Genomic DNA, 144,179 nt, shown 5'->3' on the forward strand with positions numbered 1-144,179 from the left:
TGATATATAAGGCCTAAGCTTCAGTTGACTAAAAATACAAAGGAGGGGAACTTTGCACAAACCGAACCATTAAAGGGGGCTTGTTTGAGGAGTGAAGCGAGGAGGATAATTAAAACAGTGTCTCCAACTCAAATGGGCTCGGGTCAGTCGCCTCTCTGAATAAAACAACATTTTCTCAGTGGGAGTGTGGTCTGGTGAGCAATTAATTTTAAACGATAGTTTTATATGTTCTGGGAAATGTAAATATCAATACAAGAATGATCTCCCCTCCCCTTTCATTACATTTTCCTCTTTCCAAGATGGATCATATAGCAGGGTTAGAATTCATACAGAGTCTCTCTGCTAACCGAGAAAGAGCAGCCTGATGAATGCTCTCAGAGAACACAGCTTCGGCAGATAAAAAGAATGGCGGGGAAAAAATGACTGCATTGCATCAAACTCAGATTATTTTTCCCTGAGGAAAAGGACAGCTTCAGCCTTCTCTTTTGTGAGCTTTCAGCCTACCATTACTCTTCTTCTGGGTCTCCACCGTGAAGTAAATAATTTCCAGGTTGCTTTCATTTTGGAAAAGAGAAAACACCCTGAGAGGATTTAGAGAAAATAGCCATGCTCATCAGAGATACCCAGCCTCACAACTCTTTGCTCTATGGAATTCTGAGGGAGAGTTTGTCTTTGCTGTTTTTATAGCAATGGAGTTTGTTATGCTGTTTCTGTGGAAAATATATTCATGTTAGGAATTAAGTTCCATGTAAAATGCAGAGAAAGAAATGTCTGGTGCATGGTGGGATAGAAAGTTTCTTGAAAGACACCTTTTCCTTGTCTCTGTATATATTGCTGAGGTACACAATATATATTTTTCTTTTAAAATTAGATTCCAGTTGGTTATGAAACTGTTTCTCTGAGGACCATCTTTTTCATATAAGTTTCTGTCCAAAGGGTATAATTTCTTGGGCTTCTAGAAGGCCCTTTTGTCCAATTCATATACTACTTCTGTTCTCTGCTCATTATTGTCTACCTTTTGTCTATCCTTTCTATTCAAATATATCACCTTCTGTTGGTGGTAATTACAGAGCCTTGCTCCTACGCTAGTTCATAGGGGAGATCACAAAGGTGAACATCGTTTATGACTTCAGGAGTTTATGGTATAGAGCTGTGCTGTCCAATAGAGTAGCTACAGTTTGTCCAACATGTGGCCACATATGGCTACCAAACACGTGAGATGAGGCAAGGGTGAATGAAAAGCTGAATTTTTTATTTTATTTACATTTAATTAACTAAAACTTAAAATATCTCAATTTTTAAACATTGGTTACATATTGAAGTGATAAGAAGCAGAATCTTAAGATTTATTTCCCTGTTTAGATGGACAGACTTACCAAATAAAAGAAGAAAATGCCCAGTTAAATTTGAGCTTCAGAGAAACAAGGAATGACTTTTTAGTGTAAGTATATTCCTTTTTTTTTTTAAAAATCTGGCAAGTCTGCCCGTTTTCATTACTTATTTTAATAGGAATACTAGAAAATTTAACATTACGTATGTGGCATTTCTAGAGGACAGTATTGCTCTAGAAGAAATGTTAATCTGACTTCATTACAATATAACTTCATGAAGGGAAGGAAATGTTTTTGGTTTTGCTGGCTACCATAAATGTGGCTGATTTTTCAAATATAAGATTTGCTACATGACCATTTTTCCTGGGAACAAAAGCAACTGATTTTGGAAGAGGTGCTTAAAGGACAAAAATGTTCAAGGGCAGGGGTTCTCTTCATGACTCCTTACATCTCTCAATACACCATTCCCTTCCTTTCCTCCTCAACCATAAGTCCATGTGGTATTATTTCAATAACACTATGGCCATTACCACTAAATGCATTCACCTTTGGGTTTCTGTTGCACCCAGCGGGCTAGAAAGTCTTCCCCAGGTCACCCATAGATCTGCCCTTCCTGAACTCGCATTGCACAATCCATCCTGGCTGTAGTGGGCTGAACAGCAGGGCCATAGGATTTGCCATAAATGGATACTCAACAACTGCAAAAGGGCCTTATAACTTGTTGCACGTTTTTGCCCAAGTCCCACTCCCGTTTTCTGAAAAGACTTTCAAACTCTCCTCAGAATCCTTCAACTTCTCTATCCTTTCCATTGCTCTCAGCCAAGGACATTTTCACCGAGAAAATGGAAACTACTAGATAACATCATGAGCGCTCATCTTCCCATTTCCAAACATATCTCTGCCTACATCTGTATCTAATCTATTCTTCTTTCCTCCTGTTTAATAGAAGAGCTGTTTGCATCCTCTCAAAACCCAATCTGTTCACTTGCCCTTTACATTTGTACTCCAAGTCCCAAGTTCCTCCCTACCCAACCCCCACCATCATAGAGGGAGATTGGCCTGTCCCTGTCACTGAACTGTGATAGTTTTTATTAAGATCAACAATGGGCTCCATGTCTCTAAATCCAATAGACATTTTCAGGCTGCTTCTTACTTGACCTCCCTGTGGTGTTTGTCACTATTGATCATTTCTTTCTTCTCTTGACTGGACACAATCCTTTACCGCTTGCTTCCTCTTTGCGGACTTGTTGTTATCTTTGCAGGCTCATCCTTCTCTTTCCTGACTTTAAGTACCAGAATTCACCAATACTCAGGGTCCTTTTCTCTTTTCATCTGGTACTCTGTCCCCAAGCTCTGTTGTAATGCCTCCGGCTTCTCTTACTACCAATATGCAGATGACTCACACACGTGCAGCTGAAGCACACTCCAGACCCCTTATTTCCCTTTGACGTTTCGGGATAGATGTCTTAAAACACCTCAAGCTCAATACATCAGAACCGAATCCATTATTTCTCCCTTTCCCCAAACTTGGTTCCTTTTTTGCATTATCTGTTTCCATGATCCCTGCCCTCTCACCTTCATGAAGTTCAGATTTAACACTGCAGTCTGAGAACTCTCTCAGCCTCCTCCGATGTTTCCCTCAAGAAATCTGTTGCACCTTTAATTCCATCTTATTGTCTGTTTTCTGGACTAATACACAAAGTAAACAGAAACCTTCCCTCTGAGATGAAGCAACAATGAAATATAGCGACTACTATAATAGATCTCACTGAGCTTGGTCCCTTTCTTTTCACAAGCAAGGCTTTCGAAGCTTAGAAACCCTTAATTGGAATGGAACTGAACAAGACCTGTCATCTTCAAAGTTCATAAGCATAACCTCTGTTGCACTGCCTCACCTGCTTCACAGCTGGTAAACGTAAAGTTCCCTTAGAGGCAGACAGTGCTTCTATTCTCGATATGTTTTTAGACATTTTCAAAGGGTAATTTTAATGGGAGATCTAATGCTAAATAACATACGCACAGAAAACGGCGTAAATCATGCGTCCTTCTCCGGGCATTTTCACGAAGCAAACTCACCTACACAACTTCCCACAACAAAACACAGAGTGTTTGTTCCTCATACCGCACAAGACCCTTGGGGCTTTCCTCTAAGTCATGAACACTCCTTCTTCAAAGGAAACCACAACCGAGACCTCTAAAAACAAAGGCTCACTTTTAATTTACCTTTACGAAGTAGCTCAAATCCATCTTTTTTCATAAATTCGCAGTGCTTCAAATAAGGAAGCTATTTTGTTCACCATTTCAGTGCTAGAGTCAAGGCACTTTCCCACTCCCGACCCCGTGATATTTTGTAAGGAAGACAAGGCATCTTTGCCAGAAATAGGGCATGTTCATTCCGCTGTTACCTTGGAAAAATTATTTAACTCAAAGATTCATTTCCCTCTCTGTGAAATGAGGATAATAATATTATACACAAAGATTACCATGATCTGGAATAAATACGTTCATGCATATAAAAGCCATATATCATGGTGCCCAGAACGCAGTATAACTTCAGTGAATGTTAGTTTTGTGGGAGTTATGATTAGTATTACTAATATACAAAAGTTCATACCAGAACTTTGTAGAGGCAATGTGTTAAATTAATGCCTCCCTGTCCAGCCTTGGCCACATGATTTAGTTTTTGGGTGTTTGTGCTTCTCCTCTTTTCTGAAGAGACAAAAGGTGAAGAAACAATTAATGAGTTGTTTTTGTAAGCACCAAGCTCTACAGATGAGAAGATGAAAGGCACCTTTTAAATATACAGATTATCTTTTTGTTTCAAAGCACAGCAATGCAAAGGCAAGACACTATCCTCTTGAGAGATGATTTTTTTTTGAAAGAGTAAAAGTCATATTGACTTTTGAAATCCCTCAAGAACATTTATTTGGATTACATTCTAATGCAAAAACCTCTATCTCCATTCCAGATAAAAGATGTCAAGAATTAATAGGTTGAAAAAAGAATCCAAAATTAATTTCTCCTGAAGTAATGAGATTAAAAACCACAAAGGCACAAATGTATATATATTGTTGATTATAAACGGCAGAGTTCGGGAGGTAGATGCTAAAGAGGAGTCAGTAATTCTGGGATCTAGAATCTTCTTTTCCACTATCCAGTTGTATGACCTTGGGCAAGTCATCTTACTTTTTTAGGACTCAATTTCCTTGACTGTAAAATGAAATTGTTAGTTCAATAACTTTATATTAACTGTTGATGGAACCGAGATTTTTAGATAATAGTCAAAGACTAAAGCCTGAATTCAATTCTGTGTGTGTGTGTGTGTGTGTGTGTGTGTGTTGGAGTGGTTCAGATGCTGGAGAGAAATGAGTTCATAAAAGGGAAAGAGGATACCACGCGTGACAAGAGGATGAGTATTTATAATGTTATATCCTAGATTTCTTGTTTCTGGATATAGCTTGAACCTGAGAGTTCTCAGTTTGGAATTAAGACAGGCAGTGTGTACCACAGTGGAAATAGTACTGAAATAACAGGCAGGACTCTGGATACTGGTAGCTTCTCTGTGTGATTAGCAGTATGATATCTGACATATCATTTCATCTCCTGGTATTCTCAGACGTAAAAAGAGGTGGTTGGACGTGACTACTCAGATCTCTTCCAATTCCTAAAGTCTGATTTTTAAAAAGGAGGATGAACCAATTTTTCTGTGTGGTGTGGGTACTGGGTGGAGTGGCTTCATGGCATTTTGGGATCAATCTGAAGCTTATAATTAGAGAAGAGTCCAGACAAAACTTCGTGCCTTCCTTTTTTAAGGTCGTTTGGGAGAACTGGAATTCAAATTTTGTTTCAGTCAGCTATATTCACAAGAACGCCATATACTAACCACTGCAAAGCTCAGTGGCTTCTAGCAATAAAGTCCTTTATTTCCCACGCATGCTTCTGCAGGTCAGCTGAAGTTTGGCTGATGTGGACTGAAGTGGGATCCAGGCTGCAGGTTAGTTTTGGCTGTCAATGTGGGAGCAGTTGTGGACTAGCTCAGGGCTGTGTAGGTGTATAAGACAGCAAGTCCAGCTGCTCAAGCAAATTTCTATTTTTATGCATAGGTTATCTATGCTAATGCCCCCTTGGCCAAATCAAATCATATGACCAAGCCCAAAGTTAAGGGGCTTAGAAGTGGAGTCTACTTACCATAAGATCACAGGAAAAAATACAGATGTATAGCACTTTTATAAAAGAGTAGAAGACTCTGGACTAATAGTTCAATGTATGACAACTTGACATAGGTGTGTGAGCATGTGCATGTATAATGAAACAAGGAAAGAAAGCAACAGAGATTTCTGAGTCAGTTAGGAAAGAGAACAGCATCGGACTGAGAAGAAGGATCTAGGTTTTATAACCATATGCTGATCATTCTATACCCACTAGCAAAGTAGTTTCGTACACTCTACATTACTGACTAAATGAGGTTACTAATGAATTTCTGCAGAGAAACGTTCTCATCATGCTCAACAATGATCTCCCTATTCCTAAAATCCCATAATTGCTAATTCTCAGAATCATTTCTCAAGTCGCACAATATTTGACCTGTCCATGGCATTCGACACAATCAAATGCTCTGTCTGCCGAGTACACTTTTGTGAGTCCGGTTTTCTTCTGCTCAAAGGCTGTTGACCAGAACTAGTCACGTGGCTCCTTCCAACTGCAAGGGAAGCTGAAAAAGCGAGAGTCCTGTGGATATTCAGGGATTTTTTTCTGATGGATTCTCTGAGCCCACTTTATTTCCCTTACTGCCACAACTTTGGGGTACACCTCATGGCACCTCCCCCTCCCCCCAGATACTGAGGACATTCTCTAAAGGTAAGCATTCTCTACAAGAATGCATGATGAAAATGGCCTTCAAGAAAACACAGGAGGAAGGAAAAAAGAAGTAGCGAACACACTAATGATGGTCTGTATGAATAAGAGGCACTAGGTGTGGGCACCACTTCCTAGGGGGGGACGGGAGCAGCGTATTTAACCCTCTGTGTGCTTGCATTACCTTATCTGTAAAGACGGGAGTGATAGCGAGAGTACCCACTGGCACAGGATCCTTTTGAGGACCAAATTAATATACATGAGGCACTCAGAGCAGTGTGTGGCACGTGGGAAGCCCAGTAAGTGTTAGCTATCATTATTTCATGCAGTGAACAATTAAATTCTGAATAATAGAGAACTGAAAAGTGATAGTAAATTTATAAAATTTTAAATCACCTCCCATAGAAACCATAGCCTAATGAGGAATATTCTCATTTTAATATGTTTTATTACGAGGATTATGGAAACACATAAAAAATAAAAACAGAATGTGTTCTTTCTCTGCACATGTGGCACTTTGGCTGGAGGTGCTTTTTTTTTTTTTTTTTTGGAGAGGCTGAACTAGAGCATTTTGGAAATGGAACAGAGCCAATGAGTAGTGGGCACTTAAGATGCGTTTGTAATTGCACACCATATTGTTTTATCGAAACTCTTCCCATTCTGTGTCAAGGGAGTGTGATGAGTGTCTGGAGGTCTAAGGGGCTTGTTAGAAGCCTGCAGAGAACTCAGGCCCGCCCCTGCTGATGTGGCTCTGTGGTGATGGCTTTTCTTCTAAACTGACAGCAGGAAGATATTCTCGCTGCCTTCTTTCCCTCTGCATTTCCAACAAGGAAGAACAGCTGAGGCAAATGAGACAGAATCTTTTTCCAATTACATAGTATGCATATTTCATTTCAGCCGCCGCCTATGAGGAACATGATACTGAGTGATTTAGTGGTGCTGAAGCAAACCCAGCCTACAAAAGATTTGGGGGTATGTTGTTAAATTTCCAGAAGATTATTTGGGCGAAATGGCATGGTAGGTTAATTATCAGACTGAAAAGAATAAGGCTTTTAGTTGCTTTAGAGGAGAAATTGCAGCCCTAAATACAGTCCCAAATTACTCTTAAAGCACAAAATGGTAAAAAAAAATTGTGACAAATCAAACTGGCTTTTTAGACTATAATTGTCTTGAAGGGGAGAGGGCAGAGCTTTTAGAGGAGAGGTGATTTACTTGGTGGCACTTAGCTGCTAACTTTTACTTTGAAGAAGGGTATATGTGAATTGACTTTCTTTACTTCACATCATCATAAAAGTCTTAACTCTTCATAAATGTTCCTGAGGGAAAAGGCCAAGTTGGAATTTTCCCTGTGCTGAACTAGGGAAAACATCAGCCAAAATTCCAGCCAACATTTTTTGCAAAGGCATTACTTCTGAACAAGAGTCTAAACAAAGTGAATTATATTTCTTATTCCTATCTGTTTCTTTCTCATGTCTTATCACCTTGGGTCCTCTTTTTTTCCCCTTGGATTAATCCTTCCTTATCCCCGCCCCCCCCTTTTTTTTCCTTTGTCCATTTCTGTTTCCAAAATCCTTTGATATCCTTCAGTAAAGCAGATACTATGCAGCGTGCTGGGGAAGGGGTGGGTAATGTGTGATGAGAAGGGTTGAAATGAAGATCTTTTGTTGGCTCTCAGGAAATATGCAAACTTCTGAGGGGTAAACCCATACATAAGCATACTCTTCTAATTCAGGATGCCTGGACTGAGGCTTTTGGTCATGCTGAAGTCTAGAAGATCTCTCCCAGGTCTCCTGATTTTGGGGTATAGACCAGTGTAAATTTTAGCTCTGCTACTTACTAGCTGAGTGACCTGAGGTAAGAAGTTTCTGAAACCCTTATAAGTTTCATCTTTCTGATCTCTAAGATGGGTGTAAGAGTAGGTTAGTTGAAGAGTAGCTTAGTAGAAAATAAGAGTGGGTTTCAAATACACAGGAAGATGAATGAGAGGTCTACTACCATAGTAATACCACAGAACTGCAGGTAAAATGAAGGCTTGAAGTTAAGGAAGGATGAACGGTACCAAGAGGATGAGAAGGAGGGTGAAGACATACTAAGTTTGTAGAATCAGGTCTTGGGTACCAGGTGATGCTATTAACTGGGAAAAGAAATTCAGTACAGATATAATTTACTTTGGGCCTATGGTTTTGAGGGACCTGCTGAACATTCAATTAGAGATACCCTGAGCGTAATTTGAAACCTAAGTCTGGAGAAATCATCAAATTTCAACACATATTTGTGAGGCATATAAAACATACTAGATAATCTGTGAGACACTGAATATGGAATGGCTACAGAAAGGTTTAATTATCCCTTTGCTTTCTAGAGGAGGAGAAAGATGTAAAATAAATTCTAATGCAGTGAAATACAGAACTAAAAAATACATAAGTTATATGAAGGAAAAGCACAAAGTGCCATGAAAATATCTAGTAGGAGGTGCTAATTTATACTGGGAGGTTTCGGGAGGTCTCTTCAAGGAGACTTAAGCTGTGACTGAGGATAAATTAGAGGTAATTCGGCGTATCTACTCCTAGGCAGTACCTACCACAAAGCCGTTCTCTTGAGTTTCCCCATGGCTGCAAGTTGGCAATTTCAGGTCTAGTCAACACATCTACACTGTAGCAGAAAGAATTAGGAAGAGGAAGGAGTGCTGCCTATCTGTTGTAGGAACATTGGCATAGATTTCATCTTACATCTAAGTGGGCAAAACCACCCTAGCTGGAAGGAGATGAAGGAGAAGGACTTGGAAACTCAGGCTGGGGAACTTGGCCAATAGTATCTGCTATATTAAGCAAGAATTATGCCTTCAAAATTGAGAGAGAAGGAAGTTTCAAGAAGGTAAATTGGCAACACAATCAAATGTCACAGAGGTTGAGAAAGATGAGCTCTGAAACGAAACTATGGATTTGACATTTAGAAGGGCAGAGACCCTGCCCATCATGCTCTCTGTTGAATTCCAGGCACCTTCTCCAGCGCCTGGGACAGAGTAGGCAATTAATCACTGACTAGGGAAATTAATCTGGCTGCAGTGTATTAGATGTATTGCATGCATAAAGGTCTGTATTGATCATCCAGTATAAATTAAATTCTAATTTTCTCTAAGTAAATACTTTCTGGAAAGAGTGAGCATCTAGAGAGTTATCCTTCATATGTACATCAGAAACCAGTTAGGAGGAATAGACTAAAAGTTAAAAAATATTTCCCCAAAGCTCAATGAAAGCAAGAGAAAGAAACTACCTGGAAGAATTTGCCTGCCTCTATAATTTTAGTAGCTGTTTTTAGTAGGGACAGGTGGTTTGTGGACATGGAAAAGCTGTTTATGTAACATTATAGCTATGTATTTATATGCTCTCATGCTATAGGAAAGACTCAGAGCTGTTTTCTGTCACAGGTTGGTAGAAAAATTTCCGACAGACATTTGTGTCATCAAATGTATTCAATCAGTATCTTACATTTGCATAGCACTTTAACGTTCACAAAGCACATTTTAATGTACCATTTAATTATCTCAGCCATATTGGAGGTTATTAGGGCAAGTATCATTAATCCCTCATTTAATCCCTGAGAAAAATAGATCTTAAGTAATTTACTGAAAATCACATACGTACTAAGGGACTGAGCCAGGATTCGAACATGAATTTTAATTCTCAGTTCAGTGTTCTTCACTAAATAAAGTTGGCTTCCCAATAACATAGAATTAGGTAGGTAGTTTCATGCTATCACTTGAAACCTCCACACTAGTAGATGTTCCTGTGGGATGGGGTGGGTGTGCTTATTCGAATCAGTAGCTAAATAAGTTTTTGAGTGTGGTGCATAAACAATGAATCTTGGAACACCGAAAAGAAATAAAATAAAATAAAATAAAATGGAATAAATAAGTAAGTAAGTAAGTTTTTGAGATGTTCCCTTCTCTTCGCAGAGGCAGCTAAAAAAAGGATGAGGGGGACAGCCTTCCTGTATGGATGAGAGTATTAATTGCAAGGCAATTCAAGGATCCTGTGTTAAGTGGTGTTCTTAATACAGGATAACTCCAAGGATAACTTCCTTTTTCCCATTAATTTATGGTATTCTCTGCACATGGCCAAGTATTTACTGTCCATGCATTATTTTAGTGGGAAATAAGAAAAACTTCACAGAAGAAATTTATAGGTACATGGGGTAACCTAATCTGATTTAATTAGAACTAACCTGATTTAATTAGAATTTAGCATTTTTAACTCCTGGGGGGTGGTGTCATGGTTTCCTTGGTGGACATTCTTCTGCCTTTGCTATTGGTGGTTTACATTTCCACCTCAGTTTCAAAACTGAGTTTTATGATGTTCCTCCTTTCTTCTGGAGTCTTCTGCAGTTTATCATATGTACTTTGAGCCCTTGAGTAAATGTTGTTATGTTTATTCGAATCCTTTCAATTCCCTAGCTCATCTTCCTTGCGCCCCATGACAGGAATATGCACTCATCTTTTAAAAAAGAAAAGCACTAACTATATTTGTGGTCTGTAATTCCAGGATTTTATTTTGTGAAGGGAAAAAAAAGACAAAGAAGAAGAGAAATAACTCACTATTCTATAAAAGATACTTATATTGTAAATTATGGCCCATTTGATTTGACAAAGTCTAAGTTTGCAGGCCTTGGGGCTAGGAGCAGTTCCGAGCTGCCTTAGAGATAAATGAGAGCCGCTGATCCAGGTGAGCAATGGAGCTGAGGGACTCACTTGTCACTAGGTGACTTTGGAGATTATGACTCTGTGTGCTCTGAGAAGCCTTGCAGGTGGACATGTGCAATAAATCAAAACTAATCATATCCTGAAGAGAACAACAGCTGTGTTTACACCCTTATGGGGTTATGGTGACTCTCCCTGGTGGGCCTTCTAGAAGTGTTAGATGTGACGACTTGCTAATAGTTTATCTGAAACAGCTTTTGAATCCATTTATTAAAGTTTGAAAGATTTATTTTATATCTTTTTTCCAGGGTCCAGGGTTCAGTACCTTCATTTATTCACTCAACAAACCATTCTTAATGCTCTGGGTGCCAGATGTGGGACAGTGAGATGCAAAGATGAACTAGGCAATGTATAATTAAGAAACTTACAACCTAGTAAAGGAGGTAAAGCACACAGACTATGAAAAAAGAAAAAAATGTGTCACGGGAATATTTACTAATAGTATTTTATATATTAACATATTTAATAGAAAGAAAAATAGGAGAAAAAATAGGAGTAAGAATACATTAAAAGAGTGGCAACAAGAAGGCTCAGTATAGACATAACAGGCTCCCATTCTATATTACCGCCTGCTTTCATTTTGCAGAACCCTTTTTTGAATATAAATGACTGCAGTGATATTCAGCTAAAATTATCTAGTCATAAGAAATTTTAGTGAATTTGTTCAAATAGCAAGCACAATTACTGAGGTTTACAAATAAGCAAAACCCAGCAATTAAAAAATGATGAATTTGTTTATCTCTGTGCTTGCCCACATTAGAGTCCTCTGTATAATTTTTGGTACTAGAATTGGAAAATAATATAGACAGCTTGGGAAGAACCAGAATTAAAGTCCAGAAATTGATTAAAACAAGGTCCTTCACAAGGACAGTACCAAATGGCTTGGGGGCACCTAACCCTCCAAGCACCCTGCTCCATCCCCCAAAAGATGCAGTGTGAGTAAAACTGTGCTCAACATTCACAGGCGGCTGATTCAGGATAGAAGTTGGCATCCTTGCCAGCCAACCAGATTATTACCCCCAGTGCCCTTTTAGGTAGAAATTCTGAAGCCTCCACATGTCCCTAAATGATGGAAATAAGATTTATGAGGAATATCTATGGGACTTTCAGCATCTGCTTCACCCTAAGTACTCAAAGATATTTATCAGAATGAATGAAGATGACTCCAAGAGAAGTGACTCCAAGACTGACTTAGCTTTTATTTCCTGTACCTCCTCTGCACATCTTTTGGATTTAAAAAGAAAATTATTATGAATTTGTTAATATTGTTAAAAATGGATGGGATGAAAGGCCCTATACCATCGAAGGATCCAATGTGCAAAATAAAGGACTTGGGGTAGACAGATTATTTCCTTATTGATGTGGTAGACAAGAAAAAATACTACCCAGTTAACTTATAGGACTCATTTTCAGAAGGAGAGTAGATTTTCAGTAGGCTGGGATAGTTTCAGAGAGTAATTTGAAGACCTATCCAAGTTCCTTCCTGCCCTATGGGTAATAATATAGGACTCTATCTACTTGGAAAACTTAATGATATGTGAAAAAAATTATAGATTCATGAATCATTATTTCATTAATCATCAAGCTGTATATATTTCCCCCTTCCACATATCCTATAGCTTAACTAACAGCCATCTCTGAAAGTTTTCCTATATTCATTGTAACATGTCTTCATTGAAGACCTGCAGTAGCAGATGCTAGTGCAAGGGACTACAGGGGAGAAAAGATTACTGAGAAACGGTTGTTCTTTGCTTTTAAAGAGCATACACACTTGTATGAAAGAAAGATGACCTTAAAGGGTCTTGAAACCTCAAGCTCATGATTTGTAACAAAATACCTATTCAATTGTTAACATCTAACCTTTTATCGTATGCTGTATCGTTTCCATTGTTCTGGGCTCCCCTCCCCAAGCAAAGAAATGGATGACGTAGGGTTGGTTACAGACTCTTTGACTAGCACAATTTTGGCTGTAAATACTTCACTAACTCCCTACACACTTAGACACACTAACACACACACTCACACACACACACATAAAATTTTAACTGATAGGAATTTGGAGACAATTATTTTATGTTAGCTTAATTCTGAGTTGCGTTTCTTCACATCAGAACGCAGTGGTATGTTGAAGCATTCTTTGGCTTTCCCAAGGGTGTGGGCTTTCTCCCTGGGGTTTCACATTTTCCTTTGTGCCTCTTGTGAAATGGTTTGTGGAAACTGCAAAAAAAAAAGAGGCCTAGCCTGACTCCTCTCCCTTCTCCCACCCCTTCCAGCTCATCATAGTCTTATATAATCCAAGAGAAATCTGCTTTTGGTTAGAATGCAGTTGAGAGCAATGTAAGATTTTTTTTTTTTCCTTTTGGACATGAGCATGTTCCAAGTTTGTATGAAAGTTCTGTCAAAGCAACAACTTTTAAATGGAGGCAGCTGGAAATCATTAAGGAAACTTGCAGTGGACAGTGATTAAAGCAGGATGGAATTTCCACTCTCTCTCTCTCTTTTTATGGTACTTTAAGCAAGTTAGTGTTGCTTTTGAAACTTGAATTAGCCCTCTGACTATGAGAGTTGGAAAATTATTTTACTCTTTTACTTCCTAGAGACCACTCCACTGATTTTCAAGGCTGTTACTGCAAATGAATAAATGAACACATTTGGAACTAACTGGTGCTCGGCACCACCATGCCTCATATTTCATGATTATCCCTGCATCTTCCTGGTCTGAGTCTGATTTGAAATGATAACCACTGAGGAACATTACGAACACTTTGTGGCTACTTTCCTAGTCTTATATGATAACAGAAGGCTACTTTCTAAGGCCCCAATTTTTACCTCCTACCTTTCTTCTTTAATGGTCGTGCCACTTTTAATGACAAGAAATAGTTGCAAATGAGTCACTTCAAGTTCTCTTTCCATCCCAACTTTCTATGGGTTCAGCCGCAAGGCATCCAGGGACTTCAGCAGCAAAGGCTAAGGGGTAGTGGCTGGGATCAGAGCTGGGAAAGCATGGCTGTGGGTGGGGTGGATGTTGCTATAAAGAGCTTGAATCTGGTCAGTGAGGCAGGGCAGAGGAAGCACAGATGATGGATAGAGTTTGGCAGGCACAGAGAGTCTAGGAGATTAGTCTGTCGGGAGAATGACCCTGGCTCATGGTAGGGTGTGTGGGACAGAGGGTCCAGGTCTCTCTCTCCAGGAAAGCAGATTACCATCACAGTCAGAACACAAACTGGTCAGTTCGTATGAGGCATTAGGAGAGACCATGGTGGGCCGCGCGAGAACAAACAGCCTCTGCTGGTATTGAACTTCCAGCAGCAACATGAATCCTCGTGATTCTTGCCTGCCTCACTCAGTGCTGGTGAAACACTGGGCTACCTTAGTAGGACTGGGCTGGAGAGACTGGGGGGTTCTTTCGTCACCCGTCTCCAGTTCTTCTTCCCTCTCAACCGCATCAATATGAAACAAGGACGTCTGCGCTCGTCCTCATTTTCCCCTTTAATACTTATTATAAAGATCAGAATACAGGACTTAATAGAATTTTGATGTGCCAGAGTAACCTCGCTACAGTGGATGGGCAGGGTGGAATAACAAGACAACTTTGAGGTCCACTCCCCACCCCCCAAACTCTTTTGTTGATGGAAGAATTCCAGGAAGAACACAGTGACTGTTTTGGTGTATTAGGTAGTGAGAAACCCTTTGTGCTGTTCTAGTCACCCAAGAGATCTTATTTCAGTTATTAAAATGTTGACTTCGGTGTAATAATGTTAATGTTATTGGAAGTCGAGGCTTATGGTCTTTCTTAGCTTAGGTCCGTAAGAGGTGACCTGCAGGGGAAGGCAGACTGGGGAGCTCCATCTCAGAGTCACCACTTCCTGCTTCCCTGCCCCCTCCTCCCTCTCCACCAGGCTACTGCATGTTCCAACTCCATAGGAGAGGGCTGAGAGAGAGGGAGGAGTTCAGAGGAAAGGAAAGGTATTATTGGATCAGTGGTGAAATGAGCTGATGTCTGTGTTCTCTGTACTTGGCAGGTTTTTTTTAAAGCTGACATTTCCTCTTGGCAAACTTGAGTGCATTATTTGAAAATTGCCCACCCTCCGTCCCCAAATCACTGGGGTATCTGACCTGCAGTTCTCTTGAAGTACTGGGAAATTCATCATTGCAGATGCTTGCTTATTTGATATTCTCCCTGGGTCCCTGGGAATCTAGCATACAGTCCTTTGTAAGAGTTACTGTGTGCCTCGAGGCAGTCATTTGGGGCAGTATTTAGAGAACCTTAAGGCTGTCTCTATTCTCTTGCATTCACATAAACTTTCACACTTCCTCTGCACAAAAAACTTTTGTAATCTTTCTTTGTAGCAATCCTTCTTGTCTTCCATCAGAGTAGAGTTGCTTGTCTGCTAGAGTTTTTCTATTCTGTTGTCCTCTGTCAACCCTGGGGCACACCTTGAACTCTCTTAAGTGGTTCCATCGAAGCCACTTTCTGTGGGTTCAAGATGAGGGAAATCATGCCTAACTTTTCCTGTCATGGTGAACGAGAGGGACCCAACACTCATGAACAGCTCCCTTACCAAATCTTATTTTTAAATTTCAATTCCCCTTTAGCCTCCATCCTCCATTACATGGTAGAGATGGGTGGCTTGATCAGGCTTGCTTGCCTATTTCTTTCTTTCTTTAACCACATCTCAGCCTTATATAGATGGTATCACACTTTTCAATGGTTAAAAGAAATGTTTAGCACCCATTGTCTTGGGACCTCTATAAAACTAAGGAGAAAGGAGCCATTTAAAAAATCTTGTTAAGACCTGATTCAGACACTAAAGGTGGTAGATTCTTGGTGGTAGAATCATCAAGAAAGAATGAAAGTTTTCTTTTCTCTGCTAGGTTTATTAACTTTGAAGAGTTGTTGCTGTTGTTTTTTAATTTAACATATGCTCTCAATTTTCACAGAAGTCTAACTGCTAAACTCAACTTCTATATATGAATCTATTATTAAGAGACAACTCTTGTTAAGAATAACAAAACAAAACATTAATTTGGCAGAGGTCTTAAAGTCTATAGTTGAGTAGACAAACTATTAGATTGATTAAAGAGATTTTCATACAAAGGCAGTCTACTAATTTGCTGAGCATTGTATCTCAAGGTTAAAAAATCCTGGCTACATTTTAAAGCAGGGAAGATCAATTAAAACATTCATTAGATTCCTATTTACACTTTAATTGTCAACTCTGCTCATTTGTTGGAACCCTTTTTTAGTCATTAGTGTCTGTCAGTAAGAAATATGTCTTAATTTCACTTATATTCATTTATTCCTCCTTTCATTCAATCAACAAACATTAATAATGTGCCAAGCACTTTGCCAGCTTTTAAAAATATACTGATGAAAAAGACAAAGCTTACCCTCAAGGACATATTCACCTCAAATTTTCATGCTATTGAAATTAGTATAAAGGCATTAGGTTCTACTAAAGTCAGAAAAATAATTGCCTCTCACAATGGAAATATATAAAAAGGACCCTAATGAATGTATAACCTAATTGTTCTTTTCTGTCTGTGGTTATTAATTATCCCAGGTACATTTCAGTTTTAAGATACCTAAGTGTGTTTTGTTTTAGTTGCTCTTGGGCCTTTCCTCTGTTGGAGAGCTCTTGGGAACAGACAATACATATTTTCTTTTTTAATTTATTTTTACTTTTTTAGATGTTTTCATTTGGATTCTGTAGGACCACAGAATCAAGGGTCAGTAAAGTCCCCATTTCCTGTTCAGAAGAAGAATTTTCCTACCTTATCATTACAATATAGAGAGAGTAGAGCTAGTTGAATTTCCCAGATTCTGAACAAAGGGATTTCTGAGTATAGCAGGTAGTGGGGCTCTTGTAAATGTGAATCCACAGAGGAAAACTGTAAGCCCTCCAAGATCACCTACAAGGTATGGGTGTACTTTAACTGTCTTCCAACTGGGCAGCTTAACTTCTGATTCTTTAGATAAGAACTACCTCCTCCCTTTTTTGGTGCTTCTGGACAAGATCTGGGTCAGCAATTAGGCCCTCCAGAGCTGCTGAATGCTTGACCCACACATTTCTGAACACTTTGCAGTCAGAACTATAGCATGAGATTACTTTTCTTGATATAGTCCCAGTGATAAAATAATTTTGCATTTGAGGTATAGTGCTACATTTTTCAATTCGATCTAGTAGATTTTAAATGCTTTCTTGCATCTATGATGCTACCAAACATTGTGCAGGATACAAAAGACTTATCAACCATGGTATTCCCTATTAGACAGACACATGACAATGGAGGCAGCACAATTGGTGGTGGCCAGAGAACCAATCCAAGAGCCAAGAATATCTGCTCTGCCATGAACTAAATATGTGAACTTCATCATGTCACAATTTCTTTGGGCCTCGGTTTCAACAAATATTTATTTTATTTCATTTGAAAAATCTGGAAATATTTCAAACACATAGAAAAGTACAGAGGATACTATAACAAATACCCATGTATCCATCAATAACCGTTGTTGTCCTTAAGAAAGAAAAAAAGGAATAAAATATCACAGAAAAGGGTTGAAACCCACCTTACCCTATTTTGCATCCTTTTTATCCCAGAGATTTCCACTCTTGTAGTGGATGTTTGTTCTTGCTACCCAAATTATTAACATTTTCAAAAACTAGGTAGAGTACTGTTTATATGTTTTTAGCTTTAAACCAATGGTGCCATATTGTGAGGATATTTTTACAACTTCTTTTCTTCACTTAACATTATGTTGGAAGACTCATCTCTGTTGATACCTGTAGCTCGATTTATTCTCTACCTCTTGTACCATTAAATAAATATACCTTGAATTTCCCTTTCCATATATTTGAACACTTAGGTTGTTTCCAATTTCCTATTATCTCAAACTATGCTGTACTAAACATCATTGCATAATGTCTCCTTGTGTACATGTCTGGAAGTTTCTCCAGTCCAGAGTTTTGCAATTTCCCAACTGATGTACCATACCACATTAAAGTACTCAGATCTGTGTCAGTTCAGGTTTTTGGAGAATTAGATGACCAAGATGGGAAATAGATGTATAAGGGATTTATTTTGGAAAATGTTTGCTAAGGATAAAGGAGAAAGGAATAGGATGGCCCGGGCAGGAGAGCCTTTAGAAGTCAATTCAGATTTGACACCTGTAGAAGAAAAGAGCAAAGAGAGGATTGGATTGGAAGAGTCTTGGCCACAGCACAGTTCTGAGAAAACATCCTCCAGGCTGATGGGGACTCCTCAACCAAGGGTTGCTGGTTGGAAGAGTCCAGTATCAGGTAGGAATGCACTGGTTCTCGTACTCTCTTCTATGCTCAGCCAAGGGCTGGGGGCAGTCAGGGAAAGTACTGGGAGCTCCACAGTGCCAGAAAAAGAATTGAGGCAGCCAGAGATATAACCAATCAGGAGGTACAGAACCTCTAGGAACTGAGGCAGTGTTATTTGAAATTTACTGTTCCTGCTAAAAGGAATTTTCTTTCTCCTATTGGCTCTAGGAATCCCCCTTTCTTTCTTTTGAGCCAGGCTATGTATTGAAGTGTTTTTTTACTCCATTCCATTTTATCATACATATCTACACGGTTTAACAGAAATGGGTTCCTGTTTCTTCGACTGCCTGTGTTATCAGAATTGGGAAGACTTAATTTTCTTAATCTGTGAAATGGGAGTTTGGACTCAGTGATCTGAGGTCACTTTCTGCTCTATTAATCTGATGCTAATTTTAAATCTTTTTTTTTTTAAGATTTTATTTATTTATTTGACAGAGAGAGATTACAAGTAGACAGAGAGGCAGGCAGAGAGAGAGGGGAAAGCAGGCTCCCTGCTGAGCAGAGAGCCTGATGCGGGACTCGATCCCAGGACCCTGAGATCATGACCTGAGCCAAAGGCAGCGGCTTAACCCACTGAGCCACCCAGGCGCCCCTGATGCTAATTTTAAAAAAGAAAGAAAAGAAAGTGGGACAGTCAATAATGTTAGTGGAATAATGTATCTAGAGATAACCTAAGAAAAAACTTGGACTATAGGTCTTGAAAGAAAGATGGGAACAGTATGAACCGTTGGCCATCTTCATTTCATAAAGTAGAGGTGTCATGTAAACTTTACTTCTTTTGTGACATCTTTGATGGAAGGATTCATGGCTTATTTACCTGTGTATATATGGCCCTAAATATAGCAAATTCTTGGGTCATAAAACTTAAAAATATTGTGTATTAGATAGTACTTAATAGAAGAATCAATATTATCATTCATTATTGAGAGGGGAGTTTAATCTTATACTTAAAAACCCAGGTTTTACATTTTTACGATCTTTATAGGTAGGCAGGAAGAACAGAATTTAGGTTTTATGTGATATGATATATATGAGTGTGTGTGTGTGTGTTTGTATATACATATACCTATATACACATACACATACATGCATATATATATATATATGATTTTTAAACTTAAGCAGTGATGGAAACAAAGACCAGAAATTTGGGTGAGATGATCTTGACTTCATTTTGGAGTATCAAATACAGCAGAATTCTTTTGATAATGTTATTAAAACATAGGTGAATTATTACTTACAAAAAATAACTATACATTGCTCAAGCTCTCAGTAATGGCAGCAACTTGGGTCTTTCTGCATAGCTCATCATATCATTCTTTGACAGCAGCCAAAAATATGAGAAAAGGGGCAAATGGTCCCAAATTGACCAAATCAGATCGTAGATGCCTAATTTGCAAAACTCACCATTCTCATTCAGTCAGATGCCACAGAAGCACATTTAGACTTTCTTCATGATTAGAATTGCCCCTTACTCAACAGGTCTGTTTTTAAAACTGCATTTCCTTTGTTCGGCTGAATCATAAAGGCTTTTTCATCAGTAAATATATTTAACTTTGAAGATCCAATCTCAGTGTGCCCAATTTCCTCATTTAGTACTGGTGTTAATGTCAGTATAAGTCTGGTGGTTATAACCAAAGCATTAGGCGGCTTCTCTTTCAGTTAAGTTCACATGAATTTGAGTCTGCTGATTTAGGGTTCTGGGATTTCCTATTCTTCCCTAGCATTTATGAATTCAAGTTGCATTTTCAGATTTCCAAAGGCCATTTGAGGGTTTAAGTAATGCCTTTAATTATAACTTAAAGTATAGGCAATTGTATTTCATGAAGCTAACAATTATCCAGAGTATATTATTAGAGAGTGAGTTATTGAAGTCTGCATAGTTTGTGAAAACCCATCAAAATAACTGGGTGGTGGGGGAGATAAACTAGATTGGAACAATGAAGCTTGAAAACCACTTTGATTATGTCTGGAGTTTACATGGTAATGAGTCCTAATTCCCAGGCATTATGGTTCTTTGTAAAAATCCTTACAGTCTCTCTTGTTTACTCTCATTCAGAAATAGAGATGTCGGCAATGTTTTCATTAACTTTTTAAATATAAACACCGAGTGCTAATGTGGCAGTTGACTATGCTTTTGCAGACTTTATTTTATGTAATTTTTAAAATTTCCCTGTGACATAGGTGATAATGTTCCCTTGAGAATAGATGCTAAGAGGAGATAAGCAGTTTGCTGGAAATCACATACTTTAGAACGAGGAACACTGAATTGCAACTCAGATCTTCTGCTCTAGAATCTAGGCTAAAAAGCCCATTATATGATCAAGGAATTAGAATAGTAGAGTGATTTTCCAGTATTGAGGCATTTGCAGATGATTTTAAAAATCTGAGTAAGTAAATACTCATAAGAATGACATTGAAAAAATACATTGATTTCAGAATCAATGCCAACATTTATTTTTTTTTTCCAACCTGGTCCATTTTTCCTAGTCATGCTCATATGTCCCAACACCCTAAGGATGATGATAAGTCTGGTATAAAGGAGAGAAGATGTATTTGCAGTCAGACATGGTTTGAATTCTAACCTTCATTTATTAGTTGTATAACCTTGGGCAAACTCTTTGGTTTACTTATTTGTAAAATGGTAAAAATAATAGCAACCCCAAGAGGTTTTTTTAGGAATACATGAATGTGATGGTGTTTGTAAAGTGCCTGCCATTCTAGGCACTAAATAAATATCAGTCATTCTGTTTATAGTAGTGCCAAGTGGGGCATCATTTCAACTTAGAAGATGTCACACCTTATAGAAGGTAGATAGTTTTAAAATACATCATGAAGATTTGTGATCATTTAAGTGATTCAAACAAGCTATATTTTCCTGGCTTTGTAATGCAATGGTTTTCTATCTATATTTTTATTTAAAAATCTAGAATATGGGATGGAAAATTCATGGCACTTTTTACAGTGTTTCTTTTGCTTCCACGGACACGTTAAGTCCATAGCTGGTCTTATTCTTTGATCCTAACATGTACAGTTCCCTTTGAGTAAAAGTTGCAGCATGTTTTGCAAACTCAAAGATGTTTTAGGTCAAAACAATCTTTCTATTAAGTTTGTGACCACCTGAGATGTTAGTCTTATTTGTTTACCATAGTCTCTTGCTTACCATGGTCTCTCTGAATGGACTAGCATGACACTAGCACTGAAATAATGGCATTTTTGCCTCCTTCTCAGTAGAGATCTGCAGTGAACATCCCTGGAGGTAGTAGTTCTAATGTTCCTTCTTTCATTAGATAGCTTAGATACACACTTGTGACTGTGTTTGAAGAAGACAGAATCTACAGGATCTCAGTCTTTCCTCATCCTGTCCTCCCTGGTCTTCTCTCTCCCCACCTCTCCTTTTCTTAGTCCTCCTCCACTGTCTCACCATCTCTCTACTCCTTTTATAGCTACTTCTGTCTTGGATGATATTTATAAAACAGGCCTGAGAACATCTTAGTGCGCTAGGCAGCTGGGCAGTTTTCAGGGGCAGTAGGAACAGGTGTCTTTCCCAGCTGTAGCAGTCCTTTAAAGATATATTAAAAAAAAGGGGGTGGGGGAGTACCTGGGTGGCTCAGTCATTAAGTGTCTGCCTTCGGCTCAGGTCATGATCCAGAGTCTTGGGATCGAGCCCCACATTGAGCCCTACACTGGGCTTGCTTCTCCTTCTCCCACTCCCTGTGATTGTGTTTCCTCTCTCACCATGTCTCTCTCTGTGAAATAAATAAAATTTTATATATATATATATATATATATATATACACACACACACACACACACACACACACATACATATACACACACACACGTATATATACCTATACATACACACACACACACACATATATATATAAAAGTATAAGTAACTTCAGAGATGATGCCAGCGGTGATGATGATTTCATAGCTAACACTGGCTAACATTTATTTAGCACTTACTTATGTGCCAGGCACAATGCGCTTTGCATAATTTCACACATTTCTTATGACAATCTTACTATGGACCAAACTGTGTCCTCCTAAAGTTCGTATGTTGAAACACTAACTCCCAAAACAACTGTATTTGGAGATGGGGCCTTTATAGAAGTCTTTAAGGTTAAAAGAGGTTGTAAGGGTAGGCTCCTGGTCTGATGGGATTAGTGGCTCTATAATAAGAGACAGCAGAGAGCCCTCTCCCTGCCATGTTAAGGACACCGTGAAAAGGCACAGTTCACAAACCAGGAACCCTGCTGGACCTTGATCTTGGTCTTCCAGCCTCTCCAACTGTGAAAAAATATACTTCTGCTGTTTAAGTCACCTAGTCTGTGGTATTTTGTTATGACGGCCTGACCCGACGAACACAACCATAATTGTAACCCCTTTTTATAGATGAGGACACTGAGGCTCGCATTACCGAGGTAAGGAATTCAGACCCAATTCTAATCCTGTTCATGATCTTTCTGTGTTTCCTAGCTCAGAGTGAAATTTGGGGGGTGGGAGTCTTCTTTGTAACTGTTTTCTCTAACCACATGTTTGCTTCCATTTCTCCCTCTGATTTTTTCATCTTTCTTATGAGTTATTCTCTCTGCGCTCAGCACTCTTGATTTTTCTGTTTTCTTCCCAATCCCTATCCCCCAGCCACATGAAGACATTTTGTTGTTGCCTGGTGCCCTCCCTTATCTCTTCAAAATGTTTTCTGAGAACCATTTCCTCCCTTGACGTTGACGGTTTCTCTCACTTATCAAGCATATCCTTCCCCTTGCTCTATTACAATGTTGTTTCTTCAGTATTTCCAGTTGGATAAATATCTCCTGGAAGACACTATGTGCTAGAGTTTTTGTTTTTCATCTTTGGTAAAGTTTTTGGTAATCTGAAGGCAAAGAGTAATAAGAAAATAGGCAGGTAATAGGTCATTTTTCTAAGTCAAGATTTAGTGATTTAACCTCCACTTACTACCCATTTCTTAAAGAATTGAAAGATGATTAATTTTGTATTATAAAAAGGTGTCCTACCTATTCCTTTCCTATTTTAATTATGAAGTAGTCCTTTGAAATTTTGAATTCTCCACCCATGAGCGTACAAATTCTCTGCAGCTTATTGAGCTGACAATATCAAGACACGCAGTAATAAGCTGTAAACATGTTTTTAGTCTTGAATACCCAGGGCCATCTTATTGTTTACATTACTCATCTTTCTTATGTAAGAGAAAGATAAAGATATTCCCCATAGATCTTTTCATTTTACCAATTTTGTGACTCATCCCTACTCTCCCACTCCCTTACCTAAGCTTGTAATAAATTATCAGGTCCTGGAAATATAACTTCTTAAATACAGTATCTCTTGCAATCAGTCTTCTTGTCTCCAGCCCCCTGCCATTATTTCAGGCCCTCTTACTGCTGCCTTGTCACACTCTCCTCTTCCTTATAACACTTCATGACTTCTTGAATAAAGGATAACATATATACACTGCAGGGCACATGTGGTCTTTTGAGCTTTAATTCTTATCTATAAATTCAATCTTATCACCTACCCTTTCTCCAGCTTTGAACAATTGGTTCATTTGGCATGCACTGACAGCTCTATGGCAGACACTTTGTTGGATGCTGGGGACACAATGGTGACCAAGATAGAGTCTTGATATGTCCTCCGAGAACATGCAATCTACAGGGGATATAGATAAGTCTGCGGAACTTACACTAGAGTATGTTAAGCTCTTTGGTACGGAAGTAATGGAATACAGTTAGGGAACATAGAAGTGGCACCTAACTCAGACCTGGGAAGATCAGAGAATTCATTACATCCAAGTCAAGACCAGAAGGCTGAGAAGGTGGTACTCAGCTCCAAGGCTTAGGAGTTGAGGTCAAGGAGTAAATGCTTCCGAGAACATCACTTGCAATGGTGAGAAAGTACATGTTACTCATATTCAGAGAACAGAAAGTACTTCATTGTGGTGACTGCAGAAGTGGCTAAGGGAGCTGTGTTGCAGGATGAGGCAGGAGTGATAAATATCACTAATAATCAGGCTCTTTTAGGCCATTGCTCAGGCTGTTCCTTTTGCTTGAAATGACCTGGCAGCTTCCCACTCAGCTTAACCGTCTCCTCTATAAAGTGTTTCCTTATCTTGCTCAATGATATAATTTTTATCTAGCACATATTTAGGTTTATCACTCATATCACTAATCTGTCTCTCCTACTAGAAGGTCAACTCTGGGAGGCAGAGATGATCACTTATTTATGCTCACATTCCCTGTGTTTAGCATAGGACCTAAAGTGCTTGTCCAATCAGGAACATCTGCTAATGTCACACTTTGGAGAAGATCCATTTTTGCCATGGGTAACAGAACATTTTAGTTCATTCAAAGGCTTGGGGTTGTATAGGTATATACTGACTTACTTTAATATGCCCATTGACACATGGAGTAGGGAGACTGTATTGCACAATTATGTGTATTTGATTCTATAGACCAGTACAAAAATCAGGCATGACTTATAGGTGTATGATCAGGGCTCCAAATTCTTTGCTTTGAGTACTGTTTTTCTTTTTATGAGGTTTGAATGAACAAAGTTTGGGGGAGAAGGTATGTGTTCAGTGTCTTCTATATTGAAGGTTAAGGGCTGAATCCCTGCTTCTGGTTTCTCTTGGTATGTGATACCAAAATCTATCCTGGCCTCATTTCTGGTAGGCCAACAGGATTGGATTCGTAAGGTGTGTGAGGAAAAGAGAAGAATCAAGATGTGGTGGTGAGAGCAAGGGGGTGTCTCTGTATGCCTGGGATCTTTGGGAAATGTCTCCAGAATGAACTTACTCCTCATTTTTAACTGAGTATGTAAGAAAGAATGTCTCCTCTGCCCTTTGGGCCATGACGTGCAGATCTCAGCACAAGGGCCCAGATCTGATTGCTAATCGTCCATTGTACTAGCTTCTAGCACATACGGCTTCTAGAGTGGATTTCCAGGAGCCAGCTCCAAGGGGAACCAACTTTTACTTCCAGGACTTTTGTGCACAGCAAGATTAGTGGAACATTGGAGAAAGGGGAACTTCCTGTTCATTTAAGAAAGCAGGAAGCCATGGTTGTTATGCTTGGGGGTACTGCTGTTTGTTTCTCAAGGTGGTAAAACCTGGATTTAGGTTTCACAGTATTGCACATATGCACCAGATAGTGCCCCAGATAGGTAAGGTATATGACAGTGAGCGGAAAAGTTAAAAAAAAAAAAAACCCACTAAATAAAGTAAAACAAAACCCTTTCGCATATGGTAGCAGAACTTGGCAGAAAATGGCCTGTCTTCGGAGTATGTTGGACTTACTGAGAAACCCAGATACTCTTTTCTTTTTTCCTTTTCCCAGAGTGTATTTACAGGTTTTGAATCTTCATGGTGTCTTCCAAACATACTCTTCTTTTTCTACAGGCCAACTGCTACCAACCCTACCAACCCTAATATTTTCCTCCCTCTGGACATACAGGCTTGACCCAAAGGAGAAGAATTTGTGTAAAACATACTTCTACATGTTGAGACTGAACTGTTGAATTGGAGTGGGCTACTTTGTCCATTACCCCCACTGCTTTCCCCAGGACTGAGCAGAGCGCTCCGGGCACAAGCACTCAGCTGCTGACCAGCTGTGGGGACAAAGGAAGCACAAGCCATTCAGCTTCTTCGTCTGGGTTACTCCAATGGACTGGGCTTGTGGGTGAATCACAGCTTTAATTATTTCAATAGTCAAGATTGTACATGAACCTCACCATTCTCTATTTGATTCTTTTAAGATCGATTTTTCTAATGGCATGCATGTGGTATGGACCAACAAAAAGTTATGACAAGTGTAGAAATGGATTTGTGGTTCGTTTTAATGGAAGGTATGTGTGAGGGGAGGCAATGGTAAAGAATACTGGGGATGGGATTTTTTCCCCCAACATGGCTTCAAAGCAAATTAATCCAAGAAGATTATACATCCCTGAATGTCAGATTCCTGAATGTTCTCTTCATTCTCACTGCTTTGCTAGTCATATCTGTTATCTATTGCTACATTATAACTTGTCCCAAAAGATAGAGGCTTAAGAACAACAAAAATGTATTCACAGATTTGGATGTAGCTTAGCTGGGCCTTCTAGCTCAGGGTTTCTCACAGTGCTGCAATCATAGCGCTGGCTAGAGCTCTGGGCATTTTGAGAACTGACTTAGGGAGAATCCACTTCCAAGCTCACTCACATGGTTGTTAGCATGATCGAGATGGCTTCTGGCTGGAGACATCAGTCCCCTGCCATGTGGCCTTCTTCACAGGGCTCTGCAGAACTTGGTCACTTACTTCCCTTAGATCAAGGAGTCTCAGAAAGAGCATGAGATGGCAAACAAGATGGAAGTCACGTTCTTTGGAAGGGAAGTAAGCTAATCTTGGGACTGCTCTCTCCTTACTTTTCCTGTAATCTCATCATTAGAATCAAATCACTAAGTCCAGCCCACAATCAAGGGGAGAGGATAACACAGGGCAGAATATCAGGAGGAGGGATCACTGGAAGCTATTACAGAATCTCCCTACCTAATTTATTAATTAATAAGCAAATATTTATTCAAGGTCACTATGTTAAAAAGCTCTGCTCTGTGGGCTACAGTTTCAGCAGGGCCTCAAGTGCAGAGAAGGATGCAGTGGGCTTGCTTTGTTCCTCAAAGTGGGATCTGCAATCTATCTGAGAAAAAAAAAATGTTTATGCTTTAAAAATATCCTGCAATAATGTGTCACTATACATAAATGCTCAGAGAGTAACAGAGGTAGGAGAACTCACCATGGAGACAATTTAGGGCTGTGTCTGACCTAGAAGAGAGATGGGTCCCCATTGGACTCAGCTGCTGCTGAGTTAGGCACAGGAATGGATGATTATAGGAGGTCCATTTGGAACTGAACACAAACCAAATGAACAGCTTTATCCTTTTCTAAGATATTTCAGGACTCTCTCACAGTCTTGCTCCAACAATTCTCTTCCATTTTACTACCCCTCCATCTCCCAGTATGGCTGGGAGCAGGACTTGAAGTTCTTGAGGAAAGCAGGACTTGTAGTTCTTTATGTCATGACTTTTTTCCAGTTGTTTCTGCTAATTTTCTTTTTCTTTTTTTAAAGATTCTATTTGAGAGAGAGTGAGAGAGTGAGAGATCACGAGCAGGGGGGAGGTGCCGAGGGAGAAGGAGACTCCTTGTTGAGCAGGAAGCCCCACGTGGAACTAGATCCCAGGACCCTGTGATCATGACCCAAGCTAAAGGCAAATGCTCAACCGACTGGGCCACCCAGGCGCCCCCAGTTCTGTTAATTTTCTGAGATGATTTACTGTGGAACCCTTGTGCATCTTAACTATTTGTAACTGCTAAGTAAATGATGATTAGAATTATAGATTTTTGTTTTGTTTCTTTTTGTTTTAAAAACTCTGTCTGTGGCTAGTTCCTCATTTGGTCAATGAGGAACAAAATCCAGAGAAGTTCAATGACTTGCTCACGTTCTCTAGCTTCCAAACCTCTGCTCTTTTCATGACATCCCAAAGTCTCCTACCTAATGTGGATTTTTTTTATCCATCACGTTAGTTGTCATTGCAAGCCCAGTGACAAGGGGGACCTTACCTCATATGTGAGTTACCAGGTCAGTTTTGGAGGTGACACTTTTATTTACTCATACCAAATCGTATTAGCACAGATTTTTGAAAGCTTGGTATATACAAAATACCATTTATTTCATTGAGGTGTAGACCCTCTCTTTCAATGGAATACTCAAAAAAGAAAATTGAATACATTTTAGTATATCCTCTTGCAGACACAAGGGAGTGTTAAAAATTTTTTATATGGTATTTAAATATGAGATTCAGAAGAAAACCAGTTTGCATTTGGTAATGACAGAAGTTCACAGAGACAATCTGATATGTACTACTCTCCTTAAGTGGTTGTGAGTTTCTGGTAAATTTCATATACCAAAATGCCACTCCAGGGGAGAAAACACAAACTTTTCAATTGGAAATTTCAGAAACAGAGTCTTTATTGAATCTAGATTTTAAGTTTTCATTTACATGTGGGTTTAAAACAATGTTTCTTATCGCAGTTTTTGAACTTCACATGTACTTTCCAGGAGATGTCTTCCAGACATGGAGAGGAAATGAAATAGCATCACCTCTTAACTATTCCTTTATCTCCTCTGCACTTTCTTTTTCTCCTCCTTAATTTTAAGAATTTATCGTGCTACCCTGAACTTTCATAAACTGTAATATTCCTGCAGAAAGTGATAACAGCCATGTTAGATGCTGTGATTTTTTTTTAATAAAAGTGATATACCATCTCTCCCTAACAGAAATCCCAAACCCCAAATTAAAATACAGTTAAGTATTACAGATGATGCTGATATCAGTGTCATTATTTTGTGAAGACTAAATATTTTTGAAGAGTAATGGTGGGTTCAATTTGCTGTGACAGAATGATCTCTGGTGAAACTGTCAAGCAAAACTGATAACTTGAAATTAAATAAAGACTCTGGCTGTAGTTGTACTGACTTATGAAACAGCAAAACCCTTTATGAGGACCTGTTAAGTATCAGGAAAGACCTGGAGCATTTTCACAACCATTACAATGTGGGATTCTTTCAAAGGCATTGTCTTATCGCACCTCTGGACTCTTCTTGAAGATAAGACTCTCTCCTCATTTCACAGAAAAGGAAAACCTGACATCACAAAGATGGGGCATACCCACAGCCACGCAGACACTAAAGTTGGATCCTAGGTTTCCTGAGTCCAGGACCAGTACTTTGATACCTAAATACTTCTGAGAATTTGTGATGGGGTATCAATATGCAAGAGATACACAAAAAAATGCTCCTCCACAAACACACGAGTGAACAAACATGAACATGGACTAAGCAACGTGCTTTTTCCATGCCCCAGCTCTTCCAGGCCACCTGCCATCTCTTCTTCTCATGCTATTTTCCCTTTCTGGGATTTTTCTATCTTTTGCCTTTAGATCGGACTGTTCTTTATCTTCTCTGTTTATTGAATTGAATTGAAATTCTAAGCATTGTTTATGGTCCACCTCAGATATCTTTCTTTAGCCAGGCATTTTTTCTTGATGTGAATGGAATATTTCCTTCCACCATCCTGGCTCCTCCAAATGATGTCATTTATACATGACTTTGGGTGCTTTATCATATAGTCCCTTGTGTTAGAGTTATTCATGTTCATACTTGTCCCGGCTCAGCAGGGTCCGCTTCACGAGAGCAGAGAACATGATTTATTTTTTCTGGGTCCTCCGGTGGCTTATACATAGAAGAAGATAGGTATGTATGAGATGAACTAAAATATTTGTAGGAGCAGTTAATGCCGAGTCCCATCCAGGAGACAAGCAGCTTACCTTCATGGGCTTGAGCAGTTGGGTTCTGAAATCCCTTAGATGATCAGATGGTAATTACTGGACAGAGGGGGGGAACAGTAGACTCGAGGCAGAGCTGCTTATGAAGGCAATGGTAGTAAGAGAGTGGTAAGGAGAAGGGGAAACCAAGGTTCCCCTTCAGAAGTGCTCTTCCCCTACTTTGGTTGCCTGCTCCAGTCTTCATCTTTCCCCCTAGACTGAAAGCTCTACAAGCTTATTCCCTGCTGTGTCCTTGGTGCCCAGCACAGGGCAGGGACAGAGGAGGTGCTTATAAACATTTGTTGACTGAATGACTAATACATGACAGTTGAGACTCTCACAATAAGAATAGAAAAGGGGAACACATGTCATGTGCAGATTGTTTATTCGCTGATGATGGTCTGTGCATAAAGTGTTTTGATTTCTTAGTGTGTTATTTTGGATATTTAGATGGCTTATGCCTTTTGTAAATTTTGTGTTTTTTTTTTTTCCCCATCCATATGCCTCTCTGTTTCTAGTTACCTTTCTACACTGCCAAAACAAAATAAATCCAACAGCTGCCTCCACTTCAGTTGTCCTTAGTATTGTTTTATAGTTTCCTATCTACTTTAAATATATCCCAAGTACGTTTTGTTTTGTGGGGGAGGCAGGAATTTGCAGAGAAAGCAGACAAATCAGTTGATCTTGTCTTAACACAAAAATTTACTCCTAAGAGTCTAGCAGTGGAACTAACTTACCTCAGGTTTTTTTTTCCCCCAAAGATTATTTGCATGTTAAGTATCTTCTTTAATAGCTTCTAATTATTATTTTCCCAGTTTAGAATAAAATCAGTAGGGAGATTTTCTTTCTAGGAATAGATATTAATAAGACTCCTCTCACTTTTTTTTTTTTTTAAGGAGATTCCTAAACCTAGGCAGGAAGTTTTATTTAAAATATTCTAAATGTGAGGTATTTAAATATATTTAAAGAGAGCTAATTTAAACGATTTAATATGTACTCTCTCAAGGGAGATGAAACCTCAGCATATGTGACTTTCATTAGTGGCTTTACCATAGAGATATAAGCCAAAATGCTTAATAGGGAAAGTTTAATGACTAATTAATTGATCCTTAAATTGTTTGCTAATGGGTATTACATACTCATGAAACACATCTTTTGTGTATTTTCTGAAGTACTCTCCTAGGGAAGAGGCAAAATGTTACTTAGAGTAAATCAAACCTTGTCAGTGATTGGTAAGGCAGCCAGGGTCCCATTCCCAAATATCCCAGACTAGGTCTCTTCATTTTCTCAGATCATGAAAAGTGAAGAAAACCATCATTAAATGTCAAACTAAAAGATTACTTTGTGGCGGAACTCAGAATGAGGTCGTCTTTGATATAATAACTATCATACCAAAGAATCAAGCAAATGTATATATACAAGGAAATGTACAAGGAATCATAATGCACAAGGAATCATAAGAAGGCAACCTTATGGTATCTTGCTGACTGACTATACTTTTATCCAGAAAAATTGAAGTTTCCTAATATTGAGAACCATAAAGAAACACAATCACAAAGTGAGCCTAAAATTTAGTAGGGTTTGAGTCATTCTTTCATTACGTTTTTGCTACTTTTTTGTTCAAGCACACATGGAATTATAGCTAAATGCAATTCATGTTATGACACACTGTTTTTCTATTTGTTTAGTTTAAGAAACGTGTTTTAAATACCACCTGTGCCAAATATATATTGATAGTTCCCAAATGTTCATGTCCGGCCTGGACTTCTCTCCTGTACTGCAGACTTGTATGTCCAGAAGCACACTTAACACATTCACTTGATGTGTAACAGATACACCAAATCCGCCTGTCCCAGCTTTTTCTCACCCTTACCCCTGGGCCCCTCGTGGCCTTTCTCGCCTCAGTTAATGATAACTTCATCCGTTCCAGTTGCTCAGGCCAGAAACTTGGGAATTACACTTGACCTTTCCCTTTCCCTCACAGTCTGCCAGGCTTCAGAATGCACATGGAATCTGACTATTTCTTACAACCTCCTTCTATAGTCAGGTCTGAGCCTCTGTCATTTCATGCCCAGATTTTACTGGAAGAGCCTCTGAGTGGCCTCTCAGCTGCAATCTTTGTCCTCCTGCAATCTATTCTGAAGAAAGCTCCCAGGCCAATCCTTTACGAAAAAGAGGTATACCACTCCTCTGCTCAGAAACCTCAAGTACCTCTTCATTCCAATCAGAGTAAAGGCAAAGGTCCCTAAAATGGTTGTCAAAGCTCTCCATGATCTAGCCTTTTAATACCTCCCTGACTTTATCTCCAACTATTCTCTACCTGGTCCACACAGCTTTAGCCACACTGGCCTAAGTCCTGTTCCTGTAAAATGCCTCTGCCTGGAAAAATCTGTCTTTGATAACCCACATAGTTCACTCCCTGTCCTTCAAGTCTTTCCTCCAGTGGCAATTTCTTAACATGGCCTTCTCTGATGCCTTTGATTACCACCGTCTCTGCCTCAACAGTAGGAAGGGCATATCTTGCATCTGCATCCATACATTCTGTTTGTGTTCTGGACAGTGTGTTTATTCTCTCTGGGTCTCAGTTTTCCCCACTATAAATTAAGGGTTTTGGTAAAATGTCCCATAAAGCCCTTTGGGCTCTAAAATTTAAAAAATTCTGTGAGACTAATTTGGCCCTGGTAAACTAGTTAGACTCAGGCTGGAAAGTCTATTAGCAGTGAAGGAGACCGACCCCTTTTCCTAGAAGCTCAGCTCTTGTGGGAAATATGAAAACATAACCTGTATATCTTGCTAAGACTACTGTTACATTTCAGAAATAAGTCCTCTTTAAAAGGATGTTTGTTTTTGTTGGTTCCAGTTTGCTTTGGCTCCCTAAATAGTTAGGAGGCCTTAGAAAAGGAGATTGAATTCTTTGAGCCTTGGTTTCCTCATCCATAAAATGAAGATATCGTGCCAGATGATCTCCAGCTTCTCTTCTAGATTTGGAACTCTCTTTTAACAGGAGGAAATCACACACTTTCCCTCGTTGTCACAACTCTTCATCTAGTTGTATGAAATATTCATATGCAACTCAGTGACTAGAGACATCACTTCCTTGGCTTTGGGAAGCATGGCACCATTCCTATTGAGTATAATTGTAGGCATTTCTTATTATAGTGCTGTTCATATGCCTAGCCATCCTACAGAGGCCTTGGCGTTTAGATTAGAGTGAGTGTGGATGTAACTCCAGGACACATCCTTTACATTTATTTTCAGTGTTAGATAATTATGCAGAAAGACAAAGTAGAATGCATAAACACAGCATCTGTTTTGTCCCCAAGTATTGGAAAACTTCTCATTACAACTGAGAGTTTTGTTATGCTTGGCTATAATGGTCGGAAGATCACAGCTATCTGAATATTTTAATGCAAATACCCAAAACATTTTGGAGGGAAAGGTGTTCTTTTAGTCGATGTGCTTAAATCAGTTTTATGCTTTCCTTCATGAAGGATACTAGTGAATAATAACCAACTTAAATTATCAAGTTAGGGAATCATTTTTCTCTTTGTGAATTCTATTTAAACATAATTATTAAACTATAACTTTAATTAGTAAAGACTATTTCTACATGGAATTGAGGCAAATGATTTTTTTTTAAGTACTTTCTAGATGTGTGACTACTTATACCTTCTAGGGTGTGAGTATGTGACTAGCCAGAAGCATTGTACAAAAAGGAAATTTTCTGTTCTTATTCTTTCTCTATGAAACTAGGGACAAAGAAGAGAATTAGGTAGTTGAAAGGTACAAAAAAAATCAAGAGCGGATGTAATTTTGGTACGTGGGAGCACAGTGTTTTGAAATATACTTTTGTGTGGTTTTCAAAATGTTTTTGAGGTGCTATCCAACAAATTCTCACAAAGTTCCTTTGAGAATGAAAAACAAATAATATTGAAACACGATTGTCCACAGGGAAGAGCCTAGAAAATGGAAGAAAAATTCTCTAGACTCAATCATGCAACATTTGATTTATTGAGTCATGTGACTAATGTCATTCCTTCTTTCCTTCCTTCATTTATTAGCTATATATTGTTCCAAGTTAGGCTTTGCTAAGGATTTGGGAATGTGACTGTCTTGTTACTGGAAATCTATCAGGAACAATGCACTAAAATGCCCAAGGATAAACCCAGGGGCCTTCAGTAACATTGGTACCTATTCTAGCTCTTTTTCCATTTTGTGGGAAGAATATTTCGTGGAACTGTGAACTTAATTGAAATCATATGTCACTACTCTTCATGTTTCCAGGCAGGCAGACTAGCATCAGCTGCAGAACAGAAACTCGACACTCATGATGTTTTTCTATTACTAGGGAGGTTTTTAAGAAGACTAAAATCTCATGAGTAGTTGTACAGTCTGAGAAACACTTTCAGTTATAAATTTCTGGGATTTTGTATTCCCTTGTAGCCAGAATTTAATTTCTTTTAAAATTCCCTTCTTATATAGGTTACTTCTCTTTAATACACATGAACACACAGTCTTAAAATTATGGGGAATTTTTCCTCATTTTTGACCAATCATTTTATGTCATGGTCTCATTTCCTTCCTCCAGTTGAGGATGGGATCCCACGCAGAAACCGGAGGTATTTCATCTGGTTGGCCTGAGCAAGCTGCCTTGTTCTTGGTAGTCCCCTTTCCTTAGGGACAGCATGCTGCTTCTCTAGGGTGTATCTCCTGGTTCTTGCTACAAAGGGGCGAACTTTCTAGAAAAGGGGCAATGGCCTTTCCAAAAGGGATTTATTAGCCTTTATTTTAACTGCTCCAAGCCACGTTGATAGGGAAGGGAAAAAAAAGCCCAGTCCTTGAACAACTCCAGTAACACTTGGTTGCCATCATTGAAAAAAGAATGTTTTCTAAGCACAAGGTATAGAAATAAAGAATAATGGGAAATGGAAACTCACTCCTTTGGAAGGAAAAAAAGGAATGATGGAATGAAAGAAAGAAGGGAAGGAAGAAGGGAGGGAGGGAGGGAGAAGGGAGGTAGAAAAGAAGGAAAGGAGGGAGGAAGGAAAAAAATAATCAAGAGAAGAGAGAAAACTAAAAAGAGGAATGAGAGAAAGAGAAAGGGAGAGAAGGTGATGTGGCTGTTAGTAACATTAGTCTCAGAAACCAGCTGGAATAGTGTGTGTCTCTTAGCTTCTGCATAATGAATAAAGGTTTTCCAAATGATATAGTTTTGGTTCCAAGAGGGAGGAGGCCACGTTAGCACACTCATTCCTTTAGAACCACAATATTGCAGACTGCACTGTCTTACTGCCTGTTTTCCCTATTTACCAAAGGGAAAGGGGGGTGGAGTTGCCTTTAATTATTAACCTTTAAAAATATCCTCTTTATTATTTGTGGTCCTGGCAAAAAGCAAAACTTACATTCATAGATAATCTCAATCCTTATTTTAGCCCTTATTTTCAGCCTCTCCCTACTAAGTGTTTTACCTGAACCAAACCTAAAATTTAACAGATGTGCTGCAATTGGACCAAGGGGAGAGAAAGCAAAAGGAGTCAGGTCCTGCGTGATAGCTACCCCTCCTGAATCCAGAGAGAAATCCCTGGAACTTTCCTGTACCTACATTTAGGGCACTTTTTTTTTTTTTTTTAAGATTTTATTTATTTATTTGACAGATAGAAAGATCACAAGTAGGCAGAGAGGCAAGCAGACAGAGAGAGAGAGAGTAGGAAGCAGGCTCTCTGCCGAGCAGAGAGCCCGATGCGGGACTCGATCCCAGGTCCCTGAGATCATGACCTGAGTCGAAGGCAGAGGCTTAACCCACTGAGCCACCCAGGCACCCCTGGGGCACTTCTTTTTGGCTATATCATTTCAGTCGTTCCAAGGAGGCAAAATAAAGTTTATCCCTTTATTATATTACTGAATCATCTGAGAATTTTACATAAAATTAACTGTGGGTTCTTCAGTCCAAATTCAAAATACCTTGTTAAGGAGTTAGGAAGAGTAAACGTCAAGAAAGCTGACACATTGACCTAAACTTTTATTCAGGTTCTCTCATGCCTAATTGTTTAGTGAATTAATTCTGAAATCTGTACGTATCAGATTTTTCATGTATGAGACAGTGTGAATCTGAGTCATGACAATGATGACATGTATTGATTTCCTTAGATCAGCCATACTAAAGGTAAGCAACTGCAATTCTATCACTAAGTGATAGGAGAAGAAAATTTCTCTTGGCATTTCTTTTTTAGTGGTGAGATGGAGTATTGACTTTTAGGATTCAAGATCGATTGTTTGACAATTATAAGCAGTGTTTAGCATTGTCCTGATATATATTAGGCATCCATTGTTTTTTTAATGATGAATGCTGATAGACATGATTGCAAATATAAAATCAAATGAATGCATGAGCATAGTTTGCCTGCTAGATGCCCATGTTGAAAACAGTAAGAAAAACAAGGTGACTTATTCTTTCTCTTGGAAATTCAAATTGACAGATGACTGGAATTATTACTTTGACACATAATGGATAAGCAGTCCTCCTCTCCAGATATTTAGGTTAGTGGCTACTTTTTGGTTTTTCTGTCAGTTATGTTCGACTACAAAAATAAAGAACTACATCAACATTCAGGTTTTGGAACTGTTAAGTTTTTGTGATTTTTAGAAAGAGCCACCTCGGGATGGTATGTTTAACAGTATAACACAAATGGCCAGACAAATATTTAAATATATGTTGAAATGAGCACATTCTGGGGATTATATTAAGGATATAATTGAAAGCTAATGCTGTGTCCTCATGAGACTAAAGAAATTAGTGTTTAATAAAACACTGTGTGGTAATCATTGAGGCTTTTCTTTCCTGGGTAAGGAAGTATTTGACCTGACTACAATTTTTTTATGAGGGCATTTCAGAGTCAAATGGCACAATGTGCCATCCTACTGGGGAAACTAATTAGTGTGATAAACATTCTATTCTTTCTGTGTGGTAAATTTCTAATGCTAGATTATAAATAGAAGTCATTATTTAATGTACCTCTATTTACTAATTCTAGAAGCTCAAAATGAGATAGAATTTTCTGGAAAATTATCATTGATCTCAATTGGAATGAATAGCTAGAAAATAGACCATAACAGAAAGGGCCAGGCAAATCTATGGGTCAAAACAAAGTCTGTGTCCGAGAGAGCTATTCATCTGTGAATAGTGAGCATGTAAAGATGATTCAGGATGAGCAAATCTCTTTAGGGGAAGGGACCCAACTAAATTGAGTACGGTGATGTAAGTTGATCCAGATTTTGAGATTTTTAAGATTTACCATTTTAACCCAGCAAGTAATAGAACAGAAGATGAAAAAAGTCCAGCAGGCATGAATTTATCCAAAGTCTGAGAATCAAAGGTAATTTTAAGTAAACAAAGAGGGATGCTACCTCTGAGGTCCCAGCATGAAGGAAAACAAAGGCAGGATGATTAAGGTCAGGTTAAGGTGTACAGAGCCTCAGACGAGACAAAAGGCAGATATTAGCCCCAAGGCACTAAAGGCACAAGAATGACTCAATTCTGAGACAGATTACCATACAAATAAAGATATATGTATACCATCCCCTACTTAGAATACATATTGGCCCTTATATAATAAATGTAGACCTGAGCTTGAGGGTGAGACTTTTGTAGGCACAACTGCGAGTGAGGCTTCCCTGCATTTAGGAATAGGTTTAGGAGCCTAAAGGACATTATGGACAGGACATTATGTAATCATCAAAATACATTAACCTTCCACTGGATATTCTTGTGATGTGATCTTATGTATAGTGCTTTTGGATATCTTTTACCAAGCATAGTACAGTTGACCCTTGAATAACACAAGTTTGAAGTGCACACGTCCACTTATATATGGATTTTTTTTTCCAATAAATACCGTTTAATGCTGTAAATGCATTTTCTCTTCCTTATGATTTACTTAATAACATTTTTCCTTTTTCTACCTTACTTTATGTAAGAATACACTATGCGATACATATAACATACAAAATACCAGTTCACGTCATCAGTAGGGCTTCTGGTCATCAATAGGCAAGCTACCCGTTCAGTTTTTGTGAGTCAAAAGTTACACTTGGATTTTTGATTGCACGGGGGTGGGTGGGAGGTTGGTGCTCCTAACCCTCATGTTGTGCAGGGGGCAATTGTTTAATTACCAGATCTTTCTTTTTGTTTAGGTGAGTTTCAGCAGCTTTTTTGTCACTTGCAACAAAAAGAAACCTAGGTAGTATTAAACAGACACAGCCTGTCCTGGAGCATGAAGTCTGCCAGGAGACTTAGAGTCAGATAGGCAACGCGAAGCTGGTGGCCAAGGTGCTGGCACTGGGAAATGCAGGTACTGGGGATGCACAGAAAAAGCAGCTGACTGAGCCAGGGAAGACATCCCCGAGGAAGCATTAGTTAAGCTGAAACTAAAGCACCTCCAGGTGAGGGAAGAGCTGCAGGTAGATGGAACAGCGTGTTGGAAGTTTCCAACAAAAAGAAAGCAAAACCCATCTGAAAAAAAGGTAAGAAGTTTTGTCTGTCCAGTGGGTAGTCAGCTAGAGAGAGGGATGTTAAGAGAAGACGCTGGAGCGTTAAGGGAAGGGCCTCATCAGCCCTGTCAAGGATGTTGAACATTAATCCAAGGAAAACGGGCACAGACCACTGTTTATTCATTCACATATCTGGTTCCTGAAATATATTAGACTTTCATTTCTTGGTGCCTTGGTTTTCTCATTTAACATAAATTAAATAGGTTCAAGTGGCTCCTTCAGGGAATATGAGAATTTAGGAGTATTTTATGTTAATGACTGATGCTCCTTCTTCCCTCCTTTTATTTTTGTTGACTATTTCAGTTTAAGATCTCAATGGTAAGCTGTTGAGTCCTATGTTTGGTCATATGGAAAAATAATAGTATACATTTCCATACACGACGGCCCCTAATCAATCTAGAAAAGGGTGCTGAATACTCTGTGTTAAAAAGTATCTACTGCATTGTTCAGTCCGGTTATTCTGATTCTATGAGAACCTGCAGATGAATCAATAGCATTGGCAGAGGTAATTGTTTCAAGTGGCATATTGTGAATTAGTTAACTCTGTCAGATAAACAGAGTAAAATATTTGTGCAGAATTCACACAGGTAACGCGTGAGTTCAACTTTTTTTTCTTTTTAATCTGTAGGCCCTGGAACAAAGGAGGTAAGGTTAGTAAATTAATCAGCAGTGAGGGTGAAATTATACAGATTAAAGACTTCTACTTAACAGAAATCTCTTTATTGCCTCTTTTGTCTAATGGCAATAATGCTGAGAAGTGGAATGGTTGCCATCACACCTGGAGACAAGTGTTGTTCAGTGCTTGATTAAGACGAAGGCCAGTCCCACTATTCACGTCCATTACAGGCACTCATCCACTGCAGTGGTGAAATAATGAACACAGTGCTATTATTCATCCAAAGATTGTGTTGGCAGTTTTGCTATTAAAAAGGGGGTAGGTGGATTAGGGGACTAGAAGGGACCTAGAAAGGACTCTAAGCTCATCTTACATAGATAACTACTGATCTTGCTTTTTAGGGTTTTCAGGAAAAGAACACTTCTATCTTTTATCTGTAAAAGGTATTTCAGAATTGGTCTGTCTTGCCAAGAGATGTGTTGCTTCTTCATTTATTTACTAGCTCGTAAATTCAGCAATTATTTATATAGGGTCTACCGTGGATTAGGAAATAAGGCAAATGCGATTTAACACTTTTCAGGGTCTTTATAATCTAGAAAGGAAGAAAGGATAAAAGAAAATATGATGAATGATGATAAATGTTATAATAAGCAAAATATAGAGGGCCACAGGAGACCCTTATGGGGATTTCTCGCTTAGATTAGGGGCTCGGGGAAGACTTGTTAGAGGAAGTAAGTTTTAGGGTATCTGAAGCAAAAATAAGAGTCTCCAAGTGAAGCCAATGTTGAGGTGGGGCAGAGAAAGGGGAATAAAATAATTTTCTAGGCAGAGGAAAGTGTGTGTGAGGGCTGGAAGATAAAAGGTTTCAGGCTATATGCCAGGATCTTGATAGCCTTGGGCATCAGGCTAAGGATGGACTTTTTACAGGAGGTAGTATTTCTGTTTGTTTGTGTTCTGGGTCATATATTATGACCATATATTTTATGACCATATACTATATGACCATATATTATCTGGGTCATATATATGACTTGGAAGGAGGGAGGTGGGCAAAGTTCTCCCTGGAGCTCTGGTAGGGTCAGGGCCCTAGGATGATAAGGCCCCAGTGGAGAAGAGGAAGTAACTAAGAGTACAGCTCTGACATACACACTGACATAATCCTCAAAACGCAATTTTTCTACTTCCAAAATATAAGACTTTGGGAGAGTTAACACAAATTTACAACTTCCTTCCCATATACATTTTACATGGAAGCCGTAATTTAAAAGATGTTCCTTATGATGACTCAAAGAATTAGTGAGAAGAACACCTTAGTACACTGAGTAATGTCAATTGTTACTGTTGTCTTTGTCATTATTATTCCTATCTCATCGGATTCAGAGGGGTTCAGAAGAAGCCAGTCTATTCACTGTTACTGAAAAAAGCCATCACTTCTCTCATTCTTTATTCTTTACATTGATTTCAGAATCATGGAATCTTGTTCCCAGACTTTGATTTTACCATCCTAGCCATGGGCAGTCCTTAATCGCCAGATGCACAGCCCGGATTTAAAACCCCTGGGTGTGTATTTGTCACTAATTTGGGGGACTATGTGAGTGATGACAACTCCAAATCTAACGAACATCTGGTAAGGTGTCTCTGTTTCTGACAGGGTAAGGCTGCAATATGGCTTTCCCCTCGAGTTGTGAGAGAAGAAGGAAGACTGTCATCAGACCTCCTTAGTGACAGTCACAATGACATCTGCTTTTTAGACCTGGACCCTGTTTTCTCAGAACTGGGATTTGATGCATTATATATTTTTTCTTCTTGAGGGAGCATAGTGAAAGCAGACCTAAGCATACCATAATCATGAAGTGCTGATTGTTTAAAAGGCAGAGAGGTCGTGAAGATACAGGAAGGGAAAACCACATGGTAGAATCACTAATTCTAAGCCCCAGTGGAAGATGAATAGGCTATTATTTATACATACTGATCTCAACACTGAGGCTACTTAGGATAAGAGGCAAAAAAGGCCCCCATTTCAAATCACCAGGCATCTGCAGCTAATGACTGTATTCAGTTATAGTGCATATGGTAGGTGAATGTTCGCCTCTCAGACTTGTTCCTGCTATTACCCAGATAGCTACTCTTGTTTTCTTTTTGCTTTTTTTCTTGCTAAAATCACAGAGCTGAGCAAAGTAGGAGCAAGCCATCGGGACCTGCTAATCAAATCTGAGAGACTAGGGCTCCAATCTCAGCTCATCATATGACTTAAGAGGCCCTCATTTAGACAGGATCTGAAAAGTCCCTTCTAAAGCCTTTACAAAGTGAGAATAATCTTCATTAAGTGCTACAGATTTCATGGGGAAAAAAAATGGATTAGGGGCTTGTCACAGGAAAGATAATTAATGTGCTGGGAAGAAGTACAGGCAATAGAAAGAAAAATTTCTCCATGAAAAGGAAAGAAAAAAAAATTTACAACAGCTAGGGCAGATAATGATTCAATGTTAAGAAGCAGTTCCTGCTGGCTTGATTTTTACAGTATAATTAAAAGAGAGCGAGCGAGAGAGATGGGATGGGAAGAGACACATACATGTATACACAAAGAAAATAACTCATACACACAAAATATAATCTCAGGATTAAAAGGTACCTGAAAGGTTGTGTGTTATTGGATTGATATTTATTTATCTCTCCTGGATCTAAAAAGATTAGATCTTTTACTGTGTTAAAGTCCTCCAGAACATCTTGCTAAATTGCCTTTCAATATATTCTTGGTCAAAATATTGTCATGGGTTGGGAAATTATTTTGAAGTTATTTTCTAAGTTATTTCATAGCTAAAGAAGTCTTAGCAATTTTTCTCTCCACTGTTTAATTCAGCTATCTTGCTGCTCATAGTTCTTGCTGAAATTGTTGTTATTTCAGGCCCTGAAGCAAATGGTCCTTTGCCCCTTTTCTAATTTCCTCCTTTCCAGACAGCAGGACTTGGCTTTTTATCAAGGAATCAAATGCCCACCCAATGGGCCTGCTGGGACTTTTTCCAACTAAAACACATTTCTTTCCTGCGAATGTATAATCATTTGCAAGTGAGTACACAGCTGAAAACCTGTTGATAGGAAATTCTGGAAGAGCCAGTTCTTTTTCTGTGGTGCTAGATATGTCTTGGACATAAATAATTAATAATCATGACTAGCTATTTATTTATTTAATTATGAGTGCCATAAAAATTAGGAAATGGCAGAAAAAAAGACATCATCTGTTACTGAGGTAGAGTGTCATGTGATGTCTATACTTGGGGGGGATGGTCTAATCTGAATTCAGAATCAAGTCCTAAGTTTTGCATCTCAGTTGCATTCTGTCCAATCGAAATATATATTGTAGGACTATGATGTATCTGGTTCCATGTTAGGCACACGAAAAAATCTAAAAATGAGGAAGGCAGTATTGCTTTCTAGAGGAGACAGACACAAATAACCTCAATAAAAGAAAATGGTCATAATATAGGATGAGCAAAATGCAATACCATACTGGACAGATGCCCTCAGTGCTGCTTGGGGGCTGTGTATTGGTTCAGATTTCATGGAGGAAGTGACCTTGGAGCTGGGGCTTGAAGAATTGATAGGGACCACCTGGCAGAAAAGTAGGAAAGGACATTTCACTGCCATCTGAATTATCTTGTGAAACAAAAACATGATCATGACATTCTTTTGCTCCCAAAATTCCAATGAACCCAAATACTCAGAACTCATCATCTGACTCATCTGAGTCTTTCAGAAACATGTGCCTGTCAGTGTGAAGTTTTTCTAGTGTCCTTGAGGGCAGTTTCTATGCACAAAAAACTATTAACGATTCTTTTGGATTTTCAATTAATATTTGACATATTATGGATCCAACTTAATTTTTCCTTAATCTTTTACATTCAACTTAGGAATCTTATTATTCTGCTAACAATGTAGCTTATTTCGGCAACCACTTTCAAGGGGCTCTTTAAACCTAATTAATTAAAATTGTTTAAACATTTTACATTAAATTTATAAATTTAAAATACTTGATTTTTAAAAGATCCAAAACTGTCTAATAAATAAGAAAAATCTTTCTAAGTACTTAAGTAAATCTTAAGATGTCCAATTAATTTAACTTTGAAATATGAAATTTAAGTTCTTCTAAAATGCCTTGGTACTATTTATAAACTGAGTACACTCTTCCATGCCTTTGAAATGAAAATAAAAAGTTTAACAAATTATGTAATTATACAATTTAAATGCGAATCACAAAACTAATGCACTGGATACTCTAATATACCAAATTCTATTATGCATTAAAAACAGAAAAATACATAGATTATGTTTATATATTACCCTCAAATTAATTAATACTATGGGTTTAGTTTGCTTCATCAATTATTTCTAATTCCCTAGGGTTATACTGACATTTAGCCACTTGTAGCAGAGATTGCTAGCTGCCATACAGTTTCTAGTATCTTTTTCTTCCTTAGCAAGAGCGATCTTGGTTTTATTGAGGGTAGCAGTGAGCCAGAGAAATTACATTTCCCAACCCTTTTTTGCATCTAAGCATGGTCATGAGATCAACATCTGGCCAATGAAGTGAGTATTGTGTGTGACTTCTAGGAGAGCTGTTTAAGGGAAAATGACTTATTTGGAAACAGAGTCCTTTTTATCTTTTTGCCTTCCCCCCCCCCCCCAGCTGCATCTTGAACTACAAGGTGACTTTGAAGATCAAAACAGAAAGATTCTCGGTGATTGTATTAGTTTGCTAGGGCTCCTATAAAAAAATGCCACACATGGTGGCTTAAACAACAGAAATTTATTGTCTCACAGTTCTAAAGGGTAGAAGTCCAAGGTCAAGGTGCCAACAGGTTTGGTTTCTTCTGAGGTGTCTTCTTTGCTTGGAGATAACAGGCTTCTCCCTGTATATTCACATGGTTACCTCCCTCCTTGGTCTATATGTTGTCTGTGCCCTAATTTCCTCTTATTATAAGAACACATTGTATTAAATCCCACCCATATGATCTTATTTTACCATAATTTCTTCCTTAAAGGCCCTGTCTCCAGATACAGTCATAATCTGAGTTACCGGGGATTAGGACTTTTACATATGAATTTTGGAGGACCACCACTCAGCCGATTTATTACGGTTGCTATGGGATGAATGTCTGTGTCCCTCAAAATTTATATGCTGAAGCCCAATCCCAATGTGATGGTACCTGGAGGTGGGGCTTTAGGGTGGTACTTTAGTCACAGAGATGAAATGAATGGGGTTAGTGTCCTTATAAAAAGAGATAAAAGAGACATAAGAAAGCTTTCTTCCTTTCTTGGCAATGTGGGGATAACAGCAAGAAGGTGGCTATCTGCAAGCCAGGAAGTGGGATCTTACCAGATGGGATAAGCCTGTACTTTGATCTTAGACTTCTCAGCCTCCAAAATTGTGAGAAATAATGTTTATTTTTTAAGGCACCATATTTTTGTTATAGCAGCTTGAACTGACAGAGACAACAGTGCCATAAGAACTGAGATTTTACCAAATCGTGGAAGTCAAGGATGGCTTCAAAGAACTGCTGGATGAACAAAAATGTGAAGAATGGAAATTAAAAATTGAAGATATGGTGGTAGAGAAAGGTCTTGTCTTGGAGGAGAAAATGTGAGAACAAAGCGTATGCGGGGAAAGGAGGACATATGGCTAGGTTTCTAGAGGAACAGAGCACCTGGTGGGAGGAATAACTAGAAAGGAAGTGGAATGAGACCAGGCACGGTTAGGTAGGTTAGGAATTTTTATTTTATCCAAGAGCAAGAGAAATCTTCTGATTATTTAAGACAAGGGTGGCATGATCAGATTCGCATTTTGAAAAGGTCACACTGGCTGCAGTTTGGGAAACAAATTGGAGGGATGCCAGAATCAATGGAGGAAACAATAGAGAAAAGAAGAGAAAATTACATAGGCCTGGGTCTGGAGGAATGTCAACATTTAATATCTGGGGAGAAAAGGATAAGCCTATAAACAACTTTTTCCAACAAGTTGCTCTTAGAGGAGATGAGAGAAAGATTAGTAGCTGAAGAAGGCATAAGGCTTAGATTTTGTTTTTCCAATTAGAGAGATATGAGCATGTTCAAAATTTGATGGGAAGCTATTATGGAAAATGACTTGACAATTCCTGGAAAAATCAAGCATAGAATTACCATATGACCCAGCAATTCCACTCCTATATATCCAGTGGAACTGAACACAAGTGTTTAAGACAAAAACTTATACACAGTTTATAGCAACACCGTTCACAGTAGCCAAAAGGTGTGAAAGCCCAAATGTCCATCGGATTATGAACAGATAAATAAAAGTGGTATATTCCTACAAAGAATATTATTCAGTCACAAAAAGGAATGAAGTATTGATACATACTACAATTTGAGTGGACTTCAAAAATATTGTGCTAAGTAAAAAAACAGCCAGGCACAGAGGTCCTATATAGAGGTCCTATATACAGGATTCTGTTTATGTGACATATCCAGAATATGTAAATCCACAGAGCTAGAAAGCAGATTAGTGGTTGCCAAGGGCTATAGGGAAGGAGAAATGGGGAATGATTGCTTAGTGGAAACAGGTTTTCTTTTGGGGTGATGAAATGTTTGGAGCTAGACTGAAGAGATGGTTGCCCAACACTGTGAATGTACTGACTGTCACTCAGTTACATACTTTAAAATAGTTAATTTTACGTTATGTAATTTTACCTCAATTTTTTTAAAAGGGAGGAAGTACCTGAAAAACTTGAGATGAAAAGCAGAGAAAAGCATTAATAAAGATTGGTAGGTTTCTGAGAATTGTGAAGAGATAAAATTAAAGCAAAAATAGAAAGATTATCTAGAATAATCTTTCACAGCCCCTTTGTGGTGACAATCAGGAAGTAAGAAAGATGGGCATCTATATATGGGTTTGTGCATTTGCTGTCAAGAAACTGAGGAGAGCCCCTATTAGGACAGGTATTTGCTATGAATTAACATGTGAGATCACCATGTGCTGAAAGCAAAGGCGCTGAAGGATGGGCTAAAGACTTAAGGAAATTAAAAAAAAAAAATTAAGTCATTGGAAAAAGTGAGATAGTGTAGACTAGAGATATTAAGATAGTCAGAGTTGGTTAAGTTCATAGCATGTTTGAGATTGGGCTTCTGAAGTTTTAAAGGAAATAACCACTTTGCTATTTTATTCGATTTTTTTTCCTCCCTAGCTATGTTTACCTATGCAGGTACAGGCATGGAAAAAGAGTTGGATAACTCAGGATTGGGGTTTTGCTGGACCTTTATCAATGAAAAGATAGCAAGAGAGTTAAGATATCAACAAGAATGCTATTGAAACCATGAATCATGAAATGAGGTTATCTCAGGAGGAAAATGAGGAGAGAGAGAGAAAAAAGAATCTAATGACTAAGTATGAGAAAAGAGAGGGCTCAATCCACTGGGAGTGCTGATGAGGTTGAAAAAAGGCCAAGGGGTACCCAATCCAGTATGCTAAAGGTAGGAGGATTTGTGAATAAGAAGGGGAATTAGTGAGTTTGGTTATGAAAAGGGTAAAATAGAAGCAATGACAAGAATGAGGGGCCGAAATGAAGTGGAAAAGAACTTGAGAGAGGCAAAAAAAAAAAAAAATATATATATATATATATATACATATATATATATATATATGTATATATATATATATATATATATATAGAAAGCAGAGGATGCTGGATGGGTCAGTAGGTCATCCACGCAGACACAGAAATCATTCAGGCTTTCAACAGGACTTGGATGATAAAAACCAGGTTTGGGGCTTGATGCCAAAACCTTTCATTAAAGAAAGTACTGTACTTCAGTACAGATGGGATGGTAAAGATTAGTAAAATCAAACGGAATTGGTCTAAATGAGCAGGATTTGAGAAAACAGGCAGGAAGGCAGTCTGAATGCAGCAATAGTGAGAGATGACAATATTAACACTCTATCCTGGACCTGGAATAGTTGAGGCATGAGATAATAAACAGTGACCTATGAGTGTGTTGAAAAGCAACAGTGTCCTTGAGGAAAAGGTCCATTTTAATGAAGGCAGGAGATGGAGGAAAGCCTTGAAAAGGGGGCTGAGGGTGTTGGTTGTGTATCATACAGAGACTGGTGGTCAAGAAAAGAGAAGCTGTTTAGTGTCTTTCATACAGTGGGAATTTTATTCAAGGAACTGGTTACAATATGTCTGGCAGGATGAGAGGAACGAAAGGAGACAGAGGAGGTGGCTAAAGCAGTACAAAGGGTAAGTGGATTCTCAGGGATCAGAAGCTGCTGATGCCCATAAGCCAGCCCTTGCTGCTGTGCTACTGGAGAAACTGCCACAGTCAGTTCAGGATCCATTTCACCCAGGCTAGAACCACTAAGAAGGTGCTGCTCTGGCTGGGCTGCCAGAGTTCAGAATCCGGCCACAATTGCCAACAACTACCACACCGTCAGAGCCAGAAGCAAGAAACTGCTCCCTCCCTCCCACCTTCTGTTCTCCATACTGTCTTCTATTGGCAGAAGGAAGGCAACTGGCAGGGGGCCTGCACAAGTAAGTTTGCAATCTCCCAGCCCCAGCCATGTAGATCCAAGTGGAGAAGGGTAAGGATGGGCTGAAAGAAAACACTGAATAAGTGGGAGGGGGTAATAGCTTGCTGGTTATGGACAAGCTATTCCGGGGGGGGTGCACAGGAAAGGGTTTGGGTGGTGGTCTAGAGGTGATAACTGGGTCAAGGTAAAGTGAGGGGGATAGTGAGAAACATCCTTTATCCTAATTCTTCATCAAAGACCAGAGAAAATAGAACCAAATGGAAGAAAATGTCTGCAACTTCCCAATACCACTTCTAACAACCCACCAATATCTATCTTGACTCCTGTTCCTATAGTTGAATTTCCCAGCTTCTTAACCAAAGCCAATCCTGTCCCTTCTCCCTTACTTGAGGATAACACTCCAGTATCAGTAACTTTTTTCCTTCTCTATTGGATCATAACCATCAGAATAATTATGGTGTAATTTCTCTCATTAAAAAAATAATAAAAGGAAAAGAGGGAAAAAAACCCCTCTCCTGACTCAATTGTATCCTAAATTGCAATAAATGGCAACTCTCTCTTTCCACTGCTCAGGCATTTCACTCATCTAGAGTGAAATCCAGAGCCCATTTAAATGCTTACAGCCTTCTATGGGATGTGCCCTGTCTCCACTCTGACTTTCTTACTTCATACTTGTTTCCCCTTCAATTACTCTGCTCCAGCCTCACAGGTCCCCTTTCTATTCCTGAAACATACTCGACAAGCCTCAGGGCCTTTGCACTTGCTGTTCTCACTGCCTGAGATAGTCTTCCCACAGTTATTTACGTGACTCATTCACTCATTCTCTTCAGGTCTCTGCTCAAATGTCATATCTGTGAGAGCTTTTAAAATTAATCTCTTTAAAGAAATAGCTCCTACCTTCTTAGTGCTTATCACCATCTGCCATACCATTTATCTGGTTATTTCTCCTTTCTCAGTCTTCTTCCACTAGAAGGCAGGGGTCAGGAGGACTGGTACTTTGTTTTCTTCCTCCCCACATCTTCAGAATCCACACAGTGCCTAGAATGTTATAAGCACTGATGAATGAATATATAAAAGCATAGAGGACAGATAGATAGATAGATATACTACATTTTATTTTTTTAAAGATTTTATTTATTTATTTGACACACAGAGAGAGTCAGTGAGAGGGGGAACACAAGCAGGGGGAGTGGGAGAGGGAGAAGCAGACTCCCTGCTAAGCAGGGAGCCCGATGTTGGGCTCGATCCCAGGACCCTGAGATCATGACCTGAGCTGGAGGCAGATGCTTAACAACTGAGCCACCCAGGCACCCAATATACCACATTTAAAAAAAAATTTTTTTTTAGATTTTTTTTTTAATTTTATTTATTTGACAGAGAGAGATCACAAGTAAGCAGAATAGCAGGCAGAGAGATAGAGGGAACCAGGGTCCCTGCTGAGCAGAGAGCCCAATGTGGGGCTTGATCCCAGGACCCTGAGATCATGACTTGGGCTGAAGACAGAGGCTTAACTCACTGAGCCACCCAGGCACCCCCCCCCCAGTATACCACATTTTATAAGGAAGATGCCACACCTGTTTCCTGGCTCTGTTCTCTAGCTTTGGATATAACTCTGTGATACCCCTGACACTTATGAACCTATAAATTCTCAGGGAAGGCCACTGTCATTTCATTCTGACCCCTTCCCTTTCTACCTTGAACCAAAGGCACTCACTTATAATTCTTAGATCAAGCATTTTAGTTTTCATTTTTAAAAGGCTGAGAATTGTCTTTGATTTGTTTTCTTAATTTACTCCTGAAAAAGAACATAAAACAGTTAATACTGATGAAAAATAATATCTTAATCCATGAAATGTCCTGATTTCAAGTTAATGTCTCTTAAACTTGGTGTTTGTTTTGATTAAGAATATGAAAACTGAACTCCAAGTTCTGAAGCTTAGGCAGAAAAATCTAGACAGAAAAATCTAGACTTCTGAAACACATTGATTTATATCCAGTAGGAGATCTGAGGTATATGTTATTTTCCCCAAGCCGTGTACCTTTTTTTTTTTTTTAACTTCATAGAGGGCAGGATAACTTGTTTAGAAAATGTACTTATACATTTTCTTCTGTGTTGAATACTCTGGTTGCATTTGAGTGATTATTAGTGAATTATTCTGATGCCATTAGGGATATGGATGTGTGCCAAAGTGACTGTGCTCTCCACTCACACCCTTGCCTCCCCCCTCTGGGACACACAAGTGAGGAGTTGGGAATGAAAGGGTGCAGGCAGAGAGAAAGCAAGAAAGAGCAATAACAGAGAAGAAAAGTATGCCTGAAGGCGGGGAGAGAGTTGAAAAAAAGGCACTGGAAAAAATCTGAGAGGCCAGCTTTAGGGGTAGAGAACAGCTGTACTGCATATTGCTTTCTGACAAATCAGTTGAAATGCTTCATAAAAGTCCTCAACCCTTTCAGCAAATGGAAGGGGCTTTGTTTTGTTTTGTTTTGTCTTTTTCATTTGAAAAGCATATAATGCGGTTGAGAAGGCAATGTTTAATTAAGGGGAAAACAGTTCAGTTTCTGTGAGTAAATTAATATCTACCTTTAGGCAACTTGGTGGAGTGTTTCATAAGCCAAATGGAAGACTCTGGAAAATAAAGAAGAGTTCAAGTAGCTGATCCTATGAAAACAGATTAAGGTCTAAGATTTTTAGAGGAATAGACAAGAACACTTTCGAAAGGTCCTTGTAGTAAATCTGTTTTGTATTGATTAGGCAAACCAAATCAGACAAATGGACACATTTAGTCAATTCAATTTTCGGAGACACATCCCCATAGTTGTATGGGATGGTAGTGATCTGGAGACCCAGGGTGAGGAGGACTTCTGGGAATTCGGCTTGATAATGATTATTCAAGTTGCTCATTTTACTTGACAGATCTGTGTGCTTGAGACCTAAAGGTTTACTTTTCCGTATTGCAATTATATCTGTATGTGCTAAAGAAAACTCCATCTCTATGTTAGCAGACCACAGCAGATGACTGAGAAAAAATTTTTAAGTTATTGCTCTGATGATTTCTATCTTGTTCATTGCAAGGTTGGTGGGGGGGTGTTCAGGGAATTAGTTTTTTTTTTTGTTTTTTTTTTTTAAACATGGAGACTATGCCAGGTGTAGTTGAGGGGGGTATGACCATGATAAAGAATAAGACAGAGAAAATGTTTTCTACTGAGGGGCGTTAAAAAATACAAGCAGGCACAATAGAGGCCATGCAGTAACCCTCTGTATATGAAAAATCCAATTGGAAGAACTGAAATTGATGGCAAATTTCTGTTTAGACTCTGGAGGATGAGCAGGATTGAAATGGGCAGAGTAAGGGGGTTAGAGAATCATTCCAGAAAAAGGAAATAGCATGAGGAAAGCTATAGGGACATAAAGAGATGGATCCAAGAGAAAAAAGAGGAGGGAAGGAAGGAAAGAAGGAAGGAAGGAAGAAGGGTGGGAGGGAGGGAGGGAAGGAGGAGAGAGGAAAGGGGGGAGGGAAAGAGAAAGAAAAAAACCAGATTTTTAAAAGGCTTTGGAGTCTAGGCTAAAGAATTGGTTGGAGAAAGGAAACCCGTGGAAATCTCTTTAGGAGGGAAATAAAATCAATAATATATTGCAATGTTTTCTAAATCTTTTCATATTATTATCTAAGATATTTAATCAGTGGATAAATTTGTTGCTAGGTTAACAACATTAACTAAGGAAGGTTGTGTTGTTACCAAAAGAATCTTAAGTTATTAAAATTTATATCTTCTTGGATTACATTTTTAAATTAAGACTAAATTATTAGCAGAACTTTAATCTCCACCTTAGTATTTAAATTTAAATCAAATTACCATTACAGAACATGAACCAAGTAAATATCAACGTCAGTTTACAAGCTAGTACTGCACTACACTTATGAAGTAAAGCTTAGGTAAACTTTAATTTCTGCTTTTAGGAAAAAGTTTTCCTTATATAAATCATCTATCTCATTCCTCAATTTGGGATATAAAATAAGGTCCTATTTCACTTCACCTGTGCCTCACATGAAATGTTTCTTTGAACTTAAAAAAAAAAAAGCCGTTACTTTTTTGGTTTCTTTCTGATATTATTTTGCACATTTGAACAAACAGGTCAGAAATATTTACAAACAAAAGTCTGTGATGGTTTCTCCAGCCAGTGCTGGGGGGTCCTGAGCTGGATTCCAGGGGACTGGCTTGTGGGTTGGGTGGATATGGCTGGGCAACCATAGTTTTTCTCCCTGAGGGCTTGGGAGGGAGAGGGGACAGCTCCTAGGGCTATAGAGTTCTTTTTAAGAGCAGCAATCACAGGCAACTCTTCCACATCCCAGGTTTAGAGCTACCATCAGAGACTCAGAAAGTTTCTAGTGTGTCCACATACTGAGTTTTGTAGGGCTCTTGAGCATGTCTTTAAAACTTGATGTTGGGAACGTCAGCAAGGTTGGAAGTTGCCAAAAAAAAAAAAAAAAAAAAACCAAAAAACTGCAAGTGTGGGAAGAAGGGAGAAGAAACTTTGTTTTGATTGTTAAGTTTATCATCTTGCTCTCTCCCACTCCCTCCCTTGTCCCTGTCTCCCTCCCACTTCCTTTCATACTCCTCCTTCTCAGCTCTAAATCTCTCTTTTCTTCCAAAAAGTTGTTAAAAATTAGCTTTTAGATGTAACTTTCTCTCTTTCTCCTCCTTCTCTCTCTCTCTCTCTCTCTGTCTGTCACACACACACACACACACACACACACACACACTGTGAAGGAAGAGCTGTAGTCTCTCACAGAATTTCTCTTCTGATCCCTATCTTGGAACTGTGTGTGTGTGTGTGTGTGTGTGTTTCAGGTACTATGGAAAGGCTGAAAAGAAAGTTGGCTGTGGGTCTACTCCCTTAGCTCTGAATCTGGTATTGGCCCATACCTATATTTTCTGTAGGTGGTCCTAGATGATGGGGAAGGAAAAGTTTTGCTTGTGTCATGAATTACACTTTTCAATTTTCAGAGGCTTTCAGGACATTCTGGACCTTTCAGTAAAGAATACTCAGAGCTGGGAGGTCAAGTCAGTGGGAGGGGAAATATTTCCCTCAGGCACTCTGATGTCTACTCGCTGCAGAATGCTGTGGGCTCTCACAGGGGGAGATTCCATTTGTCTGAGCCTGTGGAGTCTGACTCACTGCCTTGGAGGGCAGAGTTCAGCCCGGAGTTGGGAGCAAGCCCCCCGCCCCCCCCCCCCCCCCCCGCCCACCTTAAAGGCACAGCGCAGGGACTCTGGCTTAAGAGAGGAGAAGGGTGCTATCAAGTAACTGGGCTCCTCCGTAATCTACAGCCGCGTTGTTTATGTGGCAATCATTGATAAGCACAAATTCCAGTAAAAAGGAAACAGTTTACTTAAAATCTTCTTGCCTTGGGAATGGAAAATACATTTTGGATTTTATATGCCCTTGTGAATTGAGATCACCTGCATCATCCACATGAAGAGTAAGAATATTTATTTTATGATTAAGGTTCTGATCCATAGGGGGAGGAAAAATCATTTGCATGTCACGATTTATCCGCCTCCTTAATTCTCATCCCACTCACTTCATAAATTAACAACAGGTAGCATCAATCTCTCTTCAAAATACGTAAGACACATGTAACCTGGGGGGCTCAGACTTCGTGAGCTGGTGAAAATAGGTGTTGTCATTAACTCAAACACCCACATCTTAAAGCTCAAGACCCTGCTTGCTTGGCTGCAAGAAGTTCACTGTTTTCTAGAATCCTCCTCAAAATGCATTGCCACGGGGTATGCACCTATATTGATAAATCACCCCTTGTCCTTTCTGGCAGAGATGACCAATAAGCTAGAACTCAACAGTCTCAAGCCTTGACACATCCAGAAATAGTTTTTGTATCTGGCATTCTCACTGTGTGCTGGGCATTGCCACTTGGATTTGGACACATTACAGCCCTGCCAGGATTGCTACTGGAGGGGCTAGAACACTGTGATACTCCCACACAGCTGGAATTATGCTGCTGCCACTCTACTCTGGGGCCAGTCCTGGGAGGTGGAAAGATGCCAATTTACTTCTGTGATCTGTTCAGTTAATGGGTGGGGGTGAGACAGATTATTTTCCCTTGTACTTGACAGGTTTTAGATGTGTATGAAGAAGTAACTTATATTTAACATTTTTATTTGAGAAACTTTGAAGTGTACTTCAATTTACTAGCTATCACCTTTAAAACTCTTTGACACACAGAAATTATCTGGTTGATTTATCATTGTCTTTTGAAGGTTGACTCATTTAGGAATGACATGACATTTGCATTTGAAATCAGTACTGTATTTATTTCATTGTTCTGAGCCTTACTAAATAAATCTGTTTTTTTTTTTTTTTTTGGATAATTGTGAGAAAAATAATAATGTAACAACCATTTTGGAATGTATGGGTTATCCATAGTTCACAGCTCTTTCAACTTCAGTCTTCACAAACTTTGCTCAGAACAGATAAAATGACCATGTTCTACCCCAGGGAAAATTATGTTCTGGTACTGTGGCTGAAGCAAGGTTAATAATAGTAACAATTAAAAACTTTAAGAACAAGCAATGTGACTTTATCAATGTTTCTTCATTTCTAAAGTGAAAAGTTTTTTCACCCCTTAAAGAAGAAAGTAATAAAACTGATCTTAAATGCAGGCAAATCAAAATCTTCCTCATGAGGATAAAGATACATAAGCCAAGACTGGCTGAACTTGGTTGAAGTCTGTTGATTTGTGGCTTTGGATCAGCATAAGGACACATACTACACTGGTTTTTAGAAGATGTTATTAGTCAAATTCTTGATAAATGGGATGGTTATTGCATGTAGGGCTTCTTAAAAAGCAATTATTTTCCTTATACTTGACACCTAGTTAGGTTGTTACGTGTAGAATTTAGACTATCCCTGAACAGAAAAAGTTTGAAATAAAAACTGGAATTCTGTTCAAAAGTCCCAAATACCAGTTACTTTTACTTATCTAAATTCAAAATGTGGGAAGCAAAGGCAGTCATATAGTTTAGGTGAAATTTTATTGAGTACCTACTCTTTATCCCACATTTTTCTGATTCTTTGCATGAATGTAGCCACTTATTCATCCCAACAACTCCCCGGAGATAGTACCATTATTATTTCCACTTTCAAGATTAAAAAACAGGCTCAGGGAGGTTGAAGAGACCGCCCCCAAACCCAGAGCTCGTTAGTGGGAGGGCTGGGATACAAAACCAAGCAGTGGACTTGGAGCCTGAATTCTGAATCACAAGGGGATGCCAAAGATGATGAAAATTCAGGAGACCAAGGAACTGGAGGTCACAATAATCTTCTAACTGAGAACAAGTATTTTAGAGAACCAAAGTCTCGGTACTGCAAACATTTTGTTTTACACATGAAGAAACTAGCGCAAGCAACTCAGATGACTTGCTGGAGGTTACTGGCAGCTTTTTGGCAGCAGAGTTGAAACTGGAGACTAAGTAGGTTTTCCTGCCTTTCATTAATTCAACCAAAGTTTGCTGTACAAGCACATTTGAAGGTACTGAGGATACAAAGCAACGTAAGACATGACGTTCCTGCCCCTAGAAGGGTTACATTATGGCCAGAACAGAGATTTAACATTCGATTACTAAGACTACCAAGAGATTTAACATTCGATAACCATTCAACTAGATTACCAAGGGAGACTTGGACCACTCATGTTAAAATATTAGAAAAGTGAGCATAGACTATAAGGGAGAGAAGTGGGGATACCATCAGTTCTACCCCATTTTATAGATGAACTTACTAAGACTCATGCATAATAATATGTCAGAGTCATAACTGTCAGAGCAAGCAAGATTGAAACCCATCTTGATTCCCCTTCACAGGGAATAGAGTACATGTGTGTGGGGGGGTGGGGGGTGGCTCAGTCGTTGAGTGTCTGCCTTCGACTCCAGTCCTGATCCCAGGGTGTTGGATCGAGCCCCACATCAGGCTCCCTGCTCAGTGGGTTGTCTGATTCTCCCTCTCCCACTCCCCCTGCTTGTATTCCCTCTCTCACTGTGTCTCATATCAATCAATCAATCAATCAAATAAATAAAAATAAATAAATAAATAAATAAATAAAAATAAATTAAATAAAATAAATAAATAAAATCTTCAAATAAAATAAAAAGGACAGTGCAACCTCCTGGTTAGAGTAGCACTTTACACAAATGAGTAAAGCTGGCTAGAGCAAGACACCTAGTCCAACTGCCAGGAACCAAAGAGGTCCATTTTTCTTGAGAAGCCCACAGTCTAACAAAGCCTCACCTTTTTCTTCACATTTAATTTCATTAGAAATTCAACCTGGGACCCCTGGGTGGCTCAGTCAGTTAAGCATCCAAAGCTTGGTTTTGGCTAAGCTTATGATCTCAGGGTCAAGGGATCGAGCCCCATGTCAAGCTCTGTGCTCAGTGGCTCAGTGCGAAATCTGCCCCCCCACAATGTTCTCTCTCTAAAATAAATAAAATCTTAAAAAAGAAAAACCCTAACCCCACTGATGTGTACTGGTTCAAATTCTCTGCTTCTAGGTTGAGGAGCTTGTGACTTTAGGGAGCATCTACCAGCCTGATAGCTGCAAGGGAGATGGCTCAAACACCAGAGCAGAGAAGAGGCATGCCATCTCCCAAAAGAAAGATAAAAACAAAGAAAGAAAGATAGAGGGAGGGTGGGAGGGAGGAAGGAAGGAAGGAAGGAAGGAAAGATAAAGAAAGAAAGGAGAGAAAGAAAGGGAAGCTCTGTCTAGATTGGTGCAGCCCAGGGTTGGGGTTGCCCAGGGTTTGCATAGGTGGGTCATGACCTTGCAAAGAGTTTTGGTGCCTTAAACTTTGAGAAGCCCAGATGGGAGTGAGATCTGAACAACTCACTCACTTGCTACAGTTCTATAGGGGGTGGGAGTAGGAACTAAGGGGGTGGGTGCTTTTTGCCTATCAGAATTATTGTTCATCTTGTGGTGGATTTCTCAGCATGGGAGATCCCAACACTCTGGCCTTCCTAAACCCAAGCTCATCCACCTCCCTGTCAGAGCTAACGTGGCAGAGGAGGCTGGGCAGTGGTTACTGGCTCAGGGCCCTGAAACACTGAGTAATTCCTAGGATGGCCAGGACTGAAGGCACCATTCCAGACACTTCCACGTTGTCTAAAAGTATAAAAAAAAAAAAAAAGCACACAAAAAAAACACCCTACCACCGTGCAGCCCAAACTGTTGGAGGCAGATCCTTTGGCTCTGAAACAAGACCCATCCCTTTTATGGAAGGACATTGCTGGAAAGTTCCACAATATAGGAAAGCCAGAGTTCTTTTTCTAGTTTTTACAGAGCAGGGCACAACCGAATCAGGAGTGAGGAATGAAGAGGGATGGGTGAAGAGAATCACAGCAACTTTCCAGAAATTTTTGAAATTACATTATCACTCTTGGCTTATAAAAACAGAGACTGAAGAGCCTCCTTTCAGAGCTCCTCCAGTGAAAGAACCCCGGAGGCCCCCATGCTGTGGACTTATTGAGGAGTCAAAAAGCATGGAGTTTCTGATTTCAGAAGAAACAAGACAAGATATGTTGCACATCAAATCCTATAAATGACAACCAGGCATAACCAACAGAAATAGGCCATTGTGGCTGCACTCTAGCTGAGGGTGTATTTATTGGAGAAGAGAAAGGCAGAATCAAGAACAAGGGGAATCATGTCAGGATGTTATTGGAGTCAAGCAGATTGACTGCCTGGAGTGACATCCCTGGCTGTGTGGAGCAGGGAGGCTAGTAGTTGGGTCAGTTCCATAAGAACATCTGAGACACGGACTTAGAGCCCCCAAATCAATTTTAAATTGGATTCCAGGTTTTAGTGCAATTAAAAGCCGCTGCATAGTTTCGAGAAGAGAAATTGTAGGGTCAAATATTAGAGCAGTAGGGTTTTTATTTTAATTAGGACAAACCACAGGGATCGGGGTGGGGGCTGGGGGTGAGAGGATCAGCAAATGCGGTAGTTCACTAATCAGATCTGTGTAGACGCTGACAAGGTCTTTCTGAAATCAACAGATTAAAGCTATAGAGTGACACTATAGACAAGAGGATATTTTTCCCCTTTAATTGTATTTGATTCAGTTACTGTGTAAGTTCTGACAGACTTGGATCACCAGCTTGATTAGTTCTCTTATGCATCCATAAACACTAAAATTATACTGTTTCATCCATTTATGTCTTTTTTCACTTCCACAATTTAGGCGAAGTGAAGAGGAAAAATGTCCAGATTAAGGATGACTGAATTATTTCTCTATCCTATTTTGAAAAAAAAAAAAGGAATTCATGATTTTCTTACTTTGTCATTGTCAGCCCTACTCCTTTTGGAGGTTTATTAGTTTGAAATCTGAATGTGTTTACCAGCTGGGAAAAACCTGACATTTACTTGATTTTGTCCCTTGGAAGTAAAAAAAAAAAAATTGGCAGCCTTATTAAACAACAAGTCTGCTTATTTATTCCTACAATCCCTCCCCAGGTTTCGAGGTCTTTTCAAAGCTCCGGTAGACCTCTAACCAGTTTTCTAAAGGTAATTTCTTAAGGTGCTGCCGCTAGCCAGGGAAAATGCCACGTAGGTTTCTGGGTTTATAAAGGCTGAGAAAGCCATTTTGGTTACATTTGCAGCTTTTTGTGTGGTTCTGGGTGGTAACACCCTATTGCCAACATTATTCTTTCCCTCTTCTGGGAAGAGCCATAATTGTACTTGGCTTGGTTAACACAAAGCCCTCTGAAAAACATGAAGCTGATCCCTCTAGTGTTCTTTTGTGAAGACTACAGTACAGAGCGCCGAAAGGAGGAAAACAGCAGCAAAATAGCACAGACAATAGCTCCTGAAGTCAATCTGGTTTTCAAATGACATTAATAAAATGACTTGCCATGACAATTCTGTGTGCTGTGTGCGGGGATTTACAAAAGCAAACACTGTGATTTTTCTACAATCTATCTACGTATTGTGAGTGTGCAGTTGGTTAACATTACTGGAGGATGCGCTATCCTGAGAATTACCTGAGCAAATAGTAAACAATTTAAATAACACTGGTCAGAGTTATCAGGGGTGCAGAGACAATGTAAACTTGCCTCGTTTCCAGAAATGAATTTACTACACTGGTTAGGATTATCTGACTCTATTCATAGGCTTTTCGGGTCAAACAAAGAGAAGAGATTTCCTACATTTTTACATCCCTTTCCTGATGCTCCCTGATGTTCAGTAAAAAGAGTATGCTATCCTCACGTTTTTCTTTGATATTTTCTTCTACATTCAGACATTATTAAACAACTATTCTATTCTAGGCACTGAAGATAACAAAAGTGATTAAGATAGAGTCACTTTCCTCAATGAACTACGTAATCTCACTGGCAGGCAGCCTCTTAGACAACTGAAGTTAAGATGTGTACAAAGCACTTGGGACTCAGGGGAAGTGATATTAATTATTAATCCTAGTAAGAAGGACGGGATATTTAACCTGGGTTTTGAAGAATGAGCAGGATTTAGGGACCTCATAAGGCAAGCAGCTCATGGTTCGTCGGTCTTTGACTGACCCTCAGTTCCCTCAGTTTCCAAGGACAGCCACAGCATACTGGGCAGCTAGTCCCTGGAGTTGTGCAATCTTAATTTCTCGTGCAAATCGCCTCGAGGTTTGTCCCGCTTCTGTTCTGTGGCTCCCATTCTTCACATTAAATAAAAAGAGCTATGCCATAGAAATGCTAGCTTTCAGTTTAATGGACATGAAATAAAATTTGAAGCATTCACAGGGGTAGGTATTCAGACTGTTGCTACAGCTCTGGATTCTGAACAGGAAGCGGTACTGCCCAAGCAAAGCTAAGTGAAATAGTGAGGGTAGAACCAGATCCATGTGTGTCTAGAAGTAGGTCCCAATTGCCGGAGTTTGGTTGTACAAGATGATCTCTAAGAGCCTTTCTAGTTGTAAGAGCCCATGAACCCATTTTCAGAATTATTATCAAAAGGGCTGATTGCCCCAGAGAGTCTAGGTAGCCACACAGCTACTCAAGACCCTGCTACGATGATATTTGCACCAGACATTGCCTAACAAGTTCTTCTGTAAAAGGGCTGCCAACTGACAAGATGATATTAACAGTGATGTTGATTTAAAAAAAAAAAAAGTTCCCTGGCTGGAAAACACTGAGTTAGTTTTCACTTTTTTTTTTTTCTTGGTTTATAGAGATCATTTGATTCACTACATAGAACAGATCATCTGTAGTCACTGTATTTATATTTTATGTATACAGTTAAAATCAAATCACAGTCATAGAGCTAAAAACATATTGAGGTTCTTAAGAAATTGTACAATGCAAAATTGTGCTGTAATTCAATGTGAATGTCACTATAGTAAGCAAATTGTATTTTACAGGCAGTTAAAGTAAGCTTATTATTATTTTGTAAAGACTGAACTCTAGTATTTCAATAGTTCCCTAATGTTATAACAACAATATGGTATAATAGCAAAGGCACCAGATACACACACACATACACACACACACGTTAACATAAATATATGTTATTCAAGTGTAAAATGCCATGCGAGGCAGTGTTGAACCACAAACTAAATAGGAGAACTAAGAACTATAGATTTAAGACAGGCATGTTTATTTCTAGCAGTCCTTAGGACACACAGAGTTTCTCTTATAGAACCTTCATTGTAAACTAGGAGTTGACATTGGAATATTGAAATTATCCCTATGTCTTCAGCCTCTTTATTCCTGCATTAATCACAATACACATTGTTGCATTCATCCTGCCACTGTAAGATAATTTTTATATATGCTCTCAGAAAAACTGGAGTCCTAAGTTAATTTGGGAATCAAAATTTCAATATTTAAAAGGGAATCTGCATTTTGCAGTGAATATGTCCAACAATTATAGAAGGGATATGGCAAAGGAAGAACACATTATGAAATGGAGCATAAATGTTTTTAGGCCCCTGAAGTCTAAGAATGTCCTAACACTTGAATTTCCCTGGGCTTTATAAGACTTGGCAAATGAATGAGGTCACATCAATGGCCGTGGCTCAAATTTCATTGGTTCATTTTATTTATATGACTGATACTGGTCTTGAGCAGCTCAAAATGTTTATTCTTCTCCCAAATATTTGGAAAGTATATCAAGGTGATGTTTCCTATATGTGCAGGCATAAGCAACTACCCTTAAATGCTGCTACGCTTCACACCACAGCCTCTGTTTTGCCTAGCATTCTAGTTCTCCACCCAAAGACGCTTTTGTCCTCCCAGGTATATTAACTACTGTGGCTGGCACTGCTAGTTTTTACTGGGAACTGACACTGGGTCTAGGCTTGCCAAATCTGGGTAGAGAAGGAAGGGAGGGAGGAGGGTCAGAGGGGAAATGGAAGGAGGGAAGACAACATTTTTCTCTCTGATTTTGTTTCATGCTTAAAAGTGCTGCTTATGCCTTAGTGTGTTACAGAGTAAACCAGCCATTGAAGGTTTTACTTAGCGCTCTTTCTCCTTGAGATTCCAGAGCATCTATATACATAGAGAAAAGATCCAATGGTAAGAAATCTGGGATTCTAATTCATTTTCTCTTCCTAACACTTGATATTTAAAACAACAACAACAACAACAACAACAACAACAAAAACCCAAGTAGTTGTTAATTTTACTTAAGAAAGAAAGAGAAACATCTGTAACTCAAGGTTCTGGGCTTCAGCATTATGTCCAAAGACTGCAACACAACAGAGAAAATCAAAGGGTCAGTTTCTGAGTTAACAATTTAATCAATTATTTATTGATTCATATCCCATTTATGTATGAAGATCTGATGCCACCTAAGATAATTAGAGAAAAGCCAAGATTAAAAATGAAAGGTGAAATCCAAAGAAAAGGATAGTAGAGAGAGTGCTTAGAGAAGAAATGAAGGAAATTTACTCTGATAAAAAGGAATTAAAAAAGATTAATGGAAAAAGACCTTTGCCACTGAGGAGAATGAGAAGGAAGGAGGCACTGTTTATATCAATAGGTAGTTCTCTGTCTTTATTTTCAATGGCACTATAGTGTTGAATCCTGCTAGCTCTTTGATAGCTCACCTCGAGGGCTAAACTAAGAAATCCAATTACTTTTCTAGAAGCTGTAGTGATGACCAACTAAACTGTGGCCCTTGGGGACAGTATTTGTATCCTTTGACAGCAATTAATGAAACCAATAAATCAATTAGTTAAATTAAATTAAGGTCCACCCAGCTGTTTCTACAGCCCATCCATGTGTAACTAAATGTGATTATAAGGGTGCCCTTGACGTGAAACGGATACAATTCAAGTGATCTTTGCTGTCTTTATGTCCTTAACGTCTCTCCTTTACAAAATTATAGTTATTCTACCTTTGTCTTGACTCTATTGGATGAACTTTGCTTGGGGGAGAGTTCTTGATAGAGGCAACGGAAATCCTCTGTACTGCTGAGTGAAAACGAATAACACTGGGGACTGCAGTTCTATTTATTCTTTTCTTGGATTTAAGAAATCTAATTTTTCTTCCAAAATAATCATTGCATCCAGACCTATTTCCTCTTTCAAAGAGGAGGCTTTTCTCTCTTCTGACAATGCTAACTCCTCCAACTTCCGCCTTCTTCTGTGGGACCATTCTGATTTCACTCATTGACTGTTCCCCGAGGTAAACCTCATTTCATTGCCCTACTTCACAAAGAAGTAAACTGTTTCTCTTTCTTCTGCTTCATTCCCACCTCCTCACATAACAGCATTTTAACCTCTCTAGCCACTGTTCTTCATATTATGAATATATCATAACCATTGCCTCTTCACTGAATTCACTGACATTTCCCCACGCTGAGTCCTTTTTTTTTTTTTAAACTTCTGCCCAGTCTCGGACACTGCTGACCAAATCCTTCTTCTTGGAATGTTTTGAGATTAAGCATGCTACACACCGGGTCCTCTCTATACCTCTCCCCCAATGTCTCCTTTATTCCCTTCATTAATTCTTACATCCACCATTTTTCTTAACTATTTACCAAGTACCCACTGTTGGAAGGCATTGTGTTAGGTCCTAAATATAAAGATAAAGAAATAAGACATGCTCTTGAACAGCTCATAGAACAGAAAGGGAGGCAGAGGTGAGCAAACAGCTATACTATGTTGAAATGTAATAGAAGACTCTGCTGCAAGAAAACAAAGGATGAAGAGAACAGTTTTGCCCAGTTAAAGCAGGGAAGGACAACATAGATGTCACCTATGTTGAATGACCAGGGTAAAAAGAAAAGAAATATCATTTCAAACATTGGGGGCAGTGGATGTAGAGACCTGGAGTCCAAGATCTGATCTGAAATCGAGTCTGACCACTTTGACAGTATTATTTGTGTTTGATAATGTTGGAAAGGTAGATTGTGGCCAGACTCTTAAGAGCTCTGAATGCTGAACTGGAGAGTTTAAATTTTTTCACTAGAAACATGTGGGGTAAGATTTTTGAGCTGATGCATATGATCTTACAGAAGTTGCAAAAGACACTTGTCAACCTTGTGAGGAATGGATTAGAGCCTGAAGTTAGCTCATTCTGATGGTCTACGAAGAGAAGGATTAAGACCTGAACCAGGATTGCTGCAGTGGGAATGGATACTATACATCTTGGGCAGACAAAATGGATAAAGGATAGTGTTGATTTGATGTTGAAGACTGGAGATAGAGGAAAAATGTAAAGACAACACTAATGTTTCCGAAATAATTTTTAGATAATGTCATGCTTCTGTGCCAACATTTCAGTACTTTCTCACTGCCTCATTTCAGTGTTTGAAATACAGTTTCTATATCAGTCAAAGTTCTTTTGGTTACAAGTGAAAGAAATCAACTCTGGCTAGCCAATCAAAGAAAAGAGAAAAGGATATTGCAAGGATACTGAGGCTATCTCACAGAATTCAAAAGAGATTTGAACAATTTAGCACCATGAAAGGCAGAAATAAAAGTAGGGATGGATGCCTGAAAATAAGGAAATCATGAATATTTTATCTAAGAGTTCTTATTCCCACACCCTCTTGCCTCCAGGTTTCTCAGTTCACATCTGTATACTCTTGGGATCTGATTGTGTCAGCCTGGATCAGTTGCTTCCCCAGCTTCATTCAACTGTGACCATTGTGGCAAGGTCAAACTATATAGCTCTGGCCACTCGAGGCCACATCCTTATATATATCAAGGTCAATATCCAGAAAAAGGGGAGACTTTGTGAGCTGGGCAGACACCCTAAGAGAGGGGTCTTCTCTATGTTCTAAATTGTTTTGAGCTATGGATTCACTTGAGAATCTGATTAAAAAACAAACAAACAGGGGTGCCTGGGTGGCTCAGTGGGTTAAAGCCTCTGCCTTTGGCTCAGGTCATGGTCTCAGGGTCCTGGGATTGAGCCCTGCATCAGGCTTTCTGCGCAGCAGGGAGCCTGCTTCCTCCTCTCTCTCTGCCTGACTCTCTGCCTACCTGTGATCTCTATCTGTCAAATAAATAAATAAAATCTCTAAAAACAAACAAACAAACCAAAAATTAATGGCTTTCTTCCCAGGAGGAAAAAAAACACAATCATAATGATACAGAGGGAGTTAAACGGGCTCCTTGAAAATTATGCACAAACCCAGATTTTAAAACTTTGGCTCGCAGAGCAAAGTCTACACTTCTTAGCCTGACTTTCCAAGGCCTTCATGATTTGATTTTTAAGAGCCTCTCACCAGTCAGGCATCCCACTCCTTTTCTCCTCAAGCACTCACAGTAAAAACAAATTATTTTCCCAACTCTGAACCTTTAATCATGTCATTTCTTCTTTCTATAAAGAATGCCCAAATCCTCTTATTGAAATCCTACTCATCCTTTAAGGGTCAAACTGAAAACCTGTCCCTTTTATGAGGTCTTCTTTGATGCATCCATCAACACAGGGACAACTCCCCCTCTTCGTGTCATATGTAATACTTGATACCCATTTCTCTCACGACATTTATTACTTTCTTCCCTACATTGTCATTTCTATGTGACGTATTTCTGCTCTTAGATGCTAAGATTCCTGGAAATCGGACCAGGTGCCATTTGGCTCTGTGCCTGCACTTCTAGTGTTCTCTGCAAGTTCGAGGCACTAAAGAAAAGCTTGTCAAATCAATGAAAGGCTACTTACTGGGAGAGAAAGGTCCCTGTATAATTTTATCCTGCTTGTATTTTTACAAGCTCTTCTTTTCAGAGGAACGAGTTCTTTTCTTATTTTCCTTTTTATTATACTCATTTTCTTGGGCTTTATGTTTTATCTCTGCTTCCCTCTTGGCAAATCCCATCTCTCTCTCTCTCTTTCTTTTTTCATTTTCCCTTGGAGATAAATTTTCCCCCTTCAGCTTTTTATTATTATTATTATTATTAATTTGAATGACTGTCTTGTTTTCATTTGCTTTTCAGCCCCCAGCCTTTACTCTGGCCTCATTATTTACCAGAGGGAAAATTCTGATCAAGTCAAGAAGCACCCTCCCTTCATTGAAATGCATTGTTTTCAGATTCACTCGTGGGAGCTAGAAATTCACAGAAGAGAAAACAGTGGCTGATATTTATATTTTAGGCAGCCACATATACTTCATTCCCACTTCCCTCCATTATTTTCATTTTCTTACAAATAACAGACCTAAAAATCACTACGAAAATATTTAAATTAACTTTAACTGAGAGAAAGATTCTCTTCTCTTTGTTTGAATTGCAAAATCACACTTACGAAATGGCCTGATAGGAATCCCTTCCTGTGCGGATGGTTTTCTGGATGGGATTGGAGGACTGTGGGGGGGTGGGGTGGGGGTGGGGTGCTTCCTATGTATGGAAGAACAGCATCCTCTACTGGTGAGAGGGCCTCTGATGCTTGAGAGGCCTGAGTGTGGAGAGCCAACAAAGCTTTGGAAAATTCTTGGCTGGCATATTCACTACAGATTGAGAATCAATACAAGATTTCTTATGCTCATCACTCATGATGTAACTGAAACTTATTTAACTTCATACCATTGAAGATCGGCAATAAATCTTCTCTTCCTTCTTTCCCTTCTCCAATAGGACCTTTCTAACTGTTAAGAATTACTCTTATTCTTAATTGCCTTGAAAATTCTTATTATGCAAAGTTTTTATTATGATTCCATAAAAATGTATGTTGGTTCAAATGGAGAACCTTGACATCATCATTACTGTCAAATGTTTCATTAGAAACCAGCTCTGGTGGTGTTCTTGGGATCTCTATGTGGCTGCTTTTTTAGTGAGGCCATCTTATACAATAAAGTCTTGTTGGTATTTATAAGCCCTTGGCCAGGGTCCACAACGAGCCATCATGAAATGAAATTTCCATCTGCAGCAAATAAGCGTGAAAATGAATATATCTTGTGTTTCTTTTAAAAACGTGGTGCTTGACATTTTCTTCTATCTAATAAAGATCATGTTGGCTTAGTTTGTCCTCTTCTACCTTGGATGCCTAACGGTGAACTAATTCACTTCAAGTTACAGCTTTCTTATGTTATTCATTGAATTTTTACAAAATGACATCTTTCTGGGATAGAAGGAAAAGTAAGGTGAGATAGAGTTAAGACAAATAATCACTGGGCAAGTATACTGATTTTTATAAGATTTATGAATTGCAAAATCTCACCCATCCATCTCCATAATTATTAGGCACATACACTTCATTGTTCTCATAAGACTGACATGTCCTCTAGAGCTTGTAGGAATGGACATGCAAAGACAAGAGTGCTTTAGGAGTCTTTTCAATAAAAATGCCCCCCAGGAATTTCCATTTGTAGGTATTTTAATATGATCTTGATGGAGGGGCAGTTTCTTCCATTAGTGGGCTTCAAGGATTATGATCTATGATATTTTCTTTCTCTAGCCCACTCAGAATTAAAGAAGGTCCCAATATCTTTTCAGGACATTCCCTAAATCTCAAATCAGTTTCAATGTAAGACATTTAGTTTTAAGAGTGATTTTTTCCCCCCCTCAGGAGACCTACAGTAGATCTGAACCAAGTCTGGATTCACCAAAATTTTTCTTTGCTCCGGTTTCATGGAGAAGGCTAATCTCTAGTAATTAATATCCACATATATTCTTTTGCCTTACAATCGTAAGTATATTCACTTACAGTTCTATATTCTCATTTCTTTATGATGGAGTAATTAGCATTAAACTATCCTTGAGGTTATTATGATTACAATGACTGCTATAATCATAGTTAGTCATAACTATAATTATCATCACAAATATAGTGGCTATTAAACTAAATTTTAATAACTCACTCTATTATTAATATAATTTTTATTGTTAACTTCATGTCCTCTTAGAAGCATAATAATGGATAATTGACAGAGAAGTGGAAATACAAATCACAAAGAAGAGAACAAGAAATCCTATTTCCTATGTTAATGGATGAAGTACTAAAGTTTACTTACAAATTTGTAGTTTGAAACGCAACACATTCTTCTCAATACTAATAGTTCTATGAATGATGTTGAGTTTTCCAACTACTTCTACCTCCAAATCTCTTTAATCCATAATATAGCTTAATATAAAACTAATAGGACAAGCAAGAATTGAGGATCAGGGCAGAATTGAGGCATGCAGTGCAGGGGGGAGACAGTGAATTTTCTTTTCTTTCTTGAAAGCCAGGCTGATTACAGAGAATACCTAGTGATAATGAAGTTTTCTCTCACCTCCAATCTTTGGCATGGTGCTTATACTACCTTCGATTAAGTCCTCTATGGTGGAATCCCACCTAAAAGGAATGCCAGGATGGTAGGAAAATGGCTATTTGATTACCACATGGGATCACTGCACATAGGAGATGAATATAAATGTTGTGAACCCTGCCCCCAAGAAGCTTATACTCTTACCTTTTGGCCTGAGTAGCTTGAATAATAGATTTTCCATTTACTGATATGAGCAAGTTTGAGAGTGAAATCAAGAATTTGGATATATATACATGGGGGCATGATGTAGGTAAATGGATATATACAGGTCTAATATACAGGAGAAAATGTACATATTTGGGAACTGTCAATGTCTAGAACCCGCCTTAAATTCATTAGACAAAGTGAGAATAGAAAAGGGAAGAGGTTTGAGAACTGACTCCTAGGAACACTTGAATGTTGAAGAGAAAAACCTAGTGCATGAGACTGGAGCAGGAGCCAGTCAGAGGGAAGGAAACCCAAAAGACAGAGCTAAGTGAAGAAGCTGTTTCAGGAAGGAAGACAGTGCCCAACTGTGTCAATGCTGCTGACTCAGAATTTGCCTTTGGAGATTCTACTGTTGGTGAATTTATGGGGTCAAAAGCCTGACTGAGTTGAAAGAGAGGAGAAGAATTGGAGGGAGCAAATATAGACAATTATTTCTAATGTTGTAGGGTATAGGGAAGCAGCGAACTCATGAAGTGGCTAGAAGAGGTAAGAGTAGGGGACTACGGACATTGGGGAGGGCATGTGCTATGGCGAGTGCTGTGAAGTGTGTAAGCCTGACGATTCACAGACCTGGACCCCTGGGGCAAATAATACATTATATGTTAATAAAAATAGCTAATAAAAAAAGAGTAGGGGATCCTAACTTCGTTTTTATGATGATGCACTGACCTATGAGAGACAGAAACCCTGAAAACACATGTGAGAAAGAGGACAACTGCAGCAGTGGTGTCTGTCAACAGTTAAGAGAGGGGTTGGTCTTAGATAGGACCATTTATCCTTTGTAATGGGGAGGGAAGTCAGAGCAATGGGCCCAGATGCTGATATCTTGGTATATGCGGTAAAAAATGGTGGCCGTGGCAGTGCTTGTAGAAATTTGATTCTCACTGCCTGTTACTTTTTTCCCCCTGAATGAAATGTGAAGTCAGTTCAGTTGAGAGTGAGAGGTAGGGAGGAGGCCTAGAGACTTGAGGAAAAAACAGTAAGAATGAAATAGTGATCTAGGAAAAAGGAAGGAATTCTTTCTTTTATTCTTCTATTGGTTTTTGTCGATCTTTTCCAAATGAACTCCCTTCATTGACCTTCCGGCAGGAGGTCTTCCCTAGAGAAAGGGCTTGAAAAATGTTGGCCTCATTAATTGACTAGAAGCTCTTTTCTTTATAGCCCTGGCCAAGGGGGTCAGGGCTCAAGGCCCTTTCAGAGACTTTAACTGATGAGACTACTTTCCCTTTTCAAATTTACCCACAACCCTTTCAATCTTTCTGTATTTTAAACTAGGAATTCAGCATACTTGCACATGAACCATATTCTACAAAAATATGTTTCTGTTGACATCAGATAAAAGTTGAGTTGTGAAATACATCTCTTTAGAGGATTAACCAAGCTTCCAAAAAGGCTCTTTGTTGTGGGATTTGCTACCAGATGGGAAACTCTAGGCTCTGGATGTTAACAGTATTCCAGTGATTGCAGAAAAATAGCTTCATTTTGTGTAAGCAAAATGAACATATATATGTAAAACACGATGACATTGTAAGTAGATATGCAAATAAGAGTGGAAAAACATGGTTAAATTGCTTATGGTTTAGAGAAATGGAAATGGAAAAAGATTGCTTGTTAATTAACTAGAACATACCTAGAAAATACTCTTTACTGCTTACTTTCCTCACATGGCTTGGGGTACTGTGCTGGCATGTAAAAGAATATCTGATGTAGACCCAACTCTCAAAGATGTTAGTATTGAAGAGAAGTGATCCTTGTATTAAAGAATTCAAAAACTGCTAAGTGACATAAGTTGTGGCTGCAAGTAGGAAGGCAATACAAATCTTGTTTGGGCCAGATGTTTTAGGGAAGGCTTGCTGGAGGAGGCAATCCTTATACTTCAGAGAACTCATTTCTTTGTGTGTGATTTTGCTTTGAGGGCTTAGATAAAGTGGGGATGCTCTGGCTTTCAACTCCTCTCATGCTGGGCTGGCTCTCCAGTTGATTTTCTATGTGTGTAAATCATGTCCCTTCAACTAAAGTGTTTGTTATTCAACAAAAAATGACAATCTACTAGGTTCCTTAGCGCCGTGAGTGCCTTGGTGAACAATTGCGGTATCTGCCATTGAGAAAATCATGGTGTAATGGACAAAGTCTGGTTCTTACACTTCCTCTTTGGCTTTTAATGTACCCACAGTAGGGTGTTTTCACTTCTTGCTGACCCATATACTAATCTTTCTACCTTCCAAGAAAAAATGTCTTCCATAGAAGATACTGGCATGAAATATATATCCAATGAGGCTCCTGAGCAGCTGCTCAGTGGGGAAAATTGAGGGGTTGCATGGGGTATTTGTTTTGAGTTTAGTGTTTGAGCAGGAGGTGATCTTCTTTCCAAAATGGGCTTCACTTTCTCCTGCCACTGCAGAAGATGTTGACAGATTTTCCTATACAAGATTCCAGGCTCTCAGGTATAAAAGGACAAGGGACGATGGCTGCACTTCCTTTAGCACATATTTATCAATCATCTGTGATGTGCTAGACACGAATTTAGACATGGAGGATGAATGAATGAATGACACAGGCAAAGACCCTACCTTCCAGAAGCTTATATTCTATTTGCACAAGACCGACAAAAAAAAGATTAACAGATAAATATATGACACATCATGCAGTGATTAGTGCCATGAAGAAAAATAAAGATGCATAAAGCAGAGTAAGGGGAACTGAGAGAAAGGAAAGGACAAGGTGTCTGTTTTAGATTGGGCAGGCAGAGAAAACTCCTCTGATAATGTGAAATTTAAGCAGAGACCTGAAGAAAGTAAGGAAGTGTGGAGCATGCCGATAGTAGGAGAAACTCATTCCAGACGGAGGGAACAGCAGTTGACTTCGTGAAGCTCAGAGATTTAGGACGGTACAATGAGCAAGTATGAAGATTGAGGCCCTGCAGGAGGCTGGCATGAAAGCCCTACATGTGGTACTCACAGAAACCAAAGACAGTTGGATCCAGAACATTCTCCTTAGGCATCCAGACTACAAGTTTCCTCCTGCCTCATGAAGAGAACATGATCTCCTACAGAGTTCTGCCTTTGTCATTCTCAAAAAGCCCTATTGTCATTTTCATGAAGTCTTGTTGCTATTATTACCCTCCTGCTTATAACCGTAGCACAGGTGCACTTGGGAATACATCACACTGCTTTTTTGACCCTCAGAGTCCTGGAGAATCTGGTTTCTACTTCTCACCTCAGTGGTTGGTCACCCCCTCCTTGTGCTTGGCCACGCTAGTCACATTTCCTCCATCATGGCAGTATCTTCTCTGCTTCAGCTCTTTTCTTTCTGTTGCTCCATTTGAACCCTCATCACCGAGCAAACTCCATAACTTACTTCTGCTTCAGGTCTCATTGTCAACCTCACCTTCTCAGAAAAACCTTCTTGGACCACGCCATTTAAGGTAGCCATACTCCCTCTCAACATCACTTTATTTTGTTCCTTCATAGCTCTTAATGTTCACAAAATCATGAATTATCTTACTTACTTGTTTATTAAACCTCAGATCTGTGGGATCAACCTGTCTATCAGTATTAGTATTTAGTAGTAACCTGATGACTTGTCAGGGTGCCTGCCATAAAGGAATATCCTTACATTAACTATAAATATTGGTTACATGAGAGAATTAATATAGATACTCTGAGTTCAGTTGACCTTGCCTAAAGACTGCGGTCAAGATTCTGGTGGGTAAAAGTAGGCAAGCAGTATCCTTAAAGAATTTTACCTTACCAAGTCTTCTGTCTCGGTTCTACATTCTTTTTACCTTCCAAGTTTGATCCATTGACCCATTTCTATTTCAATGGAGAGAAGTAATTTGGTTCCGAATATTTTTATTTTAATGTCTAACTCTAGTGTGTCTGAATGAATTAATGCAGACCCACTATGGAATTGCTTGGGGGGAAAGGTACTGGCATCCTGAAGCTGTGAGACTCAGATTTTGTTTAAACGAAGCATTGTTCATACTATTCATCATACGACAATATGAGAAATGATTGCTCCAGCCTCTGTTGTCAGGTGGCCTGATTCCTGATTCACTGAGCTATGGGGGTGGGGGGTGGGGGGGAAGGCTACACCTATGTGGAGAGAATTGAACTATGAATGCACTGGTTTCTCGGGAATCAGGTGAAAAAATGAACTCTGATTTTGTGTTTATTCAGGGGCTGAGAAAGAAGACAGCTATAACATAATCCCTTGGAGACAGACTTTTGACTTGACGACTTTCTCACTTCTGTGAGCTGTGAAGTGGGTGGGGACTTCTCCTGGCCTGTCCCACTGCCCCAGGCCCTTCTCCCTTCAGTTCAGGATGGGGTCAATTGACTGGCAGGAGCTGGGACTTTCACCAGCGGGGGTGGGAGAGGAACAGAGCTCAGGAGAAGAGGGTGGTCCGCTTTAAAAGCACGTGAGAGGAAGTAAATTGCGATTCATCTTTCAGTTATCCTATTGACAGGAAAAAATTGCTACATTAGAAAATCACCTGTTCGTAAATACCAAGATGAATATAAAATAACTTATGGAGACAAGCCGAGCTTCTGTTTCAGTGCAGGCAAACAGCTATGCAGGGAACACAGATATCCTCAATTGTAGCTCTCTCTCGCCTGCATATTATAACGATGAGAACAGCCATTTAGTCAGCTCTAGGAAACAACTACAAGAACAAACAGTAATAGAAGACACACTATCTGATTCTTTCTTTCTTACTTACTTACTTTCTTTTTCTTTTCTTTTTTTTTTTTTTTTTGAGGTGAAAGCTCTTCAGCTTCTCGTTACCTTTGCCAAATGGTGTTTAAGCTTAAAGTTTTGTCATTATCATAGCTCAATTTTGGTTAACCCAAGGGCCTTCCCTCCTCATCTATTGCTGTAGATTACTGTACTGTCTGATATAGTAGCCACTGGCCACATATGGCTACATAAACTTAAATTAATTAAAATTTAATAGAATTAAAAATTCATTTGCTTTTAACACTACCCCCATTTCAAGTGCACTATAGCCACAAATGGCTACTGGCTATTGTACTGAACAACGCAGATAACAGAATATTCCCACATCACTAAAAATTTTATTGGGATAACACTGCTTGAGAAACTAAAGGCATATGTTGGAAGGCAGTATAATCTAGGAGAGGTTTTCAATGTGTTTTTTGCCTAGAAAATAATTTCTTGAACAAAGTTATGTCTGAAATGTCAATATATACAAATGACCATACAGAGCTACTCTCGCTGAAGCCAGAGTGGAAGGTTCTAGATCCCTACTCATTTGCCACTTCCATCCCCATCCCAATACCTGGCGGATGACCGCAGAGCACAGGTTGAAAACCATTAGTACAGAATGTCATCCTGGAAGTGAGCTGACCTGAATTTGAATTTTGGCTCTTTTCTTACCAGCTTTGTGAACTTGGCAGTTCTTGGAAATTTCTGAGAGTTCAATGTTCTTGTCTATAACATATACCAATGATCTCAGAAGGCTGTGAGGGCGGGTTTAGTTTTCTTATTTCTCAGATGGGGAACTGCAGCTTGGCAAGGCTACGTGCCCGCCAGGAAGCCACTCTGCCAGGGAAGGCCAGACCCCGACCAAACCCACTCCTTTCTCACAGCTATTTTACTCTACTGCTCTAAAATTTCCTCATCAAATTGAAAGTTTTCAAGCCAAACCACTTTTTTAAAAAACCAGCTGTCTAGATGTCACTTGTGATTTTTTTTATTTCTTGGATCAATGTGGGTGAGTACTTCCAAAGCATTTAAACAGAAGTTGCCACCCTTGAACTAGCAAACCGTGTTTGAGTCAGATCTCCTCTGAGGCTCTCCCTGCTTCTTTATATACTTCATGCCCCTCTCTGCAGAGAGTGGAAAGTAAAACTGACGGTCAAACAAAACTCCCTAATTACTAAAAAAAGAAGGGTTATTTTTCAAAAATCCTCATTGTCAGTGGTGGAATTAGAAACCAACCTGAACGTGTGTTTGGAAAACAGGCTCCTGTTTCATAAGGCTGAGCACAAACGCAGCTTGCCTGTGACCTCAATCATCCCTAACAACAGATATCCACGCAGAGAAAGTTTAGACAGATGCAACATAAAGTTTGATGGTTTTCAATACTGAAGTGACTATTACATGATTTTAGAGTCGGATATCCAGGAATTGCAGGAACTTCATGATTATCAGTAAATCTAGGTAGTAACTGAGGGACTGCCTTTTGATACCCTCTAGTTCCTCCTTTCCCTATCCCCAGGTGAAAATCTCTATCCTAAAGTGAACTTGGATACTTTGTCACTGGAAAAGTGCAGCTTGCTGGCAGGAAGCTCTTGGTGGAGCCTGAAAGTGGCACTTGAGAAGAAGCCAGGAGACTGGGCTTATTCTTATTTTCAGAGTGGGACTTCGGACAAGACTTTCAACATCTCAGTCATTCAGTTACCTCTTCTGTACTTTGAGGACACTGGTTGAAGTGATTGCTCAGCTCTGTCACTTACCATCTTGTCCTTTTGTTATAATCAAATTAGCTCACTGTTAGTAGAAAATAGTAAATAGTAAAGAAATACTTCTCTGTTGGAGCTGGTATCTTCACACTTGCTGTGTTTCTCCTGGGCCTGTGTGCAAGTATTTCTGAGGTTCTTAGACCTGTTTCTGAGGACTGACCAGGCAAAAATGTGTGTGGGGAAACAGATATCAGGAGTAGCCAAAACATCCTGAGAACAGGGAGTCAGAGAGATGCCTATGTCGCTCTTAGTTCTCCTGTATTGCATAACCACCAATCTGCTCAGACCTCCATGCTATCTTTGAGTCAGATGGAGAGAGCAGAGGCAAAGCTAACTTGTCCTCCTACTTCCATGCTCCTAAGTCCAACTGACTTTGTACTCTACTTCTGGATACCTTTCCTAGATTACAACTCTGGTTATAAAACTCTTCCCTTCCAAACCTTCAGCAATTCCCCTGTGACCACAAAATGAAACTTCAACTATGTTGTATACATTTAACATGCATTCTACTTTACTTACACTTTAAATGCCTAGAATTCTTTGGCTTTCCTCGGTGTGTAAAAAGTCTGTATTCCTTGCCACAGCTCATCTCTCCAAGTCATCAAGAAGAGGAGGCTAGAATTATCTTTCTTTAATTTGATCCAATGCTCCTTCCTCTATACCCTCAGCCTCCACACTAACTATTTTTGAATCAATGAAATAAGTATCACTCTTTAACACCTTAGTATGAAATACTTTATTAAATTATCTAGCCTGGCCCCAAAGTGTCACAGGATAGAAGATGGGGGCAGGAGTCTTTGACAGGGCACTGCCAAGAAGGGTATGGCCAGCAAGACACTGGATGGATGGATCCTGTGTGCCCCAGGTATGTGCTGAGAGTTGGGGGACAGGACACGGCACTCAATGTGAGTAGAACAGTGCCATAAGGAAAGAAGGGAGGCGAGCTATCTTTCATTAAGCAATATTTCTCCTATGTGGAACACTGCTTGCCCAAGACATTTTAAATCGTTACTTTGCTGAGTATAGCTATAAGAGGGAATTTCTAAGCAGAGAAGCATAAGAATTGGGGAAAAATCCTTCCAATCATGTACAGACAATTTTGGTGCAGTATCATCTCCTGAGGTCTTTAAAGAAAAAAAGTGTTTGTTTTCATGATTAAAATCAAATGAGTCTTTATTTAGGGTTTTCAGAAGCTTATGTTGGTTCAAATTCTAGAAAGAAAAGAGAACTAGAACTTCCCCAGGACTGAGCAGAGAAATGGGTGCATGGAGTTTCAAATCACGCTGGGAAAATATTGGGGAAGTTTACTCTTCTAAATCTTAAGGACTGTTTAACTTCTTTTCCTATCGGCTGCCCATGTAAATGTTATGGATTATATGGTAGGTTTTTTTTTTTTTTTTTTAGATGTATTTGTTTATTTTAGAGAGAGAGAAAGAGCATGACTGGGAGAGAGAGAGAATCCCACGTGGACTCTGCACTGAGTGCAGAATCTGATGCAGGGCTTGATCCTACATCCCCAAGATCATGACCTGAGCCAAAACCAAGAGTTGGATGCTTAACCAACTGTGCCACCCAGGCAACCTGAAGGTTATTCTGATTGAACCTTGTAGAGTCCTTTCAAATAGATTAACAGTTAAGTGCAAGTGCTTTACAATGTTTTCTGGACTAGTTGATGAAGGAAGAGAAAGATACCTCCTAGGGCAGATGGAAGGAGTATATACTTTTTAAGTCTTTGTTATCTCTGTCATGAGTACTACTCCGATATAAAAACAAGGACCTCTTTATATTGCGAATTAGGGGACTTGGGCTTCATAATACAAGCAAAACAAAAATCAAAATTCCATCACCAACAAATTGCCCTATCAGTGGATGGCACCATTATCCACAACCTTTGTTAAGTGATGGGGATCAGGGTAGTTTACCCCAGAATGTGCCACTTTGCCACGCGGATTATTTTGAGCTGAAGATGATTAAGGCCCAACATACTCAAGAAGAGTGTTTTTTTTTTTTTAATCTCCCCATTAACTGTCTAGAAGAATTTAGATTAAAGAGCCTGTATCAGGAAGAGAACTAAGACCAGAAATTTTTTTTTTTTTAACATGAGAAAGTCTTCTCACTTGGCACAGCAAACATTTGTTAACCAAACATTTACTCTTCCCATCTTCCTGTGAATTGTCTTCCTCTTATTTGAAGTCCCAGACTTTCTATACCCCCTTCTGCTTAGCTCAAGATGTCATAAAAATCTCAATTGCCTATCAGGAAGCCTCTCATGTCTTTGTGGAGCTCAAGTCCATATGTAATTAAATTGGCTTTTCTCTCATTAACCTGTTTTATAAAAATTTAATTATTAGGTCAAGCCAAAGAACCTAGAAGAGAAGAAGGGGAAAGTTTTCTTCCCCTATATCCTCAGGACAATATTAATAATAATGCTAAATTTAGTGAAATTTGGTGAAAGTGACTATTTTGGGGTTCTTTTTTTAAAGATTTATTCATTTGAAAGAAAGTGTGTATGTGTACATGAATGTACACAGGTGAGGGTAAGTTGGGGAAGCACAGAAGGAGAAGGAGACAAAAAGATGCCATACTGAGTGGGGATCCTGATGTGGGACTCGATCCCAGGACCCCAAGATCATGATCTGAGCTGAAACCAAGAGTCAGACGCTTAACTGACTGAGGAGCCACCCAGGCGCCCACCCTGATCTGTGGCTCTTTATAAACTATTCTTCCCCTTTAGCTTGTTTTTAGGTCACAGTGATCATGCAGAGCTTTAAATTATTCCCAGTAGTAGTAGTGGTAGTAGTAGTTATCATAGTGGTGTTAGTACTGATAGCAATAACTACTCTTGCACTTGTGCTGCTGTGATTCTACTAAACCTACCATTGCTACTTCCCTCCAGTGCTAGTTTTGTTATGTCATTAACTGTGATGGTATAGTATATCAGGGAGTTTAGATACACACATCTAATGCTTATGATCATTCTGTAAGGTGAGTACCGTAACTCTCATTTTATAAAAGAAGGAACCAAAGCTCAGAAAAGTTTATGTACCCAAACTAGTGAGATTCTGAAGTGAAATTTGATTTTAGATGCATCTGTCTCCAAAGCCCACATTTCTGCACCATTCTTCGTTCCTCATTTGCTACTCACAGTATGGCCACAGCTCCATAATCCCTACCTATATAGAATATACATTAAGATATGCACAGCCCAGGGAGTGTGAACTTCAAAGAGCTATGCAGGAAGTCCAGATGGTTGCCCAAAAATGGTCTGTTTCCTTTGTGTTCACTGACTCTGGCTTGTCTCAAATGCTTCAAAGTTATCTTAATGTCATTTCAAAGGCAATTGAGGGAGCATCCATGGAGATAAATTGCGTCTGCAGCCTGTTGCTGAATGCATATTAAGTTCTATTCATGGATTTCCTAGCAACCGGAGCCCGATGACGCACGGAGTCAGTGAGCTTGCGTTATACTCATCTAGAGAAATTAAATCACTTGGATTTTATTATTAATATTTTTAGAAAGCCTCACTAGATTAGCTGTTTGAAACACTTTGTTATCTGAGTTACTATCAGCAGCTGGTTCCAGTCACATCGGAAGTCACTGAGGACTCTGTAATTTTCACAAATGCTCCAGTGAGAGATCATCTCCATTTTAATATTTTTGACAGTTAAGGACGTAGTTGGGGAAAGAAGGAAATTAAAAAGAGAAAGGCTGGTCTAGCAGTTTGTGATCTTGGTTAAGTTCTCAAACTTGAGACAAACATATTAGAAATAAGCAGTAGGCATCCTGGTGAGAAGAGACAAGAGGCTAGGTAGTCAGGCTCATTTGCATGAAAGGGACATATTGAAACCAAAGAACATAACTTAAACAAACCTGGCTCTCTACAAGACACTCTATAAGGTTAAAGGCAGAATATTTTCACCATAGGGCTCACTGAATACACTGTTTTACAGATTCAAAGAACATTCGAGTTTGTTTTTCATAGTTCTAAACAGCCTGGAGTGGTAAAGGTTTCTCACAAATTTTCCTCAAGAAAATTAATTTGTGGGGCGCCTGGGTGGCTCAATGGGTTAAAGCCTCTGCCTTCAGCTCAGGTCATGATCCCAGGATCCTGGGATCTAGTCCCGCATTGGGCTCTCTGCTCAGCAGGGAGCCTGCTTCCTCCTCTCTCTCTGCCTGCCTCTCTGCCTACTTGTGATCTCTGTCTGTCAAATAAATAAATAAAATAAAAAAAAAAAAGAAAATTAATTTGTGCTCATTGGACATAAAAATCAAATATATATGTGATCTTCTATAGTAGTGTGAGCATGGCATGGAAAGGCATGGATAGGGTAGATAACCTAAATGAGCATGATATATTTTAAAGCAGTCAATATGAGAAGATAAGATGCTTAGCCCAATGATTCTACTTTGCTTAGATTTTTTTTTTTTTTTTTTTTTACTAAGACGATTTTTAGATTCACAGTAATACTGAGGGGAAGGTTCAGAGATTTCCCATATATCACAAATTTCCCCCACATGCGCATAGCCTCCCCCATTATAAGCATCCCCCACCAGAGTGGTATCTGTTTGTTATGATTAATGAATCTACAACGATGCATGATAACCACCCAAAGGCCATAGTTTACATTACGCGCCATTATATAGGTTTGGACAAATGTATATCGACATGTATCCATCACTATGGTATCATACAGATACCATACACTGTGCTCAGTCTATTCATCCCAACCCACTTTCCAAACTAATCTTTTTACTGTCTCCATAGTTCCACCTTTTCCAGAATGTCATATAGGTATACTCACATAGTATTACCTAACCTCTTAGATTGGCCTCTTTCACTTAGTACTATGTATTTAAGGCCCTTCTACATCTAAATAGTCTATTTCCTTTTAGTGCTAAGTAATATTCCATTGTCTGGGTGTACCACAGTTTATCCCTTTCCCTAATGAAGTACATCTTGGTTGTTTTCAAGTTTGGAAATTATAAATAAAGCTGCCATAAAAATCTGTGTTTAAGTTTTTGTGTAGATATTTGTTCTCAACTCCTTTCAATAAACACCAAGGAGTATGATTGTTAGATATTATAAGAGTATGTTTAGTTTTCTAAGAGACGGCCGAACTGTCTTCCAAAGGGGCTGTACCATTTTGCATTTCTGCCAACAATGAACGAGAGTTCCTCTGGTCCCAAGTCCTCATCAGCATTTGGTGTTGTCAGTGTTCCAGATTTTGGCCATTCTAATAGGTGTATAAGTAGTAGCTCATTGTTGTTTTACTTTGCATTTCCCGGATGACATAAGTGGTGGAACATCTTTCCGTATGCTTATTTGCCATCTGTATATCTCATCTGATGAGGTATCTGTTAAGGTCTTTGGCCCATTTTTTAATCACATTGTTTGTTTTCTTATTCTGAATTTAAAAGTTCTGTGTATATTTTACATAATAACCCTTGATAAAAGTAAGGCATAGTGCAAACCAGAATCAACAAAGGCACTGATATAAATTCTTCAGGATAATCTTTGATTTTGACTTGTGCCCCAACCTATTTTGAGTTCAGATCATGGCTGACTGAGTGTGCCAGATATATGGACTGATGATGTATGTAAGAGCTGAAGCCATTATTCATCAAAGCTTCTCACTCATAGTGTCGAGGGTGTGAGCTGCCCTCTGCCTAAGCTCCCTCACTACCACATTTAGAAGCCTGGTGAGCCCAAAAGGTTTCTTCAGAAGAGTGACCAATAAAATGTGCCCCAGAGAGCATCCACTAGGGCTACCATTATTGTGACGGGCTATCACAGAGCTTACTCTGCTCTTAATGAGAAGGATTCCAATTCTACAAGTCATTTTTCCAGGTGATTTAAGTTCTACAAATGCAAAAATTTGGAAACCACTTCATTATAGCTGATACCCGTGGCTCATTCTCTCTTTTTGAAGAGTTTGGAATGAAGGCTTGCTTGTTTAAAGAAACGAACAGTTTTCAGACTTTCAAACACTCTGTCCTCTCCAGAATCACTGATTATGCATGGCTTTCATTTCAGGGTTAGTATAACATTTCATATTAATGGCCACCTGTTGCCAGATGGGAAAGCAATGATGGTGCCCAATGAAGTATGCCCTTACCAGTGAAGCACATGGCTCATAGGACTGCTTTGGGAAAACAGACCTCTGAGTGTTTTCAGCAAAAATTAATTATTTTGGAATGAATCTGCCAGTTTTCCTCCAAGTGACTAAATGTCAATTAACTTAAAATAACTTTTCTTATGGACTTTGATATTAGTGCAAATCCATATGTATGTTTGTGTGTGTGTAAAATTAGATTTATATATTGAGATTTATAGTCGATTGTTATGTATTTACATATACATATATATGTGTGTGTATATATATATTTTTTTTTAATTTTTTTTTTTGGTTTTTTTTTTGAGTCTACAACTATCAAGAATATCGGCCCCTTTCTGGCCATGTGCCAATTCAAAGGGACTTAAAAAAAAAATCTCAGTGAGAGATTGATCTCACATAAAATGTAATTCTGGATCTGAGCCATTATAGGGGTTATCTTTACAGCTGTCCTGTGGTTGTTATTTGACAGTATGTATGGGAATAACTGAAATCATGATTCATTGCTGAAAGAAGGGAATCTAGGAGATGGAGTCCAGGTGGTCTTGCTGATGGCAAGAAAAACTTGACCAGCATTTGCTAGCCAAAGCTGATGGAAAACACTAGGGGAAGTGGTGAAATCCAGTGTTTATTTGACTTCTAAAATATACTCATATTTTTTGGAAAATATTTCTCAATTTCAAAAAATCCTTTAGAATTAACTCAGAACTTCAGATCTTAATCTAGACCATACAAAATTCATTGTTGTTGTTTCTCTTTATATGTAGTACTACCATTCATTTGAATATATTGGTTGTTTTATAATTTCCATCCTCTAATTTTCACATTGTTGACGCACTGAAATGATTTCATTCCTTGTTTTAGTTTGTGAATACACAGAATTATGTGTTCTTAAAAAATTGTCAAGCGACTAATTTAATTAAATATCTAATATTCACACGCTGCTATTCTTTTACATCACGAAGTCCTTCAATAATCTTTGATAATCTCTACCATAATAAACCTCTATTTAAAATTATAATTAGGTTATTGTGTTTTGCCATTTTCACCTTATGTTAGTTTTTTATATCTCTATGAATCATTATGACCCACACATATGAGATTAAAATATCTATATAGTATATGTTCAGGTTAATAAATTTTTTTTTAAAGATTTTTATTTATTTATTTGACAGAGAGAGATCACAAGCAGGCAGAGAGAGAGGAAGGGAAACAGGCTCCCTGCTGAGCAGAGAGCCCAATGCGGGGCTCGATCCCAGGACCCTGGGATCATGACCTGAGCCGAAGGCAGGGGCTTAAACCACTGAGCCACCCAGGTGCCCCCAGGTTAATAAATCTTATTTGCTCAGTCATAATAAGGTTTTCTTAAAATAAGGATTAAATGGTAATATTCATATAGGGCTTAGTACTTTATCTCTCACAGTAGTGCTAAATAAACATATATTAATAGATAAACTGCCTTATTATTAATAATTTTTGTTGTTTAGTATTTTTATATTATAACTAGAACTTCACTGTCTTTAAATATTAACATTAAAGTAAATATTCTAGAATATTTCCTTGGGCTACAATTCCCCCCAAAGAAATACCAGGCAACAGACTCTGGTTGTTTTGACAGTTTTTGCTGTGCATGTTGTCTAATCTATTATAAATTCATTGTGCAATTAGTAATGTTCCTGTTCACAGTCCCATCAACTGTGGATTTTATAATATTTTATTTTTTTAACTCATCGGGCATGTTTTTGGAGTACTAAGGAATTTTTCTCAAAGCATGGGAGATGAAGATTCTGAATGAGAATCACTAGGGATGCTTGTTAAAAATTTCAGAAATCTAGCTTTCTTGCAGATCTTCTCAAAGTGTTTCTTGAGATGGGATCTGGAAATCCCCATGCTGAACAAACTTTCAAGGCAATTCTTAAGCACTCTAAAGCTTCAGAACTACTGCCTTATAATTATTTTAATTTGTATTTCTTTAATGAGAGTACAGCTTAGCATAATATCCTAGACCTATAGGTACTGTAGGCAGCTGGCAAGTTTTCATAGTAGTAAGCAAATCTCTCAAATCCTGCTCCTGCTCCATGATTTGTTGGCTGTGGTCTGATACATAGCTTTGAAGAGGACTGGATGTTAAAGAAATTCAAATGTTAATATTTTAGGGAACACACAGATTGCAGTTGCACCTGCTGTAACTGTTACAGACCAACTTTTATTAGGACACCCACCTAAGATGATGTTGAAAAATGAAATGGATGGTGTGGTCATGAGTTTGAAAGAACTATTGGCTGTACCTTGGCAGAAGGAATAGTAAGTAGTTTCCTGGGAAAGAAACAGGAACCCAATATCCTAGATAAATAAAGTAACTAAGACAATGAAATTAACAAAAGTCTTCTCATATTTTTATGAACAATGGTATATTGTAACCCACTCAGTCCATTTCCGTTTGCTTACCTCTAAAATTTACTCTATACCTGAAACATCTCCATTTTTTGTTAATAAGAGATCAATTGAAAAAAAGAAAAAAAGAAGAAAAAGAAAAAGTATAGAAGGACTGAGGAATAAGTGTGTGTGTGGGCAGGGTTGTGTTTGTCAGAAATAAAATTTAGCATTAAGAAGTAGATTATCAGTGGACTCAAGAGATATAGATGAATAAGTGAGTTATAAAATCAATATATTATGCAACCCTATGGTAGGCACAGATAAAAAGTAGTGCTTTGCTTTCACATCTCATACAATCTTTCTCCCAAAATGTGTCCAGATAACAAACGTGTAGCGTTAAACCAAAACAGAATTAGATAGACATGGAGTAATAAACTACTGTTCCCAGCCTCTACAATCAAGAGGGAAGTGCATTTATTTAGAAGCCTTTTTCAGGAGGCCATTTTGAGAAAAGAGATTAAATTACAGAACAAGAATGAAGGATTTTTTTTTTCTTTTGCCTTTTCTAAGTAGAGCCTCACACAGAGAATCCAAGGGAATTAGCTTTTCTTCAATACTTAGTGTGGACAGGCACTGGGCTAGAGGCTTTAGTATATATTTTCTCCCTTAATTTTCTCAAAAAATTGTTGAGTAAGCAATAGCTCCCACCTTTATAGCTTCCAAACAAGGTATAGAATCGGAGGTATTAGAGAACTGTGTACCTGTAGAGAGACACTTAACTCAATCCATTAGTCTGACCCTTAGAGCTTTTAATGTATTTTCAATTTCTTACTATATCCCCCATCTGAATGAGTTTTCATGTACTTTCATGCCCAGAAACTGCCATTATTACTAATGTGTGGAGTGGGTGTGTTCACGTGCCTGTGTTTTTGTCCCTAATGGATATTAATATGTTCATTTGGGGACAATTTTTCATCAATATCTTTATGTCTAATTAAAACTTTTCTATCAGGTCATTTTAGTGAGTCTATTGTATTCCTCTGCAGGTGCCATAACTTATTTAACCAGGAGAATTTTAAATATAGAATCAGTTGAAACTCAGTAGGAAAGTATATTTCCAGGGGCACCTGGGTGGCTCAGTGGGTTAAAGCCTCTGCCTTCGGCTCAGATCATGATCCCAGGGTCCTGGGATCGAGCCCCGTATCGGGCTCTCTGCTCAGTGGGGAGCCTGCTTCCTCCTCTCTCTCTCTCTGCCTGCCTCTCTGCCTACTTGTGATCTCTCTCTCTCTCTCTCTGTCAAATAAATAAATAAATAATCTAAAAAAAAAAAAAAAGAAAAGTATATTTCTGAACAGGGCATAGGCATCTCTTGGTCTGAATCTGTGTCCTCCACCACTGACTTTTGCTAGACTAGGGACTGGTCACACAGCATTTCAGTTTACCCACTTCTAAAACACCTGTTGACTACTCATCTCCAGAGAGATATGATATGTTTTATAGCCATATTCTCAAGCAAGAGATAAAAATTCAGACTGTATAAATAACAGTGATTTAAGCTTATACAATTTTAGACACAGAATTGATTTGAAAAATGATCTAGACTACCATCTTATTTTCTAGACAAGATGACAGAGGCCCAGGATATTTATGCTCCTTGTCTAGCGTTAGGATGGTGGAACCAAGATTAGAACCTGGTTCTCAAACTTCATTTTGATGCTCATTATACTTTGTTCCTACAGTTTTCCCAAGAGATTCCTTTTTTTGGACAGTAAAATAATAACATTTGTGCCTAGCATTTGTATTGTATTTCCAAACTCACTATCTTCTCCGATTGAATTTTTTTACTCCTCTAAGGTAAATCTCATGACCCTCCTTTTTTCCACCATGTATTAAGGTAAAGAGGGATAAGAAACTATGTCGAGGCAACATAGATAGTTAGAGGTGGGGCAACTCATGCACGTAACATCTTTGATGCTGTTACTATGCTAAGTCTTATGTGCATTACCTTGTTGTTTCCTCACTTCAGTGAGGCACTGTTACCAGCCCCATCTTACAGAGGAGGAAAAGAAATTTAGTGAAGTGTGGTCACTCACTAGGATGTGACGTAACTGGGATCTGAATCTATGTTGCCTGATTGCAAAGCCCATACTCTTAATAGCTCTCTCGTGTTGCATTTATATTTTAGTCAGTCTTTTCATTCAGTCCTTTATTTACTCACCAAACAATTGCAAAGGTTCATTTTGTGTCAGTTTCCATGCCAGGTGCTAAGAAGAAAAACAACAACACATAAGACATGGTCCAGGGCCCAGGAGAGAGAATTTGATATGTAAAAATATAATACTATATTATTTATAGTTTATAGGTAACTTAGGACCTATAGTTTATAGGTCATTTATAGGTCATTCATATAGGTTTATATTTATATTTTAAATAAATTTATATATATTTATAGTTTATAGGTCATTTAGGACCTATAGTTTATAGGTCATTTATAGGTCATTCATATAGGTTTATAGGTCATTTATAGAAAAATGACCAGGGTCAAGGAGGTAGGGGCAATTTAATTTGTACTACTTTCCTTAGTATTGAATGCCCTTTTCAGAAATCTATAACTCATAAAGGATGAGTTTGAGTGAGTCTGAAGAAACAAGCTTTGACCCCCAAGTTGAAGTCTGGTCACTGTGGTTGGCTCAGTGGCTAATCTGGGCAAATGATCACGATATTTTAATAGCCCGGCCTGCATCAAGTTAGTTTACGAAAAGGAGGTGAGACTCCTGACATGTTACCTGTGACACTGGTAAAGATTAATAATGACGATGACCAGGAAACCTTTGCTAAATGTTTAAAGGCCTAAAACACAGTCTTAATCATGTCATTAATTATGGACTAAATATAATTTAGATTTTAAATTAAAATTCTTGGCACATGGCTGCTATAATAAAATACCATAGACTGGGAGGCACAAACAACAGACATTTATTTTCTCATGATTCGGGAGGCTGGAAAGTCCAAGATCAAGGTTCAGGCTGGTTTGATCCTGGTTCTATAGAGTTCTCTTTCTGGCTTGCAAGTGGCAGCCTACTTGCTGTGTCCCTCTTTACATGATAGAGAGAGAGGTATCCCACCTCTCTCCTCTTCTTATAAAGCCACTAATTCCATAATGAAGGTCCTACCTTCATGACTTTATCTAACCCTAACTGCCTCTCAAAGGTCCCGCTTCCAAATGTCATCACACTGGGGGTTAGGGTTTGGACATATGAATTTTGAGGGAATATAGTACAATCTACAACAGTGGGATTGCACAATCAACAACAGTATGAAACGAATAGTATCAGCATATAAGTTATTATTCACTGTTAAGCCTGAGAAAACTACATTATCTTCCATGTATATGTCTTGCACCTTTAAGTATTCTTATTTTCACTATGATATTTCTGAGACGTTTGAATGAAAAATTCAGTTATTTGCTTAGGAGCTAAAATGAGTGACATGGAGAAACTGGCAACAATAAAAAAGTAAGGAATCATGCCCCTTTGATTTGAGTTGCAAATGAGAAATTTCTGCTCAAAGCCTTGGAAACAAATTAAGAATTAGCATAAAAAAGTTAAATACCGAAGTCATGCCTTAAAGCCGTTAGTATCACTCAAAAATGTTGGTCTAATTTTGGGATATGTTTGCGGCTAGAGTTAATATTTCATTACAGTGAGTAGAATAATAATAAAAATTATTAGAATAAGAGACTGGTGAAGAAATGAAATCAAGTGTTATCAGTGAACATCAATTTGGAGATCACAAATAATGGTATTGTGATTTTCTAGAAAGTGCAAAATTTTATTTTATATACAAGGCAGAGCAAAAGCCATTTTGAGCAATAAAGAACAGTGGATTTAAAGACTTCCAGTTATTCCCACCAGCCCAATATGCTTTGACAAATCACTAACTCCTCTGAATTTTCTCACATGCAAAATGAACCTTTCTCTCCCTCCCTTCCTTCTACCTTTCCATCTTTCCTTCCTTCTTCCCTTCCTTCCTTTTCTGCCAATGAGTACTTGTTAAGGCTCTATTATATGCCCACTGAGGGTACCTGTGCTAAGGGAAAAACGCTCAAAGCTTAAAAAAAAAAAAAAACAACAACAACAAAGAAAAAAACCTTTCTCATAAGATAGGTTTAAATAAGACTTTGTATGAGAAAGGGCTGTAAAAATGTTCAACATTTTAAGTATATTAAGTACTATTCCCTTTGGAGTCGACTTCCGATTTCAGGATTAATGAGCCAGGGGAGTTCTGTTCATGCCCTTATTAAAGGAAAGAAGATTAGTGATTTAGGTAAGTTGAAAACTGAGTTCATTAAACTAAATAATTTTGTATAGTTCCTTAAGTCCTCTATAGTTTCAGAACAATTAAAGTAAGCAAGGTAATACTAATTATACATTCTGAATTTTAGAAAAAGTTGAAAATGTACCTCCTTCAGCCTTATCATGTATTCTGCAAACCAACCATAACAATCAACTAAGCCTCAGACGGTTTGATGATTTGGCAGGTCGATAGCAAAATGATCAAAACGACACACATTTTGTTCTCTCACCCACCACCACTGCATCACATTAATTGCATGCCTCCCAGGCATGGCAGTACCAGCCACTGGACTTTGGGTTTCTGGGTACTGAGCCTTCAGGGAGGCTGTGATCACAGTGACACGTAAAGCCCAGGTCTTTTCCAACCCTGCCCTTATCTTTGCTCCTTGCAGTTATCTGATTTAGCATATTGGATGAGAAAAGAGAGCATGATGGAATGACTGAAAGAAATCACACCTTACAGTTTCCTCCAAGAAGCCTCTTGGGAAATGGGGTTGCGGGGGGAAGGGAAAAAGAGGGAGACTCTTTGCTTATTAATATGTATTTTCCATAAATGCCTCAGAAATGAATGCTGTTTCTGAATCACTGAAGCCAATTACACCAACTTATCACAAAAAAGTTCTAAAACACATCTCTTCTTCAGAAACACAAAGGGACATATCCCAAATGTATACTAGAAAAGGTTCTCCCTCATAGCAGAGTTGCTTAGAATTAAGAGCCACATAAACTGAATTTCAAATTAAACAGGACTACTAGTAATTGCTCAAAATGGGATTCCAGGCTTGAGGTTGGCAATGTTGTGGCATATTTACAAGGTCTGAGCTTGTCCTTGATGCTTGACTACTGTTTTCTTTTAGGAGATCTAAGGGCCAAAAACCTGTTATAAAATCTACATCTATTTCATTCAGGTTTTGACAGTTAAGAGGGAATAATCACTTCTAATAGGATTAGACTACTTAGTCCAATATTCAAAATTGTAAGACTGGCTTATTTACTAATAAGGGTTTAGATCATCTTCAGAACTTAGTTGGGAGAAGAGAGGTTTAAATAAACTAAGTTCAGTGTAAGTGGGAAACCTGCAAAAGTCAAGGTTTTTGTTTATTAGCTTTTTACACCAAGCTTTTATTAAAGAAAATAGTGTGTAAAAGAATTCCATTTTAAGCAAACACCTTTATTATTGATAGCAGTCTCAGGAGAATGAATCAGTGTGTTTCTCTGAGCAATTGGTTTGTTTTTATCTCGATGGATTCTGTATATTTTATAACTGATGTTTCCCTCTGCATTTTATCTGCTAGAAAGATTAGAGCCCAAATTCATAGCTCGCTTTTTGCAAATATATCAGACTTTATAGCAAGTACTCTGAATACAAGCATCACTCCTAATTCTATCTTTTCTTCTTTTACTTTTATCTAGTTCATCCCACATACACCACAAATATTTTGTCTTATTGCATGGGACTTTTTTTGAATTTTCCTAAGCATTTTTCTTCAAACAAGGTAGAGTGCACATAGATAACAGTTATCATAATAACATTCGAGTCAGTGAATGCATAGAAAATGACAAATATGAATATTCAAAACTAAGTGCCCTTAGGTAATACTAAAATAAATTACTGCAAGTTGTAATTTAGAAACAAGTTTTATGATAGTTTCAACTAATTCTAAATTACCTGTAAATTCTGGCTACACAAAGCTAGGAAAAAGGATGGGGAATTCTTCTATTTGTTTTTTTTGTTTTGTTTTGTTTTGTTTTTAAACCTCGACACCTAAGAGTGGGAACTCAATTCTCTATAGACGCCTGAGGGCTACTTATTTTCCCTGCTTGCTGTTGCTGCTTTCAAAGATTTCAGGGCCAGGCCAAGGCTGGTAATTATTAGTTTGCACCATTCTAGCAATACTAGTTGTTAAACTATTGAAAACTATTAAAATACTTCCATTTCTGTTGGTAGAGAGAGAGACCGTGCCATGCTGGTACCTTCCAGTGGTTCTGGCCATGCTGGGCCATCCCCTTACATCCCTGAGCCTTGCCTGTAATTCATCAAAGGGTTAATGCCTGACACAATAGGTGGCCACCGGGAAACTGCTGCATTCTGATTGGTCTGTACCCCAATGTATTCTAAATATTTTGAATATCATCCCTGGTCTACATGTGTAAACCAAGGCAAAATCGTGTACAACTCATGAGTAAACTGGAAAGCCAAACTGGTAAAGTAAAAAAAATCCAGATCCTCCCTGCAAAGAAAAAAGATTGAAGGTTGGAGGAAGTATTTTAAATGATTTTGGATAAAACCTTCAACCAATTGATTATCTAATCAGTATGTATTTTTGAGTTTTTACTATGTCTTTATCACTATGCTAGGCATTTCAAAGGATATAAAGAAATGTAATACCTGGTTGGGGAGGTGACAATATGCCTGTGACAAGATAATTGCTAACCCAGGCAAGTACTATATGTTATAGACTTCAGGGGATGAAGAGAACACTGATTGAGTATAATTAAGAAGATTTGTTTGGGGGAGGTAGAACTGGAGCTGAGTCTTAAAGAATGAGAAAGATTCACAAAGGTGAAGATAAAAAGTTAATTTCACTCTGCAGAATCAAAGCTAAGGATGCTGTATCACTGTCTTTATATGTGGTTAACATATCTCTTATCAAATTAATTAACTCCAATGATCACTTCCAGCCTGTGTCCTTGTGTGACATCAGCTCTAGGTCAGTGGACATGTGGGTCTCCAAACTGGCCATGGTGGCCTAATGTGTTGGTAAGAACTTTAGGGAAAGCAACAATTGCCCTCCAGGTCAGTTGCATGTTGGCTCTGAATTCACAGGCTACTCATATAAGATTCCATTTTTGCTTAAATGAAGAAGTGTAACTAGCAACCCCAATTTTTTTTTCTTTTAGAGCACATGAATGGGGTTGGGGGTAAAGTAGGGAGGTGGGGAGGGGCAGAGGGAGAGTGAGAGAGAGAATATCAAGCAGGCTCCATGCTCAAAGCAGAGCCTGACACAAGGCTTGATCTCACAACCCTGAGATCATGACCTGAGCCAAAATCAAGAGTTGGATGCTTAACCAGCCAGGTGCCCCACTAACCACCCATATTCTTAACAAATCTGTGGAGGTGCTGATTAAATTCCCTCATTTTGCATTTCACTATGTTCAGCTTTTTGTATGCAGATCTGACTTCTTGACTGCAGGTCTCCCAAATCAGCATTTGGCATTCTCTAGGCAAGTTTTAAGGGAAACTCAAAATTGAAGCCCACTGTGTTAATAAACAAAGTGAACCATACCAAAACAAAATTTCAAAGAGCCATCATATGTAAATGTATTACAGAGATGTGGAAGAATCCATTTACCAAAGGATGCAAACAAGCAGTGAGACTTCTTTATACCATACAGTATGTTAAGAAACAGCTGTTCAGAAATGACATTATAATGCTAGTTCTTTGGTTGGGTCTTGTCATATCTGTATTTGTAAATATTTATTGGATGAAGGGTATGGTTAAAATTGCACAGAGATTTATCCTTAGGCTCTGGGGTTTGAGCTCAACTTCAGCTGTTTTGCATTGCACTTTTCCCCCATTGATTTCTGATTTAAACTTCTTGGTGAAAACTGAAATTTCCCAACAGATTTTCAGGGGGCAGAAATGTTTCCCAAAATCAAATGAAAGTCCTATGATGGGCATAAATTCTAAACTGCTTTTAGGGAATTACAGCACTTAGGGAGGTAAGTGGTTGATGACAGAAAGATGGAATGAAAAGAAGGCAAGACGTGTGACTTTTTCCTTCCCCTTTATCTGTGTTAATTATTTACATTCAGAAACTTCCTGAGGGGCCAACACATGACATTCAGATAGCCTTTGAAAACATTGAACATACATGTTACTGGGGCTTTTATAACTATCTTTACCTCGAAGGGCCACTGTTATTTGGGAATTTCTCATGAATTGAATACTATGAGGTACTTCTGAGCTAAGAGGAAAAGGCCAACCAAACTTATATCACAGAACTTAAAAGTTGATATTCAGAGCACTGGAGTAAGTGCATGGATTTGAGGAGAAGACTTTATGGAAATTAGTGGGAAGTGTGATACACACACACACACACACACACACACAATATTACTCAGCCATCAAAAAGAATGAAATCTTGCCATTTGCAGCGATGTGGATGGAGCCAAAGGGTATTATGTTGAGTGAAATAAAGTCAGTCAGAGAAAGACAAATACTCATTTCACTTATATGTGGAATTTAAGAAACAAAACAAATGAACATAGGCAAAGGGAAGGAAAAATAAAATAAGATGGAAACAGAGAGGGAGGCAAACCATAAGAGACGCTTAACTCTAGGAAACAAACTGAAGGTTGCTGGAGGGGAGGAGGGTGGGATGAGGTCTAACTGGGTGATAGGCATAAAGGAGGGCACTTGTGATGGGCACTAGGTGTTCTATGCAACTGATGAATTGCTAAATTCTACCCCTGTACTACACTTTATGTTAACTAAATTGAATTTAAATAAAAATTTTAAAAAGAAGAGGGGCAGCATCCAGGAACACCTGCCAACCAGAAGAAGGTCTCTGTGTTTTCATTTTCACTTTTCTGTTCTATTTTAAACTTGATTAGAGAGTTAGTCTCCCTCAGCTATCTTTGGATATTCCTGACTGGACATTTACATAAATGTGATACTGAGCAAGGAAATCTCAGAACAGTGTTACACTCAAATATTAGAAGAATTTTTTTTTTTTTAATAGTTGTGCTTCCAGTTTCCAGAGTCTTTGATATCACACACTGGCTAGTTCGCCCCCCTGATGACACTCTACTATAGAACCCTGCATGATTTCTTAAAATTACTTACTTCTCATATTGCTTTTGGCGTATCAGATAGGAGGCAACAATGTTAGTCAATTATCATTTGCATTTTTCCAGGCATTTTTGAGATCAATTTCTGGGTCATCGATTTGATCTCACAGGGAATGGGATTGGTCTCTGTTGCTTCTGGAGTGGAATATTAAACCTAGCATAAGGATGTTCCAATGCACAGTCCTCCTCTACCTTTCTATTGATTGTCAGCTATTGCTAGAAACATTGAATCTTGGGTTTTGAGAATATTAAATTGAATCTCTTCTTCAATTGCCCTATTCACTGATCTTCCCAGTTTAGGATTCTGCTGACGGTCAGAAAGTTCTTTGTCATAGAAAAGGAAGTTCAGCTTTGCCAAGCTGTCCTGTTTTGGACCCCTTAGTTTTACCCTCTTGGTATCTAGTACTATTACAGACTCTCCACCACATGACAGGTCTTGGAAGACTAAAGACCTCTGCATTTAAGAAAATAAGAGATTCCTTCCCTCATGTTCTCATTAAGACTTAAAATAATAGTTATAAGCTTTATGTTTTAGTGTTCCTCACTCCAATCCCTTTAGGCCACCAACTTGCCCTATTTCTTCACATATCCTCTCATTTTTACTTCTATGTCAGGGTATAGTTGGGAAAACCAAAAACATGCTAAGGTATTTCACAAAATAATTTAATATAGGGAACTGGTTAAACCAGAGTTGGAGGACTGAAAAAAGCGAACACACAGAGGTAATCCCTACAGGATGCAGCTATCCTTCTAGGGCTGGGGATCCTCAGGGGAATCCAGTGTTTGGGAAGGGGACCTTGCAGAGCTGGGATTGAAGAGAGGATGCCGTTCCCAGGAGCCTAAAAGGGAACTCTGTGGAACTGGCCCTCAGACCTCTGAGGAGAGGTGGTAGGCTGCTGCCACACCTCACTGGCTCAAGAAAGAGCCCTGTGATGCTGGCAATCAGGAACAGGGAAAGCCGTAGTGCCCACTGGTACTGGCCCCACAGCAGTTTGGACAGCCTCTGTTTAGCTGGGGCTCAGGGATTGAGTTTGAGGAACTGCCTCCCTCATGCTCTTATCCCTGGGAAGAGGATGATGACCTCGGTTCTAAGAATTGCCAAAGGAAGCCTCAGACTGAACCCAAGAGGAAGAGGAAATAACTTGCTCCCCTTCTCTAATCTTCAGCTTCCCTCCATGACCTCCTAGCTGAGGAACGCAGCAGGAAGGCAGCCAGCAAAGGAGAAATATGTTTTGCAGACCTCCAGCCCTAGTTTCCCAAAACAGTAAAAAATAAAGAAGGATACATTTGGAACTGAGAGAAAACGGCCCAGAAAATTACTTTTAGATAGTCATTTTTCTTAACTTTGGTTAGAAATGCAAATAAAGATGAATCAATTTCAATTGCATTTTCAAAGTAGGATTAAATTTCTAATATGAATGTTAGCTTATTTATTCATATGTAACTGCACAGGCAGAGTTGCTCCAGTCATCCCTATTTATTTTGCTTGGGGTTTTTGTTGTTGTTTAACTTTCCTGTAAATCAAATTTTCTCTAGCTTGAAGATTATGAATTTCTTCTTTGGAGACTTCTTCATGTCTCAAATGTATTCCCTCCAGTGTCTAATTTCAGGGAATACAGAATATCAGAGTACAACTTAACTGCTAAAACTCAAATTACCAAAATAGAAACTCTACAGACTAACTCACTCAGGAAGTTAAAATTAAGTAAAATTAATCTCACTGACCTCATTCAAAACTTTCCTTGTCAGAGCTAAGGATGAAAAGAAAAATATATTGATGTCAAAATACAGCCTTCTCTGAAAAGTGACACAACATTTTCTAATAGCTTTGATTTTCTCCTTCCTGGTGAGAGAAAGCACTAACTATAAACTCATGCATTGGGTGTACAAAGAAAGAAAACATTGCCATTCTCCAAATTATTCTAGGGTTTCTGGACTAATGATTATGGAAGCAGGTGAACAAGCAGGAAAGCAACTTCCTGATTTTGAAAATGCTTTCTTCTTCTTCTTCTTTCTTCTTCTTTCTTCTTCTTTCCTCCTCCTCCTCCTCTCCTTCTCCTTCTCCTTCTCCTTCTTTGGTAATGAAATTAAGAGAGCTGGTCTGGGAATATGAATCGTCTATTTCTAGTCCTGGCTCTGTCATAAGAGACTGAGACCATTTTTAAGTCTCAGCTTTCTCTCTTTGAAAGAAGAATATGGGCAACGATCTTCAAGGTTTTTCAGTTTCAGTAGTCTGAGCAGAAGTCACTCATTCTAGAATGTTCTTGATTTTGTTTTCTCTTTTGGAAGTAGGGGTTTGGGGAAAGAGAAGAGGAAAGGAGTATATTGCCTACTATAATATTAGTGGTATTACGGTTTCAGTGTTAGTCTTCTCTCTTCTGAGTTACAATGGACTCTGGAGTTGAAAGTCTTTGTGACATTTTGGCATCAAACTTTGGTTCTAATTCCAGTTCTGTCTTATAAGTTGTGATCTTTGATATTACATGACATTACTGCGCAAAAGTAGCTCATCTATGAAAGAGGGATAATAAAATCTGTCCAAAATCTTTTTGAAGAAAACATCAGGTGACAAATGAAAGGTCACCAACATAATCCTTCATATCAATAATATTAATAAAATGGTTAATAGCAATCACAAAGTAACTGTCTTACCTGCACTTCTCTGGTCTATTGGGATGCAGTGCTATCAAAGCTATTCTTTGCCTACTTACTTCTAAGCTCGCATGTGTCCAACTCACACAGACTGCAGGCCAAAACGTGCATAGGTGCTGCTGCATTGACATCAGCCTAGATTTCTGTGTGTGCAGGCAAGCGTGTGCAGGCATGTGCCCAAAGCAGAACTGGCAAGGTCATCTTCCCACGCCGTTGTGTTTCAACTTCTAATGTATAAGAATTTGATGATAAGACTCGTCTTTCTCTGTTGCAGAACAAAAGATAAAGCCAATTCTCCTTAATCAGACTAGGTATCCACATGGAAGGACAGAGGAAAAAAATTATTGACATTGTCATTTTGGAGATTGGTGAGGCTGCGGAATAAATTATGGGAGTTTGAAAGTAAGAGGTTCATTCTACCTCTTCTAAACGACATCGTCAAACAACACAAACTTATAGGATGATTTACTGATGAAGCTTCATTAGACGGTAACTTTTTTTTTTTTAATTAACATCTAGAAACAGTATTACGTAAATATTTAGGAAACCAAGATCAAGAAGGTTTAAGTGCCCTATTTCAGGGCACCAATGAATTTAGGTGACACGAAGAACGGAGAGTACTTCTGGGTTTATTTTTCAAGTTCCAATGGCTTAACCTTTTTGAGGTAAGTGGTATCTCTCCCAGCCACTTTGGCAGCAGGCCCCCAGGCTCACAGCACTTTGTGTTTCAGTGCGACAGCCGGTACCACACAACTTGTGCCTTTCTGATGAACCCCCTTCCCAAGCTGATACCAGGCTCCAGAGCAGCAGGCACCGTATCAGAGACCACTGTGTTGATCACAGCTCTCCAGGGCTCCTTGTTCTCTTAAAGCATGATGTCTCTTGTCCCCACCCCCCATTTATTCTGAACCCTTCAGCAGCTCGGCACAGCAAGCTTGACAGGACCTGTCTTCCTCAACTGTTAATTTCACAGCCGGATGAGTAGAGAGGTAATTTATATGGGTCAGTCAGATTTAAAATGCTGCTGTGTCTCCTGACGAGGTGGAATGAGAGGATTTAAAAGAATTATTAGTGTGGTCCAGAGCGGCGGTCTGTGGTTTCTTCGACACAGTCCTATACCTTTTCCATTTGGTAAATGCCCCACGTGGCCTCCACATGTTGATTGTGGATTACAACCAAGATGAGAAGCAAGCCACTGGGGGAAGATTTTTGTTTTCATTTATTTTTAATTAATTGCAAACTTCCTCTTTCATTTGGCTTGCCACGCTCTGCAGATCCTGGTGACACAGGAGCTCTGCCAGCATTAGGAGCCACTGTGCCGAACTGTGAGCGGCTTAAAAGTACCAGCCAGCTGCTTTGCACTCAATCCTCAGGGAAGGTCTGAAACAAATTTGCATGTTTGGAATTCACCTTCAAAATGATCTAGTGGATGTTGTTGAAATCCATGCTTCTCTTTCCTTAATTCTCTCCTTAAATTATAATATTAATAATTATAAATTATTAGTATTCAAACATTGTTATTAATTTTTTAGGGGATAAAGAGAGTGTCTAGGGAGCACTTTAAAATGAAAGTCATGCTGCCCTTCAGATTTTTACTGAAATCCCTGAAATTAGTAGATGTATATAAGAAAGGAGTGATGCTTAACAATAGAAGAGCCCCCCCCACACACACACACACAAAAGGCAGCCTAAGATGGGAGAAAACCCCAGTGGTTTGGGAATCAGCTATATCTCTTTTGAGGTCAAACAGATGTGAGTTGCATCCTCTGGTGCTGAATAATTGTGTGAACTTGGGTGAAATGATTTAATAACCGCAGTCCTCAGTTCTTTCACCTATAAAATAGTTCTTCTAAAAACAAAATACAATAATCAAAATGAAGTATCTTGCATCATTGTTACATGTTCTATAAATGGTAGTACTTAATAATATAATCTAACAGAAAAATAGAAGTATGAATTCTCTAAATATTGAATGTATGGGTCTTAAAATATAAATGGAAAACTTTCTGTTTCAACAAGCCAGTCAACTACGATAACAGACATACCCTCATGCTATAAACATCTGGAAATGGGAAGATATAAAATAATAATGACAACAAAATTATTGGATATCTGAACCCCAAAAACAGAAATGGAATTCTCCCCATGAGTTACAACTGAAGAAAGAACTAGAAACCTGAATGGCAACTGAGGGAGGCTAATCCTGCTCGGGAAGAGGTATATGGGGCCCTGGAAATCCTGATGTTTTGGTTCTAACACCTAGATGGAATCAGAAGAGGAGGCCTTGGGTCCAGACAAGGAAGGGAAGGTAACACTGAGAGTACTGCTTGAAGTCAAGTCTCTTGGAGAAATGAAAAGACAGCCTTAATAAGACCTACCGAGGCAGCGTGGAAAGATAAAAAGAAAATGTAGAAGCTGAGTAAAAATGAAGACATCTCCCCTGGAAATCACAATCCCTTGCTTTTGCTTCACTGGAGCTTAGATATGATTTTGCAATACTCTGGGAAACTCCAAGCCTAGGAGTTTATATACAATTTGTCCAAAAAATGACTAGAACGTTAAAGAATAATGAAATGAATAAAACAGAAAAAAAAAAAGAAACAATATTGTCAATAAAGCTGAACAGTGGTAAAGAACCAAAATAGAAGATTTTGAGCAACAATAATAAAGAAATAAAGAGTGTGGGCACAGATAAGTCATATTTGGAATATAAAGTTTTTTTTTTAATTGTTGAACATTTTTTTGAAGATTTTTAAAATTTATTTATTTGACAGAGATCACAAGTAGGCAGAGAGGCAGGTGGGTGGTGGGGGGGAGGCAGGCTCCCTGCTGAGCAGAGAGCCCAATGCGGGGCTCAATCCCAGGACCCTGGGACCATGACCTGAGCCGAAGGCAGAGGCTTTAACCCACTGAGCCACCCAGGCGCCCCTGGAATATAAAGTTTAATTGCAGACTGAACGTGTGTATCTGTGTGTATGTATGTATTCAGAAACTATACAGAGATAAATTCGAAAGCTTTAGAAATAAAAAATTCTAGAAAAATTACCAAATTTACCAAAATTCCTACACAAAAGATGAATAGTTTTATAATTGTTAAAGAAATTGAATCAGTAGTTACAAATAAATCCAAATAAAGTAAATTAAAGAGAGGGTTTTACAGCCAAGTTCTACATATTTAAGAAAGATATGTAATTACTTTTTAAACAAACTCTTTCAGAGTAGAAAGAAGAAAATACTTTACCACTCATTTCATGAGTACAGTAAACATTTGAAACCCCAACTTGTCAGAACTGCAGTATCACAAAGGAATACTGTTGGCTTAATATCATTTATGACAATGGTATAAAATCATAAATAAAATATTCATAAAACAAATCAAACAATGTATTAAAATATGTAGCATGAACAAGTGGGATTCATTTTAGAAATACCAAGATGGTTTAAATAAACAAATCTACTAATTTTATTCATTATATAAAGAAATTGAAGATGAAAGGCATAATTATCTCAACAGATTGAATTATTTGACAAAATTCAATACCCATTCAGGGTTAAAGAAAAAAAAGAGCAATCCACACATTTACAGTAAAATTAGAATAGGAAGAGAATTCCTTAATCTGATACAGAATATCAACAAAAAACTTACAACAAAATGATATTCAATGGAGAAACATTAGAAGCTCCATTTAAATCCCTTGTAAAATCACCACTTCATTTTAATATTGAACTGGAGATTTTAGGCAGTGCAGTAAGACAAATTAATTAATTAAAACTTTTAAACTGTGAACAAATAAGAAAGAAAAAAATAAGACATCACCGATGATATGATTGTCTCATAAAAAAGTAGAAAAATCTATAAACTATTAGTACCAAAAATGGCTCAGCTAGATTTCTAGATGCAAGACCAATGTACAAAATCAGCAGTGTATCTTCATATCCTGCATAAAATGTAGCAAATATACATAAAGGTAAATATAACAAAAGAAGTGCAATATCTTTATCAAGACAATCACAACATTCTACTGAAGGACCTAAAAGAAGAGTTAAATACACTGAGAAAAAAACATCTACAAAGACTGAAAGACTTAAAAGGATGACAAGTTTCTAATTAATTTATAAAGTAAATTTAATTTCACAGGACTTTATAAAATGACCTAAATGTCATACAAAAATAAAAAACACTAAGGATGGACTAAAATAATTTTATAGAAAGAGATGAAGAATAAGACTCAAGAGGAGGAGAAGGAGAATAAAAAGCAGAGATACAACCCTTCAGAAGTAAACTTTGATATAATCATATTGAATAAGGCAGTATTATTGATATGGGGAGAGACAAAGAGATCAACAGAAGAGAACAGAGTACCTAAAGACAGAACCATCTCTATGCAGGAACTTTGTGTGAAGTGGAGTGGCCTTACAAATGCATGAGGGAAAGTTGGGCTGCGCACTAACTGGTGCTGTGACATCAGGCTAATTCATAGAGGAAAGAATGGCAGACTCCTACTTAACACCATACACAAAACAAACTGCAGATGGATTGAACAAGTGCAAATATCATTTTATATAACTTTAAAAGTGTGAAGAAAGAATACAGGATAATATTATATGACTTCAAGTGAGAGGTATTACTTAAACAACACCAAAAAAATAGCAAAATAAAAGAAAATGATGATAAATTTGACTTCATTAAATTAAAAAACTGTGTATGACAAAATATACTATAAATAGAGCAAAAAATAAGATAAAACAAAAAAACCCACTCTAAGAAAAGATATTTTCTATCTATATAAGTGCAAGAGGAACGGTATTCAGAATACATAAAGTCTTCTATAAATCAATAAGGAAAAGAAAAATAACTTTTAGAAAATAGATACAGGATATTAAAAAGCAGTTCACAGAAGGGGAAACTGGAGTATTTCATACATATATGAAAATATACTCAACTTCATTGTTATATAGAGAATACAAATTAAAATAATATGAGAAACTACTTCATCCTCAAGAGGTAAGAAGGATAAGTCTGATATTACCAAATGTTGGTAAGGATGTGGGGAAACAAGACTCAGGTAATTTTAGCAGTAGGATAAATTGGCACAACCACTTTGGAAAACAATGTTTCATTAATTAGTACGCATGGACACTCATGTATCCTAAAATTCTATCTTTACTTATACATCTTAGAAGAACTCTCACACATGTACACAACAGGTCGTATGTCAAGATTTTCACTGCAGCACTGTTTACAACAGTGAAAAAGTAAAAACAATAAAACTGTCCCTTAGTAGGGGACTGGACAGGTAAGTTGGGTTTACTTACACAAGAACTACTACACAGCAGGTCAAATGAATTACCTAGCTCTACAGATGTCAATATCAAAAAACAAAACAAAACAAAACAAAACCCTCCTGAGTAGTATATGTAATGAAAAAAAAAAGTTGTAAAAAGATGTAGGCACTAGTAGTACCATTTAAATAAACCTTAAAAATATATCAAACAATAATATGCGTTATTTAGGCATCTATGCATATGTGTTAAAGGAGAATAACTTAAAAGGTAAAAATACATACACACTTGATCAAGGTGCCTGTTGCTCAAAGAGAGGGGAAGGAAGACAAACTGCTGGTGGATTTTTATCTGTGCCTGTACCTATTACTTCTTTAAAAAAGTTAAACAATAAAGAGACCTATTAAACAAATGTGATAGAATAATATATTTTGAATATGGTCGGGAGATATGTGAAATTATGCTTTTTCTGTATTTTTGTATTTGAAACATTTCATAATTGGAATCACAACTTTCAAAAGATAGTCAAACTAATTTCTATATTTCAGATAAAGCTAGATGCCTCATTCTTCCTGTGGAGGGTTTGATGTGCCCCTTGCCCACCATCATCAGTCTTTGAGAATCACTGACATGGATAGGATGGAATTGTTCCCTGCCAGTATCTTGTTACAAGTTATTTCTCCTAATTCTTGTTATTGAAGCAATAGCATTTTCCCTTTCCTAATTTGGAAGTATATTCTGATATTAATTATGGTTCTTAAATATGAACATGCCTTTTGGAAACGCTTATATATGTACTCTCCAACCCAACTCCCCTCATCCCATTGGAAATCACAGACAGAATTAGCTGTGCACATGTGTTTTTCTGGAAAGCTCAGCAACAGAGTCTAAGAGATAAGGGGACAAGCGTCAGAACTGGAGTCAGGAGTGCTGGCTTCTCTCTCTGTTCAGTGACTGTAGGACTGTTTTCTTAACTTTTCTGTGTTTTAGTTTCTTTATCTTTGAAGCGAAAGTGTTGACTAATCCTTTTCACCTCTAAGGTTTTATAATTTTATGAAATATGTGTGTGCAGCCAGTTATAAAACTAAGTGGTAATTGGAATATATAAACTGAGGAAGAGCCAAAGGGCTTCTCTGTGTCACAATATCTCTTCCTCTGTCTTTGCCAGAGTGTCACTGTTTCAGATTTATGTAGTGAAGGCTGGACTATGACAGCGAATGTTTTCTGAGAAAGACAGGCCATTGTTGTTTATTATGTCTTTGTAGAAATACATGTTGAAATAAGCATGTCAACTTGCTGGCTTCCTGAAAGATTTTGGGACACAGGGCATTTAGTTTTGAGGAAAAGGTGAGCCAGGATTGGGCTAGAGTGTCAAAATCACTGCCTTTGGAGGGATCCTTCTTCCTTCAGAAGGGCACCGTAACTTGGAAATAATGGACCCTGAATAGGGGAAAGAGTGGACAGGGAGGGTGGAGCAGAACTGAAGACTGAGAATTGCCATAAGTTCACAAGGGCAGCTCCCAGAATCACCTTTTAAATTCCAGTTGCTGAAAGAACTGCTTCTCAGAGACAGGGGGAGTTTAGAATACCACCCCCCAAAGATACTAGCATTGCTCGGGTACCACTTGTTGGAGCTGCAGGAGGCCCTGGGGTTGATGGAGGAGTGCCAGCTAGCTGTCCAACTCCCCAAGTTCCTGCTGGATTAGCAGGTCTTGTCCAAGGGGTTTTGGAGCCATCCCAACAGGTAATGACTCCAGAGGGAAAAGGCACTGTAGCAGCTGCTACAACTCAATACCCACTAGTGGGAGGTACCCCACTCACTCCTGTGGGTTGGGTAACACCACCTCCAGGCATTATGGCTCCTCCACCTGGTATGAGATCACCCATGGGCCTGCCAACTGGGCTTCTCCTTGCTCAAAGGATGCCAGTAGGCATGCCCCCTCCCCCTCAGGAATGAGACCCCTTCCACCAGGAATTAGAGGTCCACCTCCTCAGGAATGCATCTCCCAAGACCCTAGAATAAGTCACTTTTCCCCCTACAATGTGTCTTGTAAAACTGTGTAGGGTGTTTGTGAGCTTTTGTTCCCTTTTTGCTGAACTAATACTAGCTAATAAATGCACACAGCAATTTTAAAAAACCCAAGTTGATTGCTGTGTGTAATGAGGAAGTGTGTTTTGAAATCTTTGGATTTGTGATAGGGGTGGATTCCTATTTTAGGACGAGCTGAAGAGAAGCCATTATTCATCAAATTGCCAAGGAAAATGTCCCAGTGGGTGGACCTCTTTACCTGGAACTACACCTACCCAGAGCTTAGTGCTCAGTTAGAGTTATGTCCAAGTTGCCAAGTTGCATTAGATTTCATAGTAGAGAAAAAGGAAGTTCAAAAGTTTTAACAATGAACAATCTATTCTTTTATCATACAGGAACTTCTGAATTGGTGTGGAAGTTTTCGAGGATGCTACAGGAGTGATTTAAATGTAATTTCCTGAAGTCTTAATTGCTGATTATTTTAACTAAGAGTTCTAAATTAAACTTTCTCTATTTTGAAGGCTTTAAGGAGTTTAAAGCAATTGCTGTCATTGAGAATGTGTTTAGTATCTCTTCTCAGAAGTGGAATCTAATCAGCCACGCAAGCATGGTGACCTCAGAAATACAGCCATTAGCAGCAGCCTTAATTATATTGAGAACTCAGTGCCCACTTGTGTGAGATACCTAACCTTTGACTTGTGGAAAGTTTTGGAACTTCAAGTTCAGTGGATTCAACAATCACCTTAAAATATATCTTTTTGAAAGGCTGATCTTGTCTATAAATCAACTCTTAATTAAAAAAAATGAGATTGGTGATTTGGACTGGAGAGCCACATAAGTCAATTTTCTTTTTGACTAACCATATCCTAAATGCCTTTCTTTCAATTAATTATGCCTCTTTGCCAATCCCATATATACATTATACACATACACACACACCCCCCACACACATGTACATATATACAGACACACACATATAATATAAAATATATTCTATATGTAAATAAAATACTTATGGAACTAGAGGGTATTGCGTTAATTATGCTAAGCAAAATAACTCAGTCAGAGAAAGGCAAATACTGTATCATTTCACTCATATGTGGAATTTAAGAAACGAAACAGATGAACATAGGGGAAGGGAAGGAAAAATAAAGTAAGATAAAAGCAGAGAGGAAGGGAAACCATAAGAGACTCTATAGAGAAGAAACTGAGAGTTGCTGGAGGGGAGGTGGGTGGTAGAATGGGGTAGGTGGGTGATGGGCATTAAGAAGGGCATGTGATGTAATGAACATTGTTATACGCAACTGATGAATCACTAAATTCTACCCCTGAAACTAACAATATACTATATGTTTACTAAATTGCATTAAATAAAATTTTAATTAATTAGTTAATTAAAGTACTTATAATAGTCGCTGCCTACTAAGTGAATAGCCACATTTAAAATATAAGCATTTCAGTGCTGGCTTCGGCAGCACATATACTAAAATATAAGCATTTCAATACTTAAGGCAACATAGCCCAATCAGATGCTCTCAGAAGGTAGGTATCTAACCCATCCTGCCATTTCTAAAGTGTCCTGCTACAATTTTATATTCCCATATTCAGGACCCCAAGGAATTTTATAATAAAACATCTGAGTTATTAAACAAGAGGTTGAGCAGAATTTTAATTTTTGCTCTGAGTTGTAGCAAGTCCCATATCTGTGCAGGAAAAGTACCAGGTACCCAGAATTCTGAATGCAAGGAACCAACAGTTGCTGGGACCAAACAACTTCCTGCAGAAAATAAGCCTTATAAATACAACTTCCCCATTCCCCCAGTCAACAGAAAGGGACTTCTGGGTGGAGAGAAAGAGTTCTCTTTTAGGAAACTCAGTGTTTCTGAGATGGCTGCACGGCATTTACATTTTATTTCTCAGCTGGACTTCTGCTTAGCCAGTAGACTTGCTGCCTGCCCCTGTACTGTTGAAAAAAGGAAAAGGCAATTCAGGAGAGAAGTTACAGAACTCCCAGGTGAAAGGAAGCCTGGGGCTAAGACACATACCCTAGTTTTCCTTAATTCAACATTTCCTGGTTCTAAGAGTTGTCTGGAAAAAGTAGATGAGATGAGGGCTATAGGCTTGCCAGACCTGCTGTACTATAAGTGATGAAAGGACTGGGTCATGGCCAGTCTATAGGGCATCTGCCAGAAATCACAGAGTCCCCCTCCAAGTCTCATGGGGAAATCTACCATGGTGGTTCACTGATCTTTAATAGTGAGGCACATTGGAACTACCATACATTCTCACAGAACCCATAGGCAACAAGCCAGAATGGCAGTCTTGGCCAAACTGGTATAAAATGCAACCTCCCCAGTCAAGTGACATGGCATTTTTCCTCTCCCAGACAGGACACCCTCTCCTCTTCCATGACCACTATCCTAGTTTAATCTCTGTCTTGCTCACCATGACAACAGATTTCTAATCAGTTTCTACGAATCTAGGTTAGTTGTTCTATGTGTCATTCTCCAAACAGTGACTAGAATGATTTCTTAAGGAAGGAAAATCTAATCAAGTCACTTCCCAGATTAAAATTCTTTGAAAGTGCCTCATGTTACCATTAGGATAATTCCCACTCCTTAATTTAGCTTTCCTGGTCTCCCCAGTCTCACTTCTTGACCATGGTGAACTTCTTTCACTGTCTCCATATTGCCCAAGTATTCTCGTCTACTTCTAGGCTTTCACAGTAACTTCTACTCTGCCAGTGACAGTCCTCCATCAGACAATGTACCCTGCTTTGAGTCTGCTAAATCTCACTTGACTTTCACTTGTCAGATGAAATGTTACTTCCCCACAATTTACGCCAGACCATTCATTCCTATGTCATTTGTTGCTCCCTCCAAGGTGGAGTTGAAAACCTACCGGTCTTATTCACCAGCCTATCCTGTTCCTGTCCCAGAGTATATACTCTATAGATATTTACTGAAAAAAATAAGAGTTAATTAGGGACCAATTTAATCCTCAGGCACTAAAGAGAAAAAGTCAGTTACCTTGATCAGATCAAACCTGGGCCTTCTGCCCACGCCCTATTAACATCTGACTCAGAGCAGATGCTAACATTATATCAAGGTATCAACGGGAGAATAATGAATATAATCCATCATTTTTTAGACAACAAGCTAAAGCAAAACACTTAATTTTTATAATAGAGAAACTTACCCTCACAGTCGTGCATCATATACCTTTTCTCAAACTCAAACTGTTCAAGTTGCGTTATTGTTTATTTCCAGCCTTTTCTTCATCTTCCAACTGCAAAATCATCTGCTTGTTCTCCTCAAAATTTTAGACTGTGACTACAGGGAAAATAAGCATTTTATGAAATATTCATATCTAAATTTAGAGCTCAGCCTATTATCTTCCTATGTAGATTTCCCCAGTTTAACAACTCCTCTCCTCGGACCACCCAGGTCTTTCCTAACCAACAACTTAATATGAATGTGCTCCCTTAAACTCTTCAGAAACATTCATGTTTAAAAAAGAAAAGTCAGGTTAGGTGTTTTAGTTACTCTATTAGCTGGCTAGGGCTGCTGTGACAAAGCACCATAAACTGGGTGACTTAAAGGACAGAAACTTCTTGTCTCGGTTCTGGAAGCTGGAAGTCTGAGATCAAGATCAACATCCTAGATTTCTTTCACCTGCAGAAACTTCACCCTGACCTCTGCCTTCATCTTCACATGGCATGTTTTCTGCATATGTGTCTGCGTCCGATTTTCTTTATTTATTGAGATACCTAGTCATACTGCATTCGGAGCATATCCTACTCTGGTCTGACCTCTTCTTCTTCTTCTTTTTTTAAAATAAAGATCTTATTTATTTATTTGAGAACAGGAGTGGGAGGGAGTGGGAGAAGCAGGCTCCCCACTGAGCAGGGAGCCAGACTTTGGGTTCCATCCCAGGACTCTGGAATCATGAGCTGAGCCAAAGGCAGACACTTAACTGACTGAACCACCCAGGTGCCCCGACCTCTTCTTAACTAATGACATCTACAGTGATCCTATTTCCAAATAAGGTCATATTCTGAGGTCCTGGGGTTTACAACTTCAACATATGAGTTTTGGAGGGACATAATTCAACCAAAACAGTTTCAAATAACTATTTTTTAAGAGAAAAATAGAATTTACTGAAAAAGTGGCAGTTTTGAAAAGTCTCAGTGATTGGAACTGCTTGACCATCCCAAGCGCTGCAGCTGGGAAGAGTGGACTCTATTTCTTCCATCTTTGGACAACTCAAGTCAAGATTCAAAATCCTAGGAAAGTTCAGTTGGTGAACCGTGGGTTATATGCCCACTCCTTGGTGGCATGGGACAGTGGTATGGTGATGAGAGGGAGTTTTGGTAGGAGGAGCTCTTTGGTTTTCATAGCAAGAAGGCAGGCACTTGGACTTGCTATTCTGCCCGTAAAAGAGGGGTGAAGTTAATTCCTCTAAAGAAATCTGAGACCAGGGAATGTCAGAGCAGGGGAATGGATGCTAGGCAGCCAAAAAGAAAAGAAAAAAGCCTTTTTCTTCCCCCCCAAAAAAAGCCTTTTTTTTTTTCCCCCAAAAAGAGAAAGTAAACTCATAAGAGGAAGAGTTTCTTTCTTTCTGGTGTGAATGTTAGACCCAATAATAATCAAGTTCAGAAATATTTCTAGGCAAATATGAATTGAAGCTTTGGGAAACATTTTGATCATACTACATAATGACTTTTTTTTCCCCTGATGATGTCCCTTTAGAATAGGTTCTTTTCTATTAAAATAGGCCATCTTTAGTGGGCCTATAGTTATATGTTTAGTGGGACATAGTTTAGTGGGACATAGTTACATGTCCATCTTTTGTGATAAAGATTTCCTGGAAGAGGGGAGACAGGTATTAGGCTTTTGTAATTCTTTTGGTTTTTGCTTTTTCATACCCATCATTGGACCTAAGGGGGCACCTGTGTGCTTACATCTAGGAAGCAGAACCAATCCTTAGTAAAATGCAATCTGATTGCCTCCCAGGCCCAGTGACCCAAAGTCTTATCTACTGTGCCTGCTAACTTACTCACACCCTGCTCTAACTCATCTTCTTAAAATAGCAGTGAAATTCAGGGTATGGGCTTGAAATTCCTTTGGTTCCACAGGATGGACCAAGCTGAGTAATATATTTCCTCTGAACCTCAAGATCCTCTAGTGTGAAATGGCAATGATACCTCACAGGGGATAACATGCTCACAGGGTTTGTGCGAGACTAAGACCAAGTGTAACTCTATCAACCTGAGAATGTGGATTTCTGTGGTGACAAGTCAGGTTGTGTTAACATTTATCATCGGATTTTGCTGGCCAGTTACTTTCATCTTCAAAACCACTGAACCTCACACCTTCCAATCTCTCCTCCAAAAATCCATCCAAGTGTTTCTAGAATTCCCAGGGCAACCTCTCATGTCCCCACAACAGCTACCAGCTGACATCTTATTGGTAACATTTGTCTGTCAGCTTCTCTAGGAAGACATCTCTCCTCTGCTGCTTTTGCTGCTTTTGCTGCTTTTGCTGTAAAGACACAGCTTCTACTCTCTGCATATACACTGTCAGTCTGATCCTTGGATTCCTTGGACTTCTTCAATCTAGTTGAAAGTACTAAACACTCTCTAGGGGACAGTGGATTTGAAAAGTGAATTTGAATATGTGAGTTACAGCCTCTTGTACTGCCATGCTGGCCATGTCACGAACACTTGCGGTTGTCTGATAGGTCACTGGAGGAGCACCATCAACACCTGTAGCTCCCCAGAATGTGACTTGGCAAGACGAGAAGGTTTTATTGGATTAGCTCAAGGATCAGTAAATTCGAAAATTTACTTAGGAGATTAAATAATCTTTTATTGTGATTGCTCTTACCTTTCCACTCAAATCTTCTCTAATAAAATTTCACAGCTAGTGAAAGTAGCGAGAAAGATTATAGTTTTGAGAGTTTTGGAACTATGTTCACATTAGACACTTGCTATACACATCAAACCTCAAAACTTGGTAAATAACAGTGAAGGATTTCATGAGGCTCTTGGCTTTTCCTGTACTCTCCTTCCTTGTTTGTGCTTTCCCCAACAAGTGCCTGATGTGCCCAGACATGACCTTTCTGTTCCTTCCCCTTGCACTACCATGGCCCTCAGGCTACCCTCCCTGTGTACACTCTTCTGCCCTGTACATCTCGCTTCTCATCTTGTCGACCAGGTAGGTTACTTTATCTGATAATCTCTGTTAGGAGGACATAAGATGCTCTAGGCTAATAATGGAAGCTCTACCTTTTCTTTTTTACTTTTATTTTAAAATCTAACACCTTCCCACTTCCCAAGCCTCCTTCATTCACCTACCACTTTCACAATTTTGTCATATCTAAGTAAGCCTTGCACAATATTTTTCTTTGAACCAACTCTCATTTTCAACTTAAATGCACATTTTAGCTTTTATCCTCAGCAATAATACCCGTGGGAAAAATGGCTTTGACCCATAAGTTATATAATTTCTAGTGTACATCAAAATAATAGCTGTTAAAAAAAAGTCCTTTGTGTGCCACCTATAATCATGTAGCACTAGTAGTACCCTCCTTAGTCTATATCAGTGCTATCCAACAGAAATTCGTGATGATGGAAACGTTCCATATTGTTACTGTTCAGTATGATAGCCACTAGCTGCGTGTTGGTATTGGACACCTGAAATGTGACTAGTGCAACTGGTGAACTGATTTTAAAGTTTATTTAATCAATTTAGATTTAAATAGCCCCATGTGGTTAGTGGCTGCCACACTGGAAAACAGGTCCACTTGGGAGATGGTTGATTTAAATTCTCTCTCAGTTTTCTCCTAGCTCTAAAATTTAAAAAATGGAAGGATTTCCACGAGTAAGAATATCCATGTAGTTAGAAGAAGGGAAAGGCACTGGGACTAAAATATTTGGATAAGATGAACTTTGTCAATACGGCTAGCAAATATCATAGAACTTGATAAAAAAAATTATCAAGGAGTGGTAGCTTTCATCAACTCTTAAGTCACACCATCAAGATGGTGGCTACGATGAAAGAAACATAAGATTAAGGGATCTTGATTAATGAATGTTGGAGATTTTTTAGTCCCCTTATCACAATTTATCCAGGGCTCACTGTGTGCAGAGCAATTTATGAGAAAGTGATGCAGGCAGGGGAGCCTGGGTGGCTCTGCTGGTTAAGATGCTGCCTTTGGCCCAGGTCGTGATCCCAGCGTCCTGGGATCAAGAGCCCCATAGGGCTCCTCGCTTAGCAGGGAGCCTGTTTCTCCCACTCTTCCCCACTCATGCTCTCTCTCGCTATCTCCTTCTCTCTCTCTCTCTCTCTCAAATAAATAAATAAATAAATAAACAAAATCTTTAAAAAAAAGAGAGAGAGAGTGAGAACGTGATGCAGAATCCAGGAGCATAATCCCTGGTAGGTGGTCAGGGCCTTCCGGTCAGGGACGCACTTTAATGAAGGTTATAGTTTGCACAGCTTAGAAAACTTTCAAGCACGGTTTTTTCTCCAACTTAGTTTCAACTTGAACAAACACAAGAGCACTTGTAGAGAGAAATTCTCCTCCAAAGTGCACTCTTCTGGTGATTACCAGCAGGTCCACTGGCAGCGGCTGGATTGAGTGTCTGAATCAGCCTAGCTGATTACCTTAATCACCTTAATCATAGAATCTACTCTCCCTGGAATGGTCTCAACACGGAGAGTGGCAGAGCAGCCTCTCTCAGCTGAACACTCCTCGTTAGAACATGTTCTGATGATTTAATGAAGAGTTTATAATTTATATTAGGGACAAGATAATTTCAAGGCTTTGTCCATCTTCTGCTATTCTTTTGTTAGTGATGGAGAGTTTTCCAAGAATGTCTTGCATCGAATACTGGGCACATCTTTGAGAGCAGTTGCTGATGTTCCAAGGTGAGTATCTCTTCCCTGACTGCTCCTTAACAGTTTAAAGCAGTACGTGAGCCTTTTTCTTCTCTAGTCCTGCATTTTGAAGCCCCATTAATGCACACATATTTGGGAATGGCGAGCGGAGCCTGATGCCCATTCCCAGAATAAGAACATTCCTCAACATGAATCCTTCTAAGAATCTTCTAAGATATTCCACTCCACTGGGATTAGACTACCTGAATATTCAAAACTGCCAGATTTACTTTTTTTCTTTTGAAAAAATGGTACATTAGTACATAAGGAACAGCAATTCTAAAACAGTATGATGCATTCATGCCTGTAACAATATCATTGGAATTTTTCTATCTTTTCATGGTAATATTGGTTGAGTTTGTGAGAGTAAGCCATTAGGAGCTGTTTATTTCCTCCTAGCATTGCCTTTTGGTAAAAGTCATCACAGAAATATAGTGACAATGGTATGCTGTATTGTCCAAACAACTAGATTTTTATTTTTTTTTAATTTTTAAATTTTTTAAAAAGATTTTATTTATTTATTTGACAGAAAGAGATCACAAGTAGGCAGAGAGGCAGGCAGAGAGAGAGGGGGAAGCAGGTTCCCTGCTGAGCAGAGAGCCCGATGTGGGGCTGGATCCCAGGACCCTGGGATCACGACCTGAGCTGAAGGCAGAGGTTTTAACCCACTGAGCCATCCAGGCACCCCTAAACAACTAGATTTTTAATAGGCATGGCTAATATTACTGATTGCTTATAATAAATTACCTCTTTGCTGAAATAATAAGCAATATCAACTGATCTTTAATTATTAACATTCAGACAAAATTTTAAAGAATATTACAAACTAGATTATAAAATAAACAATATTTTAGTTACAGTAGGGCTAATTTACTATACCTGCCAGGAAAATTAATCATTAAGAACATTAATCCTGGAGGCAGGAAGACCTGACTTTGAATTCTGGTGTTTCACTTCCGTCATCTATAACCTTAGGTAAGTTTCTAAAACTGTGTTTTTCCAGTTTCCTTCTATAAATGGGGATAATAATGTACAACTTATAACATTTTCTGTGATTATTAAATAAATATATGTAAAGTGATTAGGATAGTCTCTAGCACAAGGTAAAAACCAAATAAATGATTTAAGTAATTAGTAGTGGTATTATGCTTTTTAAATCAGTCCTTGGGACACCTGGGTGGCTCAGTCAGCTGGGTGTCTGCCTTCAGCTCAGATCATGATCCCAGGGTCCTGGGATTGAGCCCCAAGCCCTGTGTCAGGATCCCACCGCAGCAGGGTGTCTCCTTGTCCCTTTCGCTCTGCACCGTCCCCCCAGCCTGTGCGTGCATATGTTTTCTCTCTCTCTCTCAAATAAATAAATAAAATGTTTAAATCAGTCCTCAGGAATGTCTATTATCCAAAACTGGTTCTAATTTTTAAATTTCAGGCCATTTAGTTTTCATAACTAAACATATTTATTTAGAACAAAATACTTATAGTGAGCACTTACACAGCACTTAACTATTTGGCTGCCAACTACTCTGTGCCCTTCACCTACTTCACCCATTTAATCATCACAACCCGATGATGTAGGTGTTCTGATCATCCCCATTTTACAGATGAGAAAACTGAAGCACAGAAAGGATAAATAACTTATTTAAGATTACCCAGACAGTCTTAATAGAGCCAGAATTCCTGCTTTTATCCACTCATCTAAATATACTGTCTTGTTGGGCCAGAAAAAAGGTTGCTTTATGATAATTATAATAAATTATATAATATATAAACATATACATAATTATAATAAATTATAACTTAAACAAAACATGTTAATTGTTTAAAAATTTAAAGCCTATATAAATCAATAATAAAATCTTTAGTACTCCTTCAACAGGATTAAAACAGCATAATTTGTTCCTCTCAGCCCCTTTGAATGAATATTCTCAATTAGTTGATGTTCTGCATTTGAGAATCAAAATTTTTCTAAAAGTTTTCTAGAATGAATTGAAGTTTACTTCTTATGAAGAAATTCTATTTCTTTCCAGTCTCTTAGCTTTCATAGAGTAAGAAAAATCTCATTTGCTTGTAAAAGTCCTCTGACATTTTTTCTTTTTTTTTTTTTTTTCTGAAAAGAAAACCAGCATCTAGTTCCAAGAACATGAAGGGAGAGTGGAAAATATGAGAAATTATAGCTGTTCAATTGAAAATGAAAATTTCATTTATTTATTTTTGGGGGCATGATGGGCAGAGGGAGAAGGAGGGAGGGAATCTTAAGTAGGCTCCATGCCCAGTGCAGAGCCCCACATGGGGCTTGATCTCCCAACCCTGAGATCATGACCTGAGCCAAAATCAAGAGTTGGTCACTAACCGACTGAGCCATCCAGGAGCACCTGAAAATTAAAATTTTAAACTAGCTAAAATGGACAAGGGAATTTGGCAGTGACCTGACTCTGTGATAGAAATGGGTCTAAGAATCCCTCACACTATGTATACATCAGAATAATGAGTTCTAGGTGCTATAAAAACTGAATTTGGGGGAAGTATATGCCACTGTAATATTTAAAAATGTGAGAACTTCCAAAGTATATATTCCTGAAGTAACAGATCTTGTGAGTCAATATATTTAAAATATATCATTAGGATCATAACATAACAAATAATCTGTATGTATTTTATATGTTATTTATTTAAACAATGTCATATACTGTATTTCCCTGTTTCATTAAATCTTCTACAAGCTTATTGTAACAACAATTCTTCTTGTGAAAATTGGGCTATTTCTATTTTTCATTATTACAAATAATTCTATGAGAATTACCCTTCTGCGTGAATCATTTCACATCACTTATTGCCTAGGATAGTATTCTAGTTGTGAGTTTAGAGTGCAAACCTCTAAACTTCGGTGCCTATTACCGAATAAATTTTCACAAAAATTATGCCCATTAATACTTTTGCTAGACATAAAACAGTTTGCCTTTATCACTGCACCTTTGCCAATCTTAAGTATTCTCAAGTAATTATATTTCATTTTTTAATTTGCAAATTAGTATAAAATGGAATTGGCCATTGAACCTACTCATAATTAGTTTTCTTCTAAGGATTATCTGCTTATGTCTGTATTTTAGTTAGGAGGTTAATAATATTTCTTAGTAATTTGTATTAGCTCTTTCTATACTAAGAATATAGACATTTTAACTTTGGGAAACATTCTTCCAAGCTTGTCATTTGCAATTTAAGTTTACTTATGACTTTTTTCATATGTTTCAAAATCAAGCTATATAGTCCTTATTCATAAATATCATAACCAAATACCATATTTACTTTAATAGGAAGATATTGATTTAACATATTTGTTTTAATAATTTAATACATTTAAAATAAATTTAATTTGATATTTACTAATTACAATAATAAGAGAACAGGCATCATCTTCTAGACCATAATTACCAGAAATTAGCATCAAGGTACTGAAGGAAGAACACATGGAGTTCTTAAAAGTGGCCAGAAGTTATTATTGTAATAAATCCAGCATATTACGCAACAGACATGCATACTTTTCTTCCCATTACCATTTTTACTAATACCTTATCATTTCTTTTTCTGTTACATTAATATTCAAACTGCCTTACAGTGCTCACTTCAGCAGCACATATACAAATTGCCTTAAAAATCTTCTGTTATCTACAATGGAATATTATTCAACCCTAAAAAAGAAAATCCTGCATTTGTGACAACATGAATGAAACCCAAGGGCATTATGCTAATTGAAATAAGCCAGTCAAAGACAAATACCGCACAGTATCATTTATATGGGGAATTAAAGAAAAATGTCCAACACACAGAAACAAGGAATAAAATGGTAGCTCCTAGGGGCAAGGGCATGGGAAAAATAGGGATAGGTTAGTAGAAGAGTACACACACTTTCAGCTATAAGATGAACGAGGTCTGAGGATCTAATGTAAAACATGATGACTATAGTTGATAACACTGTACTGTATAATTGAAATTTGCTAAGAGTAGAACTAAATGATTTCATCAAAAAAAAGAGAGCGAGAGAGAGAGAGATAAATATGGAGGTGATGGATGTGTTAAGTAACTACATGGGGGGAGACCTTTCACAATGTATGTATGTGTGTATCAAATCATCACAATGTACACTTTAAATATCTTATAATTTTGTATGTCAATAATATCTTGATAAAACGGAAATTGAAAAAAAAAGATGAGTAAGTTCTGGGGATCTGATGTATGATGGTTGCGGTTCATAATGGTGTTTTATATAATTGAAATTTGTGAAGAGACCAGATCTTAAATGTCCTTGCTACAAAAAAAAAAAATTATAATTAAGTGAGGTGATACAGGTATTAACTAACGCTACTTGGTAATCATTTCTCAATACATAAGTATATCAAATCAACATATCGACTTAAACTTCAATAAAGCTGAACATCTTTTCTAGAATATGTCTATATTAGATTGTAATATTGGAATTTCAATATTCTGCCTTCTCTGTCATTTCAATTCTTCTGTACTATTTGTGTTAGAAGAAAATACAAGGAGGGGGGAACCTTCAATTTTTCTATTGCATTTGAAAAGCAAATTAAGTATCCCAAGGGTTCTCCACTGTGGGACAGGATGGGACTATTGTTAGCATCGTGCGTGTCACTCTGTACATGAACCTTGCATATATAATTCCCCCACATGCTTAGAGAATAAGAACTTTTGACATGGAAAGGTCTGTAGAGACTGCTCATTATTTTGTTTCTGTTTGAACATTAGGTAATGGTCCTGACCAAAAGAAGATAGCACTTTGAAAAGTTTCAGCAGGACATGATCTGGATCAGCTGGGAAGAGAGAACGGTGGCCTTAACAAATAGGATCTTTGAACAATCAGATGAGCACTGTGTCCCGCCAGAGCTGGCCAGACAGTGATAGATGTTGGTGAGAGCTGTTACTATCTTGTTCTACTCTCGTCCAACCTTCAAATCCCAACTCAAACTGCATGCTCCTTTCTGTCCAGCTCTCTGCTCAGCTGCTACTGGTATACTTAGGCAAGGGAAACTGGGTGGTAAGCTCTTTAGCAGAAAAGTGCAAATGACACCAGAGTGTCCCCTTGTTTTAGGTGTGACTTCAAGTACTTCCTTCAACTTTTCCTTCAGATTCCTTCATCTTGCTTTCATGAAGGCCCAAGATGGATATACTGTCTTTCCCTAATGGGGAAAATTGGGCTGATTAAAATAATATTGCAGGTTAAATCCTATTCCTTTGAGATACTTTCGTTTTGCATTTGCTCAAAACTTTAAAGGAGCATTTTCAATGTTGATTCACTTGGTGCACAGCAATAAAAACCTGGCAGTGTTGGGGTGCCTGGGTGGCTCAGTCGGTTAAGTGTCCAACTCTTGGTTTTGGCTCAGGTCATGATCTCAGGGTCGAGCAGCAGAGAGTCTGCCTAAGATTCACTCTCCCTGTCCCCTCTGCTCTTCCCTCCACTCACAGTCTCTCTTTCTCTCAATAAGTAAGTTAAATAAATAAATAAATAAAATCTTCACAATTTTTAAAAAAATATATATTTATTTATTTGACAGAGGGAGGGATTACAACTAGGCAGAGAGGAAGACAGAAAGAGGGGGAAAGCAGGCTCCCTGCTGGGCAGGAAGCCCGATATGGGGCTCGATCCGAGGACCCTGAGATCATGACCTGAGCTGAAGGCAGAGGCTTAACCCACGGAGCCACCCAGGTGCCCCTCTTCACAATTTTTTTTTAAAAAGTGAACCTGGCAGTACCAATATGGTGTAATATTCAATTCCTCATTCAGATTTTGACCTACAATAGTCCTTTTATACTGTCACAGGGCTAAAGAGACACACAAATTCAGCTTCAAAAAAGTACTTCAGTAGCTGGGTGTCCAGGACCTCACTCTCATGCTCAGTCTCTGGCCTAGCCCCAATGTGGTGATTCTGCCTACAGAGCCATTCTCATGCTCTGCAGATCTGTCTTCTCTGATTACATTTATTCTCTCAAGCCAATCAGAGGTTAGCAGGGACATACTTCCACTGTGTTTTACCAGTTTTCCAGGTAAAACATTCATTAGGTAGCCACCACTTGCCTAATGTACTATTGCCACTGGGAACCAAAACAGAAAGTCAAACTCATTAAACACTTACTTCTCCCACGAAGCCTCTCTCATGCCATCAGCAGCTATGGGTTATCCCTTAACACATTTCCCAAACTGCCAGATCATAACCATCATTTGGGGCACTCTCTTGGGGGAAGAAAAAAAAAAAAAAAAAAAAACATCAAAAAAACGAGATTGATATATCCCACCCCTGGACAATAGGGTTTCAGTGGGTTTGCCGTGGGGCCCAGGAATTTATATTTCAAAAAGCCCCAAAACATATTAAGCATGTTGTATTAAAAAACCATCCCAGGTTGGGTCTTATGATCAGGCAATGGGAAAGTATCTTAATTACTGCTTCACATCTTCTGCCTTAAAGATCTGATGATTTAATTACATCTTAAATCTTCTGGCTGAAGTGTGCCTTGTGGAGAGATTTCAAAGAAACAAGAAGGGCAGTTGGATTTTTTAAAAGGTGGTCATAGGGACTGGAGTGTGAAAAGATAATTAAGGAGGAGAGACAGGAAAAGTGTTTCACAAAAGAAAAAGGGACAGAGTAGGAAAGAGTGGGGAGATGGAGGATCTAACATCCAGGCAGCGTGATAATGACCTCCTTATTGGTCTTCCCCCCTCAGCCTCTGCGCCCTGAAATCCCTCACAGCTGTCACCAGTCATCTTCCTCTGGCCCCTCTTTGATTGCATTATTTCCCCTCTCAGAGTCCTGTACCAATGCCCAATTACCTCTTAAGCCAAATTAGCACTCTTAATCACAGGTGTCAAGGCCCTTCACCCCCTGGTTTCCTGTAACTAAGGGCCATCCTCACCCCTCACTCACTGCTGCTCAGACTTTCCTCTCTGGTTCCCAGGCTCTGTTTACCAGTCCTTGGGTGAAACTTGTCAGCTTGCTCTTGGCAGAGCCCCATCTCAGCCTTGCACCATTTTCCCTCCTTCCCAGGAGGCTACTGCCTTTCTTTTTTGAAGATACTATTCGAAAGTAACTTCTTCATTGTTAGAGTCTCCCTTCTCTTGTTCTGGACCAAGACGGCTTTACAATTTCCCCTGATGAAACTTTAGTCTTCCTGACTCTAGAACCATGATCTCCCTTTCCTTATAGCATTTACTTTAGGAAACTTATAATTATACATTTTTTCTCAGCTCCTCTGAAATGATATAAATTTTCTCCCAGCTTCTTGTTGGTTTTACAACTCAGGATATGTCTTTCTAAAGGACCAGGGAACCATGTCTTTGAAATGTAAACATCAAAGGAGGGAGTACCTCTGTCTCCTGGTCTCTGTGTGGGGCTAAGGAGTGAGGGGTAGGAGCCAAACTTCAATGGGCTAACAAACACAGGAGGTGTTATCACAGAGAAAAACATTTGTAAAGCCGGGAATGTGCTCCACAAATCCAAATGATCAACCTTCCACTAATGTTCTCTAGTACTTTTCCACTAGCTCATCCTGGTTCTCAGCAAACTCCCAACTCTTTTTTTTTTTTTTTTTTTTTTTGTGGAACAGAGTTCGATCTCTTTCCACTATTGCGATAGCTTGAATAAACTCCCCCTGGCCTGTTTAACTTTGTCCAGTGTAATTTTCCCCTGACATTACTTTACATCAGAAATACAACTGGTTGTATAAATATACAATCAAAACATTTCAAAAAAAATAATGCATGTATGTATGCCACTGTATCTGTATATCTAAAGTGTAAAGCTTTTGAGGTTGGTGACCAACTCTCTTAGTACTACATTCTTCTGAACACAAGTCTCTGTTAAACCCAAGAGTAATAGAGTCTCTCTATATGATTGGTCTGTCATCACGTGTAAATGATGATAAGTTTTTTTTTTAATTTTTTAATTTTATTTTTTATAAACATATAATATATTTTTTCCCCAGGGGTACAGGTCTGTGAATCGCCAGGTTTACACACTTCAGAGGATGATAAGTTTTAAAAAAAATTCTAAAAACAGAACTTTTCTAATAGAAGAAAATTCTAATAATAGAAGAAAATTCTAATAGAAAAAAATTCCACTCTTTTTTTGTAAGGTCTTGGAAAGGTTTCCTAGGTCAGAAAATGCATTTTTTTCACAGAGTTACACACCTCTGTTATTCTAAAGGTAGGAAAATTTGTCTCATATGTATTTTAGTGCATAGCTGCTGCCCAATCAGTAGAACCCAAGCTCCAGGTGTCTTGTTAGTAGAAGGTATTAAACTGAAACAGAATAAGGGTTTTAAAAAAGAAAATTAATACAACATACCTGAACATTTTATATGTAACGTATGTCCATAAAATACAACTGTAGGGTTATATTGATTTATCAAGAGTTTCTTCAAATAAACTTGGAGGAGGAATATTACATCAAATGTGGACAATGCCCATATGTACACCCATATATATGTGTTCTTGTAAGACCATCTTTATGTAATATTGTGTCAAGTTTTAAAAATTTTTATTTCATAACTTACCAATAGTTTTTCTGTTAAATATGTGGAAAAGGAAGCTCAGTTGATAACTTATATTAGGACAGTGAAGATCTACAGTGCTTTTTTTCTGATATTCAGCTCCACCTGGGCCACCCTTGTTTTATCCCAGGAAAGGCAAAGGGTCACATCTGCTATTGAGGGCTCATGAGTTTGTGGGGGACAGGGATTCTTCTTGGCAGTGCTGAAATGCCTTGGGGATCTCAAGTTCTCTCTGCAGCCAACAGTGGGAAGAAATTACATTCTCTAAAAACTCCAAAGGGGTCCCTGTCCATGTCTTCCCTTTCCTGGGAATTTGAAGAATCAAACTCTACAAAACGTAAAACCAATTAATTTGTTTTTCACCTGAGCGCCTGTTGGGTTTTCTGCCTAATTGTTTTGTTTTGGTTTTTTGGTTGTTTTTGTTTGTTTTTGAACAAACAGCACTCCTGGGTTTTCTGTAAGTATTATTATTTTGGCTTCTAGGTATTAATCCAGTATCATTTAGTTTTCAGGATTTTGGTAAATCTTTAGACCCTGTTTTTAAACTAAAAAGAAGAAGAAGAAGAAGAAGAAGAAGGAGGAGGAGGAGGAGGAGGAGGAGGAGGAGGAGGAGGAGGAGGAGGAAGAAGGCGGCTACTCTAGATTTAAAAAAAAGCTACTGATGACACTTAACATTTATTTGCATATGGATGGGAAAGTATACATTTGAGAATCACTTCCAAAAACAAGGACGTGCGTGTGGCAAACTTGAACCAATATGCTGATCTCTAGCATCAGGACAAGATTACACACAATTTTCTGTTATCATGTAAAATTGTCCTTCATGTAAAAAACTGTCCTTCATGTAAAATTTGCAGATTACTGTTCTATGGCCAAGTTTATTACCCACGCCCCCTTTTTAATAAATGACTTCTAGTTAAAACTACTTCTGTTCTTTCCATTTCCTACCTAGAAATGCAGATGCGAAATTGATTTTGTGGATGCATTTCGTATTTAAAAGCTTAGTAAAAATCAAGTGAATCAAACTATTCATGAATGAGCTTAATATTAGAGATTGCAATTTATCACTTTTAGGGGCTTAAAAGATTTTTCTTCCTTTAAGCTAAAACTCCGTTTACACGTGGAGCTGAACTTCGATTGAGCACACTTTTTATCTAGACACTTTAGGCTCTCTGAAGGGCTGAACTGTGTAAGTGATATTCTAAATTGTTAATGATATCATTTGCCTCCTGCCCCCTCCCCATCTCCCATTGTGTCAGCCTCTCTTAATTCCTGTGTCTCTTCTTTTTCTAACTATTCAACATTGAGTCTACTGAGCCTGACCACTTCAGGTGTGTTTTTAAGCCAGTCTTCTAAGTTGATCTTCCATGAGAGAAGGGTCAAGGTTTGAACTGGGTCTGTAAGAAAGGTTATATGTAAAGTTTCCAAAATGTACCAGTTTCATCTTTCAAAGAATGAGGATTTTGAGTTATAAATCCAGGGAGTAAAACCAGGTGGTCCTAGGTCCTAGTGGCAGAGACTGGCAATTAGCCAAGAAAGAAGAGACTGCATAACTTTTCTATTGCTGCTGTAACAAATTACCAGAAATACAGTGGTTAAAAACAATGCAAACTTATTATCTTAGAGTTTTGTAGGTCAGGAGTCTCATGTGTCTTACTGGGCTAGCATCAAGGCTACAATCAAAGGACTGTACTCCTTTGTGGAGATTCATTTTCCTTTCACAGCTTCTCAAGGCCTCCTTGGCTTATTGCCCCATTCCTCCATTTTCAAAGCCTGCAATGACAGGTTGAATCCTTCTCAGCCATCTAGAGCTCTATGTTTTAAAGGATTTGCGATCAGTTTCAGCTTGTCTGGATGATCTCCCCATCTTGCGGTCCTTTGGCCTCAGGTTGCAGTAAGGTTCTGTGTGGAGTATTGTAAGCACTGGTGTTGGTGTTTTACCAGCGCTGTGTAGAGGTGGCCGAATTAAAGTGCTCTTCATTTGTGGAAGCAGATCACAAGGCAGAAACCCTGGATCCCAAGTCAGCGAAGTGAGGTGCTCTTGAATGAATGAGATAACAACTTGAAGAACGCCTGTATCCTAGTAGGAATCTGCACCAGTGTAAACATCATTAACTGCAGGAAGATCATCCCCTACCTTAAGACTTGATTGGCAAAGATATGGTCCATGACCAGCAGTTACAGCAGCAAGCTTTATTAGCACCACATCAAGTCTCTCGCTCCCTATTTTTACTGTTTGTGCATATTCTTCAAGCTCAAGGAACCTTATCTGATTGATAGGCCCAGCAGCAAGGAGGAAAACTATGAAGATGACGCTTTATTTTTTTTTAAAGATTTTATTTATTTATTTGACAGAGAGAGATCACAAGTAAGCAGAGAGGGAGGCACAGAGAGAGAGGAGGAAGCAGGCTCCCCACTGAGCAGAGAACCCGATATGGGGCTCGATCCCAGGACCCTGAGATCATGACCTGAGCCGAAGGCAGAGGCTTTAACCCACTGAGCCACCCGGGCACCCCAAAGATGACCCTTTAAAGAAGAATTTCTAAATTCCTATCCTAGAGAGTTCTTTGGTATATCATGGCACAGTGACAAGAGACTGGAGTTATTAATCTTCTGTGATGTGATTTGGGAATATTGCTGTGGAGCATTACTAGCTTTTCAGGCTGGGATGTGTAGACCCCAGTGTCAGCCCTGTAACACATTTGTATCCAACTGCACAAAGACAAGAAGTAATAATGGGGGACATTAGCCTGTAAACCAATTCACCGTCAGGAATTTTATACATTTTTCTTAATCTTTTTCTTTTTGGTGGGTGAAAGGTTGAACAGTTTACTATTTACATGTATTAAGAACACGAAAACAGAAACTAGGATGAGGCACATTTAGAAAGATGATTTCACATCAGTTGGTGATGATGAGCTCATCTATCCACCAGTCTTCGTAGCTCCTGTCTGGCAGGTAGCAGCAGCGAATGATGATGGAGATTTTTGAGACCTTAAGCTCTTTCATGGTGATGAGCAGGGGATCTGTCTCCCCCTCCAGTTCCACCAGCACAGGGGCACGTGTCATTATCTGGAGGGCTCAGGTGCCTAGCATGCAGGCTCACTCATACTTGGTCAAATACGGTGTGGTGATTCGTTTCTGGTTGGTCCATGGTTCTCTCCAGAGAGGAGGAACCAGAGACTGAGGATCTAAATCTCTAAGCAAGGACAGAGATGTGCATTCAGACTATTGACTGTTTCTGGAATTCTGATATATGCACTGAACCTTGCAAGCAATTCAGTCCCAGTCAATCTCACGCTTTGTTTTTCTAAGCTACTCCTTCTCTTCATTCTTTATTTCTCTGTTAAATTTGTCTTGTTTGTTTTTATGCAATTTGACTATAATATGCTTAAGAATGATTTTCTTTGTATTTATCCTGTTTGGAGATTGTTGATCTTCTTGACATACTTCTCAAACTTGGGGACATTTTTGCATTATTTTTTCAAATTTTTTTTTTCTATACCATTCTCTTCATTCTTTTCCTCTAAGGCTTTTAAGTATCAAGACTATGAAGATACTTGGTATGTCCCATAAGTCACAGACAACCCGTTAATTCTTTTAACCTTTTCCCTCTGTGTTCTACAGTGTAGATACTTTTTATTGATCTTTAAGGTCATTGATCTTTTTTACTGCTGTGTCCAAATTGCCAGCAAGCATACCCAGTTTAAGTTTTTTTTTAATTTCATATATTGTGCATTTTAACTCTAGAAGTCCTTCTTTAAAATTTTTTTTCTCCTGAGATTCTGCACCTGCATTCTCATTACATTCATTTTTCCTTTAAGTCCTTAGACATATTTGTAAATATAACTTTTAAAGTCCTTATCTACTATGTCTAGCATCTGGGTCATTCTGAGGTCCCTTTTTATTGACTGCCTTTTACTCTTGATTATAGATCAGAGTTTCTGCTTCTTCACATGTCTCATAAATTTTATTGTATGCGCAACACTGTAGATTTCATATGGTAGGGAGTCAGGATAATGTTGTCTTCCTTTAGAGACTGTTGAATTAGCCAAACAGATAGCCAAATTATTGGTATATTTTCTTAATATTCTCGTGATTGGTCTTTTAAATATCGTTTGTGTCCTCAGTGTCCTAGGATATGACCTTGCTTCCCAGCATGATATTTTTGAGGCACCAAGTGAATGCCTGAGGTGTCCACTGGGATTTTACTCTTGCTGGGACAGAATTCTAGTGTCTCCCAGAACTGTGTGACCACCAATATCTCTGCTCAGCTTTCAGTCTGACTGCAAACATTTTCTGGTTGGCCTCCTTACATTTCTCACTGTGCATGACATCCTAGTTCTCTGTCATTGACCTAAGCAGAAGCCCCGTACAAACTTTTGCTATTTTTGCCAAAAGTAAAATTTCCTCATCTCTCCTGTAACTTTCTGCCAACTCAGCAGCACTAAACTCCTGTTTCTGTCTCATCTTAGGAAGACAACTGTTCTCCAGGTGAGCTTTACTATTCTGTGCTGAGACCAAGAAATTGCCCTAAAACAGAAAACCTAAGTAACATGGAGCCAATTTCATGCACTTACTGATATCTGATAAACGTGATGAGTTTTTTTGCAATGACGTAGATGGAACTAGAGGGTATTATGCCAAGCGAAATAAGCCAATCAGAGAAAGACAATTACCATTATGATCTCACTGATATGTGGAATTTAAGAAACAAAACACAGGATCACAGGGGAAGAGAGAAAAAAAAAAAAACAAGATGAAATCAGAGAGCGAGACAAGCTATAGAAGACTCTTAAGCATAGGAAACAAACTGAGTGTTGCAGAAGGGTGGGGGATGGAACAAGTGGGTGATGGACTTTAAAGGAGGGAAAGTAATGTAATGAGCACTAGGTATTAATATAAGACTGACGAATCACTGACCTCTACCTCTGAAACCAATAATACATTATATGTTAATTGAATTTAAATAATTTTTTTTTAAAAAAGTGATGAGTTTTATAGTAGTTTATGGTGGTAGGGTAAGACCAAAACCAATTGCTTGCTCAGTCACAGCCCAAAGCAGATCTCACTCTATTTGGATGCTATTGCTTTATCCTATAAGCTTCGGGAGTCAGGAGCCTGATCTTAACTTTTGATTGTGTAATCTAGAGCAATGCACAACCTGGAGAAAGTTAAGAACTACAGGAACCATCTTTGTATTTAGGAATAAAGAGAAGTAGAGAATCAGATATGAGAGAGTACAACAAAAATTTAATTACTTTCACTTGTAGTCACTGTCTTTTCTTTCCTCTACAGAAAATTCTATCTTCTTCATTCAGAGATCTCTGATGATCTCTCTGCTCTTCTATAATACCTGCACTAGAATCTTATTTCCCATATCTTGGTTTGGACTAATTTTCTACCTCTGACTTTTGGCATTTGGCCTCTGACCAGTTTACTCCAAATTTTCTTACACAGTTAAGCTTAAACCATCCTTCACTCCTCAGTAATGTTGTCCTGGGGGTGATCCTATGCTCATGGGTGGTCTCTTGCAGCTTGATCCCTGACTCACTCTCTCAGGGTCTTTGTTAGCGTCAACTCTCTTCCTTGACCGCACTTGCCTGTAAGGTTGGACCCCCTAAAATGATGCTGTCCAATATCTGAAATGCATCTAATTTTGATATGTCACATGATTTTTCTGGGGCAGTCTGTGTGGCTGGGGTAGAGAAAAGGAAAACAAGCCCTTCAGATCATCCTGATATACCCTAAAGTTTGGAGCTATTGCTATAGGCAAAAAAAAAAAATGTATATAAGACATAATCTTTCATTCCCTTATCTCTGCTCCCAATTCCCCATGCTAAATAGAACATTACTTGGTTTCTTCCAGGTCATGACTTGCTTGTTTTCTTCCATACCCCTTATTGCTTTGTACTAATCACTCAAATTACTCCAAATTAGGAGATTGTGGGAGGTTGCTAGCCTAGAATGTGTAATTTTGTTGACATAAAACAATTCTATAAATGTGTACAGAATTTTTGAGAATTACGGTACTCTAACATAATCTTGTAGCTCTAAAACTGTTAGCATGTGCTTTATTAATGATTCTCACTATTGACTGTCACATAGATAAGATACCCTAAGGATATGGACAAGTTGGTAGCACTCAAGCTGTAACTCTGCATATTTCTCTTGAATTTAGAGAAATAAATCAGAATATACATGATGGAGTGAGACATTATTGTAAGGATATAATTAAACTCGTAACTATTTACATGAAGTTAATAATTTATAAAAGTCACTATTTTATTAGTAATAACATATTGCTTACCTCAATAATAATATCATGGAGTGCCTGGGTGGCTCAGTGGGTTAAAGCCTCTGACTTGGGCTCAGGTCATGATCCCAGGATCCTGGGATCAAGCCCCACATCGGGCTCTCTACTCAGCGGGGAGCCTGCTTCCTCCTCTCTCTCTCTGCCTGCTTCTCTGCCTGCCTCTCTGCCTACTTGTGATCTCTGTATGTCAAATAAATAAATAAAATCCTTAAAAAATATATCAGGACAGTTTAGTCTGACATCAAGGTTGAGGACCCGTCCTACAAAGCATCTTTATAGAAAACCATACTGTCAGGTAGCACCTATGGACTTTGCAATCTGTTATACTGCTTTTCATCTCTTTTCTGAAAGTTACTGCAGTTTGTCCAGGGAAATGGGAAGGGGAAAATCATGTCTTTTGTTCATACTTTTGTCTATAGTAATAGTTCTCAAATGTAGGGTATACTAGAATGACCTGACGGGCTCCATCCTAAGTTTCTGATTTAGTAGGTGTGAGTAGCATCTGAGACTTTATTTTTATCAAAGTTCCTGGGTGATGGTGTTGAAAACCACCATCCTAAGATATTTCAGAGTCTCTTAAGCCTGAGAATCCCCTGGAAATGATTCTTATTTTAGATACTTATGAAATATATTGCTAGTGACTCAGCTTTGGCTGACCTTTTGTGGCTTTGCCAAAATCACTTAATGCTTCTGTGTTTCTATATCAATGTCTGCAAGATGGAATATGTCATGTAAAGCTTAATGATGCTCAGGCTCACACGAATAGTGCTATGGATTTTCAAGTACTTATTTTCAAGTATTATTTTGCAGACTTGGAAAATTCCCCAGAGAAGTTATGGTTACGAATCCATATAGAAATTGAAATCCCACTTTGGCTTCAAAATCACTTAGTGTGGAACACTGGCTTATTTGGAGAAAAAAAAAAAAGCCAGCTTTTTGTTATCTCAGTCTCCATGAAGTTAGAGCCAAAAATAATTTCTAAAGTTAAATTGTCATTAAATCCTAATGCCTATTGATGTATTTGGTCAAATTTTGCAATATTTGAGGAACTTTTAAATGTTAAGTTAGGAAAATTTAAAACAACTTTTAAAGGTGGCAGGTATAAAAATTTTAAAATATCAAAGGGATAGTATAATTATTAACTGGAAAAAAGTTTGTTTCATTTGAAAACCAAATATTGATTTAAATAAGAATGTCACATTACACTGAAAGCTTCTTTGGGTCAGAGTCCTACAATGCATAAATTCCAGTTTATCTCCAAAGTACCAGCCTTGACAAATGTTTAGTCTTGGCATTCTGTGTCCTCAGAGTCATAATTCACTTGAGACTTAACTTTCTAATCTGATATTGGTGATAATGCAGCATCATCCTCAACAAAATTGTTTTAAAGCCTTAACAAGATTATGTAGTAAAAATATTTTGGGATAATGTGGGTCATTAGATATTTGAAGTCCCATTCATTAAGTATACCTTTAGGTTCTGCAATAATTAGACAAATTTTTGATTAGAATTTTTAATGGATTATTGCTCTTCCTAGAGAGTAAGGGAAATCTCTAAGGCAAATCAACAAAACAAAATGACAGTTAAAAAATAAAACAAAAGAGCAGTGAGTTAAATATAGAAGGGGGGGAACCCCAAAGGTGAAATTTAGGGTTTTCTAGGCAAAAGTACACATCAGTTTTGTAAACGGAGAATAAGTCTTGGATAAGCAGTAGAGCAGAAGAGATGAACCTGATTCTTATTAATTCAGGGCCCTTGAATAGGATAATAGGATAATGTGTCCTAGCTTAGTAGTAACTTCTGATTCTCAACAGAAGTAAGTACAAATCTTCTCTGAATATACGTATGCCCGTATTAGGCATTTTGCATTCCGAATAAGTTCAACAAAATAAGTTCACAGTAAAAATGTCCAAAGCAACTAGCAACTAGCCACCGTGAGAGATTTGGAAGGACAGCAAACAACAGATGTGTGTCCCAAGGACTTCAAATATTAGAATTTGCTGATATGAAATATACAACCCTAATTTTTTGAAGTTAAAATATGGAATAAAAAATTAAGAAACAAGAATATATAGAAATAGACATATTTGAAAATCATCCAAATAGAGCTTCCAAATATAAAAAATGTAAATACTAAAATTAAGAACTCAATGGATGTCTTAATCAAAGTTAATGCCACTGAAGAGAGACTGAACTAAAATATAAATCTAGATAAGCACCCTAAAAAGCAGCACAGAAAGAGGAAGAGATAGAATATGAAAGTTCCATAATTATGGAAGCTAGAAGGAAAAAAAAAAAAACTAAGATGCATCTAAATTGTGGAAATATTTAAAAACATAATGGCCAAAAATATTTCATATCTGATACAAAAATCTACAACATAGGAACCTCATTTTGTTCCAAGCATATAAATAAAAAATAAATCATATAGAGTAATTTTTTTGCAATATGGTAGAATATTAGTAACAAAGAAAGGATCTTGACAACAGAAAGAGAATACATATTACATATGAAGGAGTAACAATTATATTAACAGCAGACCTTTTTAATAGCAATAATAGATGCCAAAAGATAGTAGAGGAATATCTTCAATATGTGGGAAGAAACTAGGACTTATCAAAACTAGGTTTTAAAAACAAGAGTACGAGGTGCTTGGGTGGCTCAGTGTGTTAAATGTCCAACTCCTGGTTTCACTTAGGTCATAATCCTGGGGTTGTGGATTGAGCCCCATGTTGGTCTGCTTCAGATTCTCTCTCTCATTCACTCCCTCTCTTTCTCTCCCTCAAATGTATAAATAAAATTTTAAAAATTAAATTAAATTAAGTGAAAAACAAGAGTAAAATGAAAGTATTTAAAATAAAGAAACCCTGGTAGAATATACCATTAAAAGACCTTTATTTTTGGTTAAAGATTATATTTTAGAAAAAAAAAATGAAGACCTGAATTGGAAGAAAAAATAATGACTAAAGAAAGAAGAACTATTTAAAGAAATCTTAAAAAAAAGGAAAGACAAAAACCTAGATAAAAATAACCTGCATGGGGAGGGAGGCTGGGGGGCTCAGGCGATTAAGCATCTGCCTCCCGCTGAGGTCATGATCTCAGGATCCTGGGACTGAGTCCCCATATCAGGCTCCCTGCTCAGCTGGGAGTCTGCTTCTCCCTCTACCTCCCCACTCTGTTCATGCTTTCTGTCTCTGCCTCTCTGTCTCAAATAAATAAAATCTTTAAACAATTATTTAAAAAAGCAACATATAAAATATTAATTTTAATGACCTAATTTGGGAGTTAAAAAAGAAATAACTAACCTACTAGAAAACAATGGTATGTTGGAAAGAAGTGATTAAAATCAAATTATTCTTAAATTCTCATTTGTTTTTTTTTTTGAAAGGGTAAGATATTAACTTTAGACTTTGTTTAATAATTATGATGAAATTTTAGGAGTATTTATCAAAAAATGAAAAGGAATATAAAACCTCCAAAGAAATAGGGGCGGTATTACAATGAGAAAAAAGCAAATAAATAAACCAACTGAATCTCAGTTATGACATCTTTCCTAAAGGAAAAGGAGATAATAGTGGGACAAATAAGAAACATAAAGTCAAAATAGTAGAAACAAACAAATAAGCATATCAATAAGAATATATTATTTAGCTATTGCCACAAATTTCTTAGTAATAAATCCTTTTACAGCTCAGTGAATTAACACAGAAGCATCTATGCTCATGGGTCTTTAGATGGATTGAAGATTGGTAATCAAGTTGCGCCTGAGCTAAATGGTTTGCATCTGCTCCGTACCTCTCATCTTCCTCCAAAACTCGCTGGCTAACCTAGGGATGTTTTCCTCATGGCTACAGCAAAGAAACATACAAGCATAATTCAGTACTATGCTGCATTAAGTCTACTACATCCTATTTGCCAAGTCAAATCCTGTGACCATGCCAAAATTGAAGGAATGGGCAAGTATTCTCCTTCCATGATGTGAAGGTAACAACACAAACATTTATAAACAACGATCAGATACAAAGAGCAATAAATGTAATTACATTAAGTTTGCAAGTTATTTATATCATAAATAAATAAAAATGCAATGATTTTCCCAATTACAGCAATTTAACTACTACCAGTTAAAAGAGATTATCAAATTAAATTTAAGGGAAACATAAAAACCAGGAGAGACTGACCATAAAAGAATGAAAAGAAAGATAACCAGAAACATGTCAAACAAAATAAAACAAGAAGTTCTGAATGATTATTTTGGGGAGTACAGAGGGATAGTGATTGGTGGGGAACACCAAAGGCCTTCTGGGAAACTGTTAATATTTTGTTGCTCAATTTGGTGAATGTAAAAAAAAAAAAAATGCAAGGAAGCAAGCAAGGTAAAACAGCTTGGGTGGCTCAGTCGGTTAAGCAACCAACTTGATTTTGGCTCAGGTCATGGTCTCAGGGTAATGAGAAGAAGCCCCATGTCAGGCTCCATGCTCTGTGGGAAGTCTGCTCGAGATTCTTTTCCTCTCCCTCTGCCCCCCTCTCCCTACTTGTGCTCCCTCTCTCTCCCTCTAAAATAAATAATAAATCTTTTAAAAAATGGAACAAAAATAAAATGTAAAACACAAAGCATTATTAAGGATAAAGTAGATCCCTATAGAACTATAAAAAGTTCAATTCATTAGAAATGTATAAAAATTCTAAACTTGTATAGATCTTTCTAAACAGCACTAAAATAAATAAAACCAGAACATAACAGAATGACAAGGGAAATTTACAAATCCACAAATTCCCCTTATCTTTAGTTATTTTTAGGACAAGCGGAAGAAAAAAAATGTAACAATACAGAGCATTTGAACAAAATATCAGCAAGTTTGATTTAATGGGCATGCATGGAACCATACTGCCAATAATTAGAGAAAACATGTTCTTCTGCATTACACATGAAGCTTTATATACTAAATCTTTATGCATTTCAAAGAATAATATCATATAGATCTCAATACTATTAAGAAAGAGATCATACATTAAAGGACAAAATTTGCAGTCATCATCTATTTGGAAAATAACAAATAAATAATAAAAATATTATAAATATTTTATTTATAGAGCAGAATAATAATAAAACTACTACATAATAAAACAAAGAATAATGAGTATTTTGAAGGTGATGTATATACATGTATTTAGCCTTTAATGCTAAAAATAGAAAAAAGGAAAGGCTGAAAATTAATTTGCTGATTATTAAGCTTAAGATTTTAGAAGCGAATCAACAAAATAAATCCAAAGTATAAAAATTAGATAATAAGTAAGAGAAATTAATGAAAGAGAAAGCAGATATAATGAAGAGAATCAACAAAGAAAAGTTATTTTATTTAAAATAATTTTTTTTAATATTTTTAAAATTTATTTGGCAGAGAGAAAGAGAGAGCACGCAGAGCAGCAGGGAGAGAGAAAAGAAGGCTCCCCACTGAGCAATGAGCCCCAAGCGGGGCTCAATCCCAGGACCCTGGAATCATGACCTGAGCCAAAGGCAGACACTTAACCCACTGAGCCACCTCGGTGCCCCAAAGGTTAGTTATTTTGAAATAACAGATGGACCTGTGATAGTATTTATCAATCCAAAGACAAAGCACAAGAGTAACAATTTTTTTATCAAAAATTTCACTAAAACATAGGTGGAATGTATAGATTTATAGAAAACTCTAACTTACAGAAACCAACTCAGTAAGAAACAGAAATTCAGATTAGTAGCTAAAAATTTCTCTACACTGAAAACAGCAAGCCCAATGTTATCAATGAATTCTTCAAAATTTTTAAGAAAAACTGGTAATTCTAAACTTACACAAATTCTTCCAGATAATAAACAAAGGGGAAAATCTCCACAACTTCTTTTCTAATATAAGTATAATCCTTCTACCAAATGCAGATAAGGATTGTATGTGAAAGGAAAATTACGGATCAATCATACTTGTGAACATTAATGCCAAAATGAAAAACATAGTATTATCAAATCAAATCCAATGGTTTTTATAAAAATGATAATATATCATGATCAAATTGAACTTATCCCAGGAATAAAGTCATTTTAACATCATAAAATCAATTAATATGTTTCACCACATTTGTAGATTAAAGGACAAATACCATTTGATCATCTCTGTTGAAGCAGAAAATCATTCCATATAATTGAACATTCATGATTATCCACCTTTCCAACCTAGCAACATAAATATTTATCAAAAGTTTATGGCAAACATTATTAATGATAAATTTTGGAAATATTCTTTTTAAAATTAGGAACAAGACAAGGACTTCTATCACTCCTTCCTTTTTTTTTTTTTCATCATTGCATTGGAGTTTCTGACCAGTGAAATTTAAATAAGAAATAAATATAACTTTTGGGAAGAAAGAAACAAAACTGATCTATAAATAACTGTACAGAAAATCTGAACAGGTGTAGGGATAGTTTATAATTAATAAGAAAAATTAGGAAAGTGACTGGATATGAGATCAAATAAAAAATCAACTGCATTTCTAAACACCAGCAACAAAGAGAGAAAGCAACTTAAAAAAGGAACTATTTTCAATATAAACAATATTATAAAATACTCAGAAATAAGTGCAATAATTCTATTGTTGGTGAAATGTTAGTATGGAGAAAATTATAAAACATCATTGAAAGACATTAAGAAAATAAATGCAGAGATATTCTCATATTCAGGGTTAGGAAGAATCAATATTGCTAAGATGTCAATTTTCTCTAAATTAAATGAGAGTTTCAGCGCAAATCCAATCAAACTCCCAAAAGAGGTTTTTGAGCAACCTGACTAGCTTATGATAATATTTGAATAGAAGATCAAGGGGTCAAGAAGAGTCAGGATATTCCTGATGAATAAGAATAAGGTTAAGAGAATTGCCAGCTACCAGCTACCAGATCTATTAAGCTAAGCTAATTAAGAGAGTGTGGTATTTGTGCAAGGGTAAAAATTGATCAGTGGAATAGCCAGCCTAGAAATAGATCTCATACATGGAAATAAGATACGTAACCGAGCTGGAGTCTTATAAATGTAACAGTGATAATTATTTATCATGGGGGGGGAGAAATTGGAATATTCTCTCATAACATACACAAAAATAATTTCCAGATGAATTAAATATATTAAGAAAGGTAAAATTTTACAAATAAGAGAAAAAGATTTAAAAGTGTATCTTTATGATTGCAGGGTAGGAAAGTTTTCTTAAACAAAATGCAAAAAGGATTAAGTACCTGAGAAAAGTTTAATAAATTTAACTGTAGACACAAGCTCCTTTACCCGCAGTTGCAAAATCTATACAGCTACAAAAGAGAGTTTATTTATTTTTAGAGAGGGAGGGGGATGAGGCAGACGGAGAAAGTATCTTAAGCACAGCATGGGGCCCAACCGGGGGCTCAATCTCAGGACCCTGAGATCATGACCTGAGCCGAAATCAGGAGTTGGATGCTTAACCCACTGAGCCACCCAGGTGCCCCACAGAAGTTTATTTTTATATGCAACTTTATTATTTGGTGGCAAAAAAAAAAAGCAAAAACAAAACCAAAAAATAACCCACAAGGCTATTCGTGGTGTTTCTTTATAAAAGGAGTGAGTATTTGCCTGTTTTGCCTTGGATGTCATAATGAGCTTGACTACAGAATTTTCTCCAGACTCTGTAGAGTGTTTGTCATACACAGAATATGACCTATGTGATCTTTCTGGGGGGAAAAAAACCCAAGTCTGAAACACATCTGATTCTATGGGTTTTCAGATAAGGGACTGTAGTTCTGAATATTGAGAATGAGAAACACATCCTTCAGGATAGAACTTACTTCTGGACTATGATGGGGAGGCAAGAGATGGGATATGAAAGGACCACATGTACTTTGAACATGATATAGGGATAGGCAATATTCAAGTAAAGGGGTTGGGGGTGGGTCATGATTTAATTTGCTTCACAACTTATATGCATATGTATATATGTGTGTATGTGTATTTAGTATGTTATACTAAACAATACATGTTTAGAAGATGTTTTAATTCTTCATCTATTTTCATTTTTTTAAACAGATGACTTTCCCCTCTCACAAAACTGATTTCACGATTCACCAATAAGCCATAAGCTACTTTCTAGGGAACTGAACAACCCTTGCCCATGTGCACTGGGAGTCCTGAACAATGTCTTTATTCTTTTTTTAAAAAAAAAAATTTATTTTATTATAAACATATAATGTATTATTAGCCCCAGGGGTACAGGTCTGCGAATCGCCAGGTTTACACACTTCACAGAACTCACCATAGCACATACCCTCCCCAATGTCCATAACCCCACCACCCTATCCCTACCCCCCTACCCCCGGCTCCCCTCAGTTTGTTTTGTGACATTAAGTAAGAGGCTCTTATAGTTTGTCTCCCTCCCAATCCCATCTTGTTTCATTTATTCTTTTCTTACTCCCTCAAACCCCCCACGTTGCATCTCCACTTCCTCATATCAGGGGGATCATATGATAGTTGTCTTTGTCCGATTGACTTATTTCACTAAGCATAATACCCTCTAGTTCCATCCATGTCAATGTCTTTATTCTTAAGCGCTCAAGTGGTTGATGCATAGTGGCTGGGTTGTCTTCATGTTATGGAACAACTTGAATTGGACCTGCTGGAAAGAAAATCTTCCCCCTTGTCTCTTTGAAGGTTTTGATTTATTTCTTTTTTTCAAATGTGGACTGATTCTTCTGTAGATAACCTCACTTCTTTCCTAGCGCAGTGCTGACTATCACGCCTCCGTGTTGTGAATTTAATGCCCTTACAGAGAGCAGGCACCAGGAAGCACACATTCTTGCTAAGAAGCAGGAGAGCCATCAGGGAGGCAAGTGTGCTGGAGTTTGACAACCTTGATTCCCGCCTGGGGCAGTCTCCCTCAAGGTTTGGGCACTTAGGCTGAGAGCGGAGGTATTTAAACAGACAGCATCTGCCACCGCAGCTGGCCCTCCTGCTGCCTCTCAACGGGGAGGACATTCATCTCCCTCACATCTCCTGTGCATTAATTTAGCAAAAACAGTCTTCCTGCTGGTAAGCCAAAGTAATCAGAACACACAGGAGATAAGACTTCAAAAAGACAGTTTGGAGCCATTGGAACAATTCTACGTTTCTCTGGTTGAGACTTTGGGGCACATGCTTTGGACATACGCACTGAACATGTGGAGACACCCCTTTGGAAGTTGGGATTTTTGCCCAGATCATAAGTGACTGTATTTATCTGAGAACTCTCTAGCCTCCAGTTTGAAAAGCAAACGGGAGTTTCCACATGACAGGCCCTTAGGGCAGTGGAGACTCCACAAGATGGGGATATCCTCAAAGGAAAGTAGAGTAGCCCTCTTCAAGGGAAAACTACGATGTCCTTACTTCAAAGCAACTACTATTGTTTCTTTTCTCCAAAGGAAGGACATCGCACAGTGGATGCTTTAGAGTTTATTTATAGGCTTACTATAGGAAATAAAGCATTACTAACACGAAATCTAACACTTTGTCCAATTTTCCTCTGAAAGGGTCAACATATTTTATATAATTTGTAATAATCTGCTTTGTTAAAAACATTTATAATTAAATATTGTTTGTTTTAAAAATTAGTAAACTGAATGATGAAGACGAAACAGAAAATGAAATAGAAATAAAATTAGATATCATGAAAGAAAAACTAAATTGTTTAAAACTCCTTATCAACTAATAATAAGGTCTTAACCTCTATGGAGTTTAAAGCATTTTACTTATATTTATATGATTTTACATCATTATTTAATGTATGCTTCTATGGGTTCTTCTCTTTATCAAAATCACGTCTAATCTTTGAAATATTTTAAAGGACACATTTGTAGAGTTCCAGATTCTCTAGGATTAAATCCCAGAAGTCCTACTTACTAAACTATATAATCTTGAACAAATTACTTAACATTTTTGAAGTTTTCTCATTTGTAAAATAGAATATCATAAAAAGCATTTTTTCTTTTCTTTTCTTTTCTTTTTTTTTTCCATAAAAAGCATGTGATTCCATAGTATTGTCATGGGAATTAAATGGGCTAACTCATATGAGTGCTTAGAATTATCTGGTACATAACTAGATCCTCAGTTATCTATCAATTATTACTATTATTTTCCCATAATTACAGCACTTAAAAATGCTTGATCTTATTCTGTGATGCCACACTCTTCATTTGCTGATGACACATAGCTTTGTGGAAGTGTCCCGCCATAAGAAATTTTGGCCTATTTCTTTAAAACCTAGTTTTAAATAACCAGCAGAATCAAACCACTAAGTAAATAATGCTATTAAAGTTTCCTTCAAGATTTATCATTTCATTTATCAGCAATTGCCTTCAATCTTTGCCTGTATGGTTTTGAAGAACCTTGAATTTGTATTTGGGATCACAGAATATTAACAGAAGTAACATATTTTATTCTGGTCTAGTGGGGTAGGTACAGTTCTGCTCCTAACCTATTCCCAAATTTAAATGAAGCCTCTTTTAATAGTTGAGCTTCTGGGAAGTTTTCATTTGAATGAACAGCATCTCATCAACTGAAACAATAAAAACTTTTGAAGACTGTGCACTTAGTCTACTCATCTCATTTATTAGAAGACAGAAATGAGATGTTGAAAGGTGACAGGGCTTGTTGGCTGAAGGAGATGTGCCCTCTCTAGAAGATATAGAATGAAAAGGAACTAAAAATTATTTGTAGGTGTTTTTTTTGTTCTTTATTTTGAATATTTATGAAATCCCAAGCTATGTGCATTTTTTCTAATGTCTCTGCAAATTGTAGAGAAGAAATACATTGATTTTTAAATGGAATTGTTCTCTATGTATGTGATAATATTTAATATTTATCTTGTATATGTTATGTCTTTCTATGGATTATGTTGTTTACTCTTTGAACCCTTCTATGCAGGTTTTTTTTTTTTTTAAAGATTTTATTTATTTATTTGAGAGAGAGAAGAGAGAGGGAAAGCATGAGAACACAAGCAGGGCGAAGGGGGGTAGCAGCAGAGGGAGAGGGAGAAGCAGATTTGCCCTGAGCAGGAAGCCGGATGCAGGGCTTAGTCCCAAGACTCAGGGATCATGACCAAAGCTGAATGCAGATGTTTAATCAAATGAGCCACCCAGGTGCCCCTAGGTTTTTTGTTTTGTTTTAAGTTCTCATTTACAGATGAGGAATATAAGGTCCAGGATCAACCAGTTAAAGGTGAAGTTGTGATGCAAAGCCAGCCTGACAGGCTGCAAGATCTATGCTTTTTTTTTTTTTTTTTAATCAATTCTAAGTACTAAGAGAAAGACCAATAGGTCTTACCACCTGTGTCATTTGTAATGGAATTTTCTGAAGATTCATTAATCATGATCCAAAATTATTAGGATTATAATGAAGACAAAAACACACAGTGGGAAATAAGTCATTGAAAAAATATGTAATGTAAGATACAAAACATTTCACTCATAGGAATAATCAGTGATGGGAATTTTAGGCACTACACTGTCCTGGTGGAAAAGCTCTTAGTCCTCTTTACTTCTTATCACTGAAGCTATTGTTTACTCCATCCTACTTCCTAGTGTATAACTAGCCAAATACCATCTAAACCAGAGGTTTGCAGGAAAGCCTTGGTAAAATGCTCCTTTATAGGTCTTAGGTTTCTAACATTTGCCATCCCATTAATGATTTTTTTTCTCTCCCTAGAAACAAATGGGATTAACAAATGGTAATTTCATCTAGGGCTCTAGAATTAGTCACACTAAGATTATTATGCATATTTCCCAGAAGATATATGTTACACTTGTAACCATTTAATTCTCAAGATTTTCCAGTGAGAAGTTTCTCAAGTTGCAGCTTGCTGTTTAATGTTATTAGAGAAAAGAGGGGCCTAACTATTGCATCCATCCCATAAAAGAAAATAGAATTTTGAGGTTAGCAGAGTGATTCATTTCTGACCTATGAAACTGGAACCTGCCTTTTTGAAGTAGTCAGAAGGTGTAGGCAAAATACATTGTCTGCAACCACCTGTCTCCCCACCTGCCAAAAACGGGGGTGGGGGAATTAAGATCTATTCAAGTTCTTGTCATCTTGAACACTTGGTAATCCTGAAAAGCCCTAACTCTCTCCCTCATCACCATTTCATGATAAACACTGTCCCCCAAAGCCCTTTCTCCCCAGGATACCAAAAATACTATTTTCTTTTACATGAATATTTCTCCAGTTCTTACAAGTTACCTTAACGAAGCACAGAAGTTAGTATATCCCTTTTACATTCTGGTAGCCCTTTCATTTTTTTTTTTTTAAAGGAAAACATTTCTGCTACACAAATAGATAATGAATAAATGAATACTCAATTGGACATAGAATTAGCAGACTAAATGATCTACTGGTCCTCAATTATACACCCAGACTTAGGAGGCAACGCAGCCTTGAAGCTTTGGAGCAGAGTCACACTGCCTTGCATTATACCTTCTAAAGAAAGGATTAAGAACTCCATGCAGATGATACAGGAAATGGGATAGGGGACTACAGAATACTAGAATTCAGAATGCTTCTTGCTGAATTATGTCTCAGAATTTTTCTCAATTCTTGAAATCTCTTCTGAGTCTCCTGTCTGTCCAAAATACTGAAGTCCATGGTGGGCACCTATTGCACAGATTTCCTTTGATATGACAAATGAGTGTCTCTTGCTCATGTCAGGACTAGATTATAGTCAGTGACTTGACTTTTCTCCACCACTGAGCACATTGCTGTAGTATGTTTACTATGCAATTAGCCAGCCAGTTATAGAAGTTGTTAGAGTTTGTTAAGAGAGAGGACATAAACGGTGATGGCAATTAATACTAATCTTTAATTTGCCATTAATACTAATCTTTTTTTTTAAGATTTTATTTATTTATTTGACACAGAGAGAGACAGATCACAAGTAGGCAGAGAGAGAGAGGGAGAAGCGGGCTCCCTGCTCAGGACTCGATCCCAGGACCCTGAGATCATGACCTGAGCCCAAGGCAGAGGCTTAACCCACTGAGCCACCCAGGCGCCCTTACTAATCTTTGATGGTCTTTAGGAAATGGTTTATTTTTGTAGGAAACAAATGTGGTTCTTAACTCTAATATTCCTTATGCTTGGAAAGATAAATATAGTTTCAGTTTTCAAAGTTCAGCTAGAAATAGACTATTCTAGGAATTTTCAAAAGTTTGTCAAACTCAATTTCCTCCAGGGAATACTGCCATAACTTCATCCAGTATTTAAATAGTAAGCAGATTACAAAATAAAACAAACAAACAAACAAAAAACAATCCAACAACAACAATAAAAAACGCAACAACAAAATGGTAGATTATAAAATCTTTTTTGTGATAGCATGCAATTGCTGTCAGTTTTGGGCTACCTAGAGGAAAACTGCCATTCAGTAACAAAAGAAAAGCAGTTTATCTGTTTACTCATTGCAGGCACTGGAATCATAACTACAGTGATGACTGAAATCAGGTGCTTGTATTCCATCTACAATAAGATCCAAGGGTGGTTCTATTATGAACTTCAAGATAACTAAATGAAATTGGCTGAACTAGCACCGAACAATGAACTCTATAAAAGTTGTACACATTTAATGTGCATCATACAAAGAATTTACAGTGGAGCTCTGATAGTAACTTTCAGTCATTTCTCAATAAGAATTCATAAAATCATAGCCAGATAATGACAAGACCCATACTGCCCTCCTTTTATCTTCTTTCCAATTTATCTACTGTTTCCCTCCTCCATCAGGCAGTGGAATTGTACCTCCATGGATATGAAGGCATCTGTTTTGTTTGCTACTTCACTCACAGCAGCTAGCGCAGTATTTGGCATTTGTTTAGTTTTCAATAGGCAAGTCTCAATGAACAGACAAATCTCTTCCTTGACCCTAATCGCAGGCCCTGCTTACTGTTTTTCTGCTGGTGTAATCCCCATTGCTATAGGCCTGGGGTCCTCTCTGTTCACTTTGCATGTTTCTTAGCTGATACTGATACATATCGAGGTGGTGGGAAGATTTTTAAAAGTTAATTTTTCTTGTTTATTTAAAAAGCAACACTATTTCACAATAATACTATTTTAGGAAGAACATTTTTGAAAATATGCCAAAGTATACTGAAAAAAATAAATATCCTCCATGATTTTACTGCTCACACTTAAACACTTAGTACTTCAAGGATTTTCCTTTCTGACACCTTTTGTGCATATACGTAACAACATGTCTTTTATTAAGCAAGTATCATAATTACAATAGAATTCAATATCATATACGACATTTTCCCAACTTGTTAAATATTCTCCAAATGAATGGTTTTCTAACAACTGGCTTTGGCCTTTTATATTTATTATATCATTTGCATTTTCATAATTATTTTAACCACTCTCTATTTGTTCCACTTGTTTTCCTTGCTATTTAAAACCATGCTTTAACTAGAATCTCTGTACTTTTACCTCTGTATTTCTCCCGCAACCCTTCCTCAGGATAAATTCCAGAAATGGAAATTCCGAGTTAAAGCCTAAGAATATTTTAAAGCCTCTAGATGCATACTGCTACACCTCCTCCCAGAAAAATGGTCCCAATTTCCACTGGTTGATGGCTTATCTTCCACTTGGAGATGAGCCGGTAGTCAGAGCTGGGAAAACAAAAGCATCCACGACAGCGCAGGAGTTATGAAGTCTAGCCTGCTACCTATGTCCTTCTCACAAACTTTTTTACAGCAGCCTGGGATAGTGCTAGTTCACCATTGCATACCCATTGCCACTTGCACTTTACTTGTTTTCTTTTTAAATTAAAGGTCTTTCCTGTGAAATTTCTGCTAAAAATGGCTGGTTCCAAGACTGAGATGTTAGAGAGTTAGCATTTGGCCTCTTTTTGGCTGCTTGAGACTTACAGCTCTACCAAAGTGTACAAGGCTGTATAATCAAATTCAGAGATAGGGTCATGGTTAAATTACCAGAGTCAACATTTGTGCCTAAAAAGCTACTGGGACTGTAATCTATTGTGTGTGCTTAGAGAAAATGCACATTTACTCTTTTGGAATGTCATCCAATATAATGTGCTAAATAGACTAAAGCAGACCATGCCCATCAATAATGAGTAAAGTAGGAGTGATGATTGGCAAAGTTTAAATTCATGCAATGTGAGTTTGCAAATATGTTAGATAAACAATCAAAGCTTAGAGTCCCACACCATATCATAAGGACAAATAGTGCTGAGTGTTTCAAGCTTACTGTTACCTAAAATAATAGATTAAACTATGCCATGCATGGATTTTCATTCAATTGTCCCCCCAGGATGGAGGAATAACTTGTCTATAACCCAATTGAGACCCAAAGCCTTTAGTGTCCTCTGGCATGTACCTGAGTACAGAGTGAGTAGATGATATTGAACTGGGTACACAGTAAATTTAACTTTTATATTTTTAATAGAAGAGTAAAGGGGTAGTCTTTTATTGATGTTTTTCTTTTTCTCCTCACTTATCTTCTCTACCGATGATGCTTCTCAGATGGGCAAGTGTAAAGAGGGGAAATGCCTGCTTCTGAAAGGAGGGACAGAATCATAGGTCACGGAAGCACAGAACTGAGATCTGACTCAGGGGTTCATAAAATAATTCTCTGGGATAAAACTCTGCTGCACCAGAGTTAGGAGAGTTTCAATCCTCTTCAGGCAATTCACTGATTCAACCAATATTTGCTTGCCATTAAACATTGTCCTAAGTCCAGAGGTAAAACAATGAGTAGAAAACAAACCTTTACTTGTTTTTACATCACTTCCCATCTAACACAGGGAAGAAGATATTAATCACCTAATTTCACAAAGAAGTGTATAAATGCAACCATGAACAGGGCCAAGATAGAGAGATAATGGAATTATCCCTGCTAAGAGAGGGAAGGTTTCTTTGAGAAAGTGACACTTGAGTTGAGAAGTAAGAGATACATAGCCATTAATTATGTAAGGAGAGGGTAGGTGAGGATTATAGTTGGAGAAACTATGTTCAAAAGCTCTGCTCAGTCTGAAGGGCTGCAAAGGTCAGCATAACTTTGAAGAAGAGAGTAATGGATGTGTAATATGAAATACAACTGGAGAGATAAGTAGGAGCCAGGCCACACATGGCCTCCTAGGTTATATTACATATTTTTATTTTGAGTTTAAGAGTAACTGGGAGACCTTGAAGAATTAACCAGAACGTAATATTAATTTTTTAATATTAAAAGATCACTAGTTTTACCACAGAGAACAGATGAGAAGAAGTTATGATGAATGGAGACCAGCTAGTTAGAAGACCTTTGCATTAATCCAGGAGAGAGTTCTCAATAGCCTGGACTAGAGTGGTAGTGGTGTGGAAGGAGAAAGTGGACAATGTTGAGGGATATTTAGGATAAAATATGAATAGAAATTGATGAGAAAGAATATGGAATGTAGGGTGGAGGGAAATAAAAACATGTAAGTTTTTGGTTTAATTATTTGGGTGGTGGTACCATGTCCTGAGTTTTAAAACAATGGAAAATTACCAGATTCAGGGGAATATATATATTTTGGTTTTGGACATCTGTTGAAATGTCTTTGGAATTCCTGAATGAGATGTATAGATAGTTGCATATAGTACTCTGAGCTCAGACGAAATGTACTGGTTGGATGTAAAGTTTTCCAGTCCTGTGGGTGTTGGATATTAAGGTTGTGGATACAGATAAACCAGGATGAAAGTTTGAGTAAGTGAAAAAACCACAAGGCATAGGCCTTATCTGCTATATTCAAAAGATCATCTTTCCCTCCGAAGTCAACAGATAATGAGGCTTCTTGAGTTTAATTCCTAGGCCTTCTCCTCTTCTCATTTATCAAGGGATCACAGTGAAGAGATCACATGAAGCAAAATAGTTAATGGTGACATATTGCATCGCAGGACCAAATAAGATAAAAAATATAAGCTGAATTAAGCATTATTACAGAGGTCTGTTACTTTATTGAGGGGAAGTATTTACTTTATTTCAGGGAAGTCATTTAACCAGATGATAGATTAGGCTGAGGAGTGAAGAAACATAAACAAAAGGTTCAGATAACCTGAGAACTCTGAATGGGAAGAAAAGAAGAGACTGGGGAAGTAGCCGCAAAGGAATAAAGAACTGCTGAGAATGAATGAAAGAAACGTAAACTGTGTAAACTCAACGGAAAAGTTCAATTGAGAGATGAGATGTTGAATATATAGGCAAGAGGGAAAAAAGTCAGTAACGAAACCTTCTTAATCATTCAAGATAACAATGAGTCCATAGCAGAGGTGGTAGAGAATTCAGATTTAGCTGGGAAAAAAGACAGCTTTTTATTTTTTTTTTTTTCAGGTAAAAAGAAAGCTCCAATGATTGAAAATGTAAATGGATGTTTGATACCAAGGAAATGAGGTAAATTCCCAGTTCTTTGTAAAGTTCCTATATCTTATGAAAAGGTTATTTTGCTGAGTTAGGGAGAGTGGTCTTAGGAGTGGTTTTAGGAGAGTGGAAAACTTGGGACATAATTCTTGAGGTGAGCGTAAGAGTGAATGAGCCAAACTGGAGAGAGGTGATGAGATTGGGAGGTGTTGAAAGCACCATTTTAAGTTGGTGACTGCAGGTTTATGATGGAGCCAACCTGGCCTATTGTGTGATTTTTCTCTGATTGCATGCTGCTCCTTAAAGGGTGGCATCAAGAAAGCAGAGGCACAAACATTCAGCTATGGGGTTTCCTTAGAGGGGAGTAATGAATAAAGTAGAAAGGCGATGAAATTTGTAGCATTGTCAAGAGAATTAGTGAAACAGTGGCGCAAGTGTTCTAAATGGTCTCAGAAGAGAAATAAGGAAGAGGGACATAAATTGGAGGAAAGCAGAGGAAGCATTAGATTGGAGATCATGACAAAGTCAAAGAATTGTTATAGCAGAAATAATTTTTTAAAATGAGAGAAAAAGAGTTAGTGCTCAAAGAATATTTGAATTACTGCTTTGGACATAGAGAAGTCCAAGGCAAGATCACACTCATTGGAGATGCAGAGACCGAGGAACTAAGATCCCGAAGTATTGGGCCAGGTGACCCAAGGGAACAAGGATGTTTATTGGGAATGGTGAGGACTATAACAACCCAAAACTCAAATTCTCTAGTGATCACTGACAGTGATCCTGACTTCATTAGATGGCAGAATTTAAGAGGTAGAGAATTTGACGTGATTGAATGATGTAAGCCTCAAAGAGTTGTTCCTTTGCCCTCCTCCGCCCCTCCCCTTCATTCCCATTCCCATTTTCTCCCCTCCCTCTCCTCTTCTTGAGAATGAGGAGATAATGACCTAAAAGTAGCAATGAAGAACAAGAGAATATCAATCATACTTTCTAGATTGAGGGTATACGGGATGAGAGAAAATAATGTGACGCTATCCCTTGAGAAAACTTGAGGGCATTTTAAGGTTAAGAGCAGGTTGCAGAGACAGCAAAAAGTAGACAGCAAATTCAGAGAAAAGGCCAAAATATAGAGGAATTAACAAATTCTGAAACGGTAATTTGTCAAGGCCCACTGGCAGGGTATAAAAGATAGATAAGAGAGTCTGGGTTCAAGCAAAGAAGTACACAGTATTATGAAGATTATGATGTGGAGGAGGATTGAGAGTAAAGGTCTTACATGTTGGGAATTTATTTAAGGGTTTTAATCTCAAGAACTCTCAAACGAAGGCAAATACTGGGTCCAGAGGCCAGGAGAGTTGGGTTTCTTTCATGTTGGAAGGGTCACAGCAAGACCAGAAACTAAATTCCATATGCTTTTGTTGACTGATAACTAACTTAGAACTTCGGATTACAAACAAGAAAGCAGATAGTCACAGAATCCAAGATTCCTCTTTTCATTCCTTTTTATAAATTACTTCCTATTCAGTGTGGTGAGTCTTTCTGTACATGTGGCATTCTTCAAAAACTTCTGATTTTTATTGACTTTGATCTAATCTTTATTCTGACTTGTCCCTCTGTGTATGTGTGTGTGTGTGTAACCTCTGACTTCACGTTGTCTTTACTGAATATTTAGTATGATTATGTTGTTTGGACTGGTTTCCATTAGCTCTGTCTCTGGAGGAGCCTTCAAAATATGCAGGCTCATCTGAGCTGGATTTATGAATATCTGTTGTGTGTGTGAAACCAAAACTGAAGTTAATTTAAAGACCATGTGGTATCAATGAAAATTACAATTAAAAGCTGAAGATGGATGATTAAGTCAAACCAAGAATGATGAACAGGACAACAGACAAAAGGGAGTTCAGAGTTAGGCAGTGTAATCATGCATCTGTCTTTCTTTTCTTGGGGCCTTGCACAGTGGAGGCATGAACAACTATGAGCTGACAGGATATTGGCCTGGCTCATAGAGCCCTCCCAGATGGCTCAATGCACTCATTTCCTGCCATGCAAAGTTCTGGGATCACCCTGAAATTTTGATGCCCTCTTATTTCAGTATATCATTGTTATTTTTCCTCAAAGTTTTAAACTACATTCAATAGCATATTATGCCACTGTTACATACATAAATATATATTACTCATGACATAATAATGTGTCTACAATATATTACTGAGTGAAAAGTATAATTTATCAAATTGATGTATGATACCATTTATGTAAAATTGCGTGTGTGTGTGTGTGTGTGTGTGTGTGTGTGGTATATGTCATAGGTACAGCAGAAAGAGCCTGGAAATGCATGCCAAACTATTTATAGTGGTTATTGCAAGGTGGTGGATATGGAGTTTCCTTCATAAACTTTCTGCTTTGATTTTTTTTTTTGTCTTTTGCATCAACCAAATAATAGCATATACGTATACACATAGCAATCTTAAAATAAATTAATC

General features: G+C 38.1%; 1 pseudogene; it reads left to right on the forward strand.

The window, feature by feature from the left end:
• The first annotated feature begins 18,064 nt into the window (after positions 1 to 18,064).
• On the forward strand, positions 18,065 to 101,483 carry LOC116878762 (annotated as a pseudogene).
• Positions 101,484 to 144,179: the final 42,696 nt, after the last annotated feature.

The sequence above is a fragment of the Lontra canadensis genome, unplaced genomic scaffold (assembly GCF_010015895.1).
Source record: "Lontra canadensis isolate GAN:19392208 unplaced genomic scaffold, GSC_riverotter_1.0 scaffold2, whole genome shotgun sequence".
Classification (NCBI taxonomy): Eukaryota; Metazoa; Chordata; class Mammalia; order Carnivora; family Mustelidae; genus Lontra; species Lontra canadensis.